The 121,896-nt window shown below is 42.9% G+C and overlaps 1 protein-coding gene and 1 long non-coding RNA gene across 3 annotated transcripts; one reads left to right on the top strand and one right to left on the bottom strand.

The window, feature by feature from the left end:
- Positions 1-5,080: 5,080 nt before the first annotated feature.
- On the top strand, positions 5,081-81,969 carry PAX3 (paired box 3). The gene is made up of 7 exons (XM_036098682.2): positions 5,081-5,523; positions 6,818-7,053; positions 8,396-8,525; positions 9,654-9,788; positions 69,651-69,856; positions 80,428-80,593; positions 81,464-81,969. Exons 1-7 carry the CDS (start codon positions 5,439-5,441, stop codon positions 81,802-81,804), a joined length of 1,299 nt encoding a protein of 432 aa, XP_035954575.2. The 5' UTR covers positions 5,081-5,438; the 3' UTR covers positions 81,805-81,969.
- On the bottom strand, positions 44,192-62,226 carry LOC118539834 (uncharacterized). Of its 2 annotated transcripts, XR_004919356.2 has the most exons (6): positions 61,869-62,226; positions 59,763-59,818; positions 58,348-58,469; positions 55,851-55,971; positions 44,833-45,118; positions 44,192-44,375 (listed from the first exon to the last, which is right to left on the bottom strand). It is a non-coding gene; the product is annotated as an uncharacterized LOC118539834 (long non-coding RNA). The 2 variants fall into 2 exon arrangements; XR_013447382.1 differs by lacking the exons at positions 44,192-44,375; positions 44,833-45,118 and adding an exon at positions 47,445-47,877.
- Positions 81,970-121,896: the final 39,927 nt, after the last annotated feature.

Genomic DNA, 121,896 nt, shown 5'->3' with positions numbered 1-121,896 from the left:
GGCGAGTTTTTAATCCCTGCGGATTGCGGGTCCTGGGTTTACTCACAGCTCTGCTGACTTGGGCTCCCTTGCCCTCACTGTCATGTGCGTCCAGGCTTAACTAGAGACCCGGGTCTGAACACTGTTCTCCCAGATCTCTCTTTTCTTGCTCCTTGCATCCCTCCCTCTGAAATCCACCTGGGAGGAAAATTTCCTTCGGGGGTTGAAGATATCTGGGCTGGGAAGCAGCGGCGGCTCAGGGCTCTGGCTTGGGCACTGGAGCCGCATGGATTCAGAGACTGGGCCTGATCCAAGCGAAAGGCCTGTTAGCTTTCCCCGACCCCGTCTACTCCTTTCACCCCCAACCTCCATCTCCCCCACCCCATCCCCCACTCAGGGTTCTGCGAGCGGAACCCAGTTGGGGCTCTTTTCGTCCTAACGCGTCCCCAAACACCCTGAGGCAGGAGCTCCTGGCGTGGTCATTTGCCTTGCTTATTGCTCCAGACATCAAAGAAAGCCAACAGACCCTCGCGTCTCCCCCAGCACTCCCATCAACGTTCTCCAGCTCTACTCCCCCCCCACTTCAGATCCCCCGTCTCTTCCCCAAGGCCCAGGCTGCCCCCAACACCGGACATTGCCTGGGCAAGACTCTTCAGTCCTTACCCCACGAAAACATAGGACTCCCCCCCCCCCCCCCCCCCCCCCCCCCCGCCAAAGGCACACAACCTGCATTCTCACAAGTAGAGCAGTTGTCGAATCTCTCTTCTAAACTTCAAATCTCTCCACCCCCGTGGATTCACTGAGTTGGGCAGAGCATTTTTGAAGATTAGAGAGGATTTATTCTAATTTTTTTTACAAGACAATTTATTCCCCGGGAGAATTGGGCTCTGGCATCTTGTCTTTCTCATTTGCATAAAAATAATTTTTGCAGAGCCAAACAAATGTCTGTAGGAGACAATTTGCCGCGAGATTCATTCTCTCCCTCCCTCGCTGCCCTTTAAAAAAATTTTTTTCTTTTCCATCTCTCTTCTTTTTCCTTTCCTCATTTTCCTTCTTTTCTTCCCACAAACCATATGTTCTTTATTGAGATCCCGCTCACACGTTCTCGGCCCACTCCCTCAGCTGCGGGGGCACCGTAGGGGCACGCAGGGGCAAAAATCACTGGGGCTGGCCCACACCACATTTCAGTGAGGCGCCCAGATCCCCATCCAGTCCCTAAATCCGACCTCATCCCGGCTGATTTTCCAGTGGGGAGAATAGCGGCGCCAAAGCTTTTGACAAAACAGCTGCGGGGGGCCTAATGAAGGTCGCTTCGGCCTGGCGCTGCTCTGGGCCGCGGGTTTAACCCAAGCATTCACCAATCCGGTATCATCGCATCCGGCCAAGAAGCGCGTGGTCAAGGACTCGGTCCTTTGATTTCCTTCGCGTGAACACGGGGCAGCCTTTCTGCGGAATCGAGGGTTTCATGGTGTTTGCTCAAACCGCAGAGCGATGCCTGGGACCCGGCGACCCAGCAGGCGCGTCTCCGAGGGGCCTGCACCAGGCCCTCCAGTTGGGGCAAAAAAGGCCTGGGTGGCAGACGTCCCCCCACCCCCGCAAGTCAGGGATATTATTTTACATTGATCGTAATTTCCTCTTAAGACCTGTGTCTGGCTGGCTAGAACTGAGGTCACCTCTTAGAGGCCACAAGAAGTCCGTGGACCATGAAGGGCTCAAGCCTGGGTCCACAAGTGCGGAAGCTGCGCTCTGAAGGGCGTCCTGCGGCCCAAACAGACGCCACTCAACAACGATGGGACTGTTGATCCACACATCCAAACCCGGGAGCGGAAGAACCTTCAAGTGAATGGGACATGCTCGCCCGGGCTCGAACAGGCAGCCGGCTGTCTATTTCACCTGAAGTTCCTCTGAAATTATGGGCGGAGGAGGCATCGGCAAGTTATTCCGCCCCCCCCCCCCCATTATCTTACTATTGCCTTCAAGGCTTCAGTCGTTTTGCACGTGCACCGATAGCGCGGATGGACAAACTGTGGCAGAGACTCTCCTGCCTGCTTTCTGGGTAATTTGTCAGCCTGGGGAAATGATGCTGCTTCCCAAACCTGTGTTCAGGGCCGCAGGGCGGGGGCGCTTGCCTTCCAAGCCCCACTGTGGAGCCACTCCTCTGTTAATTAGCGCCCGCATCGTGCCGGGATTCGGTACGGAGACTTTGGCTCACAGGCCCGGGACGGGGGAAGGGGCCTGGGCGGAGACTCCCTTCCTGCTCTGGGGAGCGGGGAGGGCGGTGGTAGCTTCTCCTTCCGGAGAGACCACGGAAAGAAGGGGAGGCACAACCTTCAGAGATAGGGAAGGAGTGGCTGAAGTGTAGAGCCGGGGTTCGTTCTCAAAACCAATCTGGAAAACCGGGAACCGCCCCGCCCTCCCGCGCGACCTGTTGCGCTCGACTTTGTCCAGCCTCCGGCTCTGGGCCTGGTCTGGTTTAGCAGCGAGTGGGCGCCGTAGGCCCGAGAGCCTCAGCCAACATCGCCGTCCTGGCCTTCCGGGGTCGGACTTCAGGGATACCAAGTTCAGGGAACTTGGACTCCCCGAAGTCTTTAGATCCAAAGTGGTCCCGCAGCCCTACTGGCCCAGCACCGGGAGACTGAGGGTGCCTTCTCACCCGGCCCTGGGTCTCTGGGGTCCTCTGACGGCCGCCCGGGCTGGAGAGGGGCCGAGCTGATCTCGGGCTACAGAAGAACCTCAGAGCCCTCTGGCAGGGCAGGGGAAAGGCCGAGAAGGAGAGACCCTGGAGCTGCAGGCCCCCAAGCCACACACACACACCCTCGTGGTCTCTATTTGTACATTTTTTATAGCAAGTGGTGGCTGGTTTATGGATGCTCCCGTGGGTACTCCAGATCCAGTTCAAGCCGCAGTACTTCCATTCCGGGATCTCCCTGGCCCTGCTGCTCACGCTGGCTGGACGCGCAACCCGGGAGAACGAGTCTGCGGCGAGCGCGTCCCCTCCCGGATCTGCCAGCTCTGGGGAGGAGAGCGTCGGGTCACCGCCCACAGGCTTTGGAGACCGAGCCTTCAACACTTGAGACTCAGGCCTGGATGTTCCTGGGTTCCTTTCAGCGGCGAGTTGAGTCTGCATTTGCCCTCTGAAAATACACTTTGGGCACCCACCTCTCCCAACTACCGCCGCCCTTAGAAAATGCCGTCTGCTCAACTCAAGCAACCTTCTGAAGACGGAAAACTTGAAAAAAAATCCTAGCTCCCGAGAGGCAATCCTTGAGCAGGGGCTTAGGAGACCAGGACACAGACTTGGGTGGCCACCAAGTTTGCAGAAAGGAAATGAGAAAGTTTTCCCCCTGACAAATTGAATCGTTTTACGTAAAATCAGGTTAAATAGGGCTTCGTTCTAAGCAGCATCTCTCCTTTGTACTGTGAATGCACGTGGCCTCCCCCCCCCCCCGGGTGGGTAAGGAGATGTCCAGACTTTTCCCGTGTTTCCAGAGGCCTGTCTCGGCTGCTCCGGAGGTCAGTCAAACCTTTTCGTGTTGAAGCCCAGCGGAAAGCTGCCTGCTTTTCCCACTTGCGAGTGGATTTTTAAAGGGCCAACTCTCAGAGGGTTGAGCAGCTATGCGCTCCCAGCCACCCCCACCCCCACCATCTTCCCTTCGGTGTTTGCCTTAATTAGGGGGTGGGTTAGTGGGGTTGGGGACCGAGTTCACGTAAAAACTGTCAAAGGAGTTGGGGGATGGGAAACCGAGAGAGAGAGAGAGAGAGAGAGAGAGAGAGAGAGAGAGAGAGAGAGAGAGGTGGAGAACTCCGGCACAGGAAAAATTCAAAAATCGTAAAGGGAAAAGGGGGAACTTGAAGCCCAGAAGTCATTGTTTCCTTTATTTCAAAGGGAAAAACCTGCCCGATTCTCATCCTTTTGATTGATTAAGGCCCTGAATACCTCGCAGTCCCGGAGTGACAGTCCCTGAATAGACTCCAGCGAATAAAGCGCAGTGCAGAGCGCGGGGCTGGCACTCGGGGGTGTAAAGGAGGCGAGTTTGCTGGCACTTACCAAGTTATAAATAAAAGGCTATGCACAATGGTACCTTCTCTAAGGACAGACAGTCTTTACAACACTCCTGGCGTCATATCCTGCTGGGGACACTTCAGCTCCTAGCCAAGACTTCGCTCCTTTTATTTTTCCAGCAGTTTAGTCTGAATACCATAATAAATTCCTGAGAACAAACGCTGCAGCCGGGCAAAACTTTAACATATAGACACATCTCTGCCGCAGCATTGGGGATCTATACCTCGAGATTTAGAGCTGCGGCTTCCCAGAGTGGGTTTTTCAATCAAGAAGAGACAGTTTTCTTCTCCCTCCTCCCCCCAGACTTCAACTTGTGAGTCTTAGGGCCTCCCCATGGCTGCCTAAGCCTCACACTACTCCTGCTCCCAGACTGAGAAGACAAAAGCACTTATCAGCACACCCTGGACTCCTCCTGGGAGGAACCCCACCGGGAGGCCCCCTACAACAAACCTAGGCCAAAGGGACATTGACCAGAGGAAGGAAGGCTACACACCTCCGGGGGGCTCCCAGTGCCTTCTTATTGGAATTGCGCCCCCTCCCGTGGTAGTAAACCACGAAAGATGAGAGAGAGAAAAGTCACAAGTAGAAAAATAGAGACATAGACAAGGAGATGGGATGAGAGCAATAGAGTCAGAGACAGAGAAAGACACAGAGATACACAGCGAGAGACAGAGACAAAGAAATAGGAAGTCAGGGAGAGAGTGACACACGTAGAGTGAGAAAGAGAAATAGGGACTCCTCTTCTCTCTGCAGCTGCCATCTCCCTCGGACTGTCTCTCCCGGTTTCCACGGGTCTGCCCTTCTCTTCCGGGGAAGGGGCGCAGCGTGGGTCCCTCTCCGGGCCGGCCAAGGCCTTGGCACCGCCGCGGATGGGAAGAGAAAGTGGCCGCTGTCGCCCAATCAGCGCGTGTCTCCGCCACCCGGGACGGTCTCCCCGTCGGCCAATCGCAGCTCAGGGCTCCTGACCAAGCTTTGGGTGAAAGAACTAATAAATGCTCCCGAGCCCGGATCCCCGCACTCCGTGTCACGACGGGAGGAGACTCAGGCCGGCCGCGCTCCCGCCCCCACCCCCCCTCCCTGGCTCGTCGCGGCGCTCGGAGCCCCCTCCCCAGCGCCCCCAGCCTCAGGGCCTCTCGCTCAGACTCGCACCAAACTTTTCCGCCCTGGGCTCGCGATCCTGGACTCTGGGGCCTCCCTGCCCGCCCCTTTCCCCGGTTCCTTCTCGAGCCTCGCTCTGGACTAGCAGTCCTCCTCCCCGCGTCCCTCCCTCTCTCTCCAGCCTTTCTGGGAAGGGGCTCTCCACGCTCCGGGGAGTTTCCGAGGGTCGCCAGCGCCGCGCTTGCCTTTCTATTTCGCCTTCACCTGGATATAATTTCCAAGCGAAGCTGTCCCCAGGATGACCACGCTGGCCGGAGCTGTGCCCAGGATGATGCGGCCGGGCCCGGGGCAGAACTACCCGCGCAGCGGCTTCCCTCTGGAAGGTAAGGGAGGGCCTCAGCGCCGCCCGGAGCCCAGGGCGGTAGCCGGGCTGCTCCACTCTACCGAGGGTCTCCACCGGCTTCTTCAGCGTGCCCAGGGAACCCATTCCCTGGGCACCCCTACCCCAGGAGGTAACAGTCGGGGCGACAGCTCCACTCGATTTACTCTCTGCAAAGAGAGCGCAGTTTTTTCTGCAAACCCTCGTGGAGCCTGGCGGCCAGGCCTGCTCCAGGCTGGTCCACTTTCTTCTGCTGTTTTGGAAATGCTCTGGTGGGGAAGGGATGAACCAGCTCCTGAGCACCAGAAAGCAACTTCTCTGCATTTTGTCCACCGCGAGGCATCTCAAAATTGCCCCGGCAGCAACCATATTTGCTAAGCTCTTGTTAGTTCCGAAAGAATCTTCTTGCCGGTGCAACGGGTACTAGCAGGCACTCAGTGGCATCGTGCTTGGAATTTTTAGTATTAATTGATTAATTAATTAGAGTTCCATTCATCTCAAGTGGCCTCTCGAAGTTTCCATAACTCTTTGGGGGTTAGTCATCCAGAAGGGACTCCCAAGGCAGGAAGCCTTGCAAGCCCGCTCGAGCCCTTCTGGAGAGTTTGCGAGGTTGGAGCACCCGAAGGGGATGCCGATCCAGCTGGCTGGCCCTTCAGGCTGGGTCTAGAGTAGAATGTCATAGCCGGAGCGTGAATGGAGGCGAAGGGGTCTGTGAGCAGACCTGGCTGTCGGCTCTGTCCCAAGGTGTAACAGGTGACACGCGCTGCCACCTGAGGCCTCCTTTCGGGACCCTCTTTGACCTTTGGAGCTCCACTCTTAGCCAGATGCCCCAAGGGCTGTCAATTCCTGCAAGTCCCTTAGTAAGGGAGCGGTTCCAATTGAGCAGGGTTTGGTGGGAGCGGAGTTTCAGAAGGCCAGCGTCTGGGTAAACTTTTCTCTCTGCCAGGATGCTGTTTCTTGAGCAAACCTCAAGATACTGGCCGCAGGGTCTCCCCTACCCCCAAAGTTGCCACTTTCTCCTCGCCCAAAAGGAAGACAGTTTCTCTGGGGCAAGTTATTTTGCCCTTGTTGCTCCCTTCACACAAGACTATGTGCCCCGAAATTGCTTAATAATTTGAGCAGATGTGATTGGAAAAGCATCTGTGGGTGGCAGCCGGTTGTCGAGCAGTTTCAGTGCTGGGCTGTAACATGCCGATTGTGGGAAAGAGTGCGAAATGAGGTGGGCTCATGTTCCCCGCTGCTCTCTGTTCTCCCACAGTGACTTTCCCTTTGCCTCTCTTTTCGCCTTCTGCTCCCAGTGTCCACTCCCCTCGGCCAGGGCCGCGTCAACCAGCTTGGCGGTGTGTTCATCAACGGCAGGCCGCTACCCAACCACATCCGCCACAAGATCGTGGAGATGGCCCACCACGGAATCCGGCCCTGTGTCATCTCCCGCCAGTTGCGTGTGTCCCATGGCTGCGTCTCTAAGATCCTGTGCAGGTACCAGGAGACGGGCTCCATCCGTCCTGGAGCCATTGGCGGAAGCAAGCCCAAGGTGAGCGCGGGGGCCTGTGGTCTCCTGGGTTAGAGAAGATGGGGCAGGGGACAAGCACTATCATCTGGGGCCTTCCAAGGAGTTATTTTTCAAGCGGCCTATGGTGTGTGTGTGTGTGTGTGTGTGTGTGGTGGGGGTGGGAGGATTCGGTTGCTGCCTGGGCCGCTGCTCCTCCATAAATGCTAAGGGAAAACTCCAGCCTTTTTGCAAAGGAGATATTATAGCATTTTTAAAAATGTGCCGGAACCCTAGAATACTCATCGAATTATTTTAATAAGCAAACCCCTAAAGCAAGCAGCTGTATGTGCCCACCTGTTGCTGGTTTCTTCCCCAAGAGTCTTCCCAGCTCCCACCCACTGCACTGCCCTTTTGCCAAACCTAATCTAAGGAGCCACTTTTGGTTTTCTAATGGTTTCTCTCCCACCTTCTGTCCCCAATCTCCTCCAGTCCAAATTGTCTTCAGGGAGTCAAAAACTGGGTGATTTGTTTTCTTTGTAATGAGCGGAGATGACTTGGCATTTAAAAAGCAGTTTGGTACTATCCTCAAATTATTTTGGTTCCTTTTAAAAAATGAAAGAGTCACACTGGCTAAGGCTCAGTGGGAGGGGATTACACAGGGTCTGTCTTTTCTTCTCCATGTGGGGAAAATCCAATATAATTTTCTAGTTGCCACAAGGCAAAATCAAAAGGAGGGTTCTGGTAAACTGAAGACTTCCAAACACCCTGCTCCCCATCCTCCCTCCCTCCCTCCGCCCCAGATCCCCTTGCAACCTCTCCAAGAATCTCTGGAAACTACTTTTATTGAAAAAAAAAAAAAGAGCTATTCTCTCAAATTATCCATATTTGTTATCCACTCTGATTATTTTTTTTAAAACCCATATAATCAGCTTTTGCATTTCATTCTGTTCTTCAATTTAGCTAAAATCTTGTGTTTTTTTGGGGAGAAGTACAAGTTGCAGATCTAACTTGAATATTGCTTCTCTTTCAAACACTCCCCTTTTTAGTTTCGTTTTCATGTTGTTTCTGTGTAAGGAGTTGACTTTCTTTCTTTTCAGGGATCAGAAAGTACACCATCCCCCCCACCCCAAGTTGTTATAATTCTTCCTTTTTTATCCTGATTGTCCAAGCTTAACTAGGGAGGAAGAGGGTCCCCAGGGGTGGGGCGATCTCACTTCTACCCCTTCCTAAAAGTAAACTTCAGAGAGTTGGGGTCCTTTTGCTGACAAGGGGGTCTTCCCTGGGGGTGCAAGATGGAGCATCCCGATCCGCCTGGAGGCGGTGGGGCCACCACATTTGGCCCAGAATACTGGGTACCAACGCCTGCCTGCCTGTTCTCTTAAAGCAGGTGACAACGCCTGACGTGGAGAAGAAAATTGAGGAATACAAAAGAGAGAACCCGGGCATGTTCAGCTGGGAAATTCGAGACAAATTACTTAAGGACGCTGTCTGTGATCGAAACACTGTGCCCTCAGGTACCAGGCCCATTAACGTCTTCCTGAGGTGCGGCCGTCAGACGTTATTCCCCGGGCGGGTCATCCGAGCCACAGTCACCCCAAGATCGATCTGGGCGATCCGGAGGCAGCCCCTCCCGGGGCCCTGAAATAGTCACGAGCCAGACGCGCTCTTGGTGTTTTACCGAGAGGGGGCTGAGCTGCTGGTCCTGGGGTTGAGAGACCGCCAAGGGCTCCCCAAAGAGGATTTCTGTCGAGGAGGCAAAGGCAGGAAACGCAAGGCAGAGGCCAGGCGTCTATTAATATTGATGCTCCCTTTTAAAGAGAAACAAATGTTTTGGTAACCCCAACCGAAGGGAGATGGGGCTGCACCAGCTGAGGCTCTGCCTTGTGCGCAAAGGAGGGGACGTTTCGGCAACGGCCCGGATTTTTCCCGAGAGTCCCAGGGACCATCCGGCGCCCCCGGCGGCCCGGGAGGGAGGAGGAGGCGGAGGGAGAAGAGGGGCGAACGCAGGGGCGAGCGCGAGGGCGCGCGGGAGAGTTTGTTTTTAATTAAAAGGAAACTCCCTTTCCCCCCTGCGAGAACGAGATATTTCAGAGTATGGATTTGTTTACCAGACGGGAATCTGGAAAAAATAAATGGGGGAGAGTGCATTTTCTTTTGATTTTTTACAATAGGAAACGATTCAGCAGTTGAAATTTAAACCCTTTATAGCCTCAAAAAAAAAAAAAAAAAAAAAGTTGAATTGCAGGGGACGGGTCTGCTGTGGTTCTTCCTCCCTTAACGCGGACCGCGGAGGCCTAATACCAGGTGGTGGTAGGGGATGCTGGGTGGGCTGGCCAGAGAATTCTCTTAGATTGGAGACCTAGAGCCCCGTCTGTAGAGTGAAAAAGGGAAATGCTTCTCGCCGGGACGAGAGGGCCAGAGACCGCAGTTGCCGGGTCTACCTTGGAGGTGCGGATTGTGGGGTGGGGGGTTAGAGTGGGAGGTTGAAGGGGTGGTAGAAGGTCGAGGATGCCCCGCAGGAGGAGACAGGCGAGTTGTGCAGGGCAGCCGCTCTAGGGTCCGGGCTGGGGGTTCGGGGGCTCCTTCCTGCACAGCCTGGTAAGGCTCAGTCGTCCGCGCTCCCACCCTCCTCCCGCCTCCAGTGAGTTCCATCAGCCGCATCCTGAGGAGTAAATTCGGGAAAGGCGAAGAGGAGGAGGCTGACCTGGACAGGAAGGAGGCCGAGGAGAGTGAGAAGAAGGCGAAACACAGCATCGACGGCATCCTGAGCGAGCGAGGTAAGCCGCGGCGCGCTTGGGCAGCGCGCTCAGGGCCCCGCGCCTCGGCGACATCCGCGCTCTGACGTCGCCGGCCTGAGCGCGCGGGCCAGCCCCGGCTCGGGTCAAGGTCCCTCCTCGCTCGTATCCACTGCACCCGGGGAAGAGCATTCAAGTGAAAGACCAGAGACGCACTTGAAATTAAAACAAAAATCTCTTTTCTTTCTTTTTCTACTTTATAAGTCTTTCTTCTGCACCAGCCTCAGCCCCTCGGAGTCTAGAACTGCGAACTGCGGTTTGGTGCAGGGCTACCCTCTTGCCCTCAGGTGTACGGGACCGGGCGCTTGAGGGGCTGGGGACAGTCTGTGAGCCTCCGGGAGTTGAAGGAACTTTTGTGCCCTAAGGAAAAACCCAGATCTTCAGAGGGGTTCCCATTATTAGAGAAGGGGTGGGGAGAGAAGGACTCAAAACTCTTTGCGGGCAGTGGGGCCCCAGAGTTGCACCACGTTGACTGCCTTATAAATACATACATAATACATCATACATACATATATGTAAGTTGGTTGTTTTGTGCTATAAATTGGTTTTCAAATGCGATGGGGCTTGATTTCTGTGTGTGTGTGTCTAGGAAGGAAAATCAGCCTAAGATGTGGGTTCTTGGGGCCGCGGTGTTGGTGCCCTGTCTCCACCCAAAGGTGCGGGCCACCTGCTCCTTGTTGGCTGTGACCTGTCATCATCAAGAGAGAGTCTCTCCTTTGGAGCCATGAAGTGCAGCCTACTTCCCTTATACCTGCCACACATGGTCTGGAGAATCTAAAGGTGTCCCCCTCTCCCCAAAAGGAAAGCCAACCCGTGGAAGTTGAACTGGAAAGGGATCCCTGCAGCAGTTTTCCACTCTGCAGTTTTGGCCCTGGGGATGGTCACACCTCTTCCAAGTCACAGAGGGTCGGGAGGCGCCTGGCGTCCCTGCCACACCTTGAATTGCCCCTTCAGGGCCCGGGGCTTTGGTGGGTGGAGTTGAGTTTTGACTTGCCCAGGAAGGGTAGGTGGCTCTCCAGGTGGGCTTGGACACCCTCTGTGACCAGCTGGGTCTGTACCCTCAGCAGGTGGCCTCCAGAGTAGGACTGTGGGTGGAAAGCTGGTCACTTCTTTTGCTTTCATTGCCCAACCCAGTGGCTGGCCACGGCTTTACAAACCAATGCAAAATCTGTACACGACCTTGAAGAGACACTTAGATTTGGATGTGACAAACCCAAACAGCTGATTTCAGGGATCAACAGAAGCGTCGATGTTCTGGGACACTCAGGCAATCAGGAAAAGACACCAAAAACTACGGCAGGCTGGGCAGGGAGATACATAGGCTGTTGCTTTCCTTAAAAGCAGGGGACTCACAGGGTCTTAGTTTAAGCCCCTCCTTTGGGAGGGGTGCTTTTCTGCTCTAGTGTCTTAGGCGACATCCCGGCTTTTATTCCAGGCCTAGATGCAGCAGAGAGGTACTGGGGAGGGAGGAAGGAGAGAAACCAGCCAATCCCAAACCCAACGGGCCCCTGTGGGCAGAGGGGCAAGAAGCCCAGAGCTATCGGAGAGGCTCAGGAAGCAGCACGGGGGTAGCACGGCTCTGCTACTTGTTGCTGGGGGCCCCGGCGGCAGACCGGCCGCTCCCTGGCAGCACAGGCAACTGAGGCCCAGGAGACAAAACACCCCAAATGAGCTGGTCAAACATTTGTACAACTTTTCCAGCTTTTACAAAGAAGGCCTTCTCTACACAATCTACACTTGGAGATGAACTTGGGAGACAAAGCCTGGAGAGTCCATTGAAACTCACACTTTAGCTCGGCCTAGACAAAGCTCCAGCTCGCAGCAGCTTGATGTGAACAAAGGAAGGCAACCTTTTTATAATTCAAGGAGAAAAGAAGAGAAAACAGCTCCACAAAAGGCCGAGAATAGACATTATGGGCTTGCAATGAGGGATGAATTATTCAATGAGCTCCAATAGCTTCTGCGCCAGGAAGTTTTATGGACTCTCCAGCGTGGAAAAAGTGGCTATTTCACCTACAAAATGTTTCTAGTCTTTTGGGCCGTCTAGCTGGGCCGGCTGCCATTCAAGGGCAATTGCTACCATTTTTAAAATCAGAGTATTCTCCCCAGCGGGGGCTGTACCGTTGAAAACACACACACTCCGCAGAGGCTGAAGCCTAATTTAATTTGGGGTTGTCAGAGAAGATGCAGTGTCCCTCTTTTTAGCGGCTCTAGCTCCTTTTCCAGATAAGCCCTGGAGGGCAAGAGGGGCACAGAGAGAGGACAGAGTGAAGTGTAGTTTAAAGGGAAGTCTAGAAACCTCAAAAAAAAAAAAAAATTACCTCTGTTGTTTGGGCACCAAAAGTCACCGGCTGCCCTGCTTGTAAAATAGAATGAATGTTGATAAAGCAACCTGAGCTCCCTGGCCGAGAGGGAAGAGGCTGGCCAAGAAAGGACCTTTGGGTGCCCTGAGCAGGGCAACGCGCTCTCTCCGGAGGTTCCAGCTTCCTTGGGGGGTAGAAGGGGGGGGATGTTAAGACTGGCTTTCCAGGGGACATCTTTCTGCTTGTCAGGCTGTAGGACACAGGAAGAGAGGCACCCTGAAAGACGTCAGAGCTGCTCTCATTTTTTCTCTCCAGTGTGTGGCCTTTCTCCTAGGTGACCCCTTTTACCTTCTCAACTTTCCCTTGTCCCTTGCCCAATCCAAGAGCTGCTCAGCGTGCAGACTCGGTGCGCTCAGGCCCTTGAGCCCTGGCGCGCACTGGACGCTGTGTACCCCTCCTGGGTCCATCCTTCCAGCTCCTTTGCCCGGGTGGAATGAGAAGGTTGGGAGGCCGGGGACAGCAACCCCCCCCCCCGCCCCCGCCGGCCACCCCCCGCGCCTGGTCCCGGCCCTCCGGCCAGCACCGAGATCGGAACAGGCGCAGTCGGAGGAGCCAGGCCCCGGTCGCAGCATCGGGGGCCGTGGGCACAGCCTCCGCTGCGGCCACTCAATGGGCGCCTCTGTTCCTCCCCCAGCGCGGCGGAGCGGGCCCGCGGGCGCCGCCACAATGGGTCGGCCCCCACTCCTGCGCCCTGCGCCAAAGCGCCGCGCCGCCCCCTCCCCTGCGCTCCGGCCGGCTCGAAGCTTAGCTCGCCGGGCTGCAGCCGACTCAATTGCCTCCTTTATGTCCTTCTCACTTTCATCTAGACACAGCCCGCCTCCCCCCCCTTCTCCTTTTTTTTTCCTCTCTTGCCTGAGGCTCACATTAGTGAAATTTCTGCAACCTCCCCCCATTTTTTTTATTTTAAAGAAAGCCCTTAACACAAAAGCAGTGACTAATCAATAGAAACTGCTCCTTCATCTCTTCTTCCTCCTCCTCCTCCTCGTCCTCGTCCTCCAGCAGGGTGACGCTTTTCCTGTTTGTGAGTTTTAGGAAACATTTTTGCTTTGTGCCGTAATGGAATTAGAGGACAGATGAGGACTGTAAATGGGACACGCGACGGCAAGACTCTCGCTTAAATATTTAGATGCAACGTTACAATTACTGACTTGTTGCAGCGGGCTTTGAAGTGGTAGCTCGGGAGTGCAGGGGGAGAGAGGCCAGATTGCCCAATTGATGTTTTGATTGGGACTGGAGATACACTTTCATAGGACTTCGCTGTCCCCCTTTAAAAATCACTAGTGAGCGTGGGAGGTTTGCAACAATTTCCAAGATTAGGCTAAAAGACCCCAAGCATAGGTCGCTTCAGGCTTCTACTCCGTTCATATCTCTCCCTTCCTATTTGACATTTATGAAAAGCAGGTCTACTTATTATTTTTTTTAATTTGAGAAGGTGAAAGTGAGAAAAGTTTTGCTCGAGTCCCGTTTTGTTTGTACACGTGTGAGCTTTTCTGAAATAACTAGGACGACGTCAGCTTTTCAGCGGGGCATAAGAGAAAGCAATTAAAAACGCAGAAAAGTTTTAAAGACCCTTGAAATATTTCATTTCCAACGGAATCATGAAAGGAGCACTTTATCATTAACGGGGGCGACTGAAGTCGAAAGGAACGGAAGGCCGTTTCTTCCCCCCGACTTAGCAGGGAGGGACATTTTGGCGCGAGGCAAAGCGGGGGAGGCGGGGGAGGAACTTTCCCACAGACTGAAATCATGGGGTATAAGATCTTAGGTTTGTGGCATCGGAACCTTTATTAAAGTGGACAGCCCACTCTCCAAGTCCATTTGTCAGAATCCCAAATTTGACCCCAATGTCGCCTCTAGTCTTTTGAGTGAATTTTATGTTTTCTGAAGCCCTTGCGATACTCAACAAGGAAATAGCACCCATTTAAAAGTGTATTGGAAATATCAGAACTTGAAATTAAAACGCCGCGCTGCGTTTTTTTCAGGGACGTAGCGGTAACGGTATTCTGTTCAGATGATAAAAAAAAGAAGGAAGGAAGGAAGAAAGGAAGGAAGGAAGGAGAGAAAGAAAGAAAAAAGAAAGAAAGAAAGAGAGAAAGAAAGAAAGAAGAAAAGCAAACCACCAGAATTCGGGTCTTGTAGGTTTTTCCTTTTTGCTTGTTTGTTTTGTTTGGTTGGCTGCTGTATGTTTGCTTTCTAGCCTTATTGAAAACATGCAGATTTTCTAATTAATGCTTGAAATCGTATGTTTATTTTGGGGCTTGATTTGATTGTTGATAGCACCGGAACGGGGACGTAGGGGCTTCAAGTGCGTAATAATTACTGAAGGGTCATTTAAGAGTCCCCAGGGCTTCGCAATAAAACCCGCGGGGGCGGTGAGGCAGAACCAGCAAGTGCGCCCTGGTTCAGGAGAGTGGGATGTGCGGAAATCAATCAGGAGAATAGGAGCGTCGCCACTGAGCTCAGTTGCAATATCCACGAATAAATATATTTTGAAGACAAAAAAAAAAAAAATCCTTCCTAACCATGAGGTTAAATGTTTAAGTCGTGCACAAGTAAATAGCAAACGAAAATTAAAAGTCACAACAGCGGCAACAAATAAAGAGTGAGAGTTTGTCCAGGACTGGGGACAGAAATATTCAGTTCGGTGGGGTTCTAGACAGGTAACTTATTTATGCGGGTAAATAAAGATTAAGGAACCATTAAGAATGTACATATATAACTAACACGACACTAACAGACAATTAAGCAGTCAGTTTAATGCCTTATCTCACTGGCTGCTCTAGGGTTGTTTTACAACTAGGAATTAAAATCTGAAAAGGAAGTTTTCAGCAGCTCTGGCCAAATATTGATTAAGTAGCTGTTTGTTGATAGCATTGTTACCCATTAAAAGGCCGGGATCGCGGCCCCTCAGTGGCCATCTTCTATTGTGAGGGATTCTTAACCACAGAGATCAAAGCGGGATCATTTCAACTTATCTGTCTTGGAAAATCCTCCTTTTCCTCTGAAACCTCTAAGGAGGATTGACCAAATTCTCTTTAAGAAATAGGAACCCAAACCAGTTACATGTCGTAGGTTTGTAGAGAAGAGATTCATGGGGTGTTTTTAATTATCCTATGGTGATTTCTTGTTTAGAGCTTAGGCTAAGATGGTGAATTTATCATCAAATAGATTCTCATTTTTGGAGGGTGGCCGGAGGCAGGGAAGCTACTATCCGCATGTCCCTAAATTTTTAAATATGGAACTTTCTTTCGCCAAAGTTGCCTTCTAAGCTGGAATGATGTAAAGGAAAGATGTCAGATTTTTTATATAAAACTGAGTGGGGAATAATTAAATACACGGGAAACTGGGAGTTATACTGACTACATTTCTCTACATGTGTTTCTATATTTTTGTGTGTTTATAGATGGTTATATGAGTCTCCTGTATATTCTTAACCCCCTACAATGTAGGAGTAGACATGTATTTGTGTGTATAGTTTGTGCATCGTTAGAGTTTATTTGTAAGTTCGTCACTATGAATTATGCTGGCAGTAAACTTTATCCCGTTGCACAAAATAAAAGCTCATTTGTCCAATGGATTACACTTCTAGAGTCATCAGAATTTGAGGTAACAGCAGAGCCTCCCAATTCTTATTCAGCCCTGCTGTTGAATGCTAGGAAAAATCTTTCCCTGAATGATTTTATGACTTTTTGGCTGTTGATTTTTAGATGAACTATTAGCCTTTTTTTTTTTTTAGCTTAAGAATTCAATATATTTGGATAGATTTTTTTTTTCTTTTATTATGAGAGCTAAAATTCCTGCAAGGGCTTTTTTGGAAATACCATCTCTGTGCTTAATTTGCAAATGCCAACAAATCACTGAGGTGAAATTTATGCCAGATTCAGGCTTTGGATATTCAAATGTGCATCATGGATCTGTCTTCCTGAATCCCCTCCTCTGACTGTGCTCATTGCACTACTAAATAATTGTGCAAAGGGCTGTATCTTTATTTCATTTTATTTTTATTTTTTCTTGTTCACTCTTGAACAAGATGAGTCTTGACGTACAGAACCACTAGTGGATATTTTCAAATATATTCTATTATAATCTCCCAATTAATTAATATTCGACCTATGCTCAAATGTTCTTTGATATAGTCCCAATCATTTCTGTGTAGAGCAACTGCCTGAAATGGATTAAGCTGGAAGGGTGAGTCAGCTCAGATCTGTTTTGGTTACCTTGTCCTGGGTCCAGATGCAGCATTAGAGAGTTCTTTGTTGCATATTCCACATGTACATGTATATTTCATATACATATGGAGTTAAAGTAACTTTCCCCCCTTGGGCAACAGACTATGTGTTCATGTACTGACAGGGAGGGCAGCAGAATCGAGCTCTAAATTGGGCCTGATCTCAGCACCAAGGCAGAATTACTGACTCAAGAACTGGCTTATGCCAATTATTTCTCAATAAAGTTGGGAAAGATTAAATACGATTTTGATATTATTGTAAAAAAAAAAAAAAAAGAACTGGCTGCCTTTAGCTGAGGAACTGTGATCAGAGAAAGTGAAAGGGAATTTTAGAAGTTGCCCTTCTTTTGGAAGATGCACACCAAGGTGGGAACAGGGGACCATCTTCTGCTCTGTTGGGAAATATTTTCTTGCCCCGTTGCTGCTGGTCTCTGGTGGAGAATGTCACAGTTCAGGTCTCAGCTCTGTCTTACAGTGTTGGGCCAAACACTGAGCCCCAGTAGCATTGAACTTTTGCTGGAATCAGAACATCTGTCTTCTAAGAAAGCTTTCTCTCAAATTATCTGTGTTAGGATTATGCTCCCAAATAACCAGAATATATATAATTTCAGTTTGTAACTTGGAAGGAACAAGCACAGTTATCAAAACGCCCGTTAACATTACAAAACATCTATTTGAGGGAGATGAGTTAGAAACTTTACCATTGTTAAAAGAAAATATGAAACCCATGGAAAGTAGTTGCTGAGGATGCTTGAGGAAAGGTTCAATGAATTCTTACCTTCAATGTCTGTTTTCCTAATCCTTCCTGATAAAAACTAAGAAAAGACAAACAGATAACTTCTGCTACGGAAGTGGCCACTTCTCTTTAAAGAAGAAAGTGTATATTACTAAAGGGTGATGTAAAATTTAGAATTTGATTTGATGCACATTTCTCCTAGGAAGGAAAATCCTGAGAAAGAGTTTTACCTTGTACATTGCATGCAGCAAAGTTTGTAGCATTTAGATTTTTGCTGCAGGATTTTAAGTAAACAACAGCAACAACAACAAAGAATCTCTTCTCTTTGGGGTGAAGCAGCTTGATCAAAGTAGTCTGAGTTTTTATGCCCTCCTTACTGCAGGGATTGGGAAGTCAATCTTCCTCAGTAAAACAAATTAGAACTCATGACAGGCAATAACAACCTAGCTGGATATTTGTCTCCTTCAACCCATTTAGGGATTTTGTGACTGTACGTACTTTTCTTTGGCCAGATTTAATGCGTCTACAGCAGTATAGTAATAACATCTCGGTTCTAGGAGCCAATCGATGGATTCCATTTAAAAATAGCTAATCAAAATGCTTTATGAACAAGGTGGGAGACTCTTCTTGGCTGACCAACATGGAACTGAGGGAGAGGAAATACCACTGATTTTTAGCATTAAAAAATGTCCAGGGTCATATTGTGAGTTCAAACAGTATAGTTTTATGGAGGCTTAAATGTAAATTTTTAGAATTTTTTGTAATCGGCCGATAGGCATATTTCTGGAGACAACTGCAGATTTAAATGTCCCTGCCTTTATGTCATTAGATGGAAGCAATAAATAAGTCAGGGTAGAATAGTGAAGAAAGGAAAGTTAATTGCTTTGCAATTTATAGTGTAACATGGGATTGGTTTAATTTTTGTGTACTTTCTTAGTGAATACTTATATGGTGACATACAAATTTTCATTTTTAATAGAAAGCCTACATTTGTAGGCTGGTGATTTTATAGGTACATAGATATGCTAACATACCCCTTTTATCTTTTTTTTTCCTTTGGCAAACCCTAGAATAGACATAACTTATCCAGTCAACAAGCAATTGGGCATTGTATAGAGATATTAATATCTTCCTTATTTCCCTTACAGGGCCTATCTCTTTAAAAATACATTTTATTTTAAAATAATTGTAGACTTATAGAGTCTATCTTCAAATGCATTTTAAAATTCTTTCAATATTCAAATATATTATCATGATTAAGAAAATCTTGGCCAGTGGGGGTGAGTATGTGTGGGTGTGTGTGTCTCAATTACCATGGTTGAGCTTAACATGAACTAAAGAAAATTAATTGGTCCAATTCATTTTATTATAAGAAAAGCAACAGGTTTCTTCTTTCTGAATCCCTACTTGGCCAGTTTCCTGATTGAGGTTCACTAAAGCATTTGAGTGTTTCTTGTCTGTTCTGATTTAAACACGCCCCCAAGTCCCTTTTCTTGCCTTTGCTTGCACTGTAAGAACCAGCACCCAAGGCAAAAGTGGCCTGTTCTTGTAAATCTTATTTTACTCTAAAATTATGACCAAGCACATCTCAGTTGTGACCCCTTGAACTTTAGTTTTGACATCTATAAGATGGGGCACATCATACCAACTTCCCAGGGCGATATGAGAAGAAAATGAGAAGATGCAAGTTGTGCACAAATTACATGTATCATAGGAAGACTCAAAATCCTGGGGGAGAAAACCCTCTGAACATGCAGAAAGTGACCAGCCTGCTGGCAGATGGGCTCTGCCCAAAGGCAGATAAAAGCTTAATTCAGGGCTTAGGAGCAACAATGAAGGAACACACACACACACACACACACACACTTCACTTTAACTGAGTCAAAAAATTGAGTTTGCAAGCAACTATTTAATATAATAGATTTTATTGACTTACCAGATAAGAAAAATAACAAAATTCTAAAGCCATTCACTGAGATGTCAGAAGATATTTCTAAGTTATTTTTCTCCCAGTTTTCGGTAAAGATTACTTTTCTCTCTTAGATTAACTTGGCTTTTTCAGAGTCCTCCAAATTGAACTTCTCTCTTTCTTTTGTTCTTTTGTTCTTTCTTTCGTTGTTTGTTTGTTTTTCAACAGGTTCTTTTTGCTCCATCAGAGATTGACAAACAGGTTGCTTTTTGAAAATAGGTCTCATGCATGCATGCTTTCTTGCTCCTGAAATTCTTTGCAATGCTTCATTTTACAGAATTGCTTTTGCACAATTTCTCATTCTGTCCCCTCTTGAGGCTACTTCATTGTCCTTAAGTATCTTCTTAGCTTCGCACGTGAGACTGTGTACATTCCTCTTTCTTTGTGCATGATTCTACTTAACCCCCCTCCTATCAAATTTGAGTTCACAAATATTAAAGAAACTTTCCAAAGTAGCATTCGTTAAGCTGGAGGATACATTTCAATGACCTTTCTATTTGATTTCCCTCCATCCAGTTCCCAAAGCTCAGGACTTGTGTGTTATCCGGGGTGCAATGCCAGAGTTGAAAACAAATAGCCTGGCTTGTGAGGCTTTTGGGGGTCTGGAGAGCTCCTGCCCCACGTTTCCCCCACTGGAGCAGCTTGCTAGTACAGCCACTGCGGAGAAGGAAGGTTGTTTTCTTATCCCCGCATGCACTGGTCTGACCTGTCTCCGAAATAGGTCAGGCTGGGGCAAGGCAAGTTTATGCAGCTGTTGGGGCTTAGGCAGCCCGGCAGGCAGCCGGGGCGCCTTGGTTGGCGGCCCCCAGTGAACAGATAAAAACTTGCTGGCCAGCCACGGGGCCTTCCTTCGGGACCCTGCTGCCTCCCCACCCCCACCCCGAAGGCTTTGAGATGCAGGAGGACTCCTGGATTATGGGGGCCAACTCTCAGCCTCAAAAGGGAAGTGTTCTTTGATTGCAAGGATTGGCCTCTTGTGGATGCAAACATTCAGATGAAATATATACTTTGTCAGATTTCATCTTTAAATCATCCTATTTATTTTGGCGGGGTAAAACATTCACTCTTACATAATTCCGAAGATACAGAGGGATAGACAGTAACAGGTTTTCTTCCCATCCTTGTCCCTCAGTATCTTGGTCACCTTTCTAGAGAGTCTATGCATCAATAATTATATTTCCCTCTCTTAAAAATGTTCTCTCCTTTCGCGCACATGGTAGCCCACTATAGAAACTGTCCTGTGCCTTGCTTCCCACGCCCCCTCCCTGCCCCCTTGAGACTGTATCTCGGCAATTACTCCGCATCAGGGCCTGGTGGCCTCCACAGCCTGTTTGTACAGCTGTATAGTATTCCATTGCCTTGGCAAATGATTTATTTAGCATTAGGTAGTTTCCAATCGAACGACACCATTTGGCACATGTGTGTGTTTCTTCGTGAAATAATTTGTCCATGGTAAGGACAAAGGGAAGGCATTTGTAATTTTGATAGCTTTGGTGGAATTTTGGTACTGCGTTGAGAACAAACAGGGGAATGCTTAGCAAACATGGTGCAGAAGCGTGTTTGCCCATGGCCACGAGCACGAGAAAAACGAAACACTCTTCTCTACCACTGTACATTTATTAGAGCACAGGTTTTGAAATTTCTGCTTAGGGAGTTGTTCTGCCAACAGTGACTATCCTCTGGAAATTCCTCTAATCTGTTATTGCTCCAAATGGAACATTCTCTAAATCCAAGGAAAGCTTTTTCTCTTTGACTTTTTGGTTCCTCTTTTTATTTTATTTTATTTTATTTTTTGTCTACTGTTCATTTCACTCCCTGCCCCCTCATCATATATTAACATATTTATGATAAGCATTCTTAGCTATTTTTCTTTCTGTGCTGGAAAAGTTATGGACAATTTTATAACAATTTCAAGGCAACTTACTCTGATTGTTTAGTTACAAAAGAGAAGTTGTCTGTCAGGGTCACCAAATCAGGGTTGAACTAGTAAGAGAGCAGATCATGAATAATAAAATAGGGTCTTATATTTCTAATTTTTGAGAAGGGCTGGCCTGGTGTTCTTGGGGTTTCTTGAGTTTGGTAAAGGCTGATCTTTAATTTTACAAACTTTTAAGGGGCATGTATCCCTTCCCTTCAATGCACAAAGGACTTTTTATGTTTTTGCACATACCTTGCCTCCCTCAAATCATTTCGGCCTATTTTCCCTTAAATCTGATGCCCAGGAATTCAGTTGTTGATGCTGCTCAGTACCTGGCTTACCTAAGCTGGGAGTCTGAGTCTGTGAAATGAGCCAGAAAGAACCATGTTCCAACCATAGGAGAAAAACAACCCTCTCCAAACCGTCTTGGGAAAATGGAAGAGGTGAACGCCAATAAATATTATGAAGTAAATGTTTCAGGTCATTCCTTTTTAGGAATGGGCCTTTCAGAAATAGGAGAATGAGCTGGGAGCTAAGGATTTATTTTTGAAAAGCAGTATCTTGATTTGGTTTTAAAAAAATAACAGAAAAACAAAACCAGTCTTCTGTCTTGACTCTTCTCGCCGCCAGTCTTCGAGCACACTTGTGCCAGGCTAAGGCAGAAAGTCCGCTCTCCTCATACCAGAACTTTCATCTGTGCTTCCTTAGAAAGCAGCTAGATGGGTGCTCTGGGTTCTCTCCCTGTTTCCCCTCTGACTTGCTTATGGAAATCTGAAGGAGTCAGTTTGGACATGTAAACAGGCCTGGTGTTAAGAGCATCTGTAAAGAGCTGAGAAGAATCAAAAGCAGCTTTCCCTCCCCCCCGACCCCCAGCTCTGTGCATAATTTGGATTGAATCAGGCCCATAATTTGTGACATCTGATTACTACCTGCACAAGTATGCAGCTCTCCACACAAGAAGGAGGGCCTAGGGAGGGTTAATTTGGAAGAAATTTTGATTTGTTTGTCAGATTGCTGTGATGTTCTCAACAGAAATTTAGACCGGAGAAAATAATGTGGTTTTCAGACCCACGTCGGCGGAGTAACCAAACTTTAGATTCTGACACATCCCCGCGTTGTTCTCCCCCACGCAGGTAAAGGGGGAGCATTGTCCAGGGGGCTGGCTCCTTGTCAGCAAACAGGGACTTAGTTGTGAGAGCAGCTCCCTTTCCTGATTTGTAGATTTGTCGCTTTTTAAAATAAAAAGGGACCCATGGGTTCATTGGGGGAAATAACTTTCCATTTCATGATTTGCAAATGAATGGGATCTCAGTGTCTGGAATCATTGGTTCTCTTTGAAAAAGATTGGAGCTTCTAACGTTTTCTCAGAGCATTTCTAAAAGGGGCTGGGGGTCCATAAACGAGGGTCTCCTCACAGCGCCTGGGGGGGCGGGGAGACTAGCAGTACACCAGCGAGGAATATGATTTGGGAAACTATCCAGTGTGGAAACTTTCCAGGTGGTAGACTCGCTTGGCTTTTGTGCAGACAGGGCACATCCGGGGCCTGTGTGAGCACGACACACATTTATCAGAGGGTGGCAGAAAGCAACTTCTATAATTTCTTACTGGAAGCCAATGTCTGCTTGTGGTCACTGGCCCTGCCAAGCTCTGAATACTTGCTGAATTTTTGTCTGAGAAAAAGATGGCAAATGGGAGACTGGGATCTCAGCATCAGGTCAGAAACTGCAGAGAGCCGGCCTGAAGAGTCCAGGGGCTGGAGGGATGCTGGGGTCTTGGCAGGTCCCCTGTCATCCAGGGGATGGGTTCCAAGATGGAGGCCAGGGTGGAAACTCAACTGGCCGATTTGGGATTTGGCTTCTGGGCTCTTCTCAGTGAAATTTTTGGGCCTCGACTCTTCAGTGTCTTCTTCTTGCCTGTGGAAAGTATCAGCTGGTGTGTCTCAGGGCATTCCTGAGCTGAAAGCCAGTTGGTGGCTGGGAAGACCACCTCACCTTGTTTTCCTCAGAGGCTCAGTAAGTGGTCAGTGGAGGGTGGGCACCTACAGATCTTCTGCAGGTCGCAGCAAGGACTCATTACTGGGCACACTCTTGTGTCACGTGGTCTCTCCTTTTTTCGGGGAAATTGAAACTAAGTCACTGTGCAGGCTTTTCTTTGTAATGGAGTATTAGCATATACCTTGGGCAGATAAGAAGAGGACCGATTTCCTTATTACAAAATACAGATGACGTAGAAAACCAAATTCGGTCTGAATTTTGTTTGCTGTCTAAATTTATCATTTTATTGAATTACTATAATTTAATGTTACTGGTTTAAACTAACAATTCTTCCCCTGAAATGAAACCTTTTTATTTTTTTTTTAAATTGAAAACCCAAATTAAATTCATTAGGAAAGACAATGACTATCTTTCACATTGAAATTCCTGGTACTTGGAAAATCCGTTTGGAAAAGCTTTAGGAAAAATAGAACTTCACTCAAAGTATAGTTTATAGGAAATGATATTACCAGAAGAAGTTTGGGCTTTTTCTCCCTACCCCCAGTGCTCCACCTTTCAAATCCTTTGAAAATGTCCCCCCCCCCAATTTTCCTTTCACAAAGGCCTCTCTGGGCTAACCTTGGGTAAAAAGAGGGAGGTCTGTCTCCCATGTTCCCTGTGTCCCCCATCCCTATCCCGCTCCCATCTGGCTTATCTTCCTCTCGTGCACCCCTACTCCACACACACACGTAACATATGCTTCCACCAAGCTCTTCCTCATTCACATCGAGACTCGACTGGTTACCTCTCCCTGGGATGTTGGCAGTTTCCAAGAGGACCCTTGGAGCTGATAACCTAACATGGAGGAACGAATCCCTAATGGTAGAATTCCAGGTATCCACGTAGGAAGGAAACCATTGGGGGGGGGTGGGCAAGGAATAGGTTTCTGTTGCCCCTCAAACACACCCCTGTAGATCCTATCTTTACGATGAATGGCAAGACTAGTTCTAAAATGAGGGAGCTTCTTGCTGGTGAGTATGATCTCCCAGGGCATGGTACACCGGTGAGCTATCCAGGAGGAGGCAGGTCCAGGTGAGGCCAGGAACATTCTCCATCACAGATGGATTTTCTCAACTTCCCGGGTGCCAGAGAAGAGCCTTGGCTTGTGTTCTTTGGGCTTCTTGGCAAAGAGCAGGGCCAGAAGAACATGAAAAGTCTGGGAGGGCACTGTGGGGCCCATCTTGCCTGAGTCAAAAACCTCCCCAAGGAACAGGCATCTGATCTGAGCTCTCACACTTTTTTTTTTTTTAAGATTGATTGATTGATTGATTGACTGATTTTGGAGAAAGAGAAGGAGGGTAGGGGCAGAGGGAGAGAATTTTCAAGCAGACTCCCTGCCGAGCACAGAGCCTGATGCAGGGCTTGATCCCACGATCCATGAGATCATGACCTCGAGCCAAAACCAAGAGTCAGATGCTCGACCGACTGAGCCACCCAGGCGCCTGAGCTCTCACACTTCTAGTGGCACCTGGACTGATGTCAGAGCCCAGAAGAAATGAGGCTCCCCTCCTCAAGGGGACTAGGGTCCAGGGGGCAGCCAGGATGGATCTGCGGGCTGGAAAAGCTTCTGGAAAGTGCACTGTATCAGTTCCAGGAGTCTTCTGGAAGGCCTGAGACTCCCAGACTCTCAGTGCTGGGGTCCTGGAGAGCCTCAGCAACACTTTGCTTTGGAGGATATAAGCCATGAATGTCCCCGTGGAATAGCTGGGATTTATTCCCCCTATGATATATGGGGTTCTGAAACAGCCTGTCATATTTGTGAACTATCAAATGATCTTGAATTCCTGCTGAGCCCCCAGTGTTGGCACTTAGACCTGATCAATGTTTTATAAGTATTAGGAAATGACAGCAGACACGGGTATGCAGCAACAGTGGACATCTCCCCTAGGTCCCCCCAAGTGGAGGATGAAAGAGGAGTCCTTGGCGGAGGGGAGCTCACCATAGAGGGGATGGACCTTGAGTTTCAGGGATCCTCACCTGTGTGAGCCCTTCTAGGCTCTGGAAGGGACCCCACGCATCTTCATGCCATTAGGTTTTGGCAAATGTGGCAAAATGAAGATACGTTGGTTTTTTACTTCTCAAGAGGGGCTCCCTAAATTATAAAAGCTTCAGGTCCCGCAAAACTGCATCTATCCTTGTCCTTGTTCAGTTTAAGGTAGGAAAGGTAGAGGTGAGGAGAGATGGTCCCTGTGCGTGGTGAAGGCTTGGCACAGATGTGTGAGAAAGCAAAATAATAATAATAATAATGATGATAATAATAATAATAACAACAACTGAGCTTCCCTCCACTGTGTCTTGGATGTTAGAGTTGCCGGGATGCTTCTTCATTTCTCATGCCTTGTCCTGTTTACTTCCGGAGCCAAAGCCTGGGTTTGGCAACCCGGAGCTACTGAGAACTTACCTGTGCGGTCCTTATACTGCATAGCATCCCTGGTCCTTGCAGGGAGCCCCTAGAGGGATCCTGGACGGATTCCTTACCAGAACATGAGGAACATCCATCCACTCATGGGATATGGGCAGGTGGGCAAGAGCCTTAATTTGGCGGCTGGGGGGGGGGTGGCTTTGGTTTCCTCAGCTATAAAAGTTGGGTCCGGTAATTTTTAGATGTTTCCTGTAGGTCTCCCAAACCATGACTATGACCAGGTTGCTTTTCCTCTCCGGACCTCACTCTCCCTTCCTCTGGGAAACAGAAGCATTGGTGAGGTGAAGGCTATGGTGTCTCTCAGCTCTGGGAGGATGTGGCAGCTACGGTTATGTTCTATTCTCAGCAGACTCTTGGGAGCCCCAGGCAGCTGTTTGAAGAAACAGCGGGGGCTCCAGGCAGCTGGGGAATCAGGGCAAGAGTGGAGAGGCCTGTGGCCTCTCTCTACGTCTTAGTAGATGAAGAAATTCCTACCTGTCTCGTCTTTGGAAGGAAGGACTTCAGGTGCTGGAACAGTGAGGGTGAGGACAGAAGCTTGCTGTGCTATTGGACAGGTGGACACACTGCCTCTTTCCCCATCCACGCTGGGCAATGCAGGGTTTCTTGTACCTCCTGTCAAAAGGGTGGCTTCCAGAAGAGTCTGGAAACCCCTGGGGGGTATTGTTTAGAGAGCTTCCCCTTAAGTTAGAGTTGCTTAAGCAGGACAGTAACATCCCCTCTTTCAAATCATCTGTGTCTGGATATTTTTCCCTATGGCCAGAGAGGGACACACGAGATTTCTGGGAGCTGACCAAGTCAAAGCTAGAAACTGGGCTTGAGGAGAGAGAATCCGCATTCACTTCATCTGTTTCTGCTGTTGTATTTTAAATGTAAATTAACTCCCTCATTAGTAGTCGTCAAAAACTGAATCAGATCAATAAGTTTTTTGGTTGGTTTTTTTTTTTTTTTCTGCCTTGGGTTAAAAGACACGCATAGACAGGAAAAGAAATCAGATTTGAATCAATTAAAAATTTCCATGAAAACCAGAGTTTGAGAGAAACTTCTAAACAGTAGGTAATTTCAAATCTGAAAACCTACTGTTTTTGCAAGGACTTGGCAATTAAGCATTTCAGAAACTTGAATGTAAGATATATTTTTGTTACGTTGAAAACAATTCAAGGCAAGATGTCATAGCCTATCAAGAAGAGATTTTAATAATTTTTTTCTCTTCATTTCTTTACTCTTTTATTTTTGTGGAAGAAAATTATTTCAAAAGTCAACATTTACATATTGACTTTTTAGGGTATATATTCTGAAAATAGACTATGAATCATTCAAATACAGTGAACCTTAACTGCAAAGACCAAATGACAAAATTAACAATGTAAAATGCCTTGTGAAAATTTATTTTTTGAAGAATTTTTAGAGCATATAAAATATCCAAATTAATCTTTGCGTACATAATTTTTCTTATGTGTCTGATAATCTATGGCTCAAGGTTTGTTGTAGCTTTCTTTATCTTAAACAAATAGATTTGTGGAAACACGTGAGCAAATATTGCTACAAAATATCTACTAATCTTTTGAGATAGAAGCTGAACATTATAAAACGAAAACATCAGGAAGAGGAACGATAGCCCTTTATACATTCAGAATAATAACTATTACTGTTTACCATATGAAAGCGTTTGTTTCTATTTTTCTTAGTGATTATCCTGTACTCAGATCAAATGTATTGCGATTTTGAACTTTGAATCGCAAATTAAAATTTTTATTTGATAAGCGAGAAAGTCACTACTTGACCTGTAGATTAAAGAAGAAATCTGATCCCAGCTACTTTTAGCCACCATTAGAATTTTTGTCGAGTAACTCCATACAAATCAAAACAATTCGAGTTGTCGACTCTCCTTTCCGTATCCATAAGCAAACCTATGACTTAAACCCGAATTTGTGCTCCCTCGACACGTTTGAAGAAGGAGAGCTGGTGAGAGTTATGGCATACATTTGTTTAATATAGTTCGAATAGTAAGATAACAATATAACTTTTAGAACGGCAGGCGTTTATAATGCTTGGCCAAGTTTGGGGTGGTGAGCAGTACTCGATCTGAGTATTCGATTTCCTCTACTTACTTTTTTTCATGTTTTCTTAGGGAAGTGCTAGTGGAGATTCTAAGAGTTGCCATTCTATTTAACTATATAAAAACATTAAAGCATTTTAGGGAATGCAGAAATACATATGCTTCAGGTTAAAATATTGAGACATGTTGGATATTTTAATAACATTTCCACTCTAAAGTAGCAAGAGCAGATTTATTTTTTAAACTTCTTTTATACGGGAGGTTACATTTGCTGATTAAAGTAATTTGAACACTTTGGAAGAACACTTCAACTTTCTAGTGGTGAGACATGGACTGTTTTCCCCTCTGCTATTAAAGGAGGTGTTTTTTATTTATAAGTAGAGTGCTGTTAGGATTATTTTTTGCAATTGTTCAGAGGGATTTTAAAGTCAGTATCCATACAGATTTATATGCATTAAAGAAATGAAATCAAATGCTAAGGCTAAACTGTAGAATGACATTCTATAAAATTTAGAGATATATTTCACTGAAATTATTTATATTAATGATGTTTTAAGACTTTGTTGTACAGTTCATTTTGGATGTTTGAGATAAAAAATATCCCTTTAGAATTTGGAGAAAGTGGAAGTATTGCTGTGTGCAAGGAGTAGGGCCAGCAGAGCAGAACACATTCTAGAGAGTACTTATCTGAACTTTCTTCAAGTGCTAAGGATTCCGTATATTTCACTTCTTAAGTCTGTTGTGAAGTTGATTTCTCACATTAGGATTAAAAAAGTAATTTCCCTAGAAAGCACATAAATGCCAAACTCCAAATTCACTAGCAAGGCAGATTACAATTTAGACTTCCTTTTATTTGAATGATGGGAATTTTCTAACGAAGGGAATAAGTTGACAAACAGATTTAAGAAATTGTAGCACCTACTTTGTCATATTGTGGTTGACTTTTAATTCTCTTATAGTCCCCAAGGGCTACCATATTATCTAAAAAGAACAATGAGTTTCTCAACAGAAAGAAAAAAAAAAAGAAAAGAAAGAAAAAGAAATTACCCAGGGATGCTGTATCTTACAAAACAATTGTTCCTGCTAAGCTTTGTGCAGCTTGAAATACAATTGAATATTAATTCTATCAGACCTAGTTGACTTAAAAGCTAGGATGGATCAGGAGCTGATTTTTGGCATTCCTTCATTTTTCCACTCTTTTGTTCACTTGACACACAGCTTTTATACACTGGCTTTGCGGGAACCACTGGCGTGATCTCCGAACAATCTGTTCGAGGAGGAAAGGGCTCTTCCAACCAGCAGTCAGAGTTTTAATTAAATACTGTTCATCCTGTCTATCTCAAACAGCTGCGGAAATAGCTGTTGGCGTAGAGGTTATCAATGAACTTATGTTATCTGGTGTTAATAGGGCAAAGAACCGCCTTGCCGCTTAAAAAGCAAAACAAAACAGAACGCACACACCCGCCCCCCCACCCCCAAATCATGTCATTATTATTTTTAAGTTAAGAAGAATCACATCGAAGCAACGGCCCCATCCTGTGGAGCCAGGCTCAGTATCATGTTGTAAGGCACATGCAGGCTGAAGAAATTATTTTGTTTATTAATTCAGGTTACACGTCCTGCCTGGCTGGGTGGAAGAGAAAGGAAAGAGAGGTGTAACTTTCAGCACACACTGATTTGTTCTTATTACATAACAAAAGTCTATTTCTTTATCATGTTATCATTCAGTTAATAAAAATTAGCTACAATAACAGCACCAACTTAAAAACCCCTCAAAGTCCAGGGGATTTTCTTTCACAATGAACATGAATACTGTTCAGAAATACAAACAGTCAAAGGATAACTTTAGGTCTGAAAGAGAAACCTGGCAAGGGTAATTGAATAAGCCTGGGTCCCTTGACTGTGTCATGGTGAGGGCAGTCAACATGTCATAATTAGGTTTATTGAGGGCCATTCCAACAATCTGCTTCTATTCTTCCTGCCTTATTGTCCACAGCTAGGCAAATAGCCAAGGGACAAAAGGAATCAAGTGCTGACAAAACATGAAAGAGGAAAAAGATTTAGCTGCTTTTATCAAAGAAACTGAGAAGGACTTTGTGTAAATAAAATAAGTGACTGGCCATCCTGCATTTAGGCAATGCCGTTTTCATTAGAATTAATTCTTGACATATTGGAAGAGTTCCAAGGGAAGGATTTCTACTTCTGACAAGTTTAATTTGTAAATTAAAAACAGTTGGTTAAACATGAGCCTCCATCAACAAAACTTAACCAAAGCCATACACGGCAAAGGCCTAAGCAGGTGAAAAAGAGAATGACTTTGAAAACAAGTCTTCCCCCAAAATTATGCAAATTCTTATTACTTCATAACAAATGTTTCCCATTGAAGCCTACAGCAGGATGTCTGCTCCTAGAGGTTTGTTTAGATCACATTTTCTTCCCCTTTTAAGCCTCTTTAGTTGACATAACACTTACTCCGTGCTGGTTCTTGGGAGAAGTGGCAGCAAGAGCGGAAGAGATAGACAGACTGGACATTTTTTTAAGAAGCCAAGCGAATACGACTTTTGTTAAGTCTGCACATCTCAGGACAGGCTGCTCCGCTTTTTCTTCACTGAAGGTGAGAGCTTCTTGCAAGTGCGCTTCTGATTCCTAACGGGGAGAAAGTGTGGAAGGTGCAGGGCGGTGGTGGCCGCGCTAAATACTCATCAGCTCTCCGGTCCAGGCTGTCTGGTTGGAGGCTTGCGAGCCACGTCAGCAGCTCTGTGGTTATGACTTGGTGATAGAGACAAAGTGAAAACCTGCAGTTCGGAGGTCCAGCTGGCCTCTGGACAAGACTTTCATTTAAGTCTAGGGAAGCCCTTCCATAAAGCAGCTGCGTGTGCAGTGGGGACACCGTGCCTGTTGCATTTTTGCAGTTTGTGGGATCATCAGCTTCAGAGAGGGATCTTTCGCCGGGACCTGGATTTCAGAGGCACTTTTTCAAGCTGTGAACGGGAAGGGGGCTAGAGGAGAGAATGCTATCCTGAACGATTTGTCCCTTGGGAATATAAATTTTGCTTGAGTATCAAATGCCCCTCGATTTTATTGAGAGTTACATAGGAAATAAGAAACCGATTACTGGGGCAGCTTCAGGGACCAGGCTGTTTAGATTTAAGAACTTCACATGGCTTTACTTCACCTGACACCAGGGCATATTAGAGATGTGCATTGCTTTATTCCTAGGCCCTTGAAATTAAAGTGAAAACATTTATTTCCTCATCTCAAAAAAAAAAAAATCACATCATTCCATCAGATAGTGGGTGTGCTCACGCTTGACATGGAAAGCCCTGGACAAATGCAAAATATAATTATTACCATTGGTATCACTATTATTGCTTTGTTTGAATGGAGCTAATCGACAGTTGAGTTTATATCATGGTAGTAGCATCCTGGGAAGCATTGAAATATTTGGTCCAAATGTTTCTCTTGTGGCCCATTAAGCTGAATTTTCAGTGCCTTGAAGTTTACTCCACTTGTGGGTTTTGGAACAAACCAGAGCACACTGGACTGCCCAAGTCTAGTTCTGCACCAGATGGAACTGTGATTTTCTGAAAGGTTTTGGGGTTAGAAGACTTTTACTTTTTGCCCCAGTTTTCTCTCTTAACTAGCTGTGTGATCAAGGGAAACTCACCAGCCATTCTGAGCTGGATTCCTCTGAAGTGGGAGTGACGGTATTTGCCCCGCTACCTCAAAGGATTGTGGTGGTATATTAGTGGCCCAGAACGCGTTCGAAGTTCTGATCGAATATGGAGTGTTATTTACTTATAATCTGCTCACTGCTTTTGTACTTTGTGAAACAAGATTTGGGAGCCGACTGAGTCGTCTTGATGCTTTCTCAGAGTACAATTTAATAAGAATTAAGTGGATCTTCCTGTGGTCAGTCCAAAACACGCAGAATTCCTTCTGTATCCAGGACGGAAGGGACCTAGTTGCTGAGATCATGTTGCTTTCCTGCAAGGCAGCAACCTAGTGCATATCTGGTGGATAAGTGGGTTTGGGGGGAAACTGCTGTTAGGGGTTTGGACTTGGGCAAAATAAGGCTTTTGATTTCCACATTGTTCTGATGCCTGTTGGCTCATGTCACAAGATTAGAAAGCCCAGCAGGCCAGGAAGGAGTTTCTCGGGAAGGAGTTGGAGATTTATGCAGATTGGCTGACTCTCTGACATTTATTTGCTGCCCTTTTCTCCCTCTGTTCTGGCAACTATGAACCAGATGGACAAGCTCGTGGAAAATAAGGCCAGTGAAGAGAAGATGCTTTTGATTTCTTCAGAGATAAGGGAGAACTCGCTTTCTCTCTTTCTTTTTGACCTGGCAGGTGGCAATTTTCTGGGCACGAATTCAAAATGGGCACCTTAACTTTTGGAGACGGTTTGAAACCTTTGAACAAGGACCCTCCTTGGTCCGTCACCGAGAGTAACATAAACTCTGTTGATCAGGCATCTACTGAAGGCAGGAAAGTCCAGGGGATGGGCCGAATGTTATGTCTACCAGAGGCCAACCCTCACTTTGTAGTGGGGCACCAAGGATGTCGTCTGAGCTTTAGCTAAGATGATAATTCACTGGGACTGGAATCCTTCCTTAATCACCAACCTCTCCAAAAGGAGAATGATGAAGAGAGGAAGCATGGCTTACGATTTCACTCTGTAATCATTTATGATTTGAGCTGTATTTTACCTTATGTTGACCCCTGGTGCTGTTGGTGTCCTCATTCTGTTGTCGCAGCTACAGTATTACGAGGGGACAGTGAAGACAGCGACCACCAAACGCTGATTTCCCTGGGAGAAATCTGGCTTACGTATATGGATGATTGGTAGATAGATAGATAGATGTGTTTTACTATGTTAGACTCAAACTAAATTCTCTGTGTTGGAAGAGTTCGTAAAGCATCAATAATTTAAACACAAGTGTTCATATCCAAAGTAATAATGTCTTGAGCTCTGGGACTTTTTTGGGGGGGAAAGTTACAGTTTTTCCTACATTTTAGAGTCCTAACAGTTTCCCTCCGTGTTACCTATGGTGCAAAATTTCAGACTGAAAATACTCTATCTCAGGCATGTTGTTGAGCCCTGCCCTTGGAACTTCAGTGTTGAAATATGGGATTAAAAATGGTGAATGGATTTGCTAATTACATGCAGGTTTTTCTGTTTTTTTTTTTTTTTTTTTTTTTTTTTTAAGGAAGTATGGGAGGGGGATGTGCGGCTCACGAAGTTAGCCTTATTATTTATTTTATGTGGTCGCTGTTTGTAGACTTTTTTTTTATTTGTTTACTCTTGTTTGTTTGAACTAATCACTACTTAAGGAAAAGACCTCTCCGGACAGTCTCCTCTTCCCCAAGCCTTTAGCCGGGGTGACCATTCAGGCATAAAAACGTGCTTATCTGCAAATGAATGGCAGCTCTTCGCTTCATTAAAGCCCCTTTCTCTTTTGGCACTCGCATTGTGACCCTTTGATATTAATTCAAAGGGCAATTAAAGAATGCGGCCCATCTTTGAAGTAAGGCATTCAGAGCAAGGGTAAGGATGAACCTGGGCCTCTGATGGACTGTGTGTATTCAACAGGCCTTTTCAAGGCAGTTTGAAGTGAGTCAAAGAAAATGGGCAGGAGAAGGTCAAAGAGAAAAAAGGGGCTAAAGAAACAGTCTGTATTTGTTCGGAGTATTAGCCAAGCAAACTGCAAATAGCAACAAAATGAAACAGTTAATAGAGCAGCCAGACAGAGCCATGTCAATCACTTAACTTGGACAGCATTAGGCCCACGGAGGCTCCCTCGCTGTGTTACCTAATTATCTTGGGAAAGGCAGTAACTGGAAGTAATGGTATTATATTTCTTTCTGCTTACTGCCCAGAAAAGGTGATAAATACTCACTGCTCCATAATTATGCAACATATATACATAAAGGAGGAGGAGGGGGGTGGGAGGGGGCTGGAAGGGGGCGGGGGCTGCATTGAAGTCGAGTTCCTAGTAAGAAGTCCAAATATGGCACAAATATGGCATTTTCAAACATTAGCATGCTGGAGAATCACTTAACTCGTTTCATCTGGAGCTGGCTGAAATATGCAGGATTTCTTCTTTAACAACCCTTAAAGACAAACAGGTTTACCCATCTAGGAAAGTTCGTTTTTAGGAAAAAAAAAAATTTAGCCAGCAAAAGCTGTGCTTGAATCATATGAAGGATTTGGCTAACGCTCCACCCTGCCCCCGTGGAGAAGAGGAGATGCAGAGTGAAGCTGGATTGTCTCTGAACTTTCCCCATTGTGCCTGACTGTTGACACACCCTTGGGGGGGAGGCGGCTGGACAGCCATCCTCGGTGCAGACGTCACCTAGACGGGCCAGGGGAGAGGCAGGGTTGGGGGTCTGATTGGAGGCTGGATCGGTTTCTATTAGTATGTTGAGGAGGGATAATTTTGGATTCCACTCTTATTGGTCATTGTGAAAAACAAAAAAACATTCATTAACCAAGCACTTCTTTGAAAGTGTGAGCAAACTGATTTTAAAAAGATTTCCAGGGGCGCCTGGGTGGCTCAGTCGGTTAAGCGGCTGCCTTCGGCTCAGGTCATGATCCCAGGGTCCTGGGATCGAGCCCCGCATCAGCCTCCTTGCTCGGTGGGGAGCCCGCTTCTCCCTCTCCCTCTCCCTCTGCTGCTCCCCTTTCTTGGCTCACTTTCTGTCAAATAAATGAATAAAGTCTTTAAAAAAAAAAAAGATTTCCAGGCTTCTGGGCTGGGGGGGGGTAAGGGCGGGGGCTAGGTAAGAGACGGGGAATATACCCCAGGCCCCCATATAAATGTCTGCAGATAGGTCGAATGGTGTCTCTGAATTACAAAACACAGAAATCGGCTTCTAAAGAGGCCCCTGAGGACTCTTTAGATTATTTGTAACATGGGCTGTTGGAGATTGTTGTTTGATGTTGCGTTCGTGCATAATGGATTTTGTTTAGAGGGACAGTAATAGATCTGAAGGATCTGTTACGCAGCTTTTTGACATACTGTTCCAGAATGTAGCTATTAATATAAAAAGTTTCTGCCTTTGTAAAAAGTCCATTATTGAAATAAGTACGCAATCACTCTGCCTTTTAACACACTAATCATACAAATCACCCCCAAATCAGGATTTTAAAAAAAAACCTTTTTTATTTTATTTATTTATTTATTTTAAAGATTTTTATTTATTTGACAGAGAGACAGCCAGAGAGGGAACACAAGCAGGGGGAGTGGGAGAGGGAGAAGCAGGCTTCCCGCTGAGCAGGGAGCCCGACACGGGGCTTGATCCCAGGACCCTGGGATCATGACCTGAGTCGAAGGCAGACGCTTAACGACTAAGCCACCCAGGCGCCCTTATTTATTTTATTTTTTTTAAAGATTTCTTATTTATTTATTTGAGAGAGAGAAAGCGAGAGACAGAGCATGAGTGGAGGGGGAAGGGCAGAGGGAGAAGCAGACTCCCCGCTGAGCAGGGATTCCCAACATGGGGCTTGATCCCAGGACCCTGGGACCATGACACCCAACCAACTGAGCCACCAGGTGCCCCATCCTGTAAAAAAAATCCTGATTTGGGGGTGATTTGTATACATAACTAGAAAAACAAATTAAATGGTTAATTTTTCAATCTAGGAATAACTTCAGCTCTTTAGTAGAGTCAACCTACCCATTCTCCCTCCTGTCCTGTTTAATGCTACAACAGAACAATGTGGGAGGGGGTAAGAGGCGTTTCTACCACAGAAACAGAGCCGTAGCTGCTTAACTAGCAGAAATCCACTACGTGAATTTGCAAATTCCCTTAGATGTCTTGGGAGGAAAGTACTACAAAATACCCCAAATAATAATGAAAACCTAAGTAAACAATAATTGTAAAATAAGGGAAGCATAGGCAATAGAAATCGAATAAATAAGCTAGGACATTTTCATCAGTAGTAACCATGGAAACTTTTCTACTTCTAGTAGGAGGGCATTTCTTTTTTCAAAGTAACTTTTTCAAAGGACTCATTTTGAGGTCCTTTTTCAGGGTGACTAAAAAATCATAGAATCCGGAAATATTAGGAAATGTCCATGATCCTAGAATATCGAGAATACTGATGTACCTTTCAGATCAAAATCAGCTCTAGTGGGAAGACTGAGAGCTTTTGCTTTCCCTGTGCTCTCCCCACTTCTGGGTGATTTACAAATTTCCACCCATCTGTACCCTTCTAGCCTCTTTTTTCTTCCTCCTTTTCCCCACACAACCCTCAAATTTTTGTTTCAAGAAGTGAAGGCTTGGGAACCATGAAGATGAAGAGCAATTTACGTTCCTGTTTTCCTCCCGTTTTAAATTTGCCCAGCTGCCTGAACTGTCAGAATGGCGTGCCACCTCTGGGTGAGACTGGCTTTGAAAGTGAAGATAAATTATATCACGTGCTCTGCCTATCCCTTGGTGAGTTTAGATCGAAAGGGCTGAGTCTAGCTTACAGAGCAGAGTTGTAGTTATTACACTTGTAGTTCCTGCTAGACACAGGTTCAAGGCCATTTGCTTTCTTAGCATTAGGATGCTTCCAACCCACTTCTCTCACTCCAGAGCTGTTTCCTAGAAGTACGTAGGGAATTCCTGGAATCTGTATGATCTTTGGGATCTTATGGTTTTAATGGTTCTCCCAAATTACAATTTATCCTTGAATTGACAATCAGCCCTTTAGGGCCCAGACTGATAACAACAAAGCAACAGTAAGAATGTACTTCCTAGGGGCGCCCTGGTGGCTCAGTCAGTTAAGCGGCTAGGCGTCTGCCTTCAGCTCAGGTCATGATCCCAGGGTCCTGGGATCAAGCCCCGCATGGGGCTCCCTGCTCAGCAAGGGAGTCTGTTTCTCCCTCTCCCTCCCCCTGCTCGAGCTCTTGCTCGCTCGCTCTCTCAAATAAATGAATAAAATTAAAAAAAAAAAAAAAGAATGTACTTCCTACTTATAGCTAAGAATGCAGTTTAGAGAGACTGAGGAGTGCATCTTGTAAAAGCAGAGCTGGGCTCAGGATCCAGGTTCCAACTGCCACCCTATGGAACTGTGGCTTCTGGGAAGACAGGCTGCATTAAGCAAATATTGAGAAGTAAGTCTGTTTTCAGGGAGTGTGCCTAGCGCCTCCGCAGCTGGGAGGTTTATGAAATGGGACTGATAATAGTATTTGCCTTATAGAATTGTGATTAAAAATTATATGAGAGAATACATAGGGTGTGGCTCAGAGGTGAGATTCCCAGGAAGATAAGTAAGTTTAAAGTTTAGGGCTTGAACCCCTGAGAGTGCTGGGAGTTTGCTGGGCATTGTAAAGGGTTCTAGGTGGGGAGAGGAAACCAGGATGCAGTCACCAAATTTTTTTTTAAAGATTTTATTTATTTATTTGACAGAGAGAGAGAGAGAAAGCTGGAGCAGGGGGAGGGGCAGAGGGAGAGGGAGAAGCAGGCTCCCCGCCGAGCAGGGAGCCGGATGTGGGACTTGATCCCAGGACCCTGGGATCATGACCTGAGCCGATGGCAGACACTTAACCAACTGAGCCACCCAGGTGCCCCAGTCATGAATTGTTTCTGCGTAAGCATTCCTTGTAAACGGCCTGGACAGATAGACACAAAAGGGAGCTCCAGTAACTTACCGAGATTTTTTTTCCCATTCTAAGCAAGTATTTACTTTGTACCTGGATTTTGTATTTGTAAATCTATTTTATTATTATTTTTTTCAAGTTTTTATTTAAATTCCAGTTAGTTAACATATAGTGTAACATTAGTTTCAGGTGTAGAGTCTAGTGATTCATCACTTACATACAACACTCAGTGCTCATCACAAGTGCCTTCCTTAATGCCTATCACCCATTTAACCTGTCCCCCCAACCCAACTCCCCTCCGGTAATCCTCAGTTTGTTCTCTATAGTTAAGAATCTGTTTTCTGGTTTGTCTCTCTCCTTTTTTCTCCCCACTGTGCTCATCTTTTTTGTTTCTTAAATTCCACATATGAGTGAAATCGTATGGTGTTTGTCTTTCTCTGACTTATTTTGCTTAGCATAATACTCTCTAGCTCTATCCATGTCATTGCAAATGGCAGACTTCATTCTTTTTTATGGCTGAGTAATATTCCATTATATATATATATATATATATATATATATATATATTTTTATATATATATATATATATATATTTTTATATATATATATACACACACACACACACACACACACACACACATATACACCTCACATCTTCTTTATTCATTCATCAATCAATGGACATTTGTGCTCTTTCCATAACTTGGCTATTGTTGATAATGCTGCTATAAACATCGGGGTGCATATATCCCTTCAAATCAATATTTTTGGTATCTTTTGGGTAAATACCTAGTAATGCAATTGCTGGATCATAGGGTAGTTCTATTTTTAACTTTTTGAGGAACTTCCATACTGTTCTCCAGAGTGGCTGCACCAGTTTGCAACAGTGTAAAAGGGTTCTCCTTTCTCTGCATCCTCGCCAACACCTGTCATTTCCTGTGTTTGTAAATCTTAAATCTTTGAGTCCCTCAAAACCTAGGTCAACTACTGGATCCCTCCAGCACTATTGTGTTGGTCCTGCCTTTAAACCCTTGGAGAGCTACCCTCTGCTGGCACCAGGGAGCCAGGCTCTGGAAGGAGGAAGGAGATGGCTTACTTTTCTGATTGGTTGATTCATTCACAGGCATGAACTGAGAATTCTAGCTCTTCTGTCAGATTTTATGCATACGTGCATGAGCTAAAGAAGTCAAAACCATCATCCTGTTCTGGAATTGTTTGAAGTCTCTCTTGCCAAATGTCCTAACTCCTGGTATTCTGAAAGAGAAGAAAAAACCTTGCTCCACATATGAAGGGTCCACACAGGGCTAACTTAGAACTACTGGGAAAACAGGACCTGGAGAATCAGAATTCATTGTAAAGCAAGGGCGACAACCTGTGTGCATGAGGAGAGACTAGAACTTGTCCAGGCACCAATTCAGATTGTTTTATGAGAAACATACAACAATCTGCACAAACCAACTACGCTTATCGAATGCCTGCACTGCGGTAGTTACTGGAGAGAATAATGATGAACAAGATATGCCCCCTCCTCTTCAGGAGCCTATTACCTGGTGGGGGGGGAGGGGAAGGAGGTCATAGGAGCGGATCATGCCAATCACATGCTTGGAAAGTCCAGGGTGCTGTGGGAAAGCAGGGGAAGATCGTTGACCATCCACAGGTAAAGGGATGCTTCATGGAGAAGATCTCAGAGCTGAATTTTAGAAGATGACTAGGAGTTGACCAGAGCAAAAAGCACAAAAGAGGAAAGGCATTACAGGCAGAGGGAACAGCATGGGCAAAGGCACGGACGGAGCAGCCAAACCCATAGTGTAAGTGGGAATTGGCAAGCGGCTGAAGACAAAAAGGGGTCTTGTCACCAGAATTCCTCAGTCTTAAAAGGCAAAATAAGCTCCTCTCTTTTTATCTCTCTTCTGTTAAAAAACAACCACATTTTCCAAAGGCTAAGTCAGTCACTTTTTGAAATTGAGAAATAATTGACATCTAATATTGGGTAAATTTAAAGTGTATATAATGATGATTTGATACACATATAAATTGCAAAATGATTACCACACTAGCTTAGCTAACACCCACATCACATCACATAATTAATATTTCCTTTTTTGTGGTGAGAACATTGAGATCTACTTTCTTAGCAACTGTCAAGCATGTAATATAGTATTATTAACTATGATCACTATACTATACATTAGATCCCAGAACTTATTCATCTTATAATTGGATGTTTGTACTCTTTGACAAATATCTCTCCCCTTTCCCCTCACCCTCCAGCCCCTGGTAACCATCATTCTCTTCTCTGTTTCTATGAGTTTGGCTTTTTTAGATTCCGCATTAAAGTGAGATCATAGGGGCACCTGGGTGGCTCAGTCATTAAGCGTCTGCCTTCGGCTCAGGTCGTGGTCCCAGGGTCCTGGGATTGAGCCCCGCATGGGGCTCCCTGCTCGGCAGGAAGCCTGCGTCTCCCTCTCCCGCTCCCCCTGCTTGTGTTCCCTCTCTCACTGTCTCTCTCTCTTTCTCTGTCAAATAAATAAATAAAATCTTAAAAAAAAATAAAGTGAGATCATATAGTATTTGTCTTTGTCTGACTTAGTTCACTCAGCATAATGCCTTCAAGGTCCATCGATGTTGTTCCAATGGGTAGGTCAGTTTTAACATTGGTTATTAAGTGTTGTTTGAAAAGAAAATGAATTTCTTAAGTTGAGCTCTTTTTTTTCTTTGAATTGGACAAAAAATTCTCCCACTACGAGTGACCATTTTGCAAGAGCATTTTCAGGAAGAATGGAATCTAATGCACAGATATGGGAAGTCTTCTAGAATGTAACAACCTTACTCTGACTCTTCTTTTATACTTTGTTCAAGGAGGTAATCAGAGCATGGAGTAACAAACTCATTAATTTTTTTATAGTTTCCTTCTTTTTGTGACTTTAAATTTATCTTTTGAAATTGTCATATAGTAAAATAGACTTTTTTTGATTTCTTGTATTCGTGAAATTCAAATAACATAAAACTATTCAGTGGCATTTAGTACATTCACGATGTAGTGCAACCACCAGCTCTGTCTACTTCTAAAACATTTTCATCACTCCAAAAGGAAACCCTGCACCCTTTAAGCAAATGTAAAAGGAATAGGTCCCTATCCTCTAGCAACCACCAGTCGTGTTCTCTCTCTATGGCCTTAACTATTCTCATTATTTCCTATAAATGGAGTCATATGACATATGACCTTCTATGTTTGGCTTTTTCCACTTAGCATGTTTTAGAGGTTCATCCATATCGTAGCATATATCTGTACTTCATTCCTCTTTGTGGCTGAATAATATTCCATTGTATGTATATACCACAATTTGTTTACCCATTCATTCATTGGACATCTGGGCTGTTTCCACCTTTTGGCTATTATGGGTAGTGCTGCTATGAACATGTGAGTACATGTATTTGTTCTTTTTTGGAATTTTAACACACATATAAATTCATGTAACCACCATCCCAGGTCAGGACAGCAAGTAGTTCTGTCACCCCCCTCAAATCCCCCTGCTATCCCTTTCAAATCACACCCTCCGCTGACCCCTAACTCCCGGAAACCACTGATCTGTTCTCCATCAATGTCATTTTGTTCTTTTAAGAATATCCTATAAATCAAACCAAACAGTATGTAACTTTTTGGGATTGGCTTTTTTCACTCAGTAGAGTTATTTTGAGATTCACCCAAGTCATGCATGTGTCAATATTTCATTCCTTTTTTTTTTTTTTAAAGATTTTATTTATTTATTTGAGAGAGAGAGAATGAGAGACAGAGAGCATGAGAGGGAGGAGGGTCAGAGGGAGAAGCAGACTCCCCGCTGAGCAGGGAGCCCGATGCGGGACTCGATCCCGGGACTCCAGGATCATGACCTGAGCCGAAGGCAGTCGCTTAACCAACTGAGCCACCCAGGCGCCCTATTTCATTCCTTTTTAATGCCGAATAATATTCTATTGAATGGATATGTCATAGTTTGTTTATCCAATCATACCTACTGGGGAACATTTGGGTTATTTCCAGTTTTTGTTCATTATGAACAGAACTGCTATAAACATTTGTGTGAAGGTTGTTGGTATGAACACAAGTTTCTTTTCTCTTGAGTAAATGCCTAGAAATGGAATTGAATTGCCAGGCCACATGTTAAGTGTATATTTAACTTTATAAGAAACTGCCAAACTGTTTTCCACAATGTCTGTACCATCCTGCAAATCTACCATCAATACATGAGCATTCTAGTTGCTCTGCATTGTGCCAGCCCTTGGTATTGTCAATATTTTTTAAAATTTTAGCTATTCTAATGGATGTGCAGTGAAACATAATCATGGTTTTTTTTTTTTTGAGAGTGAGCAGGTGTGGAGAGGGGGTGTGGGGGAGAGGCAGAGGGAGAGGGAGAGGGAATCTTAAGCGGGCTCCATGCTCAGCACAAAGTCCAATGTGGGGCTCGATCCCACGGTCCTGAGATCATAACCTGAGCAGAAATCAAGGATTGGACGCTTAACTGACTGAGCCACCCGGGTGCCTCTCGTCATGGTTTTAATTCACATTTTCCTAATGGCTAATGATCTTGAACATCTTTCATGTGCTTATTTGCCATCCATATATCCTCTTTGGTGAGTGTCTGTTCAGCTTTTTTGCTCATTTTTAACTTGTTATTTTGTTTCTTATTAAGTTCTGAGAGTTCTTTTTTATATTCTGGATACAAGTCCTTTGTCAAATATGTGATTTGCTAATATTTTCTCTCTGTCTCTAGCTTGTTTTGAAAATTCTTCTAACTGTCTTTTGCAGCACAAAATTTTTTGCTTTCAATGTAGTTCAGTTTGTCAATTTTTAATTTTATGGTTGTGCTTTTTAGTAACACATCTAAGAACTTTTTGCCTAGCCTCTGGTCATGAAGATTTTTCTCATATAAAATACAGATTTTACATTTAGGCCTAAGATTCATTTTCCGCCAATTCTTGCATGTGGTTTTATATTTAGGGCAAGGTTTGTTTATTTATTTTTTGCATCTGCATGTCCAATTGTTCCAACACCATTTGTTGAAAAGACTGTCCTTTCTTCACTGAATTGCATTTGTTCCTTTGTCAAAATCAACTGGCCATATTTGTGTGGGTCTGTTTCTGTAACTTTATTCTGTTCCATTGATTTATGTGTCTATCCCTTTACTAGTACCCCAGTGTCTTGATCATTATAGTTTTGTAGTAATTCTTCAGATCCAGTAATGTGATTCCTCCAACCTCTTCTTCTTTTTCAAAATTGTTTTTAGCTCTTCTGTTGCTTTTCCATATACAGTTGTCTTTATCTACAGCAATTCCTGCTGGGAACCATTTATTTAAAGCTATTTTGTTGTAGTTTTGAAGAGTTTTAGAAATCAGAGAGTGATAATAAAATGGATCTACTTCTATTACATGTAAAATTAATAAAATTATCTACCAAATTGGGGATGTCGTTCTAGTATCAATTCTTCCTCTATATAAGTGCTCAGTTTTAGTGTTTGGCTATAAGTCAGAGAAGTTGAGGAAAGTCATGTCTACACCAGAGATGAACTTTGTTTTCCTTTCTTTTTTTTTTTAAAGATTTTATTTATTTATTTGATAGAGAGAGAGAGCGCGAGAGCAGGAACACAAGCAGGGGGAGTGGGAGAGAGAGAAGCAGGCTTCCCGCAGAGCAGGGAACCTGATGCGGGGCTCCATCCCAGGACCCCGGGATCATGACCTGAGCCCAAGGCAGACGCTTAAGGACTGAGCCACCCAGGCGCCCCCAGAGATGAACTTTGAATCACCACTCATTTCACCTGCTTCCTGCATTTGTCATGCAACACTTAAAATCAGTCTCAGAGAACAAGGAAGGCATTTGATGTATGTTCGTGAAGAACAGGTTAATCTGCCCTTGGCTTTTTTATCATTTATTAAATTTATATGGCTTTACGTCTTTGGGTCCTTTCAAAAACATTTGCAAATGTGCAATATTATAGGGTTTCCAGGTCAATGTTCTGGCCCATGAATTAAAAGCTAAAATATCAGGAATTCAGAGAGGGAAGAAGGTAGGAAGTTTTGCTTTTTTTCTCTCTCACTTTGAATGAAGAAAGAAAACCACCCCCTGCTCTGCTTCAGAAGGGGATGATGAAAAAGATGTTATAATCTTCTTGGTATCTTTTCCTCCAAGTCTAGAATTTCATTGCAGAGTTCCAATGAACTTTGAATGCCCTGTCCTCATGTTTTATAGAAACTGACGGGTATTTAGCATGTTTTTTTCCTACGCATTTTCTAACATTTAGAATAGAATTAACATTTATTTTTTATTTTTCTAAAATATTTTATTTATTTATTCACAAGAGACAGAGGGAAGGAGGCAGAGGAAGAAGCAGGCTCCCCGCTGAGGACCCCGAGATCTCCATCCCAGGACCCCGAGATCTCGATCCCAGGACCCCGAGATCATGACCTGAGCCGAAGCAGATGCTTAACCCACTGAGTCACCCAGGCATTCCTAGAATTAACATTTAACATTTACCAATGAGTCAACTCATGAATCTCAAATACAACCAAAGATTCAACATGTGAATCTCAAATTGGCAGATATTGCCTATAAAATCCCTGGGTTTTCGAGGGAGGTTTTTAAAACCAGTCATCCGGGACATCTTGGCAGCTTCTTCTATGCATACCAGGTCTGCCAGAATAGTTCAGTTTGTCAATCTAATTTTGGAAACGTTGGAGTAAATAAGTCTGCTTAATTTAGGTGACTCCTTAAAAACTGTATATTGAGATGAATATCCAAGGTTCAAGTTTATTGGTTAAGTAATATTAGGAGTTTTGCATTGAGACTGTCCATGTTTGTGGCTACCTGAGTTCGTTTTCATTATTTATACAAAGTCTAGGTGGCTCTATGTGATTCTTCAATGGTCCTAAGAAAAGTATGACTCTTAAATTTTATGTGGCCAAAAACACTTTTTTTTTGTTCCTCAACTAAGACCTTAAGGGGTTAAAATATAGCCACATGTAAATGAAAAGTAGTTATTTGATTTCTTAAACAGAAACCTAGGAATCTAGCTCAGTAAAACTATCACAATCCAGCAATGATAATTCCAATGCTTTATTTTTCTGTAGTTCTCTTACATGTAGTGTTTATGAGCCACTTCAGTGTTGTGATAAGCTGCAGAAGGGCACTGTTTTCCCGTCTCAGAGATGAAGGAGGCAAGGCTTAGAGGACTTCAGTGACTGATCCAAGGCCACTGTGTTACTAGGAAGTAGCAGAATCAGGATGAGAACCTCATTCCTGAGGCCAACATGAAATGACATTTTACTCTTAGATAAAACAAATTTCTACTGAATATCTGTGAGAATAATGACTCCAAAGTACTGACCTTCTGATTCCAAGGCAAAAGTTATTTGATTTCCCCACCCCCACATTAAAACAAAAAGGGAAAAGACAAAAGTGCTGAATTTTGTAGCACCAACTCTGGCTTTGAAAAATTTTTTTTTTTTTAAATGGGCACTTGCATCTTTTGTTCTCAAAACACAATCAGTGTTATTTCCCAGCATAATTTCTCTGTTTGGACTAGTAGTCATAAACCCCTTTTATTTTGATGTTCTTAATAGATGTTGTTTGGTATCATGCTATGCCTAGTCTTTATATTCAATATATCATATATTACCGGCAAAGTGCTTATTTGCTTTGTATAATCTTTTGGCCTTACCTTTTGATCTAGATATAAAACAGGCAGAAGCAATGTGATTCCTGTCTTTAATGTAACACGATTCCAGAAATTTGAATTTCATGTCAGAATGCAGCCGGAAGTGGGGAATGGGTTTATTCAACAATGATGTTTTGTTGCACAAGTTGGGTTGGTTGCTTCCAAGTGTGTGTGTGTGTGTGTGTGTGTGTGTGTGTGTGTGTGTGTGTGCATGTGTGTGTTCAGCTAGAAGCAGTAAGAGCAGGTTTTTCCCTTCCAACAAATCATGCTTGGAAAGTAGGTCTCAGATCTGTAGGTAAAGTAAAATATAGAGTAAATTTAGTTTAGGAAAATTTAAAATTTGAGATGAATTTTTTAAAGGAAGCTACAGAAGTACAAATCTGCGGGAAAAAGTTGCCTGATTCCAGTTTTCTTGTCGAGGTCATTTTAGCGGCTCACTTCACAGTATGCCTCAGGGGTTGAGATTTTTATAGTGTGTGTTAAATCAGCACCATGCAGTCAATCCCAGATTTGACCCAGGAGAATAAGACTCAGGAAAAAAAAAAATCTAAGCGTTACCAGTAAGAGATTTTTTTTTTTTTTAAGAACTGAATTTCAGATCCACACGTTAGAAAGATATAGTCAGCAACGCAATACAACTTAGAATGAAACAAATTCTCCATCTGCCCAAAATATTCTCTCATTGCAAACAATATACGAGGTTTAGGAATCAAGTCTAAAGGTTAAAGGTTCTTGCTGGCAAGCCAAAGAGGGAGGAAAGAGGTATATTGAAGCATGTCAGTTTCCAGATTCTGGGGTCAAGCTGTCGTTCTTGAAAGGAACAAGGCATCTTCAGAAAAATGTGATTATCAAACAAGGGGTCAAAGTTTATCTCTAGGTCAATGAAAAGGAGGGCGGGGGCAGGGGGAGGGCCATCCTTCAGGCTCTGAATATAAGCTTTGTATTTAAATAAATTTGTGGCAAGGTACTCGGTTTTTCTTTTAAATTACCCTATAAGGTTTATCAGAGATTAATAATGGAATTAAAAATTGTTCTCACTTATAATTAACATGGAGTAATAATAAGAATAAAATAAAGCTTCACAGTTCAATCGTCGAAACAATGCTGTGAGGTAAATACGCCCACTTTGCAGATGAGATACTTGAGGCTTAGATTCAGGAGCACCTCTTCTAAGGTTGTAAATAGTAAGGGACAGATAAATACAGTTTCTTCCACCACTGTAGTTCCTCCAAAAAAAAAAAAAAAACAAAAAAACTGGATGGTGGGGATGTGAATTAGTCCTAATTTGATTTAACATAAAATAAAAATGTGCTTGAGAGCACTCTAGAAAACCAAGTCGGGTTTTAGGATGGAAAGGTGTCTCGAATGTTCTTCTCCTTGAAGCCGCCCTTTTTCTTCCCCTTTCCCCCCAGAACGGTCTGCGGTCCGTCGGAGCCCCGTGACAAAGCTCCTCCGTACCCGCCTGGGTTCCCACAGCCGGCCGGGGTGGGAACGCTCCGAGCGGGTCGGGACCGCGGCCTGCAGCGGCAGGCGGCCCCCGCGGCCACGACAGGGCCCGTTTCGCGCCGGGGCCGCGAGCCTTTCAGCCCCGGAGGCCGCGACTCTGCGGGGCGCTCAGATGCGAAGGGCCCCCGGAGTCACCCCGATTCCCCATTGTTTCTTGGGAAAATACTGCAGGGGGACTTCTGGATCGGTGGCCCGCAGCGTGCATTTCCCTGGGCCTTCCAACAGAGAAATCGAGGCAGGTAGCTCATTTGATGAACTTTTCTACCCCAAAATGAAGGATGATTTTGCAGCAATGTCTGGAAAATAGGCAGTTTCTCAGGGTAGAGCTTTGAGAACAGGAGTCTCCGTAATTAGCGTGATAAAGCCTCAAATAGTGATTTAAAAATTCACAAGCTATGCGGGTTTTCCTTTTTCTGCTAGCCGTGGGGGCAGCGAAGGAATTGTTCTAGGCTTGTACTGATGCTTAAAACATGAACGTGTATTACTAATTGGCCCTTTATGTTTGGCTGCCTGAGTTAAAAGCGAAGGAAAACAAAATCCATCTTGAATTACCATGATGTGCAAACTCCAATAGTTGGACAAAGAGGGTGAAGAATTAGAAATTCTGAAGGTCTAAACATGCTGAGCCATTTATTGAACAAATATTTATTGTGTCCCTGTTGGGAGAAGGCACTCGGAGACATTTAAATGAAGTGTAGACAGTTTAAACTGTGTATCTATGTGGACGCTCACCCCCACCCCTTTCGTACTGTTTTCCTCACCAAAAAATAGCCTGTGGCCTGTTGCGCCTGTGTGTGCTCCTTCTGTGAATATTTTCCAGATTTTCCTAGCATATTATCCAGCATGTTATAACTATTACTAGTTATATTTACTGTCTCCAACTTGTCTTATTAAACCAAACTATCTCACAACTACAGGGTTCACTCCAATGATTCTGGGTGAGCCGAAGTTTAGAGTTTGATGTTGGGGGGCCCACATGCGTGCTTTCAGAGGGAGAGCCCATCTAGCGACAGTGTAAAATTTCAAAACGGAGAGCCAGTTCATCAAATTCAATGACTACTTTCTGAGATGGAGTCAGGTTACTTTCCCTAAAACAAGTTGTGTAGTCGAAGCATCCCATTAAAAGTCCCGTATTTGTATTCCCTTTCGGATTTTTAGGGGAAGGAAATTTGAAAGACTGCCCATTTAAACGCCACAGTTACGTATCGTATTTTATGTTGTATTTATGAGAAAAGGAGACTTCCAGGCTACTAGGGAAGAACAGTTAATTCCTTGCAGTAGAGAAATCAAAGAGCAGTTTCCGAGTCCCGAGTCCCCCAGGCTGAGCCTGGAGGAGGTTAGGGGGTCTTTGTGCCTGGGGGATTGTCTTGGTGGGAGTGGAGAGGGGGAGCGGGAGGGATCAGGAAGTGCCTTCCTTGGTGTGAGCCGGGGGATCAAGGAGGACTGCAGGGGGCTCTGAGAGGGAGGGGTGGCCTTAGCAGCCTCGAGGAGGTCCGGCAGGATCAAGGAATCTTCCAGGGGATGGTGAGCACAGTCCTTGGGCTGGTTGGAGGGAAGAATGGTTTTCTGTGAGCAGAAAAAGTCCTTCCTGGAAACTCTGAAAACACTTAGGAGGATGTGCCTGCCTGCCAAGCCAGTTTGCCCCCTTGCAATGTGATTGGTTCTGGGACACTCCCAATCCCAGAAGCAAGACGAAGAGTCCAAGGGCTCTGATGTTTCCTATGACAGGGCCTGGCACAAACTATAGGGAGGTGATCACTCATTCTCAAGCTGGGCTCTCACAGCTGTGGGTGAAGAATATTATCACTACCCAATTATGGAAGTTTTCTCAAAGGCACTTGAGCCATAAGCACAACACCATGCAAAGTAGGAATTCTGACCCCTGTTTGACACATGAGTTCGCTGGGGTTGGAGGAGGTTCAATAACCTGCCGAGGCCATCCTGGGAGAAAAATGACAGATCCAGGATTTGCCCCTCTGCATGTTCCTCCAAAGTCTAGCCCCGTGGTTCACCAACTTCATGGAATCTACCAGTCACACATAAGAGAACCTGAGTTAGTATATATAAAATGCTCCGAACTTTGACTGACATGGTAAATGCCAGACAGGTGTCCTTATTATTACAATTAATTTCTGGGCTCCTTGCTTAAAAGAATATTGTTGGGATCAATTTCAGGTGATTTTGACTTTGCAGATCTAGGGTGGAGCTTAGAAATCATCATCTTCCACAAACACCTCAGGTGATTCTGATGCAGATGTTGGTAGATGATTTGCACGATATTCCCATTTAACAGTGATGCTAAGACTTTGTCACCTAATGAGGACTCTTGAGCAAGGAGCTTCTGATGCCCCTTCACCCTTTTCCTTGAGACCTCGATCATATTTAGGCAGGACAGACATTTTCTACCAAATGCCTCGAGAGCAGGAGTGCCTTACTCATTCTCAGTATTAAAATCAGATCCCATGACTCATGTGTTTGAAGACTATCCATTCCCCCTTTCTCCAGTGAAATCTGTCAATGAGTCTGGCTATTGAACTAAAGAAAATCTCTTATTTTTATTAATGTTGCACCATGCTCAACTGAATTGAGAACAGAATGTTTAATAGTCAACCTTAAGCATATGGGATTCTGTGATAAATGTGTGTTGATGTTAACTGAGATGTTTGACGTGCTTATACTACAGAGTGATGGGAAAATGATATGAAAATAAAGTCTCGAAGAGATCTTTGAGTGTTCTCAGCCAGCCACAGTACTCTCTTGCATCCTAAGTAATCAGGGCATTGATGTCTCCATCGGTTTAGGGGCAGACCCAGAGATGGGTCTCAGATGCCTTTGTGATAAAATAATACTCAGAGACTCTGGGAAACCCCTATTTCCAAAGGTCTTTCTGGACATCTCAGAGACCCTGAATTTCAGACCTTCAGGGTAACCTTGTATATCTGAAGCACTGATGGTGCGTATTGCAGCAGGAAGCATGTCAGAAAAGACAAGCCTATTTCAGTCCAACAAAACCAGTGTAAATGTAAGACGAGACAAGTCTGTGACAACTATACGCCCCTCCCCGCCCCACTCCCCGGCAAATAACATATCCACTGAACACAAAAGGGGATTAGAAGTCCAACTATTATCAGGTTAACCATCTAACATGTCTGACTGAAAACTTGAAGTGAAACTCTCCATTTAAAAAAACCCAAAACATTGGCAATTGGCATTTCCTGGAGATTGGATGTCAGAATTTTTTTTTTGAATTTTATTTATTTATTTGACAGAGAGAGACAGCGAGAGGGAACACAAGCAGGGGGAGTGGGAGAGGGAGAAACAGGCTTCCCGCTGAGCAGGGAGCCCGATGCGGGGCTCCATCCCAGGACCCTGGGATCATGACCTGAGCCGAAGGCAGACACTTAACTGACTGAGCCACCCAGGCGCCCCTGGATGTCAGAATTTAAAAATGTGATCTTTGCAAGGGTGTGAGCTCTGGTCTGTTCCCCATTTTGCATGTATTGCTTTGCACAGAATCGGACATAGAGTGGACACTAACTAGCATTTGCTCAATAACTGAAGGTAGAATTAGAGGAAAATTTTGTGCTGAGTTTTTAAAAAATTTTGGCTTCTTTTTTTTTTCACCCTGGAAAAGAAAGCATATGTCTAAACATATGTATGGTGTAAGTTATGTCCTATTATGGGGACTCTGGTTATATCTTTGACAACTTGTCTTATTGTTATTTCTCGTGGTGCATCATCCAGGTTGACTCCTGTAGATAGTCTTTGTTAGCATGAAGCGTTGGATCCTTGAATCACACCCCAAAATGTGTACAGCGTTTGAGAAAGTTTGCATACTAACATCAAACCAGGATATACATTTGATACTTCAATACTGTAGCTTACCTTTATTTTAGATTTCTATAGTACTCTACATTTTTCAGAGTCTGTTCATACCACTGTAAATTTGTTCCTCACGATCACCTGTGGATTGTTATTACTTCTTTACAAATGGGGAATATGAGAGCAATGCAGTTTAGGCAACTTGCCCAACAGACCGTCTGGGTTGAGACTAGAATCCTGGGAATAGAATACCACTTCTTTCTTTTGTGCTGCCTTTCGCTTCCTTGTTTACCAGACAGGTAAATTTGCTGCTGTGTAGATAGAAAGGATGGGGGTGGTGTATGGGGCATCAGGGCAGGGGATTAGGGAGTGAGTTCACAACTATGGTTCTAGCATTTCTGTGGGTGTAGCCAGTTCATGGCAGAGGTCACCAAGTGCATCTCATGGAGATCCAAGATAATCCAAGAGTCTGAAGTCAAAGCAAGGTTCAACATTAAACTAAAGTAACCATGACAGCAAGACTTCAGATCATCTGGAAAACTGTTGTCCAATTAAAAGAGTTTCCTTGTTCTCTTTCTTCCTGCGAATTGAGCAATGGCATGTTTCTTGGGTGTAATTAATCCATGAATTACATTTGGTACCCGCTGTATGAAGTTGAGTAACAGCACAGAGGCTCAGGCTCCCATGGGAAAAAGTCCCCCACCAGTCTGGCTTCATTCATGCCTGGACATGGGGAAATGACCACAGCAGAATGGGCAAGGCATCCCTCCATCCACACTGCAGAAGGACTGGGACTTGCATCATGCTATGGAAGAGTGAGAGTTTGGGCTCTGTATTTTGCCAGCCCTTATATCGTGGTAATGATGATGGGCTTTAGTCGTGACGAGGAATGTGGGGATGAAGTTTGGCACGGGATTTATGAACATGAGTATCTACATACAGCATGTCAAATCCACCTCCACTCCATACTAGCTACGTAACTGTCTGTGCTTGGTTTTTCATCTGTAAAATAAGGGATGATAATAGTGTTAATTGGAAGATAAGATGAATGAAAGCAAGTCAAGATGCCTGACACGGTACCTGGTGCAGAGTGAGTACCCATACAATGTTGGTTATTGGATAGGCCAGGTAATTTTTTTTTTTTTCTGTAAAGGGCTATATAGTGAATATTTTTGGTTTTGCAGACCCTTGGTCTCTGTCAGCTTGCCTTTGTAGCACGTGATCATAAAAAAATACATAAATGAATGGGTGTGGCTATGTTCCAGTAAGCTCTATTTACGGACACTAAGATTTAATTAAGTGTTCATGTGCTGATGTTATTCTTCTTTTGATTTATCCCCAACCATTTAAAAATGTAAAAACCATCCTTAGATTATAGGACACGCAAATACAGGCAGTGGTTTGTGTTTGTCTGATTCCTGGTGAAGACCCTCACATCTTCAATTTATTTTATTCCCTAGCACCACATCTGTGTTTGTGGTGATACCCATCATTTGAGCTCTTTCTGTTAGCAGCTTCTGGTTAGGCAGCAAAGTGTGTGACGGGGTGTCAGTAGTCTTCCTCACTCACCCCAAATTGGCTCTCCAAATGGAACACTTCTAGAAGACAACTGAGGTGATGGGATAGGTGGTCCATAAATGCAAATGTGCATTTTCACTTTTGTGGAGTCTTAGCAAAGTCAGCTCCAACTTTCATGTTTAGTAAATCTTTCATATATGATGTGTTAGAAGTGCTCTGTGATATGCAGAAATTAGTGTTTGATCTATTTGCAAGTGGGAAGAAAGGTAAAGAAATCTAGTCCCAAGTGAGTCATTTGGGGTAAAGCTATGTGAGATCCTATATCATATTCAGAGTTTAAGAAATCTCAGATGAGGGGCGCCTGGGTGGCTCAGTCATTAAGCGTCTGCCTTCGGCTCAGGTCATGATCCCAGGGTCCTGGGATCGAGCCCCGCATCTGGCTCCCTGCTTGGCTGGGAGTCTGCTTCTCCCTCTCCCACTCCCCCTGCTTTTGTTCCCTCTCTTGCTGTCTCTCTCTCTGTGTCAAATAAATGAATAAAATCTTAAAAAAAAAAAAATCTCAGATGAGAATAAAGCCACATCTTCAGATGCAAGTAAAGAAGAAATGCAAGGTAATATTTGGATAAGTGAAGCTCTAACACCCTTGTGCCTGAACTAGTCCAACAATGGAAGGAAAAGCATTATTTTTCCTTCTAACTTTGTGATTGTCCCATTTCTTCCACTTCAATTTCTAGAGCATTATATCTGGCCTGAGTCTGGTGCAAGTCTCATTTTTCACAATATTTCTTTCCAAGTCTCCGTGGTACAAATATTTCCTGGGCAAGATGTTACAAATTTAATTTACATGCACGACATTTTTGTGGGGTGTGTGATTATTACCCTGGTGTTTTTTTCAAGTTTGGGAGGGTACTAGTCGTGGCATCCTTTAGGTACAAAAAGCCTTCACAGGCTGGCTAAAAAGGTGGCATTGACTTACAAGGTTGTTTGCAAATTCTTGTAGAAATACCCAAGCTTTTTTGAGGATACTTCTCAATACTGGAACTATTTCCATTCTTATAAAAGTAATACATATTTATTGCAGAAAAGTATTTAAAATAGAATTTCCCAACTCATTTCAATGCATTCCTTTTGAGGCCCAGGAAGTATCAGCAACATGCATGTGGAAGTGCCACACTCACGGTAGTGATTTCATGCGGGTACCCGCACACTCATGAGATTGCTACCTAGGGTGTGTTCCAGGTTCCAGGATACTTCCTTAAGGTTAGAAAACAAAGCAAAATGGCTTTCCATATTTATCATGAGGTTCTCGGAACTCTCTAGGATGTGCATGTCTCCACTGTTATAGTTTATAGGATAAGCTTTATTCATAGGCTGAGGAAGTGGCTACCTCAAGGCTTGATTTCAGCAGCACTGGGGAAGAAATGCCATTCCCCCCGCCCCGCGCTCCCTGTGGAAGACTCTAGGTAGTTTATAATCATGAGTATTGGTTGACTTGTCTGTCCCTGCTACTTGTGGTTGAGTGGGGTGTCATTGCTACTGTTGAGGGATGTTGACACCTTTGATGGCAGGAAGGGTGGATGTAGAAAGAGAGTGTCTTTCTGTTGTGTATTTAGGGCCTCTTTCGTTTGACCAGAGGTTTGTGAACAGAAGTGGGTTTACAATGAAGCAGACTTCAGCACCTTCACTGATAAGGACTCCTTTCAAATTCCTGCAAAGGGTACCAACAATGTGTCACATGGTCATGTGATTTTGTAAAACATGCAAAATTAAGCTAGTTTTGTGTTCTTTTTTTTTAAAAAGGACCTTCCCCCCAAACTGTAGAAGCTGTAGGCTCCATGAAACATCGATCTATTTCTGTCTCTATATTTTCAGGCTAGGACTTAACTCAAATTTCTTTGGAAGGGGAGAAGAACATCTTTGTTGAGAGATATGTGGGATTCTGGAAGTTGAGAGTTAATTTTCTCTAAGGCCTAAGATTAAAGAAGAGGTTGTGAAAAGGAAAGATTTTCTCTGGGAAAGGAACTTGTAGACATTGTCGGCGTCTTCCTGTATTCAAAGAAAATTGAGAAGTTTGGGGAAAAAGAGGGGCAAGTGTCTTTAGTTGATCAGAGAAGAACCTCTTATACACTCATGTTTTTATTTTCTAGAGAAAGTGAAAGGCTTAATATAATGCCATTTTAATTTAATATTGGCTAATAAGTATTGTATAATTGGTGCTGACGTATCTACTGTAATAATAATGACCATGTGGTGGTGATGATGATGATAAAAACATGTATGTTTTGTGAATGTTACAGTTTACTGACTACTTTCACATATTTTTCTCTCATTGGTAACTACTGAAGGCAAGAAAGGGTCTCTTTATCTATGGCCTGTGGATGCCTCTCAGATTAACTGGAATCCTATGAAAGATTGAGATAGAATAGTCTCCATGCTTCTCTCAATTATTCTTTCCTTATTTTGTGATAAAGCCATGACACCGTCAGTCAGTTTCTCTTCTGTTTCAGTTCTCCAGCATCATGGCAGTCAAAATAACCATTGAACTTGGACACACAAAGCCATTGCTCTTAGAATGGCCTCTAATTCTTCCCTTGCAAAACTACTCAACTGGCAAGCAAAGAACCAAGATCCCTCCAAACCTGCTCTTAGTCAGGCAGTGTTTGCATTTGTTAGATTTGTCTGTATGAACTTACTTGTTGCTTTGCTGACCTCTGACTATTTGACCCTTTAGATGAAAAAGCACTGCTAGGACCCACAACTAAATTTATACAAATTCAAGGACGTGGTCAGTCTTAGAAATGTGGGGTTGCAAAAGAGTTGACCATGGAGTTTGGCCGATGACAAGTGCTAAATGTATGGAAAATATGAAGTGCTCTGGAAGTATAAAGAAAGGAGGGGTAGTGATGAGTGGAAGGTTCAGGGAAAGTTTTGTGGACCTGGGTTTTGAGACCTCTGTGGACATCACGTCAAGATGGGCAGAAAGGCACTCCTGGTGGAACAGTCAGTGAGGGAGGAAAAGTCAAGATATGACCAATCCTTGGTCCATTTTCGTAAGCACATGGGATTCTGGGAAGTAGGTTTGTTCTGGTCCAATGAAAACTTTAAATTCCACTCAGTGAACCCTTAGCAGATTTTTGCGCACATGTTCAACTTCACATTAATTAATAACTTTCTACATTTTAAAGCTGACTTACTCAGAAATACATAATCATTTCTTATAAAAATGGTTATTAGTGATCAATACTTGAATATACGTGTTACTTGAGTGAAGAAATTTGTTAATAATACTAAGAAATAGATGATAGAAATCATTTTTGTGCATTTTAAGAGGGAAGACTGGTGATTATCTTCTCAATACTTAATTGGCTAACACCTCGTTGGCTTGCTGGGACTTTGGGCAAGTCCCTTTAAACACTCTGTCAACTTTATTTTTAAGAAAAGGATAATAATGTCTAACTCACAGAGTTGTAATAAAAATATAATGAGGTAAACAATGTTAAAAGTCAGGAACAAAAACAGCATCATGTGATGGTTAGATGTATATAGAATGGTTGAGAGGCTAAACGTTTATTTTTTCCCCCAGGCCCAATTTGCGTCCAGAGTGCTTCATCTCATTTCATTCATCTTTATTTTCTTAAAAAATATTTTATTTGTTTATTTATTTATTTATTTCAAAGTAAGCTCTACACCCAACATGGGTCTTGAACTCACGACCAAGATCAAGAGTCAGATGCTCTACTGACTGAGCCAGCCAGGTGCTCCTCATTTGTCTTTAGATTCAGTGATTCTGGTAGGGGAACTCCAGCTACCACAGCTGATTGGAAAATAGAAGTCAATTCAGCCACAGATCCACAGAAAATTAGGAGTTGACAGTGTGATACAGAGGTAAGAAGCAGAATTTAGAATTCTTGAGTTTCGAGATTTAACTCTGTCACTAATAAGCCAGGTGTTGATAGAGGTATCATGTCATCCATTTGAAACTCAGTTTTGTTTTGTTTTGTTTTTAATCTGTAAAGCATGGTCTGATGGTGATTTAAAGCAATTTCTTGCTTTTCAAGTTCTATGCCAAGCATCACATTTAACATAAAACATGATCACTAGCAAGTAGTGGGAAAAAAGATGTTAAACAGTGATGTAGTCCTAATTTTCCCCCTGCCATTTACATTATTATTTACCTGGGATGTTGTCTTGCTGTGCGTTGGCTGGTTTTCTTCTGTGGTTTTCTTCTCTAGTGACTATCTGTCTCTGTGCACAGTCTTATGCTCAGATATTCACACACTCTTCCTGCTCTGGCTTCTATCAAGGAGAAGGAAGCATTTTAGGGCCCCCCTCTTATTTACAGCCTGGTTAGGAATGGGGATGAGGACTGAGAGGAATGGTCGGTAAAGACAAGCACCTCTGATGCTTCAGGCCTTTGACAATCTTTAATTAAGACTGGCTCATTTATAGTGAGATGTATGGGAACAGCTTCCGTGCTTGTTTGAATGAATTATATGCCTGCATCCTGTGAATGCAATGTGAATACATGCCATTTATCGAGGTCCTCATATATAGAGATGGGCAAATGCTCATATTTGCACATTCAAATGTATCTACAGTTGTATATGAGCAAAATGGAAGGACTAGTGTTGTGTAATTTCAGAACTCAAGTTAAATTTTCACACATCAATAATACTATCAACCAAATTTGTTGTTATAACTAAAACAACAAAGATAAATTTATTTGAATACTTGCTGGAGGGAAGTTTTGTTTACTTTTTTAATGTGTAGTTAATCAAGAAAGAGTTTTTAAAAACTTACATTTTGTTAATAATATACACAAAACAAAAGAATGGAAAAGAAACAAAGTAAAGAAGTTTGGTCAATCTATATCTAACTCTTACTTGCTCCATCTATCCAACCATCCATCCATCCATCCAGTCATTTATTTAACTAATTTAAAATCAATAGTGATAGCTCTGGGATTATCATTGTTTGTTTGTTTGTTTGTTTTTATTTTTAGGCACTGCCCAAATTTTATTTTATAATGTAATGTACATTTATAATGTGAAAACAAAAATGGACAAAAAATAGGACATCTATTTTGTCCAAGAAACTCTTCTTAGGAATAAACTTATGGTTGGGTAGTGAAGAGTAGGACTTGAGTTTGAATTGAATTAAATATTGGCATTGTCCTGACGTATTGATGGGATGGTTCCCAGTTAAAACCACTAGCTGGCATGGGTGGGAAACATGAGTAGGACTATCTTTGGTCTGCCTCCAAGAAGGTCCGTAATTTATTCAAAGCTGCCAAGGATAAGGACATGTTTTCAGACCCTCACTCTCCCACTCCTGTCCCTCAGAGGAGGCTTTCCCAACTCAAAAGGACTTGTCATCAGTCTTTTGTGAAAGGAGTGCCTGGGGTCAACCCACTGACTCTGAAATCACTTACTGCATTATGATTCGTCTTTGCTACGATGGAAAGTTGACCCTCTTCTCTCCTCTCCATTACTCTCTCCTACCTAGCACTTCCTTATTCATTTCCTTTCAGTTCCGAAACATTATTCCTGAAAAGGCAAGGCAGGTGTCCAGTAATTCATGTAGCAGCCGGCTACTGAAGAAATCCTTGGTATTTTTTTTCTGAGGTGGGGTGCCCGACCTATTCGCATCGTCTGTGGACACTAATCAAAATGATCAGAGAGTGAATTGCTCAAAACTGTATTTCATTTTGCTCTTTAGACACGTATCAATAGACATAAAAGAGGATGAGAATTTGCCTCCAAGCAAACAATATTCAAAGTTCTTTCCCATGGAAGCCAAAATGAATGTTGGCATAAAGGAGAGGCCAACTATACTTAATTTCTTTTAGGCTAGTTGCCTGATTTTTGTTCAGTCAGCCTTCTTGTTTAGGCCCTGAGGTACTGGGAGCACAGGATTTATTTACTTTCATAGCTGTCTTAATCATTGATCCCACAGCACAGGCACGTGTCCTGGGCCAGGAGGAATAGAGTGCCCTGGCCAACATTTTGGATTTTTAAGGGAATTAGATATGGAGCAAGAACTGAATATCCTTTTAAGTGGATACATACATATTGGCTGATTATGGGCAGGATCTTCAGAAGAGGAAGCAGATGACGCATTGGACGATGCTCTCATTTCACAAATTTGGGAATTCCTACAAAATTTCGGTGATCACTTTTCTCCTAGCCTTAAAATACAGAGAGGATTTTTCTCATGCTTTTCCTTTGTGCCTGGTGGGCTTGGACAGTATGAAGGTGAAGGTAGGCAGAGGGGGCTACATTTGCTGAGGATATATTGTGCATCGGGAACTGTTCTGTGATTTACAAACTATCACCTTTCCTTTAAGTCAGCCTTGGAAGCAGGTGTTTTAAACCACATTTTACTAATGAAAAAACTGGTTTGGAGAGGTAAGCAGCTCTCCCCAAATCAGAGAGGAAGTGGCCAAGTGGCCGTTTGAAGTAGATTGACCTGTCTCCAGAGCATATGTTCATTTGCCCAAACCTCTGGAATCACCTCTTCTGAGTTCAATCGTGACTATTGCTCACACCCAAAGAGAAGAAAACAAAATTTCAAAAAGCAGCTGTCCCCATCTAAGGGCGGTGATAAATCACTCATATCATCTACTTAGTCATCTCCACTGGTTTGCCAACTTCCCACACCTGAGCCTCATACCTTTGCAGGATGAAGGGGAGAAATCACTGTCTCTTCTTCATTATCCCTTTCCTCCCAGCCTCTGGCGAAGTCCTTCTTGCACCGTGCGTATTCCAGTTATTACCTCTCTACCTTCCAACAAGCTGTAATTGACCCAGATAAGATTTGGATTTTCAAAACAAGCTTCCTGTGCTGCCCCCTTTCTCCCCCCTTATGGAACCCAGAGAAAACAAAAAGCAAAGAGACAATCTTGAAATGCCATATGGGAGGTGTCAGTGAAAGCATTTATGTATTAATTTGATCTCTATATTAAAGATCACAGGGTCACAGAATCTATGGCTCTGTTATTTGGTAAAAAATGTATCTAGGTTTTACAGCCTGGAGAGGCCATTTAATCTTCCTGTTGCTGCAGGGCACGGCTGGATTATCTTCTATATATACCCCTACTTTGCCTCCGTGGAGAGAGCACTGCAGTGGGAGCTAGGTGATTTGAGTTTTACTTTCTGAGTTTAAGCGCCATCCATTATTCATATTTGCATCCTTGGTGCTGTGGACAGTATCAGCCACATTGGAGGCAGCCCGTAACTGTTTATGGAAGGATCTGTGATTTGGGGCAACTCTCTCTGCACTCCCGGCTTCAGCTACAAAATGCAGGGACTGGCCCAGGGTTTCTGAAGATTCTGCAGTTCTGTAAATGCTTTGCCCTGGTACATCCAGTCTCTTAGTCATTTATCTCTTTATGGAGAACTTTATGGGGGTTTCTGGCACAAAAAGTGTAGTATTTAACTTTCTTCTTAAATCTACCTTTCTTCTCTTTTTCCAAAACATCTCCTGTCATGCTAATCTTGGCAAAATTTAGTTGTCGATAAAACTGTTTAGGTTTTGTGTGTCTTTGGTAGTCTTGTCTTAAGAAGGGTGGCAAGAGCATTCTTTTGTTTTCTCTCCCCTGAAAGGCTCTTTGTGTAACTTGTTACCTCTTTTCTGTATCCTGTTTTGGTTTATTTTTTTTTTTTAATTTTATTTTTTATTTTTTTGGTTTATTTGTTGACTTGAAAATGACTGGTGCACATAATAGCAAAAATATCCAATAGTGGGACGTTCTGCATGGAGCACTGGGTGTTATGCACAAACAATGAATCATGGAACACCACATCAAAAACTAATGATCTAATGTATGGTGATTAACATAACAATAAAAAATAAAAAAAAAAGAATATAGAATTAAAAAAAAAAAGAAAAATATCCAATAGTGGGAAATAAAGATGAAGGCAGGGTGGGTCTTTGTCTTTGTTGACCGTGTCATGAGTCTAACCGTGTCTTATTTAAAGCTCTGTATATATAGGTAGGTTTTACGTTTCATAGCCAGAAATCTTTGTTAGTAACTGTGCATAACATAATTTTCATATCCACCAACCACCACTGAGAATACCACTCACCTTTTATGGTCATGTTTTCACAACTGATTTACAGGGTTGACTGTGACATCTGAGTCCTGGCACGGTAGACCAGAAAGAAAAAAAAAAAGTGATGATATTGGCTACAGTTTTTCTTCCAACCCACATCAACCTTACTCCTTAAATGGCAATGTTAATTAGATCTTATATTCGATATATATGATCTGATATTTGGATAATCTCTCTGATTTCTCATGGATCAGGTAGGTTACATTGCTTCCTAGACCTCATTTTTTCCCTCATCTGTAAGATGGGGATGACAATACGCCTCCCAATAGGGTTTTGGGAAAAAATGAAAGAAAATGGACATAAAGGATGAAGGAAGCGGGGTGGGCTATATAGTAGGCTGTCAGTGAGTCCGAATGGCAGCCTTTCTTACATCACTATTGAGTTAATCTTGCCCAGAATGTTGAAGGAGCCATCACAAGAAGGGCTTTGAGAGATCTATGTTCTGTCTTTAGTTAACCAGTTTACACAGAAATGATTTCAGAGGTAAGTTGTTCTGCATGGCACGGGATGAACCACACTTGGACCAAAAAATGTGGTTTCAATTCAGATGCGGTAACAAAAACATGAGCTAAATCTCCTCATAAAGCAAGTCTTTTGCAACATGGTTTTTCTTTCCCTATTAAAGAGATCCTTTTCCAAAGGAGGAAGGTGAATATGTTTGGGGAAAATGCAGTGGCTACGCACAATTATTTCTTAAGCTGCTTATTTTTTGTTCTGATATCACTGGTGACATTAATGGTACTCAACCCAGAATGAGAGCATTTTTAATATTCTCCAGTTCTGAATAAATAAGGTGCAAATGGAAGAAAGGTACATAATTACCACATGGAACATGATCTTGTGGTCCATTTCTCAGGTTTGTTTGTTTGTTTGTTTTCCATTTGTATCATCTTAGAAATGCATATTTCACTGTGAGAGATTAAAAATGCTTATTGTTCTTTCAGATTGTTCGCAGTGTTCGGATTTTTCCCCCTAATTCCATTCTATTGAGTATCTATGAGTTGTCACATTTTTAGCAAGTAATAACTGTGTCTAGCTGTGCTGACAAAATGTCCCAACATAACTGTTAATAAGCATTGTCATTTTAAGCATGAAACAGTTTAGCTAATGATTTATCTCTTATAATGCAGCACTCGGGGCAGCTGTATGATTTGTCTCTTTAGCAAGTCAAGTAATTTCTTTAACAAAATGTTAAGCACAGATGGGCCATAAGCTGTCAGTTAACTATTATTGTGTCTGCATCTGCTTGCTTTCAATGCACTGTTTTATGTATTCAGCCAGTTACTTAGCTGCAGCCCCGTGAAAAGCTGAACCTACTCTGATTGGCAAATAAAATGTTCATTTGTCTCTTCTTCCTATTGTTTTGTTTTGGTAACACATGTCAGCAGCTCAATTACCCAGTTCATTAACAGCTCCCAAAGGACATGATGGCCAGCCCATGATAAGAGGGTAATTGTGGCACATATGGTCAATAATGGCCTCTCTCTTGGCAATTGTAAATAAAAGTCACTTGGCTCTTTTCCTTTCACGAGAACTACTGTTTTCCTGTTCCCCTTCAGTGTGCAAATTACCTTTCTTTGCTCTATGCAGTCCGGTCCCGGTGAATCGGAACCTAGCTCCCTGCTTTTAGGGTCATGGAGACAGAACATGGATGGATCTCTGGTTCTTAATTTTAATTATGACTGACTTTTAAGCTCTTGAGGGGGAAACTCTTATCACGGGAGACTATTCTTAGAAAGCTGTTAACTGATTAATTAGTTAACTAATCAGTTTTCCTAATTGAATAGCAACACATTTTCTTGGGGCTTTCCTCTGTTTTTCTCTTTGAAATGCTCTGGTGGTAGTTACCATGGAGTTTTTAAAAAAGCCATTAAAAAAATCGCCAAAAAAAAAAAAAAAAAAAGTCATTCGCAGGGGTGGGGTAGGGAAGTGGGCCTTCATCTTCTCTTGGTGAGAGAGACTCATTCTGTAAAAGCAGTTCTTGTCTCACACGCGCAGGTCTTAAAACCAAGGGTTCCAGAAGCCCCTGCGTTCGTTTGGGTCAGCCTCGGGGTCCCCGAGCGAGTCGCGATCCCTTACTTGCCCTGAAGCCTTTGCAAGGAGGTGCTGAAACGGCTTGGTTGCAGCTCTGCCAGGGGGCGAGAAGGGGCACGAGCCCGTTTTTACGTAAATGTATTTTTACTAACCATCACCACTAGCAGGGCTGTTACAAAGGCGGCCTTTTCAGGACCGCGGGTCAGGGGATGGCCGTGGGGACAGAACTCCACCCGGAGTGAGGTTTCGCAGGGTAACCTAGAGAGATCCAGCACGCGCCTGAAATTCAAAGTTACGGGACCTTCGGCTCCGGGCGGTCTTCGGGGCGGGCGGCTCCACGCCCGGAGGCAGCGCGGCCAGTCGGGCCGGCCCGGCTCGTCAGGCCTTATCTTAAGCAAACACCCGCGGGTCCACGTTGCGCATCTGCAGTCACTCCCGGGCGCGCGCGCAGCACACGCGGGCTTCCGGCCGCCCCCGCCGCCGCCATATTCGTAACCAATCTGTACTCCGCTCCCGGGGCAGCAGGCACTCGGGGAGTTGTTGAGTGTCAGGGTTTATTTGTGCTATTTTGATTAGCCCCAACCTGGCAGGAGCTTATTTTCCTTCTAATGACCCCGTGCTGTGAGAAGGCGGCTTCCGAGGCAAGGGCTTGGGTCAGAGGGGAGGGGAAGAGCCTTGCATTTCTCCAGCGCCCAAATGGGGACTGGGGGCAGGAGCACGAGTGGGGAGACGGCTGGAGGCTCTTAATGAGATTTCGGGTCCTGAAAAGAACCTTTCTGCGAGAGAGCCCAGAATATTCTTGCCATGGATTGTCCTACTTTTTTTTTTTTTTTTTTTTTTTGGTACTTGTTAAAAATTCTTGGCTGGCACATTTGGAGAAGTTGTAGAGGCAACGGAAACAAAAGACCCCGTCACCCCCAGATGGACCCCTGATGACCATCTCTCCTAGTTTGTCAACCCACAAAATAACAGCTCCCTAAATCCTAGCTCTGAGTTTAGGAATTCGGGGAAGTTCGCTTTAAGGCCTGATAGTGTGTTACGTCCCACGCGCTTTCTAGATCTACCTTTGGATTCTGTCCTAAGTCGTCCGTTTGTTTCTTTCAGAGGTGTATCTCTGTTCTTTTCGTGACATCTATAAAGTTTAAACACACTTAAAAAAAATAATGTCGCCGATTACTTCTCAGCTTGTGAATTAATGTGGAAGAGAAGCTTCCAGGTGCTGAAGTCTCTCAACTGGCTTGGATTAACCCCTACTGTGCATCCATTTCAACCTCCCCCCCCACTCCTCCCTCCTCTGGAAAAAAAAAAAAAACAACCTAACCTCCCCTTTCTCATCCACTCCCGGCTGTCTTTGTGTCTGTTGCTCCCTGCCAGGCAGGTGTCAGAGCCCTGAATGAGGGTAAATGCCCCGTTGATGGATTCCACAGATGGAGCGTGGAAATCGGTAGAATAGGCCTCAGCCACAGGCCATTTCTTGGGATCCAACAAAAGCCTCCAAATAAGTCAACAAAAATCCCAAAGATCACAAAGGGAAAATGTCATTTGTCATTTACTCTGAGCCTGTGAGGGAATATCAGTCTTGCTTCACTCCTCCTGGCTTTCACCCGAGTAAACACGGGAGAGGTCATTCACATCTCTCTTAGTGTAAAAGGGCCATTTCACATCAGAAAACAGTTAGCTGTCCCAACGTCCCCTTCACGTTGGATGGTAAAACTCACCAACACAGGAGACATTCTGCAATTAGTCAAGCAGGTGTACCAAACTTCGAGTTGACCCGTTAAAAGATCTTGTGGAATATACCTGCCAGATACCCTGAAACCTTCAGATCCGGGAGGAAATGATCTCAGGGAGCTCTCAGGCACGATTCCTATTTTTATTTTATGATTATTTTTCGAATCGGTGAGACACAGCTTTAAGTACCAATGCTGACAGGTCTAGCTTGCAAAGATTAGTACAGACGGAAAGACCATCTGATTTGGTCTGGGGCTATCTTCAAGTAAATGACCGATGACTAAGGATGTCAGCCTCAGAACCCGCAGAGAGAGATTCCCGCCCCCCCCACCTCCTCTGTGTCTGTAAATTGCATTGTATTATATCTGGGACAAACATAGAGTTTAAATGGTTGTCATGTTTTGATTCTTTAATTATTCAAATGAAAGATCTTGCTGAGAAGAAAGACAGTGTGCCAAATTCATGCTTGTGAATTATTTTGTCTCTCTATTTTTTGCCTGTCTCCCATCTCTGAATTATATTGGTCTGGAAACCAATAATTATAGAATTCCACGTGACTAAATCCCTATAAAATTGAGGTAAGATCTCATGTATAATAGCGTTAACTAGGATGAAATATTTCTTCAGGCTACAGAAGAGGTCACAAGGGGTTAACGGACAAAGACATACTCTCTAATTCTGTAATTCCTTCTTTAATTAAACTTCATGGTTGGTCCACTGGTGGTAATACTTCAGCTTTCTCCTCCCAGTTTGATTTGTTTCTGAAGGAAGAATTTGTAATCCTGTGGGGTATGATTGTTGCCTATGCTGGATCTTTTTTTTTAATTTTTATTTTTTAAACTGATGCTGTCCACTTCCCCAAGGTTCATCTTGGGAGTTAATGTGAAATCATTGGGATAACTAAAAATTTGTCTCCTAAGACCTAAAATTAGCTTGAGATAGAAAAAGAAGAAATGAACTTTCTTACAAAGGACAGAGCTGAAACACTGAGGTACCTGGGGAGAGACAATATTTTCCTGTGATCACTCTGGGGCATCTGCTGAATAACTTGTGAATATCCCAATGGATTTCAAGTTATTTATTCCTGCCCTTTGGTTTGAAAACAGTTTGATGTTACTTTACAACACTTGAGATCCTTTCACTAACATGTTTTTAATAGCAAAAAAGAAGGATTTAGTAAAGCTCTAAAATGAGTGATCAGTTCAACTGCTTGTGATTAGTAGTATGTTCTAGATGGACCTGGGGTCTTAGGACCAGGAGTTGCTGATGATTCTTAAGGGAGACTGCAAATGGTCACACTGACCGTTTTGTTTTCTTAAATAAATTCATTCAGTTTCTTGGCAAACTGATTCATTTCTTAGAGCTTTATCCTTATTTAACAGCTACACTTGAATATGCAAAGAATTCAATCAATGTTCGTTGAATTGAATTAAATTCAATTAGAAAATTGATTTGATGTATAATATTAATCAAACTGTTGTGTTTTCATAAATTTCATTTGATTCTAGGACGTTTTTGAAAATTTGGGGCAAATGAGAGTAGTAGTTGGCAATCAGCTAAATAATTTGCATTGGAATTCCTGTTTGGATTTGCTTCTGGTACTCCTCTTCAAAAGGACTCTGTGTTATGTGTGTGTGTGTGAGAGGGAGAGAGAGAGAGAGAGAAAGAAACTCAGCACCTATTTAGAACATACCTGGCTAGAAGAGAGAAAGTATGTCCCCTGAAGCCCCATAGACCTGGGTCAAATCCTAGCTTCCCTAGTCGTGTGATCTGAATAATGTCTCTGAGTCTCAGTTTCCTTTTTCTGTACAATGGTGCATTTATTTCACAGGGTTTTTGTGTGGTTACTTTGGGAAGAGAGAGAAATCCTCATCTTGGTAAGGTTTGCTCCAGGTGCATTGGAGACATTGAGTTACATGAATGTCTAAGTCAGAGAATGGATGGTGAGGGGGTTTTGAAAATAGAGTCAAAATTTTCAAAATCTGATAAGAATATGGATTGGGATAAAGTCTGAGAATCATGCAATTTAAAGCAATATAATTTCCACTTAGAATGGCATGTATTATATGTTAATATGGATTTAAAAATTTTTTTAAATTTAAATTCAATTAATTAACACAATTTCATATGAGTGCTATTGTGGAATTTCAAATTGGGGAGCAATATCTCTATTTAGTGAATAATAAAGCAAACTTTGTGAAGGCATGTGTAGAATGTGACGGAGCAACTTAAATGTAATTGAAAATCTCCCCTTCATATTAGGGATGGACAGTAGAAATAATCCAAAGAGATGATTTTACTGAAGAGATTATATTTAATCTAGTTGCTCTATCCTCACAATCTATGAACTCATTTAGATAATGGTCTGGCTGGTGGTGCTTGCATGTCCAAGTTAGAGCATTAGATATTCTGTGCAGAGACAAATATAATGAGCTATCTAAAAAAAAAAAAAAAAAAAAAGCCTTGTTTTTACTTCGGTGTAATATTAAGCAGGATGAGGTACGTTGTGTCTAGGGTCTAAAGTTGAATACGTAAAATAAATGGACTTCAACAAAATGATTTTTTTTGTGCTATTGCGATGGGATGTAAGTATCAGATTTGTTTTTGGTAAGAACGGAATGATTCAAATTCATGACATTATCATGTTCTCTGTAAATCTTGTTTCTATTGAATGACATAAAAAACAGTAGTATTTCCATCTTTAGAAATAGCTAGTATTTCCTAGCTGGTGGATTAATCTTGGGTTGCTGACTTAACGTATTTTAAAGCCCACATCCTTTTGGGGTGTACAGATGGAGGAAAGTTAGAATTAACTTGTACAACCGTGGCTTCATATTGCCAAGAAGGATCCGTGGGTTCAGATAATTTTCTAGCAGAAAAATCAGGCAAGTTATTTCCTCAGTGTCTTTTGAATGTTTTATGGAGGTTTTTTGGAGGTTTTTCTAGTGAGATACAACCGTTGGATTGCTTTTGAATAAACAGTCTAGAAATACGAGTAGTGATTTGTTAGCTTGTTAAAGAAAATTTTATTTTGAGTGGTAAAGGCTGTCCTACTGAACTCCCAGACATTCTGAGGCTTTTTAATCATTAGCTGTTGGTGATTCTTCATCTTTTTTTTTTTTTAAATCACAATCCTCTGAAAAAATTGATAATTATTTCCCAGAAAAATTCAGGTATGCAAATGCTTGCAAAATCTTCCAAATCATTTTTTGAGGATTTACAGACTCCCAAATCTCATTTCAGTAGATGTTGGGAGACTCAGAAGGGCAGAATAGGGGCAGCAAAATCAGTGTTGTTTCAAAACTTAAATTCTACCAGGCATTTCCATTCTGTCAACATGTGTTTATTGAACACCTACTATGTTTCAAGGCATCCAGCAGTGAACAAGGCAGAAAAAGGCCTTGAGCTCACAAAGCTTATATTCTGGAGGATGTTGATTGTTAAGGTGAAACATGGTGGTCTTGACCCTCAGAATTAACTCTCGCCGGTACTTGTACATTTCAGGAGCCCCCTTTCTTCAGAAACTGGAGATGATTCTGATTAATTGACCTGACAGTGCATGGCACATCATATTTACTTGGGAGGATTTAATAACCTTAGAGACTCCCAGAGGAAACATGAAAATTTCCACATACTATTATCCTAATGGGATCATAGTAAGAGAAAGTGCAAGCAAAGATTTAAGGTTCTCACAGGCAGAGGAAGCTTTTGGTCAGTCCTTAAATGCTGTTGGGTTTTTTACCTGAATTCACAGAAGATGGAAAAGTCAGGGCAACAGAAACTGGAAGCAGGGAAGGGAAACATTTTATGGCGATTTATTGTCTTAGGGGAATGAATAATCTGTTTCTTGAGAAGTATATTATTTATAATTTAAAAATATGTGTGTGGACCCATTGTTTTGATAAGTTACAGCAGGAAATATTTTATGTACTTGGGAATCTGGGGAGAGAAAATAATAATCTGGAATATTCTATAGAGGTGGTTCTCAAAGGGTCATTTAGGACCAGCAAAGTTGGTATCCACCACTCCCAAAAACAGAAACCGTGGGGGTGGGGGTGGGGCAGCAGTCTGTGTTTTAATAAGCTTTTCAGGTGGTTCTGATGCTCCCAAAGTTCAAGATCCACTGCTCTACAATGATGCACAAATTATTGCTTTTTTAATTTGACTCACATTTATCAAACATAAACACGTGCAAGTTGTATTGGGAGCTTTTGAAGTTTCTAATGCAATGCACATTTCTTAGCATGTTAATTCTCCTTTAAAATATTCCCATACCTAAAGCAAGTCTAGTTTTATTTTTTTAAGTATCCTAAAATAAGATTTATATCGAATTAGACCATTTTATATCAAATTAGACAACGTAATTGGAACACCAAGTGTAAGGGCTAACATATAGTAGATGCACTATATATTAGTTTCCTTTAGCTTTTATCTGCAAGCACTTGTTTTTCTTTAATTTGTCATAGAGATTATTAATTCGCTCTCTTAATTTTACAGTTTGAAGGTGAATAAATTGTAAGAGTATTAAATATTAAAAAAACTTAAAATTCTATTTATGGGTTATTTTGGATGTACACCCCTTCGGGCAGCTTATAATATAATATTCTGAAGTCGAATGGAATTTTAGATTTCTGTAGGGCAGAGTTGAGTTTGAGTTTAAGATAAAAGAGAATGAGTGGTGTAGGAAATACTGCATTTTGACATTGCTTCTGGCACCACCTGGATTTCCCCAGGCCCTACAGCCTGAGAGTGCAAAGGAGTTACCTTGACAATGAAATTAATGATCTACAATTTTCTGGATTTCCTTCCCCATTTGCTAACAGCACATTTCAGCCCCTTCCCCAGAGGATCCCCCAGTTATTTGGGGAGTTTTCAGAGTGTATTTGGATATGCTCAGGAGTGTGGCTGCCCTGGCTCCTGAGTTCTGCTCAGAGTGGGTGCCTGAGAGCCCTCTGATGGCCCTCTGCCACTGCCCCGATGCCCAGGGCCTCTGCGAGAGGCTGCTTTCCTGCCCAGAGCCCTGTGTCTGCTGTGCCCTCAAACCTCAGAACCTTCTATAGGTTGACAGGTGCTCAGTTACTGGAAGAACTCACGGGCGCCATATTTTATCATCAGTGCAAATTCCTATCTAATTTCCCAGTCCCTCCTTCTCTTTCGTAGATACTCACATACTCAGTATGGAAGCTCTCCATGCCTGACGCAGGCTAATACAGACAAATTCAAACTTTGCTGGGGAGGGGCCTGCAGGGGACTGGTTTCCGGGACACGTGGCCTGTGCAGTCGTCCACCCGTGGCCCCATGCTCAGAAGGGCCCTGTGTTTGGTTTTTATGCTCTGTTGTGGCCATCCCAAAATTTGTAGTAATTTTTGAACACAGGGACTTGCATTTTTATTTTGCACCGTGTTCCTCAAATTAGGCAGCGGTCCTGGGTAGCTGCTCACCATTCAGCAGAGACCCAGACTCTGAACTTCGGCTTAGAGATAGTTTACTAGACTATGCCTGCTTTTTCTTGAGTCTGTCCTTGAGGTTCACATTAACAATATCTAAACTCTCCTTAAACATTTCTCAATATCTGGTAATAAGATACTAAATTTAAATATGATTTCTATTATAGGAGTAGAGTCTATAAATTTGTAGGAATCCTGTAACATTTTACTATTATTGACTTTTTAGATACTAAGTCAATTTTGGGATTAAAAAAAAAAATCACATCTGTTAACGGATTTCCTCCTGTCAAAGGTGGTGAAAGTTTATTTGGAACCACATTAAATCTGATTCATTTGTCAAACACAAATGGAGGACCCATTCAGTGCTAAGCACAAGGGCCATAAAAATGGAATCATGCCTGTCCCTGTTTTCTAAGATCTCATAATGGACCTAGGGTGACAGATGCAGAGAACAATGATTTCTGCCTGGGGGGCTTGGAGACAAAGTAGGGGAAGAGATTAAATATCATTTAATAAATGCAATACTGCACAGAGGGACTTGGTGTCTGTGAAGACACTGGGAATGTACTTTAGGATCTGAATCATTAAATCCTGGCCAAACTTGTGTTTTGACTCCTGTTTTATCACTTTTTTTCTCCCATGCATTTAGCCTCAGCACCCCAATCCGATGAAGGCTCTGACATTGACTCTGAACCAGATTTGCCACTAAAGAGAAAACAGCGCAGGAGCCGAACCACTTTCACAGCAGAACAGCTTGAAGAACTGGAACGAGCTTTTGAGAGAACCCACTACCCTGATATTTATACCAGGGAGGAACTGGCACAGAGGGCGAAGCTCACCGAGGCCCGAGTCCAGGTACTGACTCTAAACATCCACGCCCTGATTAAATCCGGACCAGGAAACCAAACAGTGTCTTCTCATCTAAGGCAGATTTTATTTTATTTTATTTTTTTTAAAGACTTTATTTATTTATCTGAGGGAGAGAGCACGAGCAGGGGGAGGAGCAGAGGGAGAGGGAGAAGCAGAGGGAGAGGGAGAAGCAGAGGGAGAGGGAGAAGCAGGCTTCCCGCTGAGCAGGGAGCCCCATGCGGGACTCGATCCCAAGACCCTGGGATCATGACCTGAGTCGAAGGCAGACGCTTAACCCACTGAGCCACCCAGGCGCCCCTAAGGCAGATTTTAAACCCAGAGGATAAATATGTTAGGAATGGTACCTCACTGTGAATTGTAGCCCTTTAGTGGCATAAAGTTCCCACCACGTTCTCTCTAGTGCCTTTTCTTTGTCTTTTGCCCTGTCCTGATGGCACTATCGTGACCTCTTTTTAATTTTTATTTATATTTGCCTGATCACTCCCATTGAATGTCTTTTGTTTTAGGTATGTCTATTGTATCCAGCAGTATTTTACTTTGCTAACCAGTCAGACAATTTTTTTTTTTTTTTCTAACTTAAGAGGTGGGTAAGTCGAATTAAATTTATCGATGTGATCAATATGTTTGGCTCCTTCTCTGTCATGTTGTTGGATATAAGTATTTTATGTGGATAGATTTTAAAATGATCTATTTGTTTTCTTTGCATTCTTAGGGTTTTTTTTTTGTTGTTATTTACGAAAATGTGCTTTCTTATTTTAGCCTTTGGTTATCATAATTAGGAGAATATGATTATATCAGATATAACACCCAGAAGTGTGTCAGTTCCTGTTGTTCACTCCCCATTTCAGGAATCCTTGTTACATACCAGGCACTATATGGACTTCAGGGGTGGTACACAGATAATAGCAAACAAATTGTGAGTGGTCTCCTTGGACCAAGCACTGTTCTAAGTGCTTTACATGAATTAACCCATTTACTCGTCATTAAAACTGTATGTTGGTACAATTATTATCCCCAATTTATTTGTCAGACTATTGAAGTAACTACCCAAAGTCCTAAAACTAGTCAATGATAGATGTAGCTGGATTCTATATACTTGCTCTTGATGGCCTTTCAATTATGAGGATGGGCAAAGGTGTATAAAGAAAAATTCCTTCTAAAGGTGTTGTAGTCCTGAAGCATTTCAAGTAACCATATTATTTTAGGAATAGTTTGAATTATCTTCCGAACTTTTAGAAGTAGTCTGAACTCTCTGGAAAGACTACTTGGGTATAATAGGTTTCTATTGATCGATAGAATAACGTTTTCCTTATTAATAAAGATAGTAAAACACTGTTTGAAGGCTTAAAAATGTATTAGGGTATCCTGAAACTCCTTAAGTTACCTTATCATCGTCAGAGTGAGGCTGGAGACTCAGCAGTGAACCAGTCAGTTGATATGGTCTCTAGATTGATCATTGCTTTCTCATATGCAGCTGATTACCTCTCCTATTCTAGGTTTTTACAGAAATAGCCTCTTCCAGGGTACAGAGCCTAGTCAGAGTGATTGTCTTATTCAACCTGACTTGCCATATATCATCATAGTGCTAAGAAAGTGAAGGAATGCTAAGATGGATTAAGACAAGTCTCCCAAGCAGCTACAGCCTAATATGGTTAATGAGGTAAACACAAATAATTAAAAAACAAACAGATATGATAAGTACCATAAGAGAGAAAGTGCAGTGGGAGTTGAGAAGAGGAAAGAATGAGATCTTGCTGGATAACAAAAGAGGCTCATGAAGAAGGCAGATTTAGGATGAACTTTTGAAGCTAAATAGAAATTCTCTGGACAGGGAGGGTGGGGAGAGTACATTAGTAAGAGAGACTAATGTGGGCAAAAGCACAGAGAGTTGGATGCACATGAGTTACATACCTGGTGATCTTTCATTTTTGCTCATGTCAAAGGAACAGGGAATAGTTCAGTTTGCTTGGAGGGTAGGAAGAGGTAGGGTGGCGGGGAGGAATATGGTTGCAAATCTAGGCTGAGGACATCCTGTGGAGGGCTTGGGTTTCAGGCAAGGGCTCTCACAGTTGATGTGATGGGCAGTAGGCATGAATGGGTCAGGGGCCATGGGAATGGAAAGGAAAGGACCGTGGCAAAAGGTATTTGGAGGTGGAAGCAGGAGATGGGTAGGAGGGTGAGTGAAGAGTCATAGATGCGTGGAGGCTTACAGTGCAGATGTTTTACAGCTGGAACTACTATCTATCTGTTACATTGGGATACAGTGTTCCTCTCCAGAAATGACTACCGCTAACTACAAATCATGATAATTTACATACATACATTGTATGATATAATACTATAGGTAGTGTATGTATCATGATATTACTTATAACAATGTTACAAGTATTGTATATATCAAATCTAATTGCTTTTATTACAGTTCTGTGATTACCTGGTTTAAATCTGGAGTCAGATCTGTTCACATCTCCATTCTTCCAGCAAACCTTTATGGAGTGCCCACTGCATTCGAGGATTTGACCCCTATATTTCCTGTCTGGCCAACCCCACATCCCGAGTCAGTCCTTTAGACAGATAGGAGATCAGCTCTGCACTCAGAGTCACAAACATTGATTTTAAAGAAATCAAACAAAGAGTGTGATGGAAAACTGAAAGTGTTCCGTGTTGTTGTCTGTCATTCCTGCCTTTGCCAAAAACAAGGATGGAGGGCAGCCTAAATCTCAAACCCATGCAGCTTGTGCAGTGCCCAGCATTCACATCTGGCCCAATGAATGTCAGAGGAGAATAAGAAAGGCCCATTAACTTGCAGAGGACATGGGATCAAACCAATAAAGCGTGGTTCATATTTTTCTATACAGTGACCTCCTCTCCAAAGCAGGGCCCTCATTAACCTAACAGCTGTCCTAATGTGGCTTTAACCCGGTGACTCTTTACATTCCTTATGGCTTCATTAGTTCCCTTGAGACACATCATGTCTTGCACCACAGCTATGATCTACGGCCTAACAAATTCCCTACAACACCCGGCATATGGATCTTTTACTTAACACAGCAGGAAAAAGAAGGGAGTAGTTAATCACTGATTAAAATGCCAGAACAAAATCCTTTAGTTTTTAGAAGGATCTGGGAAAGCGGTAGCAACGTCAGCTCCCTTTGAGTGATAGCCAGAAAGTGTGAGTTAGTTTAATTTGTGGCACCTGGGAAAACCAAACACCCAATGAAAAAAACCCCTCAAACAAGTCTACATGCTTTTTTTTTTTTTCCCCCAAGTAAAATATTTCTAAAGTCTTCTGGATAGAGATGACACTAAAGCTATAAAAACTTAGGCTTTTGTCAGTATTTAATAAAAATTTGTTTAGCCCGTAGCTCTGTTGTGTTTCTCACAGCCAAATCTGAGGACACAATCTGAGAATTATTGTACACCAAAGACTAATTTGCCTAATTCACCTCCTGGGTATTATTATGCAAATAATGGCAAGCATCAACGTTTAGTGGGGAAGAATGCAAATATTTATGATGTGCAAAAGTTTTATTAAATATTCCATCTAAGAACTCCACCAAACAGGGAAGTAGCACTCTTTTACCACCAGGATAGTGGAAGACAGCAAAGGAAGCTATTTGAGGAAACAGCATTTAAGTAGGAATCAGAAGATGTGGGTTTTGGTCTCAGCTTGCCTACTCTGTTCTGCTGAGGAAGTCACTTAATTCAATGCTGTAATCCTGCTGGCTTCAGATTTTTTTTTTTCTTTTAATTTTAAAATATGGGGTAGGTTAGATCAGATGATCTCAGTCTAGGTCCACAGATGACCAGGATAATCATGGATGGACTTCAAGAAATCTAGGAGACTTGAGATTGGTACACACAATTTTGTGCCTTTGCCTCTGTGTGTGTGTGTGTGTGTGTGTGTGTGTGTGTGTACACAGACATTAACTAGGGGGGTATCCCTGCCTTTGTAATATTCTCAAATACCTCTGCTCCCTCTCCTATCCCCCAATTAAAAATAACTAGGTACAGGACTTATCATCAGTAATTGGAGATTCTCATAGAAGCCCAATAGGGATTGATTGATTGATTTTAATTCCAGTACAGCTAACATGCAATGATATATTAATTTCAGGTGTATAATAGAGTGATTCAAAAATTCTATATATTGTTCAGTGCTCATCACAATAAGGGTACTCAGTCCCTGTCACCTATTTCACCCATCCCTGCACCCACCTCCCCTCTGGTAACCATTAGTTTGTTCTCTGTAGTTAAGAGTCTGTTTTTTGGTTTGTCTCTTTTTTTCTTTGTTTTATTTCTCAAATTCCACATATGAGTGAAATCATATGGAATTTGTGTTTCTCTGACTGACTTATTTCACTTAGCATTACATTCTCTGGATCCCTCCATGTTGTTGTAAATGGCAAGATTCCATTTTTCTTTTATGGCTGAGTAATATTCCTTTGTATATATATGCCCCACCTTTATCCATCTATGGATGGACACTTGGGCTGCTTCCATAATTTTGCTATGGTAAATAATGTTGCAATAAACATAAGGGTGCATATATCTTTTCAAATTAGTGTTTTCATATTCTTTGGATAAATAGCCAGTAGTGGAATTACTAGGTCGTATGGTAGTTCTATTTTTAATTTTTTGAGGAATCTCCATACTGTTTTCTTTCTTTTTTTTTAATAACTTTTTTTTTTTTAAAGATTTTATTTATTTGACAGAGAGAGACACAGTGAGAGAGGGACCACAAGCAGGGGGAGTGGGAGAGGGAGAAGCAGGCTTCCCACTGAGCAGGGAGCCCGATGCGGGGCTCAATCCCAGGACCCTGGGACCATGACCTGAGCCGAAGGCAGGCACTTAACGACTGAGCCACCCAGGTGCACCCTTTCTTTTTTTTTTTTTTTTTTAAGATTTTATTTATTTGACAGAGAGAGAGACAGCAATAGAGGGAACACAAGCAGGGGGATTGGGAGAGGGAGAAGCAGGCTTCCCGCTGAACAGGGAGCCCAATGCGGGGCTCGATCCCAGGACTCTGGGATCATGACCCGAGCCGAAGGCAGACGCCCAACCAAGTGAGCCACCCAGGCGCCCCTCCATACTGTTTTCCACAGTGGCTGCACCAGTTTGCATTCCACCAACAGTGCACGAGGGTTCCTTTTTCTCTATATCCTCACCAATACTTGTTTCTTGTGTTTTTGATCCAGTGGGGATTTAAAGTCATCCAACAGATCTGTATAGTTCAGAAGGTAAGATAGGTATGGAATATTTGGCCCTGAAATTCCCTAATGATGCAAAAATATGATCATCCTGAAATTCTCTATGGGGGTTTGCTGTTGGGATGAATGAAGATGCAGTTGAGTATGTCTCTCTGTGTGTCCATGATCCTCTGATATTCCTGGGAGCATGGCACTTCTCCTCATCAACCTTATGCATTCTCTCCCCAGCCTGCTCTTCGTACAGTGGTCAGAGCTGGAGAGCAGCTGTGACAGAAGGGCTGGGAGAGTGCGATGTGGAAAGAGAGGGGGTATAGAGTGAATGAGAAGGTCCAGGGATGAACAGCTGGTCCTGAATTTACCTACTTGGAAAGTACTATATTTGGCATTGGGCATCATCACATTAGACGTCACTGAATCTAGTGCCTAATCAAGCATTTTATTTTTTTAAAAGATTTATTTATTTATTTTAGAGAGAGAGGGAGTGAATGCGAGAGAGAGCATGAGCAGGGAGAGGGGCAGAGGGAGAGAGGAAGCAGACTCCCCACTGAGCGGGGAGCGTGACGCAGGGCTCCATCCCATGACCCTGAGATCATGACCTGAGCCTAAATCAAGAGCTTGTTGCTCAACTGACTGAGCCACCCAGGTGCCACTAATCACGCATTTTAAATCTTGTTGTGAATTCTCTTTCTGAGCATTAAGTATTTCATTCTCCCCCCATATTTCAAATTGCATTTGAAACAACCCATCTGGAATAATGTGGGTTAGATTGCCTTTGGGGACCACACCAAAAATGTGAACCAGTAATTTCTCGATGGGCAAAATTAGGCTTCTGGGATAATTAGCAATAATCCATGAAACTTGGAAGCAAATTTGACCTAAGTCTCCATTCAAGCCAAACTGGCTTTCAATTATTTGAGGTGTTATTTGGGTACTTTCCTGTTTGCTCATGGGCACAAAAGGCTTTGGCTGTAGACCACAGAGCTAGGAAAACAAAGCAAGGCTTTAATTCTTGGGTGGCTAAGACAGAGATGGCAACGTGACATTCATACTCAATAGCTAACATTATTGAACACTTAATATCTCTTAGGTATTCTTCCAAGGGCTTTGATTGTATTGTCTCATTTAATTGTCACAACAATCTTGTGAAGTAGTTTTTTATTCCTCCCATTTAGTAGATGAGAAAGCAGAGGCCCATAGGTAGTAAGCAAATAGTTCAAGGTCACAGAGTTAGCAAAGTGGGAGGCCTGGGAGTCAACTTTTGCCTGGTCTGCATTTCACCCATGTGAATAAAAAGTATTTAAAGTACAAAGTTTTGGGGGCACCAGTGTGGCTCATTTGGTTAAATGTCCAGTTCTGGGTTTCAGCTCAGGTCGTGATCTCAGGGTCGTGAGATTGAGGCCCATGTCCAGCTCCGTGCTCAGCGGGGAGTCTGCTTGAGATTCTCTCTCCCTTTTCCTCTGCCCCTCCCCCCATTCATGCATTCTCTCTCTCTCAAATAAACAAATAAATCCTTAAAAAAAATGAAGTACGAAGTTTTCCACAACTTATATTGCTGAGAGTCTGAACAAATTTGTTACTTATTTGACCCACGAAGATAAAAAATTATGAAAACCTTGTTCTTTTTTTTTGTGGGTCATTATCTTTTTTCCCTAGTTATCATGATGTTATGAGGATCTTTCAATTGAAATTTTGTTTTGAAAATTCATTGGATATTATATTACTTCAGACATGGGTCTGAAGATTGTTTCCAAAAGGCATGAATATAGCTTTGTGGAAGGGCTCTGTAGAGAGATAAACAAGTAGGGAAAGATCCAGGGGCAGATGATAAGACACCGGGTTGTAGTTCATCAGCTGAAGTAAAAACTTGCTTTGTGGGAGGGTTTTGATGTCATGTGATATTATACAGGCAAATGATCAGCATTTAACTGCAGCCTCCTGCCCTACTTCCTTCCCATGTTAGCTGTGGTGTGGAAGGCCAGGTCATATGTGGGGAGAGTGAGATTACATTGAATTATAGGTCATAGAATTACATTTAACAGGTGATAGCCAACTTTGTAAAACTTGTTCTTTCTGTCCTACTGGCTGAGACATTGGCAGAACACTCATACTCTCCTTTAGAACATCAGAGGCCAGTTTGTTTCTGTCGCCATTGCTACTCTTTTCAAAACAAAGAGAAGTTTCTGGTAATTGTAACAACTGAGTCATAAATGCCTTCCTTTAGATGAACTTCTTCAGTGTTATACACTCAGGCAGTTCATTTAGTAGATTATTCATTGATTGTTAGGAATTAGTGAAACAATATTGAAAGAGTTATCTAAGACCTCTGAGTACTAAAGGGAATGCCTTTCAATTAAAGATGGGGTCATAGCAGTATCCCAGGATCATTGTGCCTGGTCAGTTTGGATCTTTAAAATGAAGATTATTTCAAGGGCACCTTTTTCCTTTTAAAATAATAGATAAATCTTTTATGAGTTTCAAATTATAAAGAAGGCAAGGACCGCTTTCTGATTTGCAACTTCAGTATATGTATGTATGTATGCATGTATGTATGTATGTATGTATGTATCTATCTTTAATGCTACTTTTGGCAGACACAGCTGGTTTTAGGAGATGCAGAAGGCTGATAAGGGCAAGATGATAAAAAGTCTGGTTAAATGACCAGCGACAGGAAGGATAGTCCTCAGTCCTCAGTAGTCCCTGGTTCTCTCAGGAATAAATAGCCCTCTGGATTTATTTAGCCTAAATTTAAACATCATTTGAATTCCTTCCACTGGCAGACTCTCGAACCTCCTGTTGAAGGTTTGTTTTTTAGTAAAGATTTGCTTCCCAATTATTTCTCTTCAACTTTTATTGTAAGAATAAGAGATATTGTATTGTAAATACGAGAACTTTCTAGTACAACTGCTGGTGGGTTTACTCAGTGTCTTCAGTTTTTGGATTGTTTTGGGAAAATGAAAAGAAAACCCCCAAAACCTTACATCCCTAGTCTTTTGGATATTTGAAGCTATCTGTAGAAAGTTATGATGTTTCTTCTGATTTATTACTTGAGCAAAGACATGTTTGATGTAAAAAAAATTGGGTTATGGAGGAGATAGAAGGATCTTGGATCCACAGCAGGTTGAGATGGACGGAGTGATCAGGCAGAGCCACCCACTGGGTACATCAAACCTGGTTTACTTATCTAAAGGTTACAGGAGGAAGTTGGCCCAGAGAGATTGGCAGCGTGCTCTTTTAGCGATGGAAGTGCGAGCTCTGGGTTCTTCCTGAAGGATCTCACCGGTGGAATCGAGGCTAGTAAGTCTGAATGAGTGAAATCACATGAGAACCTTGGGAAATCCAGTGCTCTTCCCAGCCTAAAGTGGGAGATGCCCTGCACATAGTTTGGTTGAGACCGGTGTCAGGAACTGCTTCACCTGAGCCAGGTGTGACTTATTAGTCTCCAGGTTTTTAATGTAAAATATGACCACGGTGTGTGGTACAGCACAGCACACTCAGGCAAGGAAATGGCCCCAGTTTCTTACCCTCTGCCTCCTCAGCCTAAAACAGCTCGTTCCAGACACTTCGGCGCGTCCTGGTAACAGACGCTCAGATTTGCAGTGAGCAAACACAGTTGACGCAGACCTGAAATGGAGGGCTGGCTTGTTCATGGTTCTATTATCCCAGGTGGCAATTTATTAAGTTAAGTAAAACTCTAATTCAATTATGGATCAACATGGGAAAATATTGACTTACCTTCTTTTCCTGTTGGAAACTTAAGGAGTATTAAATGTTAGTATTTTGAGGAAGTTCAAAAAGCTTTCTTTACCAGGATCATGCGGTGTGCTTGGAGAAGGCCAGACTCCTTTTCAGACAAGTGCTTGGGTGAATAGCAAAAGTTTAGGCAGATGCCTTGGCAAAGTGTTTGTTAAACTGGGTTTTCTTGCTCCAAAAGGGAGAAGTTCCTGCCTCCACTCTTTTAAAAGTTTCCACGACTTCAGAAAAATTACAGTTAAGTTGTTGTTCATTTTGTTCTACAAGGACATCAAGCCTTACCTTTTCTTAGACACATTGGTCTCCTGCATTATCACCTCCATCTGGAGTGACCTTTTGTTGAAATCTTGTCCATACTCTAAAATGAGTTCAAACTCTCTCTCCACTCAGAACTTTCCCTGATTCTCTGCATTTCCAAATATGGAGCACTTACCTCTCATGAGCATTATTTCGGTTTCCTTGAGGGCTCTGTGAATTCCAGAGGATAAGCCTGAAAGTTATTGGAGTGCAGGGATCCTGTCTTATCCTCCCATTTCATTCATCCCTTTTCCCCTCTGACTGCAAGCACGATGCTTTATCCATATGGAGTTTTCAGTGAACTTTCCATATAGGAATTAGAATATCTTTAATTGGTAGAAATACTCTATAATTTTGGGAGAAAGGTCACAAATGCACTCTGTCAAATCCTTCAAAGTTCCACATTTAAGCGGCAGATGTAAAAACTGGGCAAGATGATGGGGCCCATTAAAAGCCTTATATCACAATTCCTTAACGTTTTAGATGTCCAGTTACATTTCTTACTCCCATTATCACCATTTCTCCCCAGCTACCTGCCAAAATACACGGGCTCTGAATCCTCTGAAGGCATTTTATTATATTATACCATTTTTTTCTGAATGTACCTGGTCATCATAGTGCTCAGCACAGACTCTTATTGGTGTTTAAAGCTGTTGTTGAAAGAAATAATAAACTATTTAAGAGATCTTCTTAGATAAAATGCTTTCATTTCTTGAAATACCTCTTTGGCATTTATTCCCATTAAGATCAGAGCAATGTCTCAACTTTGAAAGGGATGGTAAAATGGCTCCATTTCTCCTCCTGGTCAATTTACATGACGATATAGAAGCTATGCCCGTAACGACCATAGAAATGCAAAGACAGCCTGATACAAATATTAAATACAAAGTTAGTGGGATAGGCAAGACTCAATTAGGACATATGTCATGTACGGGTCAAGGAGGCCCATGCACCCTCCCTACAGTGCTGTGGTAGATGAAGGCAGGGGTTAGGTGTTGGTGATGGTGACCTTGGGGTGTTCCTGTGGTTCCCACTCCTGCTCAGCCATCCCTGCCCATGGTCATCCCAGGGTTCGTGGGGGCTCTGAGGGACCATGGAAGGTCCAGGAAGCCCCTTTCCTGACCCCTGACATTGAACTCTCCTTCCTCCCTTGACAATACAACACAGAAGGTGGAGTTCCCTTGCATCTATTTGCCCTGTCAGTAAGGGGGCCTTTAATCTGTTTTAGCATGAAAAATTCATTAAGAATGTACTATTATTTCATCAGTGAAATCCTCAAATTTTAAATTAAATCCATAGGTTTGGTTTAGCAACCGCCGTGCGAGATGGAGGAAGCAAGCTGGGGCCAATCAACTCATGGCTTTCAACCATCTCATTCCGGGGGGGTTCCCTCCCCCCGCCATGCCGACCCTGCCAACATACCAGCTGTCGGAGACATCTTACCAGCCCACAGCTATTCCGCAAGGTACGGAGGGAGTCGAGGGGTTAAAATATAACTCCCTGTTGCTTTCTCTGCTGCTGGGAAATCTTCCTCGATGCTGACATTGTTGCTGCTGCCTGGGGGTTAATGACCTTCTATCAGGTCGTCCCGAAGGTTTACCTGCCCCATTTCAGAAACCTAGTTTGTTCGGTGACATAGTTGGATCTCTCTAGATGATGAGCTGTGTTACAATACTGGCTCAGTATTTTAAAACAAAACAAAATGATGAAACCAAACCCAACACCTTTCCTAAATAAATATGCCATTTGCTTTTTCTTGGTTAAAATTTTACTTCTACCTTTGCACTGCTGTCGGCAGTTAACTGAAGTTCTATGAGAGTTACTAACTGCAGTAGTCATAGAGCAAATGTAACTCTGACCAAGTCACCGTTGGATGGCGCAGAGAGGTGAATGGGATCAGTGAGAAGACTGAATTATTTGGGATTATGAAAGATAGCATTCCAGGCATTCCACACGAATATTTAGGTGCTTTGAAAGCGTATTTGATAGGAAATGCGAGACTTGTGATTCTGACGCTGGCTAATTCTTATGCTGATTCATAACATTCACTACCAAAAATAGGTTCATTCTCATTGTTCATGTGATTTCTGCATTCGTGTTCTGGGTGAGTATGCCCTGAAAGTATATAAATAAGTTGCGTCCTTGCACTTAGGTGCAGAGACGGGGCTCTATTTGCTATGAGTGGTTCTCTATGCATGTTAAGAAGTGCAGTTTGAAGTTCACGTTTGGTCGGAGCGCTGGATACTCCTGGTGGCTCGGTGATTTGAACTTTCGCCCGGCGCTTTTCCTGCCGGCCTGCAAGGAGGGTTAGAGCTGACCGTCTTCTTCATTGCAGCTGTCTCGGATCCCAGCAGCACTGTTCACAGACCTCAGCCGCTTCCTCCGAGCACCGTCCACCAAAGCACTCTTCCTTCAAACCCAGACAGCAGCTCTGCCTACTGCCTCCCCAGCACCAGGCATGGATTTTCCAGCTATACAGACAGCTTTGTGCCTCCGTCTGGGCCCTCCAACCCCATGAACCCCGCCATTGGCAATGGCCTTTCACCTCAGGTCAGTCCCGTGTTTCCAGACAGACGATTTGCTGTATCCCAGAACCAAACAGTCAATTCCCCGAGGCGGTCATATAATGAATTGCCAAATTTAAACCATAATGTATTCTTTATACAAGCCACATGATTTCAGTTTTCTGGTTTCCTTTCTCTCCACCCTTCCTACGGGCTGTATCAAAAGTTGTAGCTTGGGCTTACAATCCAAGTGATTTTTAATGTAATCAGGGAGATCTGTGTTTATACCTCGTTGTCAAGGCATTGGTCAGCTCCACCCCTAGTTCTGAGCTTTGGGTCAGAAGCTCACACACATTTTTTGTTTCTTTGTTTTTGTTTCTGTTTCTGCTTTTTTTTTTTAAAAGTACTTGATCAGCTGATCTGGTTGTGAACAAAAGCACCTAATAGGAAAACACCAAAGCTTTATTAAAACAATTGGAGAGGAAGCAAGCAAGTTGTGTGGAGAGAGACCAGCTGATGACTCCAGAACTCTGGGATAAATGAGTTATAAATGCACAAATTAGGAGAATTACTGCTACTTTGGGAATATATAGATATTTGAATGTTGTAATTGTTTTTCTAATTTGCATTGGACTATGAGCCTTTCTTGAGAGATCATATTAATAAATTGCCTTGATAATTGCATGTCAGAGGGTTGGATAAATTTCCTCCATGTGGCATCTGTCTGAGGTTGACATTATTAGCAGTTGTTTAAATACAGATCGTTTGATTTTATTAGAGAGCTCTTGGCCCAGGTGGCACGGATAGTTGCCCACTAAATTTGGAGAAATGTCACAAAGGGGTTGCAATCTATAATTGCGATCGAGAATCTCTTCAGGGCTGAGAGTGAGAGTTTTAACAGCTTTATCTTTCCTTAACCCCCTTTTTTCTCTTGGTGGCTAGAAAAACAGAGAGAAGCCCAGAATGACAGAAATGAAAAGTGAAAAGACAATTATACTCAATTACACACTAATCACCGACTATCACCGCCGCCTAAGCACCAAGAGGGCATTCTAATAGGCAGAAAATGAGATTTTAATGGCACAAAGGGTGGCCAGAATAACGGCTCCTATATCTTTGCCTTCTTCGTTTTCTTCCACTTGTGGTTTGCGTCTTGGGAGTGCAGTTCCTGGGCTCTGCACAACGGTGATAACTCTGCGCAGCTGAAAAGTTCAAAGCCGTTGGAGTTGAAAAGAATGAATAGCAAAGGCAATGAAATAAACATTTCTGCCTAAAGGCAAAAGTTCATAAATCCTTTTTTGTAACAGTCAATGTAATTAAGTTTCATAGATTCCTATAGCACATCCTGGGATAAGAAATGAGAGGTGGCTTTAAACCTCGGCCGAAAAGTAACAACATGAAAACAATGAACGTGTCTTCCTACAGGACTTTAATAAATTTAATTTTCAAGTGCTGGCATTTGTGAGTGTGATTTTGCATGAAAATCATGGACTTATATTAGTAGATTCCTCTTCAAAATGCCCAGATTTATAGCATATAAGCCTCTTCCACAGTTTAGAAGGAACATCAGAAATAGTTATCTCGGCAGTTTTTAACATCAGTCGTCTGGGACCATAGCAGAGCTTTTTTGAACACGATTGGGTTGAAAGTTTTCATAAAAAGTAAACTAACCCTATACTGCTTCTGCAAGGTGAGACCCAGGACTCCCTTGGCATTTCTTTCGTGTTCAGTCAGAACAGAAATAATGACACGGGTCCGTATTCTCGAAGTGAAAGTCCTAGTTTCTTGTAAGCGTATGAGCTTGTATGTTATAATAACTGTATTCTATTTTATTCTATTCTGTTCTATTAGTATTACATAGTTGGAGTCACTGGCACTTAATCTGGAAACTGTTCATCTTTGATTTTATGATTCCAGAGTTGGCAGTAGGGTGGGAATCATTCCCGTATCAAGCAACGGAAAATTCCACAGGCAGCTCTTCCTGTATTTCTTTATTATGCTCTTACGTATCAGGTTAATTCCCTACTTATTACTCTGTACATATCCCGGATATTTTGCATTTCTACCATACATTTCCTCCTGAAACCACCACGAGGAATCCATATTGTCTTAGTACTTGTAGCATCCTCAGCGAGTTAGAAAAGGGACAGATAATGAAGTTCCTCCTTATTTCTTTAGGCAGAGTTGGGGGACAAAAGATGATGAGCGCACCAGAATCACGCCAAACATGTTGAAAAAACAACAGAGTAGGAGAACTGGAAATTGGAACTTTCTAGAGCCTTGGGGTTTATCACTTCTCAGGATTGCCTCTATGTAAGCAAGGGGGGACCAACCCTACTTTTGGTTGTCTGGCTTTATTAGGAATATCCTAAAGAAAATTCGAAGATAAGAGCCCACTTCGAACAGCCTGGTTTACCTGTTAACTAAAGAAGAGAGAAAGAAAGACCCTTCATTTTTACTGCTGATTATATAGAAGGGCTTATTAATAGATTGGATCATATGATATTCCAAATGGAACTGATCTTATCGTTTCTCCTCTTCCTCTCCTCCTCCACTTCCTCTGCTTCTCTCTGGACATCTAATATGCAGATGAATCAACCAAGGCTCAGAGAGCTTGAGGCCTGCTGAAGACCACCAGGCGCTAGAGAGAGAATTGGGGCTGGAACCTGGGACCCTTGGCTCATAGGCTAGGATCGCCCCCATGAGAGCATGTGGTTGGGCAGAGAGGGAACAGGTTTTCTGAAAACTAGAGGGAGGGGGCTTTCATCACATCTTAAAATCATCAAGTAGAGATGAGTTTTTGAAACTTTTGGGTTCAGGTTAAGTGACACTCTTTTTGCTAATATGCTCTTTACGTGCTTTTTTGCTTTACACAATTTTCCTATCAATCTTTTAACTTCCCCCAATAATAAAGGTTATTATTAATAATAATATAATAACTGCATGGTTATTATAGAAAATAGAAAAAAAATTTTTTTAAGTGTCTTCAGAGTAGAAAAAGAAATTCCCCTGGGCAACCTCTGTTAATATTTTTACATATTGCCTTCCAGCTCTTTGGGGTCTTACACCTTTTAAAAAAATATAATTGAGATAATAGTGTATATACCTTTCCATGTTGCTTTCTATCTTTACATTTCAGCATTGGCCTTTCCCCACCAATTAACTTACATGGAATTGGATCTAAAGGCTTTTGAGTTGTTTCGGTCAATTCATTGTAGATCTTTTCAGTGGAGGCTGTTTGACATGTTCAAGATAATGTGTGCATTGCATTTGACTTTCTTCCTAGTGGGGCTGGCCATTCAGACTTGGATTTCATGAGAATTGCTTCTCTCTGTGTGTGTGTCTTTTAGCTGGTAATCTTCTGGAGTCTCTGACACATCTGTTCCCTCAAGCCAAGATTCCTCTAAAGCTTGGAATCAGAGCCATCAGCCCAAGGGCATTTCTTAAATGCCCTCAGTGCTTTCCTCAGGGAGTGTCTCAGCTTCCTGAGAGCCGGGGTGAAACAGTGATGTAGGAGATCACACCTGTCTGGCTGGTCAGATTTGAGCAGCAATAGACTGACATGTATTTTGACAAAAGATCAGAATATTGACAAAACCTTTTAGAAACTTTGGGCATATCCTTCCTCAAGTTTATCTTGTTCTGAGGGAATCAGTAACTATACCTGAAGAATATGGCCATTTTTCTTGTGGAAAAACTGAGACTACTGCAGCACAATCATCTAAACAGCGGGGTGAACTGCCTGTGGACTTAAGAGCCAAAAATCTCTCTCTTCCAGTTGTTCCTAATTCTCGTATAAACACAAATGACACATTTTGCTTGCTGAAGAAGCGTAATGGCCTAGTGAGTCTTCCATAGGCCCCGGCACTGATATTCCTGCCCTGATTTTCCTGCAGGCCTCGTCCAAAGGCTTCACCAGTTGTAGGGGTTGGCTCCACATTCTCCCAGAGACTGGATCTGTCGGGGTAATCTGAGACAAGAGTCCCAGGGATGGGTGACAGAGGGGAAAGGCTATGACCTCAGCCTTTTCTGTTGTCTCTGAATTGCATTTCGTCTGAACCACATAACTCTTGTAGGAGGAGATGGGCCTTCTCATACTGAAAGACAAACAGCTTCTGAGAAGACCATTCAAGTCACTCTAGTGAGGGCTTTCCCCTGCAGTAGCGGCCTTCTTCGGAAAGGTTGTGTTCTCTTGGTGTGGGGACCATAGAGAAAGAACACAGGGAAATAGAGACCATGTATTTCCCCTCCAGACCCAGATGGCAGGTTCCCAGCACCTTGCTGCACATGGAGGAGAGAAGAAGGAATGCTGACTTGGAATACAGAGCGCCAGGGAAATCCTACCATATGCTTAAGACATGAGACTAATTAACATTTGGCCCATGTTCTTCCAATTAACTTTGCTCTGCAAGAAATACTACCCTACTGCTCCCCCACGTCCAGAACACACGGAACCAAACCCAAAAAACAAGGCCAATTAATTTAACAAACTTTTATCATTTCATGCTCCACCCCCATCCCATGGCTATAATCGCCAGTTTTTGGTGACAGCTTCTAATGATTTCTTGAGTGAAATACAGTATCAGTGGGGTTGCATGGTTTCTAGAAAGCTTTTTTTTTTACTGTTATGTTGTATACAAAAATGGGCCAACTTGGCTGCATCTAGGGTTCATCAACCATTGCAAGTGATTCTTCAAATGTTTTGGGTTTGGTAAAACCTAAAACACATTTTGCCAAGCACTTTTCCTCCTTAATTTTTCAAACTGTGTATTTTAGGGAAAATTTGATCCATATGGTTTTGATTCATTTACTCTTATATCATTGACATTTTTTTTTCTAACGGAGCCATTTGATATCCAAGAAGATTTCTGAGCTTTTCCTACGTTCATTTTAAGCATTTTCCTCCTTAAAAAGAGGAAGTCATCTTTGCAACCTCAGAGGCCGTAAATTTTGAGTACTCTCTCAATTCGGCAATACTTAAAAATACATTTGGTATAAATCTGGATTATTATGAATACATTTTATGTTTAGAGCAGATGGGCAGATTTTTGTTTCTGGTTTATGAGTGAAACCAATGACAAAATAAGAAAATGGGCTTAAATTACAAAAAAAAAAGTTTTGTTTTGAGGAAAGTTTAACTGTTATTAATAAATCCCTACGGTAAGAGCTATGTTCCGAGGCCTCATTTCACATTTTCGTCCAGGTCTTGGATAGGCTGTAATTGAATAACCAGTACACCTGTCCTATTTCATGGGTAATCTACTGAGGAAAGAAAAAATTCTCATAAAGCCTTGTGTACCAGGCTTAAAAACGCTTGAATGTTTGCTCGCCGCGTACCACCTCAGGAACAAAGCGTAGGTCTGCACATCTCATCAAGCCTGTGGACCATGCATCTGTTCGGTCGGGTTGCTGGATCACGGCTCTGTGGGGATGGGATGGACCCAAGAAAGAGCAGATAGATCGTCGAACTAACGAGACGGTGGTTAATGGTGGAGGACAACTGGGATCAACCTCTGTTCTTATCCATATTTTACAAAAGACAACCTTGAACTCAACCTACCCATCCAGTTGCTTTTAAAGAATAATATTAAACTTGAGATTATTAGTGTGTAATGTATGTAAATTGCATATTTGGTGGCAGCCACGCTTATTAGGGTACTTCTTCATTTCATGCATATATGTATTAGTCCGTCGTGGTTCCATTTCAAATCAGATTTCAATTGCTCAGCACAGCTTCTTTTCACAAACATTTGTTAATCCCGACACTTATTAGGGAGAAGCATTTAAGTGTTAATATGTGTACACAAAACTCAAGACGGCTTTTGATTTTGCTTGTCATTTTTTGCACCACAGTGTTCACAATGATCTCAGATTCCTTAGCTGCCAGGCAAGATGATGGGTCTTTGTCCAGCGAAGGAATAAGGGCTTACGGATCAGCTTGTTACGTGGAGGCGGTATCATCATTAAGAATGGTTGTGATGGGTACTTCTCTGTCTCATAGAAGAAGCCTTTTTCACTGTGGCATGGTAATTCCTTGACCTTTTCTCGTACTGTCGATCCATGGAAAAGTGGTAAGGTTTACCCTGGTCGGGGGGCCGGCTCCTGTTTCAGGAGAGCTATTTTTCTGGCCATTTTTCGGGCCCACATGGAGAAGCTGCTCAATGCCAGGCCATTTGTTTTGTCCATTTCACACCCAGGGTACAGACTTGGCGCCCTCGGCCCTCCTTTATCATTACGAAGAACCAGACAAGCGGGCCTGCCACCAGCAGCCCGTTTCCCAACAGAGGCATTTCCTTCCCTTGACACTTTCCAGAAATTCACCTGTGGAGGAAAGAGGAGTGATTTTGATTAAAGAGATTGGTTGGGTGTCAAACAGAGCTCGGATGGAGAGACGTTCCATGCCAAAGGGGCAGCCCCTCCAAAGCTTGAGCCTCCTTCTGTTTCATTTCTGAAGCAGCCGTGAGCTCAAAGCCAGGGCCACAGCCTCACATGTTTATGAAGGCTCCAGGATGTTTATGATCATAAATGAGCCCATTTCAGCTACAGCAGAATAACTGTGGGCCATTCGTATGTTTCCATTCTGCCATGCTAAGTTTTCGAGATGTTCTGCTCGGCGGTGGAAACATTGCTGCTAATCCATTTGTTGAATCAGTGCAGGCTGTAATTGACCCACTGCCTTTGGTTTTTCTCCGAAGGCTGTGGTTGCTCCCCTTAAAGAAGGGGAGGCGAGCCCTGGTTTATGTCAGCTCTGGCCGCAGCCTCTTGAGTTTAGTTACAGATTGGGAGAATTTTGAAAGAAACAACTATTTGGCCCAAATCTCCTTTTTTTTTTTTTTTAAAGAAGGGAGGGAGCAGCATCAATGACTGACTCTTACATCATCTCACTGAAATGAGCCACAAGCGAACCTTTCTTGCTGAATTATGTTTTTTTGTGTGTCTGCTGAATTGATTTAAAGAGAAACTCCATCAGCTACTTTCCCTTGCACGTTGGACAAATCAAATGCAACAACCCCATGGTTTTGGGGACCCATTTGAATTCCTTTAGCTATCGGGGGAGAAAAAATTGAGTGTGATAGCTAGGTCTATAACGAAGCTACTAGAATAAAAAATTTTTCTTTGTCGTCAGTAAAAGCCCAGGAAAGCAGTGCTGGGTTCTAGTGTGAGGCCAATGGTCTGAATCAACCCTTTATATGTGGTTGGAATGCAATGTAAAGCTTTTAATTTATTACTGCATTTGCAAAATGGCAATATCTACAGAAATCTGAATACTTGCATATTTATTCAATTAGGGGCTGAATGTGTGCTTTGTACTGCAGACACAGAAGACTGGATTTACTCATTAGTTGTGTACTATTTTTTTGTTTTCTTTTTTCTAAAGAAATCTGTTTCTGTGAAACAGTCTGGGTCTCATCAGAGGTGTGTATTTTTTTTTTTTTCTGTAGAGGTGTGTATTTTTCAATGTACAGTATACTATTTAAAATTTAAAAATTACTAGCTAGAGTTCAGCGAACTAGAGTTTCAGAGGTTAGTGATTGCATTGTTCCCGCTGATCAAGGAACAAGTAAGATGGGCAGTGGTGAGACAGTGCATTCTGCGGACTCACAGGGTAGGAGCTCCCCCTGGAAGGGAATATTTCCTCCCTGTGACAGGACGGCAGCCCGTCCTTGGCGCTGAACTAATGAAGGAGGCAGGCATTATTTAAAGAAAGAACTTATCTTCTTATCTCACAAAAAAACTGAGGTCTCATTTTGGGCAGCTTGCATTAAAAAAAAAAAAATCGAATTAAACTTTGGATTTCAAAACCGCCTGCAGCTCTGAGCCTCTACATATGGGACTCCACAGGAAAATTTCTAGTTCAGTGGCAACTCTGCTGTGACTCTTGCAGGCAGAATTTCTTCTTTTAGCCTCTGTTGAGGTCCGTTGGTGTGTTTGTACCTTGTGCAAACACGTACGCCATACCACCCTGTGTTATATGATAAAGTACCCATTCCCCTCTTTCCTATGAGCTTCTGGAGGAGTGGTACTAGGTCCTAATCATCTTGGAACACCCAGGAACCAAGCAGTGCCTCATCATAAAGGCTTGTTCCCCATAGTGGGGTCCTTGAAAGGTGGTTTGGGGAAAATGGATTCTGAACCAACAATTTGATAAATGATACAAATTATACCCATTTATCTTTCAAAGTCCCAGGGCACATTAGCCTACTAAAGGCTCTGACAAGTCTTGCAGTGTAGAAACATGTTTGTCTCACTCCGTGTTTTCTGATTTAACTATGGAGCCCTTTTGCTGAGTATTAAACTACCAAGTTTTGAGGAACATTCCCTAGGAAGGGCTGAATGAGAGAAAACACGGATGGAGACCCACTCACGATTTGTCCATGTCTAAAATGCTTCCCTTGTTTTTTTTTTCTTCACGAGTGAATCTTCTTTCTTTTTTTTAATTTGATTTTATTATGTTATGTTAATCAACATACATTACATCATTAGTTTTTGATGTAGTGTTCCAGTGAATCTTCTTTCTATGTAATGTCCGATGTTATCTTTTCCTTCCACACATTGTACCCCTGCTCTGTATAAAAACTTAGCAGGCAAAAGAGTGATTTTATTTTATTTTATTTGTTTATTTTTTAAAGATTTTACTTATTTGACACAGAGAGAGAGACAGCGAGAGAGGGAACACAAGCAGGGGGAGTGGGGGAGGGAGAAGCAGGCTTCCCGCTGAGCAGGGAGCCCGATGCGGGGCTCGATCCCAGGACCCTGGGATCATGACATGAGCTGAAGGCAGATGCCTAACAACTGAGCCACCCAGGCGCCCCAAAAGAGTGATTTTAAAGAAGAAGCTGTGAACTGCTTAATAATGTTTAGATAGGTGGAGAAGGGCGCAAAGAAAGGAAAGAGTTCCTGTTTAGTGACTTGATTGCAATGTGGATGCAACTCATTGATCTAAAGAAGGAGCCTCGGGCGCCTGGGTGGCTCAGTTGGTTAAGCGACTGCCTTCGGCTCAGGTCATGATCCTGGAGTCCCTGGATCGAGTCCCGCATCGGGCTCCCTGCTCGGCAGGGAGTCTGCTTCTCCCTCTGACCCTCCCCACTCTCATGCTCTCTCTCTCTCATTCTCTCTCTCTCAAATAAATAAATAAAATCTTAAAAAAAAAAAAAAAAAAAGAAGGAGCCTCAAGGTCAAAAGCACCAGATTTCCAAAACTTATCAGCCATTTGCTAGCTGTATTTCTTCGGGCAAGTTGCTTAAACTATCTTCGCTTCTGTTTCATCTTCTTGTTAAACGGGGAAGATAACAAAAAAGAATTGTCCAATAGAGCTGGGCTGAGAAACACAGTACTTTGGAAATTTGGAAATGCTTTTTGATGAGTTAATAATACGAATGCAATGGGGCTTTCACTACTGTTTACAACAGAACAGCCCATGAATCTCTGACAAAAACCAAAAACATTATGTTTGTTCCTGCCAAAGAACGCAAATGTGGAAACTGAGTAGTATCAAAAGAAAGGCAAGTTTCTTCATGGAGTGGAGTGTTTTCAGCTGTTCTATTCAGACATTTTAAAGAATATTGGTATCCACTCAGAATGCAGGAATTGTAATGTGCCTGAGATACAATAGTCCCCAGAAATATGATATACACAACTTGGTTTTGTTTGAGAAATTCAGAATACAATAACATAAAAACTCACTACAGCAAGAATAAGAGCCAACGGTCCTTTATTCCATGGGGCTAGGAGTGGGGAAAGGATAGGGTCATCCTGATGGTTTCCTTTTCTTATTCTTATTTTGATTTACTGAAATCCAATATTGACATGGACACATTTTTAAAAAATCTACAGCCAGCTTCTATGGTACTGGATACCTCAAAGGTAAGCAAATCTGATAAACACCATGCTTTTCTCTTCAATAAAGAATAGAGGTAGCTAAGACAGCAGGTACAATAGAGAGGGCTTAGAAAGTAAGGGACAATCCAACCAAGTAATTTTGAGTTAATCACTAAATTACAAAGATGCTACTTTGTCAAGACCTGTAGGAGCAGATTTAGTTTCTGTAGCTCAAAGAACTGTGTAAGTGGTTTCACCGTGGGCCCTAGATGTTTCCAGCATAAACATCAGTTTCCTGTGCAATAGGAGACATAACCACTGTTCAATTTATGATCAAGGACATAAGTAAATTTTCAGGTAGAAAAGCAACACAACATCTTTATTGGCTCAGTATCCCTGGAATTGGGTCAGGGAGGGAATCGAGGTACGTAGGATTTTAGCTTAGTGGGGTAGTAGCTTCTGGTTTTTGGAAGACTGTAATTTCAGACGTCGCATATCTGTAAGAGTTACTGCAAATTTCCATGCATCTTGGATGGATGCTTATTCTGCTTTACCACAAAACCTGTGAAACAGGCCAGCACACATTTCCTAAAGGATATATTCATTCTTAGACTTTTGCTAGGCTGTCCTCTGCTTTCCCATGGTTAATAGAAATAGCCTTCTTGACATCTACTCATTAAATTAGTATCAGTTGTCTTATCAGTTGACTCTTTACTCTGAGAAACATACCTTCTTTCCCATGAAGAGAAGGATAGGGAAGCTTCTTTTCTGTGATCTTAGGCTAAATGCAGCCATAGAAATATTTGCCTACATCACACCTGGTCTGGAAGAAAGAAAGGATTTCCTTGTTGAGATGGGCCACTGTTGTCCTCCCTTAATAGGCTGGCGTGTCTGTCCTCCGTGTTGTTAGAGTGTTGGTGGAAGGGAAAATCTCAGGGGAAAGAGAATACAGTGTAGCCCAACATCTTTTGTTTCAGAGGGGCAGAGTTTAGGTCCTTCTTTCTAAAAGCCAGCGTGGACTTCTAGTTTATTGTAAGTTTTTGTGTGTGTGTGTGTGTGTGCGTGAATCTTAGACAGAGCTGGGCAGCTAAGGCGCAGCAAGATGTGCATTTATGAGTGGTCACGATGGTGAATCAGCCCTGCAGTTCCTTGAATGCAGGTTTACTTTATGGGCAATTAGAGATGAAGTTTTAATCCATCTCCCCGAAGTACTGTGGGATGGCCAAGTGTAGAGCTTTTCCCTTTCTAGATTTGGAATCCCAGGTCCCAGAGGGTCGATTAATATTTAGCAAACATGTCCTGAAGTCGTCATGAAATTAAAGCAAGATATAGGTTTGATTTTCTACAGTCACGTGTTCAGGCAGGTTTTTGAAGTGGTGATGGGTTTGAGTGCTTACCTTTCGGAGGACTGCTGCGGTGGTGGGAAGAGTTAACGGCAGGTAATGCCATTCCTTCCAGAGAGAGTTTGAGACTCTCTGCGTTAAGTGATGAATGAGGGTATCTGACCCACATCTGTTTTACATTAGAATGGAACATTGCCCTGACATCGTTAGGAGCATTTGTCAAGATTCCCTGGACAGAGCTTCTGTAAATTACATGCTGCAAATGTGTCAGGGTCAGATAAGAGGATATCATTAACTCCCTCAAGTTTACTCAGGGCTCTGTCAGTCCATCTTAATATGCTAACAGCCAACAATTTTCCTTGAGCTGTTTTGTTATATTTTTCATTCATAGAAGAAGAGAAGTCGATGCTCTACCCCCTACCCCCAATATTGCACATGTTCTTTTCTCATAAATCATATTAATTGTAGACATGGTCACAAAGCATATTAAATGCAGGCATGCGTAAATGAATTAAAACATATGAGAATTTTATTATGACCCATGGTGGGTGTAACATAGTCAAATACCAACTGTATTAACTGGCATCCTTTTTCATTTGGGTGCAATAAGCTTTTTCTTAATGGGCTTTATTTTATTGATAATAGATGGACATGATCATCACTGGCTAGAAGGAAACAATATGTATGTGCGTGTGTGTATGTATGTGCGTCTGTGTGTGTGTGTGTGCGTATACATGTCATTATTGCATGCCATTTCTATGCTGAGTCTGCCTGGATTTATGTTTTAGTCAGCAGTGCCTAAAGAGTATTGCTTTCAATTTAACAGCTTAACTCTATTGAGAAATAGGTACTCTAAAGAATTGAGGAAATAGAAGTTATTCTGTGATTGGTCACAGGGCTGGAGATTAAATCACATCTATCACTCAGAGTTTATCTGAGACAGTACTTACTGTGCTCTTTACAAATAAAACTTAGAAGTCCCTGTAGCATATGAACCACACTTGTCTGGCACTCATAGTCTTGAATCATGCATTAAACATAGCTACTTGCAAAATGTAAGCTAAGGAGTAAAATAAAAAAAAACAAGGATGTGTTTAGCGGGACATTTTACAAACACTGGTTTTCTATCTGGTTAGGTAAAGAAAGGTCAGGCATGCCCTTCCCATAACTGTGGGTGTGGGTGAGAAGGTCACCATACTTACCTTAAAGAAACTTCTGCCCTCAGGCAACTTCCCTCTTACGGCTTTTGAACAGACAGGGCCAAAAAATCTAATTATTTAGATTCTAATCAACTGCAGGATCATTCCTAAGGCATTTGGATCTGAAGGCAACGTTCTGGTTCTCAGTTGTTCAAATTTAGGCTTTTCCAGGCTCCAAGATACAGTCACTGAAATTTAACCATCAGATAGACTACTCCTGCAGCATGTGTTAGCAAAAAAAACAAAAACAAAACAAAAAACAAAAAACATTTAGACATTCGAGTATTTTTGTTTGGTTTTGAAAATACGTTATATCCAAATTAAGAATATACGTAGTCAGTATATACAGTTTTGGAGGGGAAGCTAGAAGCTAAAAAAAAAAACAAAACCCTTCATATCATACGTAGCTATATTTCACAGCTATGTTTTCTAAAACATACAGAAATGTATATCATTGCATGTTAAATCACAAGAACATCTGATTACTTAAGAACAAAAAAGAAAGTAAAGACACGAACCAGGATTCCTACTAAGGAGAAAAGACGCGCCAAGATGTACACCATAATTTGCTAAATATTTGAGATTTCTGATTAGCTCTGAGCCCTTTCAACTGACGGCAAAACCATAACACTTAGGCTAAGACAAATATTTTCCAGACTCATTGTTTTGAACGTAAATCTTCATTTGGCCCATAGTTTTTATCTTTTATATTTACTCTTCCATTAGGAAAATTAATTCAAGAGAAATATGGCATGAAGCAATTGTAAAGAGTTAGTTTTTTTCCTGAACCATATACTCTTCCAATCAAGATATAAACAACCTATTTGGAATTCTGAAACTTGAGAATGACCTTGAAGAGATCTTTCGAAAATGTCTCTAATAATTCGAACGATGGAAGGATTAACACAAGTGTTGGCACACGATTCTAAGGCTTTGGATTTTTTAAAAAGGTTATCCATAAAGCAATTTAGAAACAGTGTCTGGGAAGTGTTTTTGGAGGTAACAATTTAGAAATATACTTAATAGTTGTTTTTTCAGACGCCTCACCTAGGAGTTGTACTCCGTGTGAAATCTTCCTCCTATACCCCTTCCCAGTGGGACAGAGCAGAGATCTTTATTACAGGAAAATTCTTCTTGGTCATTGCATCTCCTGGACTTATCTGGCATTTAGGAAGTGTGTGGTCCGTGTCCCGTAGACAGAAATGATTAGCCCTCAGTTTATTTATTTTTCTTTGAAATTTTTTGTGAGAACCTGTGGCTGTGCTTCCCTCAACCCCAAATTTAAAAAAAAAAAAAAATCAGGCAGAAGTGCCAGTCCTGTCGTAGAAACAGCTTACTAATGGTTTATGAGGGGGGAAAAAACACCCATTTTACAACAAATGAAGATTTTATTTTAGGCTTTGAATGACAAATTGCTGTCGGAAAATGCATGTATAAAAGAAACTGCGACAATATTCTGAGAAAGAAAATATGACTGGAAGTCATTCCATAACCATATTATGGGGGGAATTCTAAGAAGTTCGTTTACCAAATTCTTTGTGCAGCAAAAAGAAATTTCCATAGCTTCCCTTGAACCACATGAAATACAAAATAGCTTTTAAAGAAATGTACATAAAAGTGTAATGGGACCCTTCCATAGAGACTTGAGGTTTTAAATTATGTTAGGGGAAAGTAATGCATTTTGTATTGATATAGTCACTATTTTATTTTCCAAAACAGATTTCCTTTTCATTTTTTAAATTAGAAGTTATTAAAAAGATGTATATTTCTCAAGTTTTCTCCATGTGAAATACTGGAATCATTGTTAGTTTCTAATCATTTGTTAATTTCCATTTCGGGCCACCTGTAGGAAAATATTAGTGCCTCTCGCCCATCCTTATACAATTCTCGAGAAAGAAATCATGAGGACAATATGTGACCATCACAGTGGAAATAAGAACTTGTGGGAAGAATGTCTGTCTCTTGGGCTCTGTCGGGGAAGTCAAAGGGAGCAAAGATGACTGGTCTCTGGTCCTTTTCAGTTTTCACATTAGCCACTGCGGGTACCACGCTGCCGAGCTAAGGGCTCTCGATCATGCGGAAACCGTCACTGGCTTTTTGTGTAGGACACAGGCAATACTGAAAGGAAGACCCCAAATGGGTCCCTCCTGTTCCATTCACCCAGCAACTTTCTGTTGCCCAGGAATAGGACTCTGGCAGATCCTACTATGTCTTCTCCATCCTCCAGGAGATATATTTCTAGGCCCTAGATTTCAATCTTGTCCTCAAGTATTTTCTAATTCAGCAGCTGCACCAAGTTGCAGAACCAGAAGCCGAATTTGGCTTGCAGGAAGGACTCATTTCTTCTCTTTTAGGATCTTCATGGTTTTCTCCCATGGACAAAATCATTACTGCTTTCAAAGTTAATGCAAACAAGAAATATATGGCAGAGGATTAAAAAAATAAGTTTATCACAAAAATGTACATGTAGCTCATGAGAGAGTGTGCATGTTTTGAATAACAGTTTGCTCTTGTTCTTCAACTATAATTGTGTATGGAGAATTCCATTTCTCCCTTAAAGTGATATAATGATAACTAAGTTTCAAGTAAGTATTTTCATGAAGGGTAGTATTAATTTAAATGTAATTCCATTTTATCCAGTTCCATTGGCCATTTTTTCTTCTTGGGATTAATATAATTACAAAATTGCTTTTGCTAAGTGTTTGTTTTTATTTAGCACAGTTTATTTACAATAAAATATTTGTGCCCTATGTCATTAACTCCCTTTCGCTGACACGGTCACATTTGTCATATTTTTATTTTTCCCATGCATTCTTGCTAATCAGGCCAGTACACAAAGAGATACCCCTGATTTGAAAGGGGTAGGCTAGGCATTGAACAACCTCTATTTTAGATTCTTTTCTCCTAGTAGAACATGCCTGAATAATTTGAGCTGAAATAAAATACTTAATAAATTAGTACATCAATAGCATTTTTTTGAATTTTCCAGATATATGTATGTAAAATCATCTACACAAACTGAAAGGCAAAAAAAAAAAAAAGAAAAAAAAGAAAAAACAAAACATGTAGGTGGAAGAACATTCAGGAAATAACTTAAATGCATTCTGAGTTATGTTCAAGTTTTTTAAATGAGAAAATGAAGTAATTAATTTACTATAAACAGCGTCGGGGAGGGCCCTTGAAGAGCCCCACGTTCTGGTGACTCCCCACCTTCCTGGAGCTCCAAGAATCTACTGGCTCTTTATTTTGTGACTCTCACTTTCCCCAAATCCCCAGTAAAATAAAACGACGCTCTGTCACGTATGATTATTTTTTTAGAATATAAGTAGTTTTTAAGGCTTTTTAAAAAGCTATTTCACCACGTAACTCGAGAAAATTTAGATCCCCTGGAACATCTTTAAAAATCTGGGTATTGCTGTGTTGCTTTCCACACACTGGTCCCCCGCTTCCCACATGCTTGCACACACAACTCAAACGAAAAGGCAGACGAGGAAACAGAGACTAGCTCTTCAGGGGAAAGGTGGGGGAAATTGGTGGCTTGTTAAAGTAGAGGAAGAAAGGGTCATCCATAGAACGTGGTTAAGCAGACCTGCCCCCCACTTTTGTCTCTTGGGGCTAACTGAACATGTAGATCAGTTTAAAGCTGCATTTCAAGATTTTGTTTAGATAGGAGGCGGATGCAGACCTTTCCCAAAGGGGATGGTGGTGTCATTGGTTTTGGAATCTAAGATGTCTTTTCTGGGATGCAAGTCTAGGCCCTCTCTCCCGCCTTGCTGGACCCCCTCCACCCAGGAATCTGTGGCCTGAATTACCTGGGCGGACAGCGCGAGGCCAGAGTCATGGCTTGGGGCTCACCGCAACCCTCTCCTCTCGCTCGTATTTGTAACTTCGCCCCTCTGTGCTTCAAACTCCCTCAAACCCAGCAGGGAGATGGTGGCCAACCCTCTCCTCTCGCTCGTATTTGTAACTTCGCCCCTCTGTGCTTCAAACTCCCTCAAACCCAGCAGGGAGATGGTGGCCATGTGCGCGGTTGTGGCTCCCGCCTGAAATGCTCGGTAAACAGGCTCTTCACACTGTCCCCATCTCTTCTTGCAATTGTTTCTTGACCCCTGCCGCTGGATGGTACGAAGTTGAGAAGAATCACTCCCGCTCTCCCGGGGCAGTTTTCCAGCTGCCAAATTAGTTAGCCACTTAACTTCCATCCCCAGGAGCTGTAAGGGTCAGCGAGCTTGAGTTTGCAGAACACTTCCCTGTGTGATCTGAAAGTTCGCCTGTTAATCGCAAGGTGGTGGTTGTTTTGTTTTGTTTTGTTTTTGTTTTTTAAAGTTTTCTTGCTTTCTAGGGTTATTTACAAAACTGAACAGAGTTTCTAGAATATGCTTGTATTTCGGGCTTTTCTTTCCTTTTAACACCTTCTTATATATGAAATGCTTAGATAAGAAATGAAAAGGCAGGGAATGGAGGCAGTTACTTGGAGAGTTCTTTAGCACTCCCTTCCTTCCTTCTTTCCTTCCTTCCTCCCTCCTTTCCTCCTTCCCTCCCTCCCTCCTTCCCTCCTTTCCTTCCTTCCCTTCCTCCCTCCCTTCCATCCCTCCCTCTCTCCCTCCCTCCTTCCTTCCTCAGTACCTAATATGTGTCAAGTACCACGTTGGGTGCTAGGAATATAAAGGTGCGTCGGTTATTGCCCTCAAAACTCTCATAATTCAAAGTAGGTGACCAAAGTCATGATTGCACAGTGGGAGGGATGAGTAAAGCACCCAGGAGCATCAGAGAACGAGTAATTATCTCTGATCACTTAGGGATGGCCGAGATAGGGAGAGGAGCTTTCTTGAGAGGGAACACTACGAGAATAGACACCGGCATCTTAAAATACATGAAAAGAATTTCATTTGAATCCGTCGATTTTTATTTATTTATTTTTAATTTTTTTAAAGATTTTATTTATTTATTTATTTGATAGAGACAGATAGTGACAGAGAGAGCAAGAAAGAGCACAAGCAGGGGGAGAGGCAAAGGGAGACGGAGAAGCAGGCTCCCCGTGGAGCAGGGAACCGGACGTGGGGCTCGATCCCAGGACCCTGGGATCATGACCTGAGCCGAAGGCAGATGCTTAACCACTGAGCCACCCGGGCACCCCTGAATCCGTTGAATTAAAAAAGAAATATATAAGCTAATGTCTGTTTAAAATCACATGTGAAACGTCCAGATGTAATATATGATTAGCCAGTGTTTTGTATCAACAGATAGAATTTCTCCCTCCGTCCTTCTGTCCCTTCTTTGAAATTCTAGACCGATTTTATCGCTAGAGGCATGGTGAGGCGCTCTTTCCACCTCTTTTTCTTTTCCGTCCCTCCCCCCTGCTCCCTCCACGCCCCACCTTTCCTTTTTCTGAAACCGACGTCCGATGGCTATCACTGGGCATGATGCGGTGTCCGAGCCCCTTTGCGTTGTGGTCAGTGTCTTCTGGACAGCCCTGTGCGAGCAGATTCCCAAAGAAAGAAAGATGGGACTTCTCCAGTTATCCTTTCAGCTCTCAGCTATGATCCGGTCCTCTCTGCATTCTTACTTCTTCCCAATCTGCCTGTTTATTTTAGGTAATGGGACTCCTGACCAACCACGGTGGCGTGCCCCATCAGCCCCAGACCGATTATGCTCTGTCCCCTCTCACCGGGGGCCTGGAACCTCCCACCACGGTGTCGGCCAGCTGCAGTCAGAGACTAGACCATATGAAGAGCCTGGACAGTCTGCCAACGTCTCAGTCCTACTGTCCACCCACCTATAGCACCACGGGCTACAGTATGGACCCTGTCACAGGCTACCAATATGGGCAGTATGGACAAAGTAAGCCTTGGTCTCTCTGGGGCTAATGACTCCTGACGGGATGCAAAATCTCAGCCCTTCCTCAAGAAAGGGGCGGCGGCGGCGGCGGCGGCATGACTGGGCCTGACGTCCCAGTATCAGTGTCGGGGCAGAGCCCGCCTTCTGTTCCAGCAAGGGCTCCCTTGTATCGTTATTTTCTTAGCTGATGTCAACAACATCTTGCGGTTATTAATTGCCGCGATGTGAAGCCCGATTGCCACTAGGTAAAACACGAGGGTTGGCCAAAATGAAATAACCCCTGGCATTAGAAACACATGTTCTTAATGAGGTCAGCTCAAGGATCATATGGGGTATAATCCCAAAGACACAGACTTGTGTCAAACTTGTCTCAGGAATAAAAATATTAGTCTCGATCCTTTGATACCACGGTATTAAATATGACATTGTCAGGCTGTAGCTGATTTTGCCCCTCGCTGTGAATTGTCCGAGCATGACCTAAAAAGCTACGTGTGTTTCCTTTCAGGTGCCTTTCATTATCTCAAGCCAGATATCGCATAAGTGAACTGTCCACCTGGAGCTAAAACTGGCCCTGTTTCCGGTCTCCACAGCCTACACGTGAAGAATCTTCTCAGAAAAAAAAAAAAAAATCATCTTTTTGGGGGGCGGTCTCACCAGGAGACGGAGAAGAGTGATTGATTTTTTTTCTCCAGTAGTTGGTTTCAAATGCTTTTGAACATATTGGACAAAAGCAGTGGAAGAAAGGAAGGCCTGGAACAGTGAAAAGACAAATGCAACATTTTAAGGCAATGATTTAACATGGCTACACATCAAATACCCCAACTCTTTAGTGCTGATGATCAAGGAGCGAAAACATTTCATTTGTGTGTGCGTGCGCGTGTGTGTGTGTCTCTGTGTGTGAGATGTATCCGGACTGGTTCAGGCAAGCAGAATGTTCTAAAATATAGTCGGAGAGTACTCTCAAGTATAACATGTTTGACGTTCAATGCTGACACTTACACCATTTTAAAACTGCTCACGTGATGAAGCAGGAATGGAGGAATCCTTGACTTTTTTACACACTGGAAATTGATATAAAAATAAATGGCACCATTTTTTAGGAAGTTAGACTAGATGTAAAGGACCTCCCAAATAAATTATTTGTGATCTTATCCTCATTTGTAACCCAGTTGTCAATAAATGTCGCGGGGCGGACGGCCTTGCAAACAGGACATGGGATAATGGGAAGAAAAAGCTTGTTTTCTTTCTCGGTGTGGGGAGAGGTATGTGACATTTTCCCAGTTCATTTTCATTTTGAAGCCAACCTGGCCAGGGTGGGGGGAGGGGGCGTGGTGGAGAGGAAGTGACGAGCATTCCCACAGCTGCTTATCGGTGTGCAATACTGTGTACCTCACGGAGGCTTTGGCGACGGCCAGGGCCGTAGAAACAGAATCACAACTATATTTTTGCAGGTGCTTTATTTTCGCAGCCCATGATTCATTGCGGTAGAATGCATGATGTTCGCCATTTAATGGACAACCAACATCCAGCTTGCTCCTTTTGACTAGAGACCGTGTTCGAGAATCATGCTTTTACAATGACGACGTTTACATTCTTCTCTTTTCTATGAAAGGCAGGGCAAGAGCAGAAATGTCCACGTGGCTCTCATGTACTTTTAAATTATACAAGGATATCCAATATGGAAAGATTATAGGAACTGAGGTTTACATACGTTTGTGTGGTGACATTTTAGAATGTCAATAAATTTGTTTTTTCGAGCTGTTAAGAGGAACGAGAAGGTGGAAGGCAGTGTTATTTATTTCTTTCTCTTCTTGGAACCATGAACGAGGTAGGCACAAATACATTCCCTTTAGAGTTAAGAACAATGTCGTAGTGGGGTAGTGAGACTAGACGTAGTTCCAGTTTAGTTCACGTGTTGGTCGTAGAGGGTGATGGGTCAAGAGCAGTACTATCTTTGTGTTGCAACCTCAACCAACAACAATGTGTTGTAAAATGTCTTTCATGTAAAAAGTGCAGTAAATATTTACTATTTATAATGAATAAACAGTTATGAAAACTTGCCCAACACTGCTTTTTTGGGGAACCGGTGAACGTAGGATTAATAAAAACTTGCGTATGGAAAACCAACAAACACATGCTTTGCTGCCAATGGGACCTTTTGGATTAGCCTGTAACCTCCACAGATAGGGTCACACACCCCACAATCGTGTTCTCTTGAAGAAGCTTGGTTGAACACACTTTTTAAATGATGGAAGCTTTTATTTTTGTAGATGCAGTATTAACCAGACCCCTCAGTCCACCTTTCTCTCTCCATGGTTCTCTGAGCTGTCAGATCCCTTCATTGTCATCTGGGAGTATGTCTTCCCCCAGAGTTCCTTCTCTGTCTTCATCTTCAGTGGTCATGTCCACTGAAATTTTTATTGAAAGCTTTCATATTTTGTCATTTATTTTATTTTAGAAGCTTTCTTCACTCTTCATGGAAAACATTACTGTGTCGTTCAATTCTTTCTTCCTCCTCCTTCTCCACTTCCTTCTCTACTTCCCTCCCTCCCTCCCTCCCTCTGTCCCTTCAATACTTTTTTAAACACTTATTTATTGAGAGTCTAAGTGTACCGGGTATGGTGCTTGGCACTGGTGTTATGGCAATGTTTATAGCCTAGTGGGTAGGCCAGGGGAGTAAATGCACAGTCGCAATAAAGCATGAGGACTGTTCTTATCGAGTAAATAATCACAATGCCCTTTGAGCCACCTTACGTGCATTAACCCATTTATTCCTGCCCACATCTTCTATGAGGCAGGTGTCGTTGTCATCGGCATTCCTCTTTCACTGATGAGGAAACCGAGACATAACGTGCTTACGTGAGATTAGCCAGCGGCGAGCTGGGATTTGATTCCAGGCAGACCGATTCCAGAGCCTACGTGCTTAAACTCACTCTTCTGCCTCCCCAAGTCCAGACTAGCGCGGGAGAACCTTATAGTCAAAGATCCAGAAAGATGTAAAGGAGCGCTGTCCGATTCCGTAAGCAGCTAGGCACACACGGCTGTTTAAATTTGTAATAATTCGAAGTAAACAAAACTAAGAAGTTGGTCCCGCAGGTGCACTGGCTGCATCTCGAGGGGCCAATAGCCACATGTGGGCAGAAGCTGGGGTGTCGGGAAGTGTAGGTCTGGAACATTTCGATCATTGCAGAAAGCTCTGCTCGTCAGGGCTGATCTAAAGCATGTCTTTTTAAAACCCCAAAGACTTGAAGTGCGGAAGGTAAAATTTCCAAGTTCTTTAAATGTGTTAGGTGTTCTTAGCTCACACGCTCATCCTTCTGGTCAAATATGTTGCTCTTTTTCTGACAATTATTCCCAAAATATGTATATATTTTTAAGATTTTATTTATTCATTCGAGACACAGAGATACAGAGAGAGAGAGCATGAGTAGGGGGAGAGGCAGAGGAAGAAGCAGGCTCCCTGCTGAGCCAGGAGCCAGACGTGGGGCTCGATCCCAGGACCCTGGGATCATGACCCGAGCAGAAGGCAGACGCTTAACCATCTGAGCCACCCAGGCGCCCCTATTCCAAAAATATTTTAAGAAGAGGAAAGGAAGGTAATCTTTACCAAACACTTTTGTTACCTTGTTTAGTCCTCCCAAAATCCTGTGAGGTGAGCATGGTTAGCCCCAAATGACAGATAAATGGACTGAGGTCCAGAGTTGTTCATTAGTTGGGCCAAGGTCATACATAGTCAGAAATAGTAGAAGCAGGCTTTGACTTGTGCTCAGCCTGGTGGCAGAACCTGTCTTCATTTTACTGTTCCAAATCCTGCTGGTGACACTCACTTCATTATATCAACCTATCCTGTGCCAAACTCAAGTTGAAAGCAGGTATTACAAAAAATAATTCACTCCCTGTATGACAGACCAATGCATCCAGGAGCTGGGACTACACAACAGAAACTGATCTTCCATGTCACTTTCCCTCCCTGCCCAGTCTCAGAATTTGGTATGTGTGGTTCATCTCTCTCTCTCTCTCTTTTTTATAGATTTTATTTGAGAGAGAGAGAGAGCAGGGGTGGGGGCAGAGGGAGAAGCAGGCTCCCCATTGAGCAGGGAGCCCAACACAGGGCTCCATCCCAGTACCCTGGGATCATAACCTGAGCTGAAGACAGACGTTTAACCGACTGAGCCGCCCATATCTCTTTTTGATATATTTCTTTATGCCCTTATTTCTGCATGTCTCTGAGATCTCTTGCTCAGTTCATATTTCTCATGTTGAAAAATCTCTGTAGATCAATATTTCCCTGACTTTTTTTTTTTTTTTTTTGGTTTGTATCTAATCAATCTCCAGAGGAATGAGGACTTGACTCCCCCCCAGTCCTGATTCCCCCCATCGGAGTCCCTGCTCTTATTCCCTGGGACAAGCTGCCTCTAAGGACCTTGAACATTTGCATTCAACTTAGCTTGAACCTGACTCTGCACAGAGGGTTTTGCATTTGTCCATATAATTATACACTTTGGTTGGAAAACTTAAAAGTAAAAACTAAAAATTAGAACTTAAAATTATTAAATCATGGATGTACTAATATCAATTGCTGAGTCATTCCTTCCTGGGCAGCCATTTTCCTAGGAATAGGTATCATATTTCATATCTGTGATGGACACAAACATATTTTTTTGGCTCCACTTGGAAAGATATTTTCACACACACTCGGATATTTGGGGAACATCCTATATTAGGAGGGATCTTCATTAGTGCTGGCAACAGAACCAGCACGATGGACAAGGTCACTGGCTCATGGCTGTGGGTTTAGAAAGAGTCTTAAATGGGGGAGGGGATGGATTAATTGACGTCCTTTGTGCAGACATGCCATGGAAGACTCGATCCTGAAACTACATAATTACCTCACGGAACCAGAACCAAGATGTCTATAGAAAGGAAGGGGACGAAGGCTTGGGCCTCAATCATTCTGGGTAAATAAATGATTTTTGGTGTTTAGTCATTTATGGATAAGGAGAGCTGATGTCAAACATTGAGGAGTAGAGCAAGTGCCAAGTGGCAGTGTTTATGCAAAGCAGTCCCCAAGGCCAGCCTCAGCCCTAGGCAAGCACTCATGGGTCTGGAATCGTGTTGGATGGTATGTGAGAGAAAGGGAAAAAACAGACCTAGGCTCAGGCTTCTTGTCAAATGCTGGTGATATAAACTAGTCTCTCTCTCATAGATCCACTCTTCGGTATCACTGACCATTATATCCCAAGGGCCTAGCACCATGTCTGACCCATAATGAGTACTCAGTACCTGCCTGTTGAATGAATGAATAAATAAACAAATGAATGAAGAGTGCCTCTTTTGTACTGTCCCGAATGATCTTCTGAAGGAGCTCAACCTCGAGGGTGTGTGAATTGGGGCGAACAAGTTTGATATTGCAATGATCCCTGGGATAGGGGACCAGCTAGATGGCTAAGGTAAGACCAAAAGCACACAGATTGTCTTGAGATTGGATTAGTACAAAGCCTTAGGGAAGGAGGAGGAGGCAGGGGGCCTTGACAAGTCACTTGAGAGCCATATTTCTGGTGTTTTTGACTGATGCAGATGGCACGAGGCAGGGAAAGAGCCGGTTGGTTGATTGCTGAGAGCAATGGTTCTAATTAAAAACTAACTAATTATAAGAAAGCCTAGTGTCTGGACCTACCCAGACTTGTGACTCAGAATCCAGAGAGATGGGCACAGGGAGGATTGATGAAGCAAGAGCTCAAAGAGAAGCCTTTGGCTGGATTGAAGCCTGGGCCTCACTTGACCAGGGAACTGGCAGACGTGTTTTCTGGGCTCGAAGTTGTGGTCAGGGTCATTCATCACAGCACAGCTGAGAGGAGAGGTCACTTTGGCATATGGAGTCACCTTAGCCTTATCTTCCACCAGTTCTTGAACCAGAGGGGAAGATGTGGAGAAGCAGCAGTCCAGGGATGCTGCATGAGGGGGAAATGTGTGGAATTACTGTGGGATTAGTGGTGCGTTATGACCCCATCCTATCTCCAGCTGCACGTCTACAAAGCCCTACCACACAAAAATCAGCAGTGCTTGGGCTTTTCCCAACTGTGCGTTGACATCTCGCGCCCCAGGCTCTTGTGATCCTGTGGCATTCAGGAGAGTTTTAATCATGGGACTGAAAATATAACTTTCTTTGGCCCTGCTCATCTGGTTCCCCCTCACTCCATGAAGCCAAGCTCCTGAGCTTTTGAACAGAATCCCCACAAATGGCAGCTCCTTTGACTACTTGTAGAGTGAGGGGGGTAGGCAGTGGTTTCTATTTCCTAATTAATTAATTTGTTGGATACTTATTGAGCTCCTCCTGTAAATTGGGCAGTGGGACTTCATTGGAAGGTGAGACAGCTCCCGTTGCCAAAAGACCCCAGTCTGAATGAGCTGGATCAGTGAACAATGTGTTGGGAGACAAAGCGATATGTGAGGAAAAGTTCATATGGAAACACAAGGAGAGAGGGCATGACTCCACCTGGCACTGGAACACTTTTCAGAGGAAGTGACCCTGGAGCAGAATATCTAAGGATAAACGGGAAGTTACAGGGCAGATGTGGTGCCAAAGAGCGAGTCAGTTCCATGTCTGTATGATGCCAGCCTTGGGCTGCCAGACAAAAGAGGCCAGGGAGGTCAATCAGGGGCTGGGCCTCCCAGATTCTCCAGTAAGACCGGTCCACAGCCAGAGCCTTCTGGGAATCCCTCGTTTATAGATTTCAAAGGATATGAGATTAGGTTAAATGGGGCAATTATTTTTTCCCTTAAAAATGGATTGAGAGACGTTCCACCTAAGAGGCCTGATAAGAAACTCAGGGGAGAAGGAATACATACCTATGATTATCGCCTTTTTAAATTTTTTTATTTTTTTTAAGATTATTTATTCATTTATTTGACAGAGAGAGAGACAGTGAGAGAGGGAACACAAGCAGGGGGAGTGGGAGAGAGAGAAGCAGGCTTCCCGCTGAGCAGGGAGCCCGAAGCGGGGCTTGATCCCAGGACGCTGGGATCATGACCTGAGCCGAAGGCAGATGCTTAATGACTGAGCCACCCAGGCGCCCCTCGCCCTTTTTTTTTTTTTTTTTTTTTTAACATTTTATTTATTTAAGAGAGAGATAGCAAGAGCAGGTGGGAGAGGGAGAAGCAGGCTCCCCACTGAGCAGAGAGCCAGATTGGGGGATCATGACCCGAGCCGAAGGCAGACACTCAACCAACTGAGCCACCCAGGCGCCCCTGATTATTGCCTTTCTAAGCAGACCCCCAAAAGCTTGGCAGGGGCATGATGCCAACGCTTAGTGGCCCAGCTACAATTTCATCAGTGGAGAGCTCTTTGTTGGAGGTCTGGAAGCTGCCCTGCCTTTCATTACAGGCTGACAGGGACGACCCATTGTTAGTAATTATCCAAATGTGTGTAATTGGGTGCTTGACTGGGGATAGGCCCCCACATCTCTGGGCTCAACCTTGAGGAGCAAAAAGGGGAAAGAAAGGCCTTTCTTCCTTTTCTTTTTGAAGCTCCAAGTTTAAATTCTCCTTTTGGACAAACTGTACCCATCCCGCCTTCCCAAAGGCACTCTCATGGGTCTCTTGGTTATGTAAAGGAGAATACATATCCTCTCCGGGATGGAGAGTAAGGAACATGTAGGTGTAAGTACAGATGATGGGAAACGAAACGGCTTTGCTTCGAAGCAGGAGGATGTCAAAGGCTATCTTTGAAGGTGGAGTTTTTTTGCATATTTTATTTACTTGTAGGAAACTTGATGACTTCTTTCTGGGCTTGGAACAGTAGAAGCCTGCTCGAGGGAAGTAAACTGTTCCTAAAAGCACAGTGGCAGGCTGGGAGCCCTCATGGAAGCGTTAGGATCTGGGGGTGCTGTGCTCTCAGGCAATCATTGTTTTGTATCTGTCAACAGAAAACAGATGCTACACTTGAATTTGGAAATTTAGAGAAGGATTTTTTAAAAAAGATTTTATTTATTTATTTATTTGAGAGAGAGAGAGTACATGAGTGGGGGGGGTGGAGGGGCAGAGGGAGAGGGAGAGAATCTCAGGCAGATTCAACACTGAGCGTGGAGCCCAATGTAGGATTCCATCTCATGACCCGGGGATCATGACCCGAGCTGAAATCAAGAGTCGGACACCCAACAGACTGAGCCACCCAGGCACCCCTAGAGAAGGATTTTTAATAAGGAGACTATCTACAAAGTTGGAGGGGTATAGGGCAATCATAAGAGATTATGTGGAAATCTGTGGAGGAGAGCTGCTATGGGGTGGGAAGGGAGAACTTACTGGAACCTGGAAAGAGTGTCATGTAGATCAGTTGGCTCTAAGAGTGACAGCTTTTGAAAGGACACAGACATCCAGAGGCAACTGCAAGGGGAGGGAGCCAAGGGAAAAATATCCTGGCTTTATTTCCCCCCTTTCCCAGCTCCTAGTAGGGCGGTCCCTTTGGCTGAATCCAGTTAGAAGCCAGAGGGCACAGGAACCAAGCATATGGGCCCATATAGCACCTGCTCCCCGGAGGGTAGGGTGGGAAGAGTGAAGAGGGATCTGGGAGGGCCCACAAATGGTAGCTAGGTTCAAGTGCTCTGTTTTGCAATCTTTTCCTGTTGTTCCCAACTCTCTACGGAAGTCAAGCCTTAGCTGTCATCCTAAGGCATTAAGGGAAGGGTCCATGCCCAAGCTGGGGATAAAGGTGCACACAAGCAAACACTGTTTGCCGATATGGTTTGGTTAGGAGGTGTCACGCACAGTAGCCGTCCAAAGTCAGAGGGTTGCCTGAGATGGCAAGTAAGATTCATGTGAGAGGTAGTCATCTTCCAAGAATTCCCAGGGGCACTTGGATGAGAGGAATCTAGTCTTAGGCTCCACTTCTTGGGGTTAACTGGTATGGGTGTTTGCACTCTAAGAAGCTGGGCGTAAAACAGAAAGTGAGAATGTTCTTTTATAGTTACCATACCAAGAGATCTGGAACATTGGCCTTACCCATATAATTTTATAACTGTTTTAAATTTGTTTATCTCCTCCATAATTTAAGTTGTTGGAAGAGAAGGACAATGGCTTGGTTATTTTTGTGTTTCCAGCTTTATTTTGTTCATTGCCAACCTGCCAGATATGTTTATTGAATGGAATCAAATCATTGCTTACTATTCGTGCTTGGTTGTTATGAAGCGCATGAATAGTTCTTTATACCTTAAATATGATCGGTTCACTGGTTTTCAGCTGTAATTGAGTTAAATACTAAATTCTATAATGTGTGTTTTAGTCTTTATAGTTTGCTGATAATAGAACATGGTTGGTGCCTTGTAAGTGGAAAAATATCAAGAGTGGTGAGGGCTTCAGTGAATTCATTGCATCTACTCTAGTTCCCAGGGCTGGGGAGATTGAAAAGACAAAACAAATCACCATTCCTACTTAAAGAAGCTCATAAATACATCTATGGATGAATTAATAACCTAGTTTGTAAGACTATTTGATGAAAGCTAAATTTTAGTATACCTTCGTTTTAAAATTGAAGAAGGCACTTACCAAAAAAATCATGGTGTAAATATGATTATACTGATATCATGAGCCTACTTAATAAAATCAGGTCTTTGAGTTCACAAAAGGAATCATTAAAGAATGAACAAAGTTATATGGTAATTATAATCCAGAGGGGCATGTATTCTTTTCAAAGGACTGATAGAAATTTATACCTGGCAACATTTTATTTGTTGGGAGTTTAAGTTATTATATATATTTGATAATAATAAAGCTGCATTCCTTAAAACAAGTTAGTTCATCAGCTTAATTTTGTTCCAATTTTTAAAAAATAAAGACCATAGCTCAACTCTGGAGAAAGTTTGACAAACAGGTTGTTTCTACCAGCATAAGAGACTTTTTCAGCTTTGCATATTCTTTTCAGTCTTTAAGTATACCAATATATTTTCACAATCATTCAATTACATTTATCTTAGTCAGTTTGAGCTGCTATAACAGAACACCATAGACTAGGCAGCTTATAAACTACAGAAATGTATTTCTCACAGTTCTGGAGTCTGGAAGCCCAAGATGAAGGCCCTGGCAGTTTCGGTGTCTGGTGAGAGCTGGTTTCCTGTTCACAGGTGGCCGTCTTCTGGCCGTGTCCTGACACTGGCAGAAGGGGATAGGGATCCTCTGGGGTCTCTTTCATAAAGGCACTAATCCCATTGACGAGAGCTCCACCCTCATGACCTATCACCTCCCAAAGGCCCCACCTCCTGATACCACCATGTTGGGGATTAGATTTCATCATATGAGTGTCCGGAGGACACATTCAGTCTATAGCAATGTTTAAAACTTCTTTAGAAAACAGTGAAAAGGAATTTTAGAAAGAAAAAAGTCACCATTTACACCAATTCCTACATAGTTGTGTCTATTTCCATGTATCCACTCTAATTTTCAAGAATTTCGGTTACCCTCATGATTTAGTCTGATTACAGAGCTTCTTATGAGTTCTTTTTTTGTGCCCAGACTTATGCTCTGCCTACAGTGTACAAGAAATAAAATATTAATAAGAAATAAATTCCTTTATGGGCCGCCTGGGTGGCTCAGTCGTTAAGCGTCTGCCTTCGGCTCAGGTCATGATCTTGGGGTCCTGGGATCAAGCCCCACATCGGGCTCCCTGCTCCGTGGGGAACCTGCTTCTCCCTCTCCCACTCCCCTTGCTTGTGTTCCCTCTCGCTTTGTCTCTCTCTGGCAAATAAATAAATAAAACCTTTAAAAAAAAAAAATTCCTTTAATCTGTTTTTTTTTTTTCCAAAATCCAAAAACTTTTTTGTTTGTTTGGGCTTCTTAACTGACCTCATTTCTTTCCTTCCTCCTTTGTCTTTAACTCTCAAGTTTAACATTGGAAAAAGACATCATCTTGAGAACTGATTGTAAGAAAATGTCTCCGTATGTACTTGCAGACTTTGTCTTTAATTGTAAGTATCAAAGAGTTTGAGGAGTAGTATTTGTGTATCTGTGATGGTCTGTGTAACACTTTAGAATTTCAGGGAATGTTCACATACATTATATTGATCTTCCCACTATCTTCATGAGGAAGGCAGATCAGGAATACAACCCTTAGTCTTCAGCAAGAATGTTAAGCAACCGAAAGGTAAAACGATCATCCACAGTTTCACACTCAGCTGTTAATGGTAAAGTCAGGAACGCAATTCAGGTTTTCTGATTCTCAGTTTCTGATTCTCTACAACAACATGCATCAAGCACAGTATGGCCTCAGTGGGTTCTTACACACACGCTTAACACTGTTGTCTGTCTCTGCTTACATGATTTAAACTTGTAAGGGAAAGTAGCTTTCTGAGTTTTTTTGTTTGTTTGTTTTGTTTTGTTTTTAAAGATTTTATTTATTTATTTGATAGAGATAGAGAGAGGGAGAGCACAAGCAGGGGGAGCGGCAGGCAGAGGGAGAGGGCGAAGCAGGCTCCCCGCTGAGGAAGGAGCCCGATATGGGGCTTGATCCCAGGACCCTGGGATCATGACCTGAGCCAAAAGCAGCTGCTTGACTGACTGAGCCACCCAGGCGCCCCAGCTTTCTGAGTTTTATGAGGCATTAAGGAATCATTGCTTCTTCCCATAATACAATACAGAGCCAGATATTGCCAGCTGGCTGATAGAAAGTGAAATGAATGCAGTCACTCAACCTGCACAGTATTGACAGCTCAGAATTGCTGTGTAGGTGCAGGTTGGGGCGGAGGAGAGCAAGGAGAATGGGAGAAAGAGAGATCCAAAGCTGCCTTTGAAACTTACCGATTAATGTAACATCCGTTGTCCATAGGACAGAATGATGAGCTTGGAGAGGTGGCCAGGGCCCAGTCTGGAATGTCTTATGTCATATCATGTTCATGGGTTTGTGTTTTATTTTAAAAGTGAAGAGGTGCCACGGAAGAACTTGTAAGTAGGAGACCGACAATGTAGATTAGTGACTTAGGTAATTCCTCTATAATTATGATAATTCTATTTTATGGAGCTTCTGCAGAAGTGTATTATCTTAAAAACCTTCACAGCACCATTATCTGATACTCAAAAAGTTTGAATACCTTTCTTTTTTTAAAAAATTTTTTATTAACATATAATGTATTATTTGTTTCAGGGGTACAGGTCTGTGATTCATCAGTCTTACACAATTCACAGCGCTCACCATAGTACTTACCCTCCCCAATGCCCATCACCCAGCCACCCCATCTCTCCCACACCCTCCACTCCAGCAACCCTCAGTTTGTTTTCTGAGATTAAGTGTCTCTTATGCTTTGTCTCCCTCTCTGGTTTCATCTTGTTTCACTTTTCCCTCCCTTCCCCTATGATCCTCTGTCTTGTTTCTCAAATTCCTCGTATCAGTGAGATCATATGATACTTGTCTTTCTCTGATTGACTTATTTCGCTTAGCATAATACCCCCTAGTTCCATCCACGTTGTTGTAAATGGCAAGATTTCATTTTTTTTGATGGCTGCATAATAAAGTTTGAATACCTTTCTTAAAGCTGCATGGCAAGCCTTGCTGCCCAGAGAGAGACTGAAGGTGTAGAAGAAGGTGAGTGATGGTCAGTGACGGAAATAGGCAGGTCCTGGCAAAGTATAAAGGGGATGAGTAAGGTGTAGGGCAGATTTAGACAGGCTGGCTTTATCCAGGATAAAGAGCATCCTTTTAAACCTTTCCTACTTAAGTAAGGGAAGGTGGGAAGAACACAGAAGTGTTTGCAGGTGGAGGGGGAGGACAAGAAATCGTGGGAGTTCACCTCTGCTGCCTGTTGTCTCTGAGGCTGAGGGCAGCGGGGAGGGGGCAAGCATTTAAAATGGCCTCAGTGGAGCAGTGAGGGCTCTGTCTTGGGACACGGAGGATGTGGAGCAGCCTTGAGGCCCAGGTGAGGGTGGAGAGATTTTCTTTAGCTATGCTTTGTGGCTCAGCTGTAGGGGACTGAGTGGACTGGAGACCAGATTGATTCTTTGGGGCAGCAGGGGCGGGGGGCAGTTTGCAGTATAGCGAGCAAGGTTCGCGTGGCAGAAATGCCATTGGCGGAGGTGGCAGGGGCTGGGTCTTGCAGGGCCTTTGAGGGTCTCTGAGGCCATTGGAAGTTTTCTCCTAAGTACATGTGAGGCTGCTGTACTACGGTTTGAAAGCAGAGAGAAATACCACCTAAAAGATATTGTTGGAAGGATCATTTAGGAGAGCCGCTTTGGGGGCCAAAGACCAAGATGGGCTTCGCTGCATGCCAGAGAAGAGATGAACTCATCTCTACCTAGGGATCCCGCAGATACCTCAAGCTGCTGGACTTGATAAGGTTCCAGAGCATCCGGGACATTCTTCTTAGACAATCCCCGTCCCACTTCTTTGCATCTTCTAAGTCCTTAAAACTGACATATCGTTCTAAGAGTAGTATTCACAAGACTGTGTAGCCTAATGCTACAGATTCTGGGGACTCCACGTCTAGGTTTGAAATTCTGGATTGGCAATTCAAAAATTTGTACTAGATGTGTGATTTTGGAGAAGTTACTTGGGGCGCCTGGGTGGCTCAGATGGTTAAGCGTCTGCCTTCGGCTCAGGTCATGATCCCAGGGTCCTGGGATCGAGTCCCGCATCGGGCTCCCTGCTAGGTGGGGTGCCTGCTTCTTTCTCTGCCTCTGCCTCTCTCTCTCTCTCTCTCTGACTCTCATGAATAAATAAATAAAACATTAAAAAAAAAAAGTTACCTAATTTCTCTTAAACTAATTTCAAATTCTGTAAGAAAAGAAAAAATGATGATGGTTTCTTTAACAGACTCTGTTGAGGGTTTCATGTTATCTTGCATCTGCCCGGCTGATGGTGAGCAATCAATAAGTGTTAGCTACCTATTAGTAGTATTATTTAATCACATTAATTATCATGTGCAGATTATACAATGTGTTCCCAGGCTTTTAAACTTGCCCATTAATCTACCCAGATTACTAAACTAATGGAGAGATTATTTTTAATGACCATGAATGGAAAAGTCACAAAATAGCTATTTTATGTGAATATAATTTATTGGGAAGATGTATTCATAGTTTCTTTTATTTTGTTTTGCCGTATATGGTCATAGTTTTTAAAGGACTCTCTGTTACCACTGATAGTTCCCAAAATAATGGGACTGAAGTTATGAACAAGAAAATAATCAGCTGATCTCTGCTCCAAAGAATCTTTGCCAATGATGGCTTATTTACCATTGCAACTTTCGTCATGAAAACAGGTATGTTTCTAAGACCCAAAGAAAGAAGAGTAAGGATCAGTCTGAGGCTGTCTTCTGCCCTGTCTCTGACCCCCTGGGCTTGTCCACTGAGGACTGTCTCACTACAAGACTGATTCCTAACAGCGATGGTGGCATGGGGAGGGGGGTAGTTTTGTGGGGTATCAGGAATCTCTTGGAGAGATGGCTCTTTTTGGTTTGGATTTTACAAGATTCTGTCTTTGGAGAGGGGAAATTGTGAGTAGATCTTGCAGGCACAATCTTTGGGCTTTGAACCTCATGGTCCAGGGCAGAAGGTGGTCATTCCTTCTGTCTTTGCTGAAAGAGCCCCAGCTCCATTCAGTTTGTGGCAGCCATGTGCTCAGGTCAGATGGGCCTAGTGAATCCAGGGCAAGGGTGGGAGGTGAGGAAGGACTGTGTTCCAATAATACCATCGCCGCACTTTTAAAGATGAGTAAGAGGCAAATGCTAAGGGATGGCGGAGTAGGACCAAGGCAGGCCAGATGACCTTTTGGATAAATGCTGCAAATGATCTGAACACCTAGAATGTGAACTGGGAGACCTAATCCTTCCATCCATTTATTTGGCAAGATTGAAATGCCAGGTGGGTAGCATGATGAGGATTGGCCTGCGTGTGTCGTGCTATAAAGAGTCTGGCTGTGGAATCAGTCATATGTGGGGTTGAATCCTGATTTGATCTCCTGTTACTCATTTACTAATGCTGTTGAGGTAGTAGTTTCTCTGAGCTGCCATTTTCCAAATTAAGTATATAATACTTAGCTCCCAGATAATGAGATTAACTAGGCTAATTTCATGTGTTTTACTTCAGTTCTAGGGCACATAGTGAACGCCCAAGAAATGTTAACTTTCTTTCCTCCATCTTGGGTGTAGATAAAGAATGTTATCTACTTCTTAATGAAGAGGAGTGTGCAGTATAGAGGCTGATGGGCTAGTGACAATAAGACAGAGAAAAGACATTCATCCTTGCCTCACAGGGTCTGTTATGGGGGTAGCAATACTTGTTTGTTTTTACCTCACAATATTAACAATTCCTTTTCATTGTAAAAATAACAAAGGCCCATTCAAGAAAAATAGAAAACACAGCCAAGTAGACAGATGAAAAAAAACCCTCATCTAAAGAGTCATTACCCAAACACAAGCATTGATGCCATTTGGTGTGGTTTTCTTTGCCTCTTTGCTTTGGGGGTAACACCACTCGTTAGAGATGCCGAAATAAAAAATGACATAAAAAAATAAAAAGAAAAATGACATAATATTTGTGAGAAGTTTTGAAAAAGACGCATGTAATGATAAAACAAATATAGGGCACTGCTGTCTCAGTGTCCCTGGAAAATGATCACAACAATGATGCGATAAAAATGTCAGTATTGGGGCCCTCTTCTGGACTGGTCAGCCTTTCAGAGCCTCAAGCATCACCCCATCCTTACATTTTGACTAAGAGGACTTTGAACCTCACGAATGATTACACTGGCAGCTAAATGGACTTTATATATTGGGAGTACTTTATTTCAATTTAAGAAAAAGCGTTGACTATGGCAACCTGGGGATGTCATGCCTTGTTGCAGAGGGCAGTGGGAACGAGTTGCTTTTCCTAATGATAAGCAGTTAAACTGTGTTTCTGACAGCTACTCAGTGGAAGGTTTTCAGGCACCGGAAAAGGAATTGGCTGAGCTGCTATATGCCCACAGCCTCTGTAAAACCCCATTGTCTAAATGACTAATATCACACCACAGGAAGTTGGTGCTTGGGCGTAAATGTCTTCCAGTCTTTGGAAATACAGTGTATATTATCCAGTTACTGCATCTGTGTCATGAAATATGAAAATAGTCTAGGAAAGACACATCCCACTTGACCTTTGCAGAATGATTTAATAAAGTTAGCTTGATACAAACATATGAAAGAGTAATTGCTGATAAAAGAGGAATTGTGGCTTCCTTCTCTCACATCCTCCTTTCTTTGGAAACACTTCACAGGCTTTATTAACTCTTTAATGTTTTTGTAATTGGTGGCGTTTGTCCCCGAGGCCACGTTCCCAGCCCTGGTTGGGTTCCATTAAAGGCAGAGATTCCGCATCTCCTAGATTTTCAGCCCCTTTCAACACTCATCCTGATATCTTTGTCTGTATAATTAGGCAAATATGTTTTCAATTGTTTTTATATGTGTACACATTTCACCCCTCTTACTGCTATCTTGATTGATGTTTTATGGGATACATTTTCAACTGGGGGCCTCTTCCTCTTAGAGAGGTGCCAACGTTCGCTTCTGTATCCACTTACAACTCTATCGGTTCCATCTGCAGGTGTAACTGAATATGGTCCTTCGCTTTCCGGGTGGAAGGCTGGATCTCCTGGGTTTTCTAAGTAAAGACTCCCTTACCCCATCATTTTATCCACTGTTATTTATTTATTTTATGGTGTTTTTCTGGTTTAAAATGAAATATAGACCTGCTCGAGACCATTTGGCGACTACAGAGAAGCCTAAAGAAACTTCTTTATGGTTTTAGAACGATCATTATAATTGCAACCATCAGCTGAAGTGATTTCATCCCAGAGGTCTTTTTGACCTCCTGAACTAGTCACCGTGGTCCCTCCTCGAAACTTCACGTGGCTTTATTTTCATCAGAGTACACCTGCTGCATAAGATTACCTGATATCTTCTTGCTCATTTATTCGTTTGTGTTAATTGTAGAAGTGAGGATCTTGTCCATCTTATTTGATGGGACTTCCCTGTGCCTGGGACATATTTGGTCCTCAATAAATATTTAATTAATGAATGAACCAATTTATTATTTTAAAACAAATGTTTCCCCTTAACATGTAAAAATACTAAAAAGTTCTAATGTAATTGCCAGTTTATGTTTTTCTATCCATGTGACATTTCTTTTCTATGTGGTACCAGCCAGAATAGGCTGCATGTTGCTGCCATAACAACCTTAAATCTTAGTAACTTAGAGCAGGAAAGGTTTATTGCTCGCTTTCTCTACCTGCCCAGTGTGGATTGGCAGGAGGGCTCTGCTCATCGTGGTCACACAGGGACCCCAGCAGATAAAAGGTTTTGTCTCTGCACGTGCTTTCGGTATGGCTGGGACAGGAGAAGGGGATGTATGCTCTGGGCACTGGCTCTTAAGACTTCTGCCCTGACGTGACATCTTTTGTATCCGCCCACATTTTATCCATCAAAGCAAGCCACACAGCTATGTCTTAAAAAAGGTGGGGAAATGCATTCCCACCATGTGCCTGGGAATAGATCTGGAATTATTTTAACTACAGTGTTCGTGATGACCAAGTACGTTAATAGCACACTTGGTTAACAATAAAAAGTAATTTAATTTCTTACTCTAGGCCCCCAGTCCTTCTCTCCAGGGCAGCCCTTATTAACAGGCTCAGGTATATCTTGCTCAAAATTTTCTCTTCATACGCAAACATATGTGGTGTGTATTAGGCTATATGTATGTGTATCCCTTTTTGGGTACTCACATAAGAATATTCAATAAACACTATTCTGCCTTTCTCTCTGCCCTTGATTTTTATATTTTTCCCCCCTACATAATGTATGTTGAAAACCTTTCTCTATATATCATATAGTTCTCCATTATGTTCATTGTCAAATATACCATAATGTACCACTTCCTTTTTGATGGACAAGTAGGGTGTTTCTTTTCTTAAAAAATTTTTTAAATTAACATATAATGTATTATTTGTTTCAGGGGTACAGGTCTGTGATTCATCAGTCTTACACAATTCACATCGCTCACCATAGTACATACCCTCCCCAATGTCCACCACCCAGGCACCTCATCCCTCCCATCCCACACCACTCCAGCAACCCTCAGCCTGCCCTCTGATATCAAGAGTCTCTTATGGTTTGTCTCCCTCTCTGGTTTTGTCTTGTTTCATTTTTCCCTCACTTCCCCTATGATCCTCTGTCTTGTTTCTCAAATTCTTTGTCAGTGAGATCATATGATACTTATGTTTCTCTGATTGACTTATTTCACTTAGCATAATACCCTCTAGTTCCAACCACATCGTTGCAAATGGCAAGATTTCATTTTTTTTTTTGATGGCTGCATAATATTCCATTGTATATATATACCACATCTTCTTTATCCATTCATCTGTTGATGGACATCTAGGCTCTTTCCATAGTTTGGTTCTTGTGGACATTGCTGTTATAAACATTGGGGTGCACATGCCCCTTGGGATCCCTACATTTGTATCTTTGGGGTAAATACCCAGTAGTGCAATTGCTGGGTCATAGGGTAGCTCTATTTTCAACTTTTTGAGGAACCTCCATACTGTTTTCCAGAGTGGCTGCACCAGCTTGCATTCCCAGCAACACTGTAGGAGGGTTCCCCTTTCTTGATGGAGAAGCAGGGTGTTTCTAATCTCTTCCTTTGACAACAATGCTAACAGCACTTAGGTGAAGCTGCTGTGAGGTAGTGTAACAAGAACCAGCTTGGCTTGGCTTCAGAAAGATCTGGTCTGTAATCCCAAATCCCACTGACTAGCTGAATAGGTGACTCATCAAACCTCAGGAGTCTCGGTTGTCTCAGCAATAAGATAGAAATATTAACTCATCTCTCACAGCGTTGTCTTAAGAAATAAACAAGGCAATTTTCCTGCAATCTAAGGGCTGTTCCATAAATCTTGCAAGCAGGTGTTTCAAGTTACTGAATGTGAATGTGAGGGATTACTGGTACTGAATCTTATTATAATAGTAGATCGCAGGAAGCACTCGGATGAATGGACACCACAAAGATTCTCTCATTCTTCTCTCTATTCTCAAGCAGATAACTGAATTTTAAAGAAGAGAAAGGAAGCAGGGATTTATTAATTTTATGATCTTACATTTTCAAGGCACACACGTCTGAGTGGAGGCTTGGACGTGAACACGTAACATGACACCATCATCAGGACCCTTGAATACTTGCAGAAATAAGCATGGAAGGAGTGGTCATGACCGAGCCCTTCAGTCCTTCCACTGTTCTGCATCCATATGAGTTATAAAAGGCTATAAAGAAAGAGAACAAGGGAAAAAAAGTGCCAGTGGGAGAAGGTCTAGCATTAGGTTGTGACCTGGGAATCTTCTCCATTGACTTACTCTCACTTCCTTATGTCCTAACTTGAAATGTAGCCAACGTTAACTATCCTGTTATGGTAAACTGTCATCTACTGGGAAGTTAAATGAGATGCATTTGAGCAAAATACATAATATGATTTGTCAACACACGCATCCGTGAAGTCTTCCTCACTAACTGCCTCTCTCACATGGCTCATCACAATGGCTGCACTTTTGCCAAGTTCACGAGTGACAACCTTTGATATATTCTACTCGATTTGATTCGATTTGATTCAGTGCAATCAGATTCTGTTCAACTCAGTTTTATCTTATCCAATTTTATTAATTTCATTTTATTAATAGAATTCTGGTCACAACCCCTATATTAATTTCACAACTCTTAATTTCATGGCCAGGATTCACAATTTGAAAACTCCTGCCCTCAAAGATTTCCTTCTGTGCTGTGGCACTGCTGGCCAGCCGTCTAGTGACGTCACCCAGATTTACATCTTCACCAGAGGGGGACACTTCACTACTGCTCGTATGTCACCAGCCGGGGCCGTCACATGGCCGTTTTGACTTCAAACTTAATGTGTCCTGAGTAGAACTCATCATTCGTCTCTGCCGCCATCTCATTCTATCCCATCGCTCTTCGTCTAAATAAATGGCGTCACCACTCTCCCACTTGATCAAGCCTGAAAATTGGGTGTTGTTACACTCTTCTTTTTCTCTCCTGCTACATCCAAATGATCACACATTCTATAGTAGCCTTGCATTAGAAATACATCCTAAATTCAAAACCTCTGTGACTTCTGCTGCCAACATTCCTGTGCAGTTACCACCTTCTCTTACCTAGACCGCTACCTCAACACCCCCCAAAGGGAACCTTTGCTCCCACTCTTGCCGCCTGGACCCCAAGTCTGTTTTCCACACAGCAGCCACAGTGATTCTTTTCATGTAGCTCACATCTTCTAGCGACTTTTTCTCACTATCAGAAGAAAATTCAATCAGTGGTTTCCTTTCTTTCATTTTTTTTTTTTTTAAAGATTTTATTTATTTATTTTGACAGAGCGATAGCACAAGTAAGCAGAGCGGCGGGCAGAGAGAGAGGGAGAAGCAGACTCTCCGCTGAGCAGGGAGTCGGACGTGGGCCTCGATCCCAGGACCCTGAGATCATGACCCAAGCCAAAGGCAGACGCTTAACCGACTGAGCCACCCAGGCGCCCCCAATCAGTGGTTTTCAAACCGTTGTTTGTGATCCTTATGTCTATCTGTGTATGCGCACATGTGTGTCTGTGTGTTCAGGTACCTACCCATGCAGTGGTTGAGATGCAAAAGTGTTTTCTTACTTTGAATTGCAATTAAAAAAATATGAAAACCCTATCTTTTATAATCTGTCCTCTGGGTCCCTTTAAAAGCTCTTTTGTTCTCTTTTTTTTTTTTTTTTTGAGGCAGAGGGAGGGGCTGAGGGAGAGGGAGAGAGAGAGGGAATCCCAAGCAGACTCCCTGCTGAGTGAGGAGCCCAGCATAGGGCTCGATCCCACGACCCTGAGATCATGACCTGAGACGAAATCAAGAGTCCGACGCTTAACGGACTGAGTCACCCAGGTGCCCCAAAAGCTCTTTTGTTCTAATCCTCTTGTTTATTCAACCCTAGCCACGCTGGCCTCCTTGCTATTTCTTAATACTCCAAACACCAGCTACCTCGGGGTCTTTGCAGTTAATATTTACTCTTCCTGAAACATTCATTCTCCAGATACTCTGCAACATCAGTTTCTTTTACCTACTTAGAAACCCTCCCGTCATTCTTCTTTGTCATCTTCAGAGGCCTAAAGGTTAGTTTAAACAATTAGATTCTAAAACAAAGATTCCTGACCACCCCCCCCCCCCACCAAATGGATAGGGGACGAAACTTCTTATATATTTTTAAATGATCCTTTATTAAAGCATATATGTAAAATTGAAATCATACTTCTTATAACCAAACCAGAATGAGGCATATAAATAAAAAGCCAGAAGTCTGCTCATCTCCCTCTAGTCTCCCCAGATTAACAGTATCCTTCCACTTATTCTTTATGCTCATATAAACATATACAACCTGCATTTTCACATATGGAGTTGTTTTTTGTCTTGTTTTGTCTTTAGCACCCTTTGCTTTATTTTGTAACCTAACAGATGCTATAATGGACATCTGCTACCTAGTACTGCAGAGGGTGGATCAGTCATAATCCATGACACCATTTCCTGATGGATGGACATTCAAATTTTTTTCTGCTAGTAAATATACTGTGGTAAACTTTCTCTCTCTCCTTCCCTCCCTCTCTCTCTAATATAGATATGGATAGATGGATAGACAGATAGATATAGGCATGTACATATCTCCTTCCATGTTGACACTTCTGTTTCTATAGGATGGATTCCAGAAGTGGGATTGCTCTGGTAAGGACTCTAGTTTCAGTCAGCTTCCCACCCCTTCAGCAACCTGTCACCCTTCTTGCCTTAGCTTCGGTCACGGTTCCCACCCCCAACCATCTCACCAAAGTGTGCACAAGATGGAGACAGCGGGAGGTAAAGTAGCTTCCGTGGCTCCTGACCTATGTTGTTTGTTTAGAGTGACCTGCCTCAGAGCAGACAGTCTGTTCCTTTTGACCACTGACAAAGGGGGCAATTAATATAAAATTCATTCACTTTTCTGGATTGTTGTCTGTGCTACCCGCCTTTAAACATATTTGAAGAAAACTAGAAGCATCTG

This window comes from Halichoerus grypus, chromosome 4, assembly GCF_964656455.1.
Source record: "Halichoerus grypus chromosome 4, mHalGry1.hap1.1, whole genome shotgun sequence".
Classification (NCBI taxonomy): domain Eukaryota; kingdom Metazoa; phylum Chordata; class Mammalia; order Carnivora; family Phocidae; genus Halichoerus; species Halichoerus grypus.
Note: the sequence above shows the minus strand (reverse complement) of the source record. Positions and strands in the feature narration are given on the sequence as shown.

Bases quoted from the DNA above. Each gene is read 5' to 3' on its own strand.
- PAX3 (XM_036098682.2), top strand. From the start codon at position 5,439: ATGACCACGCTGGCCGGAGCTGTGCCCAGGATGATGCGGCCGGGCCCG. The intron at 8,526-9,653 runs GTACCAGGCCCA...TCCCGCCTCCAG, and splicing joins TCGAAACACTGTGCCCTCAG to TGAGTTCCATCAGCCGCATC. The intron at 80,594-81,463 runs GTACGGAGGGAG...TCTTCATTGCAG, and splicing joins GCCCACAGCTATTCCGCAAG to CTGTCTCGGATCCCAGCAGC.